The sequence below is a fragment of the Mesocricetus auratus genome, unplaced genomic scaffold, assembly GCF_017639785.1.
Source record: "Mesocricetus auratus isolate SY011 unplaced genomic scaffold, BCM_Maur_2.0 Super-Scaffold_100004, whole genome shotgun sequence".
Taxonomy (NCBI): Eukaryota; Metazoa; Chordata; class Mammalia; order Rodentia; family Cricetidae; genus Mesocricetus; species Mesocricetus auratus.
The window spans coordinates 86136432-86279173 of NW_024429189.1; the positions used below are offsets into that span (position 1 = coordinate 86136432).

The 142742-nt window shown below is 42.7% G+C and overlaps 5 protein-coding genes and 1 long non-coding RNA gene across 13 annotated transcripts in view; 3 read left to right on the forward strand and 3 right to left on the reverse strand.

The window, feature by feature from the left end:
- Positions 1 to 17229: 17229 nt before the first annotated feature.
- Positions 17230 to 44179, reverse strand: Exd1 (exonuclease 3'-5' domain containing 1). Of its 5 annotated transcripts, none has more exons than XM_021230802.2 (12): positions 43928 to 44179; positions 37826 to 38008; positions 35971 to 36039; positions 35675 to 35732; positions 35293 to 35420; positions 32657 to 32715; positions 28795 to 28881; positions 27440 to 27544; positions 27280 to 27360; positions 23359 to 23502; positions 21485 to 21676; positions 17230 to 18692 (listed from the first exon to the last, which is right to left on the reverse strand). In XM_021230802.2, the coding sequence occupies exons 2-12, from the start codon at positions 37956 to 37958 to the stop codon at positions 18039 to 18041; spliced, it is 1710 nt and encodes a 569-aa protein (XP_021086461.1). In that variant the 5' UTR covers positions 37959 to 38008; positions 43928 to 44179; the 3' UTR covers positions 17230 to 18038. The 5 variants fall into 5 exon arrangements, with proteins under 5 accessions (XP_021086461.1, XP_012973333.1, XP_005064777.1 ...); XM_013117879.3 differs by lacking the exon at positions 43928 to 44179 and adding an exon at positions 43601 to 43696; XM_005064720.4 differs by lacking the exon at positions 43928 to 44179 and adding an exon at positions 43527 to 43662.
- Positions 44180 to 44241: 62 nt separating this feature from the next.
- Positions 44242 to 76640, forward strand: Chp1 (calcineurin like EF-hand protein 1). The gene is made up of 7 exons (XM_005064719.4): positions 44242 to 44449; positions 52415 to 52487; positions 60300 to 60380; positions 65579 to 65706; positions 70073 to 70134; positions 74202 to 74324; positions 74777 to 76640. Exons 1-7 carry the CDS (start codon positions 44383 to 44385, stop codon positions 74828 to 74830), a joined length of 588 nt encoding a protein of 195 aa, XP_005064776.1. The 5' UTR covers positions 44242 to 44382; the 3' UTR covers positions 74831 to 76640.
- Positions 76641 to 81685: 5045 nt separating this feature from the next.
- LOC121140486 lies at positions 81686 to 93901 on the forward strand. Its single transcript, XR_005877341.1, has 4 exons — positions 81686 to 81808; positions 82119 to 82181; positions 83122 to 83205; positions 86195 to 93901. It is a non-coding gene; the product is annotated as an uncharacterized LOC121140486 (long non-coding RNA).
- A 5752-nt stretch (positions 93902 to 99653) lies between these two features.
- On the reverse strand, positions 99654 to 106830 carry Oip5 (Opa interacting protein 5). Of its 2 annotated transcripts, none has more exons than XM_005064510.4 (6): positions 106447 to 106829; positions 106131 to 106197; positions 102820 to 102942; positions 101192 to 101273; positions 100795 to 100899; positions 99654 to 99713 (listed from the first exon to the last, which is right to left on the reverse strand). In XM_005064510.4, the coding sequence occupies exons 1-5, from the start codon at positions 106745 to 106747 to the stop codon at positions 100804 to 100806; spliced, it is 669 nt and encodes a 222-aa protein (XP_005064567.1). In that variant the 5' UTR covers positions 106748 to 106829; the 3' UTR covers positions 99654 to 99713; positions 100795 to 100803. The 2 variants fall into 2 exon arrangements, with proteins under 2 accessions (XP_005064567.1, XP_021086453.1); XM_021230794.2 differs by lacking the exon at positions 99654 to 99713 and adding an exon at positions 100058 to 100368 and having other exon boundaries at positions 106447 to 106830.
- A 98-nt stretch (positions 106831 to 106928) lies between these two features.
- Nusap1 (nucleolar and spindle associated protein 1) lies at positions 106929 to 131347 on the forward strand. Of its 2 annotated transcripts, none has more exons than XM_021230788.2 (11): positions 106929 to 107177; positions 110582 to 110650; positions 114750 to 114893; positions 116283 to 116439; positions 118919 to 119017; positions 119474 to 119583; positions 119980 to 120158; positions 121779 to 121948; positions 126339 to 126455; positions 128630 to 128738; positions 130396 to 131347. In XM_021230788.2, the coding sequence occupies exons 1-11, from the start codon at positions 107085 to 107087 to the stop codon at positions 130490 to 130492; spliced, it is 1344 nt and encodes a 447-aa protein (XP_021086447.1). In that variant the 5' UTR covers positions 106929 to 107084; the 3' UTR covers positions 130493 to 131347. The 2 variants fall into 2 exon arrangements, with proteins under 2 accessions (XP_021086447.1, XP_012975403.1); XM_013119949.3 differs by having other exon boundaries at positions 106931 to 107177; positions 119977 to 120158.
- A 2834-nt stretch (positions 131348 to 134181) lies between these two features.
- Ndufaf1 (NADH:ubiquinone oxidoreductase complex assembly factor 1) overlaps positions 134182 to 142742 on the reverse strand; it is an 11354-nt gene continuing 2793 nt past the window's right edge. For both annotated transcript variants that reach the window (XM_040746065.1, XM_040746063.1), the window contains exons 2-5: positions 140483 to 141135; positions 137490 to 137675; positions 135216 to 135290; positions 134182 to 134403 (exon numbers count right to left, since the gene is read on the reverse strand). In XM_040746065.1, coding sequence (XP_040601999.1) covers positions 134254 to 134403; positions 135216 to 135290; positions 137490 to 137675; positions 140483 to 141058 — 987 coding nt within the window. In that variant the 5' untranslated portion in view covers positions 141059 to 141135 and the 3' untranslated portion in view covers positions 134182 to 134253. The remainder of the gene's footprint in view (positions 134404 to 135215; positions 135291 to 137489; positions 137676 to 140482; positions 141136 to 142742) is intronic.

Sequence of the window (142742 nt, forward strand, 5' to 3'; positions counted from 1 at the left end):
TAGGCTGGGCATGATTAGACATCCCCATGATCTTAGTCTTTGGGAGGTGGAAACAGGAGGACAAGAGGACAAGGAGTTCAAGATCATCCTTAACTATGTAGTAAATTCAAGGACAGCCTAGGCAGATGAAGCCCTGTCTCAAAAAATAACAATAAAAAAGTGTACAGGGCTAGAGAAAAGACTCAGAGCATAAAGTGCTTGCTATCCAAGTGTGTGGACAAAAGTTCAGATTCCCTGAACCCTGTACAAACCAAGCAGATGTGGTAAGCCACTTACAAATCCCATCACTGCCTAATTACACTAAACAAATGGACAAGCTCCAGGTTCAGTCACCTCAACAAATAAAGTGTAGAGTTATCAAGGAAGACACCAGATGTCAGCTTTGGGCCTCCACATACATGTGCACACATGTGTACATATACACCACACAAACACACATGCATACTTGCACATTTCCCAACACCAACAATAGCCACCAAATTTTCACAAAGAAAACTCATACACAGCTGATTTTGCCAGTAAGTTCTAGTAAACATTCAAAGAAGAATTAATTTCAGATGGACATGATGGCCCTTTCCTTTTTTTTTATTATTTTTTTTATTTTTTTATTTTTTTATTTTTCTTTTTTTTTTTTAATTTTATTTTCCAGTTTAAATTTAGATAAGAATCAAGGTTGCTTCACAAGTCAGTTCCAGGTCCCTCTCCCTTTCCCTCCCTTCCTCCCGTGCCCTCCCCCCCCCCCCGTTATCCTCTCATTTCTCCAGGGAGGGTGAGGCCCTCCATGGGGGTGTCCATAGTGTGTCATTTCATATAGGGCAGGGCCTAGACCCTTTCCCAAGAGTTCTGGGTGAGAGTGCACCTCACATTGTTCTATTGGAGTCCAAAGTCCGTGTGTATACTTGGGATGGGTACTGATCTGCTGCCCAAGGCTCAATAGATTCCCTAGGCCTCTTCACTGACACCCAGATTCAGGGGGTCTTGATAAGTCCCATGCTGGCTTCCCAGGCTAATGCCTGGGATTCAAGAGTTAACCTTTGTCTGGTCAGCTGTTTCTGGGGGTTAAACCAGCCCAGTCTTAAACCCTTTGATCATCAGTCCTCCCTCTCTGTTACTGGCTTTCTTGAGTTCAGCTCAGTACTTAACCAAGGGAGTCTGCCACTTCTTCGATCAGCCACTAAATAAAGTTTCTGTTTCCCAGACTCTCTGGCCATAGGATTGTAGGCTGGCACTCCCCAGATCTATGTCTAAAATCCATATATGAGAGAGTACATGCCATGTTTCTCTTTTTGTGACTGGGTTACCTCACTCAGGATGGTTTCTTCTAGTGTCATCCATTTGCCTGCGAATCTCATGATTCCATTATTTTTTTCTGCTGAATAGTACTCCATTGTGTAGATGTACCACATTTTCTCTATCCACTCTTCAGGTGAGGGACATCTAGGTTGCTTCCACGTTCTGGCAATTACAAATAAAGCTGCTATGAACATAGTGGAACAGACCTCTTTGTTGTATGAATGGCCCTTTCCTTTAATGTCAGCATTTTAGAGGCAAACACTGGAGAATTTCTGTGAGTTAAAGTCTAGCCTGTTCTACATATAGAGTTCTAAACTAGCCAGGGCTACATACTGAAATACTGACAGAATAATAATGAGGAGGAGATGGAGGAGGAGGAGGAGGAAGTATTAATATAAACAGTCACAGTTCTATATAGGACGCAGTCTATCTGTGTGTGTGTGTGTGTGTGTGTGTGTGTGTGTGTGTGTGTGTGTGTACACTCATTTGTGTCAGTGGTATGTGATTTGTCAGGTATGTTCACTGTCCTTGTAAAATTGGAAACTGAAGGTTGACTTTGGATATCTTCCTTGTTCGTTCTCCATTTTATTTTTTGAGATAGGCTCTCACAGAACTGAAGCTCACCCATTTGGCTAACCTGGCTGGCTAATGATCCCCAAGATCCACAATTTCTGTGGCTCCAAAGATGAGGTTTGAGGCATGTGTCACCACACCCGTCTTTTATGTGAGTGCTGGGGATCCAGACTCAGCCCACCATCCTCCCAGTCCTACCACAGAACTGTCTTAAGATGTTTTACATGGGCTAGGCATTAAATCTTGACCCTCCAACCTTCTGAAACCTGAAATTACAAGTATCTGTGTAGAGTAGACTTTATAGAGTTAATATAATCTTGTTTCTCCTGTCTTTTTTTCCATGTTTTTTTGTTTGTTTGGGTTGTTGTTTGTTTTTGTTTTTGTGGTGGTTTTTCTTTTTGATCTGCCTCCTTCTACCCCCCCCCGCCTGCTGGGATTAAAGGCGTGCACCATCACTGCTCAAACCCAAGTAAACATAATCTTATCAACAAAACACAAAAATACGCTAAAGAAAAAATTTGCACCAATGTCATAAGCATAATTAGCAAACTTAATTGAGTAATACATAAAGGGAACCATTGTGTTTCCTCAAGAATCCAATCTTAGTTTAAATATTTGTAAAAATTAGTTCTATATCACAACACAGAAAAGAAATTATAAAATAGCCAGGCTTTGGTGGCACACACCTTTAATCCCAGCACTCGGGAGGCAGAGGCAGGTGGATCTCTATGAGTTCGAGGCCAGGCTGGACCGACAGCCTCCAAAACAATACAGAGAAACCCTGTCTTGAAAAACCAAAAAGAAAAAAAAGAAAACATGGAGTAATTATTAAAATTGGTAGATTTTTAAAAAACAAAATATGTATACAGTGTTCTGTCTGCGTGTATCCCTATAGCACTATATCTCATTTCAGATGGTTGTGAGCCACCATGTGGGGGCTGGAAATTGAACTCAGGACCTGTGGAAGAGCAGCCAGTGCTCTTAACTGCTAAGCCATCTCTCCAGTTTCAAGCACCCATCAGGAAGTCAATCAGTCTGCCGAGTGTCTGCCTGTCTGTTTTTCTTTCATTTTTAAAATTTTATTTATTTTTATTTCATGTGCATTGGTGTTTGTCTGTATGGGTGTCTGTAGGAGGTGTCAGATTCCCTGGAACTGGAGTTACAGACAGTTGTGAGCTGCCATGTGGCGCTGGTATTGAACCTGGGTCCTCTGGAAGAAGAGCAGTGCTCTTACAAACTGCTGAGGCATCTCTCCAGCCCCTAGTTTTTTTTAAGACAAAACCCAAAACTAATATGTAAGACAATGGAATTTTTACTGGAAAAATAGGTGGACTCTAAATCAACTGTATAATTCAGCTCATCATAGTTTATAAATATTAATTCCACAATGGTTACAGATGACCATGATGTTGTAAGATACTAGGAGAACCTGAGGGAACAGAGTTCCAGGAATTTCTGTTCTTTGTATCTCTTCTGTAAATCTAAAATTATTTCAAAATAAAAAGTACCTAGAAGTTATCCTAACAAAAGCTGTGTCAGACACTTATGGGAAAAACTTTGTCAAGAGGTATTAAGGAAAACTCTGATTGAATAGAGATTCAAACCCAGTCATGCTTGGAATTCATGATTTCCTCAGAGTCATTTGTAGACTCAGTACAAGCCCAACCAACACTCCAAAACTTTATGGGTTTATGAGCTTAACATTTTTGCAAAAATACCTAAGGTCAGCTGGTCACAGAGGCACACAGAATTCTTACATTTCTAGCACTTTAGGTGGAGGAGCAAGAGTCCAAGGTCGTCATCCACTATATAGCTAGTTTGAGGTCAACCGGGGCTGTACAGGATCCAAGTTCACCAGCGGTGTTGAAGATCAAACCCAGGGTTTTGTTGCTGTTAGGTCAACACTCTATCTCTGAGATATATTCTCAGCTCCTGGGCTGCTTTTCTGTATTTGGTTTTGTTTAAGAGGCTTCCTTGTTTTGAAAATAAAGCTTTAGAGGACTGGAGAGTTAGCTCCATGGTTGAGACCACTGGCTGTTCTCCTGAAAGATCCCAGCACCCATGTGGTGCTCAGGGTCAACCGTGGCTTTGGTTCCAGGGTATCTGGTGCCTTCTTCTGGCCTCCTTGAGTACCAAGCATGCACAAGGTGCACATACATGCATGGAGGCAAAACATAGAAAATAAAATATTTTATTTAAAAAAAGAAAGAACTAGGGTTTTAGCTAATCTTAATGTCATGATCTTTCTGTCTCAGTCTCCAGAGTGTCTTCCTAGCTTGTTCCTCATAGCCCCAGGCACTCATGTGTAGCACCAGTGTCTCAAAAACAAAATGAAATGACATATTCCCATGTAGAATTTGCTTCTTTAGGACTGGTGAGATTGAGATTGCTCAGTGAGTAAAGCATTTGTCATGCAAGACTAACAACTTGAGTTCAATCCCTATAAACCACAGTGGAAGGAAAGAACAAACACCTGAAAATTGTTTTCTGTCCACCACATGAGTGCTATGGTGAGCTCAAGTGTGTGTGCACAGGCACACACACACACACACACACACATACACACACATATAAAAATGAATATAAAATTAAATCTTATATATATATTTATTTATTTATTTTTGGTTTTTCGAGACAGGGTTTCCCTGTGGCTTTGGAGGCTGTCCTGGAACTCGCTCTGTAGACCAGGCTGGCCTTGAACTCACAGAGATCCGCCTGCCTCTGCCTCCCGAGTGCTGGGATTAAAGGCGTGCGCCACCAATGCCCGGCTATATCTTATATATTTATTAATGTATCTGAGTATTTTACTAACATATGTGTTTATCTGCTCATCACATCGTACCTGGTACCCAAGGAGATCAGAAGAGGGTATCAGATTTCCCTGGAACTGGAAATACAGATGGTTGTGAGCTTCTATGTGGGTGCTGGGAATCAAACCTAAGTCCTCTGGAAGAACAAGCAATGCTCTAGACTGATGAGCCACCTCTCCAGCCTAAAATTTAAAAAACTTTTTTTGGTCTGTTGAAATAGGTTTCTCTATATATCCCTGACTATCCTAGAACTCAATCTGTAGACCAGGCTGGCTTCAAACTCAGAGATCTGTCTGCCTCTGCCTCCTGAGTGCTGGGAAAATTAAAAATTTTTAAAAAGAATTTGCTCCCTCAGACTGTTTCCTAAAATAAGAAAACACAGAAAAAAAAAAGCTGGGTTGACAGTGTCTACATATTTCAAGAGCAAGAAAGAGATCGTTAAGCTTCTGTTTAGTTTGGTTCTGCATGTGGGCATGTGTGGGTGTTGGTGTGAATATGGTGTGTGTGTGTTCACACACCTGTAGGGAGGCCAGAGCAACAGGTCCTGCACTGTTGCTCTCCACCTTATTTCTTTGGTATATGATCTGTCACTGAACCTGGAGCAGGGTTGGCAGCCAGCGTACTCCGGTGATCCTCTTCTCCACTCCACACTGTCGATGTTACAGACCAGTGCAGCCACACTTAGCTTTTGATGTGGGTGCTTGATATTCGAACTCAGGTCCTCATGCTTGAGTAACAATGAACCATCTCTCCAGTGTTGTTCGTTTGTTAATGCTTCTATTGTGTGTGTGACTCATGTAGGCGTCAAAAGGACAATTTGTAGGAGTTGGTTCTCTCCTTCCATCATGCGGATTCCATGATATGTCATCAGGTTTGGTGGTAAGCCACTTTTTCTACTGAGCCATATCTAGGACTCCAGTTTCTTTGTTTTAAGACAGGGTCGCATGGAGCCTAGGCTACCCTCAAACTTACTGTGTAACTGAGGATGACCTTAAACTTCTTACCCTCCTGCCTCCTCCTCACAAGTGCTGGGGGTGACAGTCGCAGACACTATATCCAGTTTTATGTAGTGCTGGGGATTGAATTGCTAGGCAAGCACTCTACTAACTAAACCACATTCCCAACCCCAAGAAACAAATGTTTATTATCAGAAGCCAGAAACTTGAAAGTTGTTTATTGTCAGGCAGTGGTGTGTATGCCTTAATCCCAGCACTCAGGAGGCAGAGGCAGGCAGATCTCTGTGAGTTCAAGGCTAATCTGGTCTACAGAGCTAGTTCCAGCTAGGGTTACATAGAGAAACCCTGTCTCAAAAAAACCAAAAAACAAGAAAGAAAGAGAGAGGGAGAGGGAGAGGGAGGGAGGGTATGGAAAAAGAAAGAGAAAGCGTTTTACTGCCTCAAAACTAAAATGTGCAGCAGAATAGACAGTGGTAATCATGTGTGGCATATTACTCTATTACATATGTGTATGGTGTGTGCATGCACATGTGTGCACATACCTGTGGAGGCCCAGATGCCCAGATTGATGTTGGGATTGCTCTCCAGCTTATTGTCATTGAGGCAGATCTCTCAGTTGAATACAGAGCTTGCCGATTTGACTAGCCTGGCTGGGCAGCTTGCTCCAGGGGTTTCCCGTTTTCCCATTCTGATAGAGGGGTGGAATTACAGACAGGTTACCAGGCCCATCAGACTGTTTTTTTTTTTTTTTTTTTTTTTTTTTTTGGTTTTTCGAGACAGGGTTTCTATGTGGCTTTGGAGGCTGTCCTGGAATCGGCTCTGTAGACCAGGCTGGTCTCGAACTCACAGAGATCCACCTGCCTCTGCCTCCCGAGTGCTGGGATTAAAGGCGTGCACCACCAACGCCTGGCCAGACTGTTTCTTAATTTATTTAATTTTATATGTATTGGTGTTTTTCCTGCATGTATGTAAAGGTGTTCGATTCCCTGGAACTGGAGTTATAGACCGTTCTGAGCTGCTATGTGGGTGCTGAGAATTGAACACAGGTCCTCTAGAAGAGCAGTCAGTGCTCTTAACTGCTGAGCCATCTACCTCTCCAGCCCCCAAGCCTGGTCTTTAATCCCAGCACTTGGGAGGCAGAGGCAGGCAGATCTCCAAGTTCCACGTCAGATTGGTCTACAGAGTAAGTTCCAGGACAGCCAGGGCTGTAACACAGAGAAACCCTGTCTGGGGAGAGAGAGAGATTTGCTGGGGGAAATGTGTACCTGGGGTGCACGTGCACTCTGAGACGTCTCACCGCTCAGCTCACTAGCCCTGCTGCTGCTATGATTACACTTACGGCCATGTTTCACTGCCTTGATGCGTCCTAACTTTCTGAAACAGCTAGCCAAAGTAAACTCTTCCTTCCATAAGTTGCTTTTGGTCATGGTGCTTTGCCACAGAACAGAAAAGTCACTAAAACAGCGTCCCTACGTAGGCCTAGTTGATCTGGGACTTGGAGATTCACCTGCCTCTGCCTCTCCCGTGCTGGGATTAAAGGGATGTGCCACCACTGCTTGGCAAGGCTGCATCTTTCAAACCTCCCCAAGCAGCACCAACAACTAGAGAACAAGTGTGGAAATATGCTAGCCTACAGGGGACATTTCTCATCCAAACCCTGTTTCAAAAAAATAAAAATAAAAATCAAACAAAAAACAAAAGCCAGACTTGGTGGAGCCCACCTTTAATCCTAGCACTTACGAAGCAGATGAGGGTGAATCTATGAATTTGAGGTCAGCCTAGTCTACCTAGTGAATTCTAAGACAGCTAAGGCTATGAATATAGACCCTGTCTAAAAAACAAAATAAACATTCAAAAACCAAAACAAGCTAAACCAGAACAAAATCTGTCTTTGCTTTAACAGTATGTCAGTCACTGGGATCCGTGATTGCTCTGTCTTTGGTCTGGAGACAGTGGTCTTGTAATCCTCCTGCAGTCTTCACACAGTGGTGAAACCATCTCATAAATATTTGTCAGAACATATCTCCCGCCAGACTTCACATAATACCATACAGCAAAGAAAATCAAATAGACACAGACACACAACATACAGCAAAATAATACAGAATAAAGGAGCCAGGCACAAAAGTATACATACAATGTGATGTCATACACGTGAATTTCTTTCTTTTTTTTTTTTGGTTTTTACGAGACAGGGTTTCTCTGTATTGTTTTGGAGGCTATCGGTCCAGCCCGTCCTCGAACTCACAGAGATCCACCTGCCTCTGCCTCTCGAGTGCTGGGATTAAAGGCGTGCGCCACCACCGCCCAGCAATACATGTGAATTTCAAAATCAGGCAAAAGTACTTTGCTTGGGGGCGGGGGCACTTGTAGCTATAAAAGCAAAAGCCTACAAGTAAAACTGAAAATGATGGCCATCACTGGGATGGACATGTGGAAGGGAGCAAGGTTAGGGGCTGGAGACAGCTCAGCAGTTGATAGTGTAGTTTCCAGCACCCACATCGGCAACTTACAACTGCCTGTAACTTCCTCACTGTAACTGCCGTCTTCTGACATCTTCTGTAGCTGCACTCACCTGCACACACCCATATCCCCACACAGACACACAAGCACACACATATTCTAAAACTTACCAAAAAAAAAAAGTAAGGCAGCAAGGTGGGATTCTGTGGCACTGGTCATATTCTATTTTTTGAACTGTACGTTCACTTCAGGTTTGTTTTTCTCCAGACAGCATTTTTTACTGTATCAACTTCTATGTTATTTCACAATGAAAGGTTTCTGATTCGTTCTCCAGCATTGCTCATTTGTGTCTCTGTCTCTACATCTTCCTCAAGTGTTTCCAGTCATTACCTTCACCTGGAAATCACTACATGTGAGCCTCCAGTGGCGGTTTCACAGGACCATAGGTCACACCGCGTTGCTCAGAACTCAACAGAGTATATAACACTTTCCTTCTTTTCTTGTTCCTGGAATTCTTAATCCAAAAACCCCCCAGAAAACCGTTCACACCAGTCTGGCAAAGCCTACTATTTACATTTCAGTCTAACATTGGTAGGTCGGTTTCTCCATTCTTTAGAGGCTTAAGAGTTTTTGACTTTTAAGCATCTATTTGGTTATTTTATTTAATGTTAAGATCGTAGTTGTGGTAGTTTCCAAAAGCTGCCCACCCTCCCTCCCTTCCTTCCATCTTTCCTTCCTTCCTTCTTTCTTTTTGAGGCAGGGTCTCACTGTGTGTAGTCCTAGGTGTTCCTGGAACTCACAGATCTCCACCCACCTTTGCCACCTGAGTCCTGGGATCAAAGTCATGGGCCACCACACCTTCTTTTTAAAGATAGAGTCTCAGAGTATGGTTTAGTCCTTCTGTAAATTCAAGATCCTCCTGCCCCAGTGCTTAACTTACAAGATGCATCCCCTTGCCTAGCTTCAGAAACATTTTTTTAATTCTAGTGTTATTTTCTCCTTCTTCTCTGATATATGTTATTTGTTCAATACCTGAAACACAAATGAAAACACATGGCAATGGCAATGACTTTTTTTTCTTTTAAAGTCAGGTTCTCACCTGGCCCAGGCTAGCCTCCAGGTAGCAGAGGGTGACCCTGAACTGCTGTTCTCCTTGCTTCTACTCTGGGGTGGACTGCAGGAGTCACCTCTGTACTCAGCTTCATTCAGCTGGGGACAGAGTCAGAGCTTCACAAGTGCTCGCAAGGACTGTCCATCCAAGGCACATGCACAAGGCTCTGCATTTTTTTACATTTCAGGAAAATAATACAAAGAATATTTAACCTAAAGCATAAGAGAAAGAGGACTAATAAATGATACTGTCGTTTTCCTGTCTTTTTTCTTTTTAATAATTTATTTTTACTTACTTGTATTGATGTATTGCCAGCATTTCTGCCTGTGTGGGGGTGTCAGATCTCCTGTAACTGGAATTACGGACAGCTGTGAGCTGCCATGTGGGTGCAGGAAATTGAACCTGAGTCCTCAGGAAGAGCAGCCAGTGCTCCTAACCTCTGAGCCATCTCTCCAGCCCCTTCCTATTATTTTTCTTTTTCTTTTTCTTTTTTTCTTTATTTTGAGATTTTTGAGACAGGGTTTCTCTGTGGCTTTGGAGGCTGTCCTGGAACTAGCTCTTGTAACCAGGTTGGTCTTGAACTCACAGAGATCCACCAGCCTCTGCCTCCCTAGTGCTGGGATTAAAGGCGTGCGCCACCCCCTCCTGGCTCCTCCTGTTGCTTTTCAACAGTAACAATGAGTCATGCAATTTTCCTGTTGTTTGAATTTCATCATGACTTTTCAGCAGTCTAACTTTGATTTTGCAATTCTCCCTTTGTTGTCATTTTTCTTCTAATTACATTTCTAGGATATCACTCCAAAGACCACTTCCTTTCTTACACACACAACTCATTAATAATCCTCCAAACCATCATTATTGTAAGTTTTCCTCCACATTGCAGTGTGCCTCTGATAACAGTTTCTCTTATTCCTCCAGATGTGCTATGGGAAGCAAACTCAGAAGTAATGGGTGGATGTGGTGAGCACATCAGGTGCCACCTTATGTCTGCTCTTAAAATCTATGTGGGGATAGCTAGATGAAGTGACACTCACCTTTAATCACAGCCCCTGGGAGGCACAGGCAGGTGGATCTCTGTGAGTTCAAGGTCAGCTTAGTCTACATAATGAGTTCCTGGACAGCCAGGGCTGTGTGTAGAGATCCTGTTTTAAAAATCGAGAAAGAAATGAGGAGTCAGGAGGGAAAGAGTCAGAGTGGTCATGACACTTGGCCCCCAACAGTCATGGAGCTCCTCAAGAGAGAAGAAATAGACTTATGTTTCATAGACCTCAGGAGAGCCGGTCGATGGAACATTCAGATGAACAAAATCCAACTCAAATTTGGAAGACTATTTAAGGCCTGTCTAAAAGGGGTTTTAGTTGGACATGCTGACTTATACCTCTAATCCCAGTTCTCTGGAGGCTGAGGCAACAGGATCAGAGTTTAAGGACAGCCTGGGCTAGAAAATAAATTCCAGAATAGCTGCAAGACACTACTTTTAAAAAGGAAGTAATAGGGTTGGAGAGGCAGTTCAGTGGTTAAGAGCAGCCCTTCCAGAGGACCTGGAGTCGATTCCCATCACTCGCATGGTTGTTCACAACTGTCTGTGACTCCCACCCTGGGGGATCCCATGCCCTCTCCTGGCCTCCTGGGCACATATGATACACAGGTAAAAGACCCACACACATTAAAAAAGAATGTAGCAACAAAGCCAACGCACGACGGCACCACTTCTCCCAGCACTTGGAGTCTGAAGCAGAGAGGGTGGACTTGAAGGCCAGCCAGAGCTACAGAGTGAGACCCTGCCTCAGCAACTGAAAGTACTCCACAGTGTAGCCACTTCCAGGGCGCCTGGGCAGCGTCTGTCTGTCTGTCTGTCTCTCTCTCTCTCACTCTCTGTCTCTCACACACACACACACACACACATATACACACACACGAGAATGGGGAGTGTCCTTCAGTTTATACTTGTGTAAGTATTGTTGAAATATTACAATTGCACTGGTTTTTTAAATAAATTATCACATCCCTAAAAGCCTTAGCAAATAGCTAAAGGCAAAATCAGGGTAGTGACTGTTGCAATCCAGGCCCTTTAAGAGAAAACCCCACCCACTTCTCTCTCTCTTCTTCGGTACTGTCTCTACTCTGTCCCTCTTTGTCTCTGTGTCCCTTTATCTCTTCTCTCTGTTCTTCCCTTATTTTCTTACCTCCCCCTCAATAAAACTTCCCACATCTGCCATGGGACCGCAAACCCTGCCGCATGGTGCCACCACTCGCTGCATTCACCTCGCTCTGTATTATTTCTATCAGTGACAGTGTGGGTATTGCCTGTAAAATCATTTGATAAATAAGAAATTAGAAAAATATCCCTGGCAGCAGCAATGCTATCTTATGTACACAGCAGGCAGGATTTTCTGTTCTTCGGAGTATTTATGTATTATCTATGTTATTGGTAAGGGAGAGATCATAGTATGAGATAGCTATATAACCAAACATTTGAATATGATGATTATTAAGAAATGTGAAGACAGGCACAGTGGCAACAGATCTGTAATTAGAGCACTTGTGAGGTTGACAGTTCAAGGTCAGCCTCTGCTACACAGTGAGCTACATGAAACCCTTTCCCCTGACTAAAAGTGTTGGGAGCATTTCTGGGCATGGTGGTATACAACTTTCTTTAATCCATCACTCGGGAAGATAGAGGCAGGAAGATATGTCACTTCCAAGTTAACTGGTCTACACAGTTCCAGACTAGACAGGACTTACACAGTGAGACCCAGACTCAAAAGGAGAAAAAGTGGGGAGAGGGCTGGGCATGGTCACTCATGCCTTGAATCCCAGCACTTGGGAGGCAGAGGCAGGCAGATCTCTGTGAATCTGAGGCCAGCCCGGTCTATAAAGTGAGTTCCAGGACAACCAGAGTTTCAATGGCTACAGATAAAACCTACTTAAAAAAAGCAGACAAAAAAGAGGGGTGTCTTAGGGTTTTATTGCTGTGAAGAGACACCATGACCACAGCAACAGTTATGAAAGGAAAACATTTAATTGGGTGATTTGCTACAGTTCAAGGATCAGTCCATTATCATCATGAGCGAAGGCAACAGGAAGTAGACTGAGATGCTGGGAGTAGCTTGAGCATAGGATAACTCAAAGCCTGCCCCTACAGTGACACACTTCCTCCAACAAGGCCACACCACTCAATAGTGTCACTCCCTGAGCTTGTGGGGCTTAATTATATTCAAACTACCACAGGAGGATGTGGACATGGTGTACAGAATTTTATTTTTTTTCAAGATTTATTTTCATCTTTAATTGTGTGAGACCATGAATGGGGAGGCTACAGGCATTGACCCAGAGTTATAGCCACTTAATGGGGTGGCTTACCATTTCAGAGGTTTAGTCCATTATCATCATGGTGCAACATGGTGGTGTATAGGCAGATATGGTGCTGGGAAGGAGCTGAGAGTCCTATATCTTAATCCACAATCAACAGGAAATAAACTGTTTCACTGGGCATGGTTTGAGCATATATGAAACTTCAAAGTCTGCCTCCACAGTGACACACTTCTCCAACAAGACCACTCCTATCCCAACAAGGCTACACCTAATAGTGTCTCTCCCTTTAGGGGCCATTTTCTCTCAAACCACCACAAGGATACTACTCTGATTTTCTTCCTAGCTAATTTTCATTTTCTTGGCCCTTCCTTCCTTCCTTCCTTCCTTCCTTCCTTCCTTCCTTCCTTCCTTCCTCCTTTCTATTTCTTTTTGAGTGAATGTACATATAGGTATGGTGCATGAGATGGTTTGACACTTTCCACTGTGTGTGTAAGTGTGAGTGTGCCTGTGGGTTTTTGTTTTTTTTTTTAAGACAGGGTTTCTCTGTGTAACAGTCCTGACTGTCTCTGTAGACCAGATTGGCTTCAAACTAACATTTGCCTGTCTCTGCCTCCTGAGTATTGGTATTAAAGGCATGTGTCACTACCGCCGAGCTCTGTGAATGTATTTTTTTTTTATTTTTTATTTTTTGGTTTTTGAGACAGGGTTTCTCTGTATTGCTTTGGAGGCTGTCCTGGAACTCGCTTTGTAGACCAGGCTGGCCTCGAACTCACAGAAATCCACCTGCCTCTGCCTCCCGAGTGCTGGGATTAAAGGCGTGTGCCACCAACGCCCGGCTCTGTGAATGTATTTTTAAGCAAAGATTCTTTGATGAAACTTGAGCACACCAATTGATTAGACGGGCTGATCAGTGAGCCCCAGGGAGCCACCATGTCCGGCTTTTTACATGGGTCCTGGGATTCCAAACTCAGGTCTTCATCTTGCACTTTACCCACTGAGCCATGTCCTCAGGTCCAGGTATTTTAGTTGTTTTTCCTGGCAGCTGTGTCTACCTATGTAGTCCAGACTCTTTGTATTCTCCTGCTATGAGTTGCAGTGATATTTTGTTTGTGTTTTAACAAATAAAGCTTGCCTGAAGATCAGAGTGCAGAGCTAACCACTAGTTAGCCATAGAGGTCAGGCAGTGGTGGCACACACCATTAATCCCAGCACTAGGTAGGTGACGACCGGAGAAATATGGCTGAGCTTAGACAGGAATATAACGCAGGAAGAGACAGGGGCACATTACATTCGGTCAGAGGTTTTGTAGAAACAGCATTCAGTCTGAGGATTCCTAGGGACAGGATCACCCCTTTGCTCTGAGGATTCAGTAGAGGTAAAGGTCTCTCCTGTGACTGGTTCCTTTACTTCTCTGACCTTTCAGCGCTTGCCCTGATAGCTGACTCTGGGTTTTTATTATTAAGACCTATTAGAACTACTATGAGTTCTGATACACTACAGGTGTGCCTGGTGCTTGAGGAGGCCAGAGGATGGGATTACAGTTCCAGGTGTTTCTGAGCCCCATGTGGGTGCTGGGAATTGAACCTGAGTCTTCTGAAAGTGCGGCCAGTGCTCCTAACCCCCCAGGGCATCTCTCCAGCCCCTAGACTTTTTGTATTCTCACTCCTCCTGCTTCCATCCCCCAAGTGTGGAATTTCACACATCCTTTTTTAAGTGCAAGATCATAGCATTTCCTATAGCTTTTTGTAATGTACACTAAATTATGTCACCCACTCACCCACTATGTAATAACACACTTCTTACTATAACTAATGGTCCCAGTTCCCATCTCCCCTCCTGTCCCGGAGACTTTGAATTGCAAGTCAGATTATTCAGTGACAGGAACATTTGTGTTGGCACTCACAGATGAGCAGTTCCTGCCACCTCCAGCTTTGCTGCACCCTTGACTCTATCTCCAAGTTCACTTCTCTAAATTCCCCATCATTTCTGAGAGCCACTCATCTTTCCAATAAATTATCGCTTTGTTTACATTAGCTGAGTCAGTTCTTTGGCTTGGAACCAGAAAGAAAAAAAAGAAAAGAAAAACCACAAAACCCCTAACCCAGAGCAGTTAGTTACACGGGTGCTATCTACGTCCCTGATGTCAGACCCTGCATGGTTTTGTTTGTTTGTTGTTTTTGTTTCTTGTTTTGTTTCTTTGCGTGTGCCACCACTGCCCAGCAAGACCCTGCTTGTTTTCTCCTTTCTCATCAGTGAACTCATCCTGCTGCACCCCTCCCACCTCTCAAGAAGCATGCCCACACACTTCAGTTCCAGAGCAAGTGTCCTCTTCTCTCTACAGCTTATCCGCCTCTCTTTCGACATCATCTTGAACACATCAAACGTTAACTGTTATTTTAGTTAAATAACTGTTATTTTAGTTAAACATTTGCATCCAGGTCTCCCACAGAATCCTAAGGGTTTTTGTTTGTTTTGAGGAGGACTTGCAGCCTCTATCAATGCTGGACTGAACTTAGGTAATCAGACCTGATGGTAAGCACCTTTACCTGCCGAGCATCTGTACCCTCCCCCCCTTTTTTTAAATTCAGAATACAGCAAGAAAACAGTGGATGGGGGCTGGAGAGATGGAGCAGCATTTTAGAACACTGGCTGCTCTTCCAGAGGACCAGAGTTTGAGTCCCAGAACCCACATGTTGGCTCACAACCATCTCCAGTCTAAGAGATACAGTTCCCTTTTTCTGGCCTCCGTGGGCACTACATGCATGTGGTGCGCTGACATTCATGCAGGCAAAACACCCCTACACATAAAATAAATACATAATTTACAAAGAGAACAGTAGGCTAAGCAGAAACAGAGTCCTACAGCAGCCCAGTTCTCTCTCTCTAATTTTTAACTTGCCCTCTTCCTTTTCTTAATGAACCATGACAGCTGTTGAATGTAAACAGTTGATGAGAATCATCTGACTACAATGTAAACTAGAGGCTTAGAGCTTTTGATGCCTCCATATTGCATCAGTGGTCTCAGTGACTACTTCTGCATTCTGGAGTCCTCAAATTCCCCCAAGTGCATTACTGTTTACAACTTGAAAGCCACCTGACAACTAAATGCTAAGTACTGTAAATAAGAACCTTGTAATAAAAACAAACCAAGGCAAACATCATTAGGAACAAAAAGTCCCAGGAAGGGACAGGAAGAAAGAAAAGGGTTCTCTCTTTGTGCAACTTGTTGGGTTGCCATCCATACATTGCTTTTTGTTTTTGACAATTTTACTCATGTATGTTTATGTTGCTTAATTTCTCTCTCTTTGTCTCACACACACAGGGACTCACATCTTCCTCCCCTCCTCCTCAAGTGCCCCCTTCTCTCTAGAAGTTCCTATCACAGATTCTTTTTTGAAACCCATTTAGTTTACCAGGGCCAGCTGTATGACCACTTGACCACTGAGTTGGAACGACCCATCAGAGCCTGGTGGGGTCACTAGTAGGTATACAACTAAAGACAATGAGTCCCTGCTTCATGAATCTGTACGCAGGAAACAGTTCAGTAGTGAGGGTTATGCCCAGGCTGACTGACAGGCCTGTTCTTGTGCAGTCATCGACAGATGTTAAGTTTATGTTGCAATGACTGTCTTGCCCAGAAGATGGTATTTTTAGCCCTTTGTCTGTGATTCTTTTTTGTTGTTTTGTTTTGTTTATCTGTGTGTAGTATTTCTTGGCTGTCCTGCAACTCACTCTGCAGAGCAGGCTGGCCTCAAACTCACAGAGATCTGCCTCCCTTTGTCTCCCCAGAGTTGAGTTTAAAGGTGTGCACCACCACTGCCCAGCCTGTCTCTGGCTCTTGATCTTTTTCTGCCTCCTGCTGTTCCCTGAGTCTTAGAAGAAATGGTACAAATGTCTTGTTTAGGGCTGGGATTCAATGCCCTCCTGTTTTCTAAGCTTATGTGGACAGATATACATGTAGTGGAAACACTCATGCACATAAAATAAAAATAAAAAGTTTAAAACTTTATTTAAAAATCCTTTTCTTTTTTAAAAATTTTTATTCACTTATATTTTATCTAGGAATGCTCTTGTATGTATACCTGCCTATCAAGAGAGGGTGTCAGATCCTATGATAGATGGTTGTGAGCCACCATGTGGTTGTTAGGAATTGAACTCAGAACCTCTGGAAGAACAGCCCTAAAAGTTCTTTTTCATTTAAGAGCATTTCATTTGTTTTGTTTCTGAGATGGGTTCCTATACTCAGGTAGGCTGTGAACTCACTCCAGAACTGAGAATGACCTTGAAGTTTGGGTCCCCCTGCTTCTCCCTAAGTGCTAGGGTTACAGTGGTGGGCCACTCCACCCTGCTTTGGGTCTGGAATCTGAGAGGGAACACCAATTCCTTCAGTGACACTCATAAAACAACTGGCTGTCCAGTGATGTTGCTGATCCTGGACTGTCCCCCGCATCCCAAAGGTGCAGTAACAGTCCTGTCCAGGTGGTAGACAGATTTTAAAATTTAGTGAAGCTGAGTATTTGCATTTAGTGAAGCATAAGGTGGCCTCAAACTGCTACTCTCCTGCCTAAGCTTCCAAGGGCTGGGACAGAAGTGTGTGCCCTGTGTCCAGCCAGAGTACAGGTTTCTAAGCAAGACTCCAGACCTAGGAATTCAGATATTACTCTAAATTTTCCACACTCACACCACAAGGGAAAAAAGAGAGACGATCTGATGCCAAGGCAGGTTTATTGGTTGTTTTACATGAAAGACTAAGAGTAACTTATGAACAACACAAATGCCCTCCTTTCCAGCCGCTTTTCTTTCTCTCTGTGCAAATATAATGGACCCAGATTTTATATCAAGGGAATAACAACAGAAACTAGCACCCCTGCTTTGCGAGGAAAATGGACAAAACCTTATGGTTACTGAAATATAAAGGAAATTGTGAGACAGAACCCTATAGCGGCATTACTTATTCTCTGCCTTCGATACAATACATACAAAATTCACAATTCAAGTAACATTTTAAAGTGAAAAGTACTGGTGAAATTGGGTGATATATTTTTTTAACCTATAATTAAGGGTTTTTAGATTTATTTCACTATAAAGGCCAAAAACCCAAACTGAACCCAAGCAAGCATAAAAAAACACAACTCTTTGTTTTTTTGGCGATGTTGCAGAGTGACCCAGAGCCTGTTCAGGCTGTATCAGCTCTACCATTCACAGGAACCGCCCACAATCCTCCCAGACACTGAGCCCAAGCATGTTCACTTCTCTAATCACCTAAACCAAACTATGACAATTAATTAATCAGGGAGTATTTCTGCATATACTGACAGAATCAGAAGCTTGACTTGGTCCATTATTTCACTTATTCCTTCCATTCTCATCCAGACACCAGGACGAAGCACTAAACCAAAGGCTACCATTTGCCCCTGTGGCTGAGACCTAACCACCCTACCCCCCCAGGAGGAACTTACAAGGACTCTGCAGGTAGAGCAGATGAGTCTCCTTCATGGACTCAGCAAACCTAAAATCCTAGAACAGATTGGGAGATGGGCTTATCCACGAGTCTGTCTTCTCTAGGGCTGGGCAGGGTGGAAGTGTAGACATCTCGGCTTTTTCGGGCAGATGGAAGGTGTTACTTGGTGCCACCCACGTTTCCTGAGGAAGAGGAGACACCGAGGTGTCTTGCTTTGGGTTTCGTAAAGCTCCCTTGTTTTCTACCAGCAGCAACTGCTCTATCTCCTCCTTCAAAGAAAAGTGTGACTGCAGCTCATGCGTGGGAGGCAGGGAGCAAGCTTTCTGGGTTCTCGGGTCTTCTGGCCCTGTGGACTCCCAACATACTGGTTTCTCAGAATCCTCGCTGGCTTTGCCTTCCTTCACGGGAGGCAGAGTATAAGACTTTGCAGTGGTTTGTTTAGACGCTTTATCCAAAAAACTCTCATCTTTGTAAGATTTGTGACTTAGAAAGCGTGGAGCTTTGTCCACGCCAGAAGTTTTACAAAACAAAAAGCCATTGACTCGGTCCTCTCTCCCTGATGTGCGAGTCCCTGGCTTCCTTGGGTGCAGCACGGGCCTTATGAGGAGACCCTGAGCATTCACTCTGTACTCTTGGGCAGCTCGCTCTCGCCGCTGCTTCTGGAAGTCCTGGAGCTGAAGGAGCTCCTCTGGCAGCTCCATACAGGCAGGCTTGGAAAGCAAAGAGGCACAGGTTTACAGGTTTACAGGTTTACATGGTCCCTAAAATCCCTCCAATTACCCATGAGGAAACTGGGCAAGTGAGTTTATCCAAATGTGCTCTTATAATGCCCTCTAGTGTTCCCAGTATAATACTACCTTTAAATTTTGATTGTATTGTTTTAAGTAATTTAAATATTTAAGAAAATTAAGTATTTAAGTGTGTGTGTGTGTGTGTGTGTGTGTGTGTGTGTGTAAATATAGGAAATGTAAGATTCCCAGCGTGGCTTAAATTGGCTTAGAAGGTGAGCTCTGTGGCCAAGTAGTGCTGGTGGACACCTTTAATCCCAGAAAGCATGAGGCAGTTGGGTCTCTGTGAGTTTGAGGCCAGCCTGGTCTACAGAGCTAGTTCCAGGACAGTCAGAGCTGTTACACAGAGAAACCATGTCTTGAAAAACAAAACAAAACAACAACAACAAAAAGTACACCCTCTGAAAAGATGTAATATCCAGGTACAGTCAGTGTATATGTGATCTCATGGGTATGTATTTGTGTGTGTGTGTATGTGTGCGCGCGTGCGCACGCGAATGGATGATTTCTCATGTGTATGGTAACTGGGATTCCACCATCTTTGTACAAGGTAGACAAGTACTCTACCAATGACCAACTTCCCAAGTCCTAGATTACAATGTTCCTAAAGTATGAATTTTCTAACTTTCTAAAATTATTCTGTTCAAATGGTAACATGGTTTTACATATTTTTCAGTATCTTTTTTGAGGGCAGGGTCTCACCATGCAGCCCAAAATAATATTATACTTACTATGTAACCCATACTTGCCTGGAACTCATCATACTCAGAAGGAGAGCCACTGGAGGACTAGAATTACTGTTATGGTATGTGCATATATTTTGGTGGAAGGCTTTTTTTGAGGCAGGGTTTCTCTGTGACTTTGGAGGCTGTCTGGAACTTGCTTTTGTAGACCAGGCTGGTCTCGAACTCACAGAGATCCTCCTGCCTCTATCTCCCAAGTGATGGGATTAAAGGCGTGCGCCACCACTGCCTGACTTGGAGTAAATTTTTGTTGATGTATGTTTAACACAGGGTCTCATGTAGCTCAGGCTGGCATAGAATTCACTATGTAGTTCCAGATGACCTTGACATTGTGATCTTCCTGTGTACTAGGATTATAGGTGTGAGCCACCATGCCCCGTGTATGTGGGCTTTATGCATTAGGCAAGCACTCTACCAAATGAGTTACATACCAGCTCTACTATCTTTTGTTTTGTTTCGAGACAGGGTTTGTTGTTGTTGTTGTTGTTAGTTTGTTTTTGTTTTTAGCTTTGGAGTCTGTCCTGGAACTCCCTCTGCAGACCAGGCTGGCCTCAAACTCAGAGATCCACCTGTCTCTGCTTCCTGAGTGATGGGACTAAACCGTGTGCCACCATGTACGGCTCTATCTTATTTATTTATTTATTTTTTGGTTTTTCAAGACAGGGTTTCTCTGTATTGTTTTGGAGGCTGTCCTGGAGCTCACTCTGTAGACCAGGTTATCCTGGAACTCACAGAGATTCACCTGCCTCTGCCTCCTGGGTGCTGGGATTAAAGGCGTGTGTCACCAATGCCCGGTACTTACTATTTTTAATTAAAAATCTGTCTTAGCCTGGCAGTAGTGGAGCACACTTTTAGTTCCAGCACTCAGGAGGCAGAGGCAGGGGTATCTCTGTGAGTTCGAGGCCAGTCTGGTCTACAGAGTGAGTTCCAGGACAGTCAGAGCTACACAGAGAGACCCTGTCTGGAAAAACCAAAGTTGGGGGTGTGGGGGTAGTAAAGTGAAAAACAGCAGGAGAAAATATAAGCTGATCTCTGGTCTCCATAATCTTAAGTGCAGGCTAGCTCTCCACATGTACAAACATGGATATACTATACAGACATGCATGCACAGGACACAGACACACACACAATGTATTAATGCCAACATGGTGGCACATGCTTGTAATCCTAGCACTTGAGAGGTGGTGGAGGCTAAGACTTTGCTGAAAAAACAAAATGAGGAGGTGGAGAAAAGGCTCATTGATTAAGAGAAATTGCTGCCCTTCAGAGGACCCAGGGTTTGGTTGCCAGCATCCACATGATGGCTAATTATCTATAACTCCACTTTCTCGGAATCTGCTGCCCTCTGCTGGTCTCCATCCATACCCCCATGCATGCATATACACATTCAGACACACACATATAGATAAAAGATAAATTTTTTAAAAGGTAAAAAGAGGGAGATGTAGGTTGTAGTTCAGTTGGCAGGATACATGCCTATCATAAATGAACCCTGAGTTTGATATGTAACATTACAAAAAAAACAGGACATGGTGGCATATGCCTACAACCCAGAATTGGGCAGATGAAGGCAGAAGGATCAGAAACTCAGTTACATAGCAAGTTCGAGGGATGCAGGGAATACATTGTTGAAGAAAGAAAGCTACCCCATGAAAATTGCTTTATTTGTGAAGAGTAGGTATTACAGTCAAATCTGGTGTCCTAAGACTGTAATCCTAGCTGCTCAATGAGGCAGGCCAGAGATCAAGGCCATCCTAGACAATGCAGTCAGACTTTTTCTTAAAATAAACAAACAAAAATTAGAAAGGACTGTGCAAGTCGTTCATTAGTAGAGGGTCTGCTGAGAACATATGAAGTATTGTGTTTGATCTCTGGCACTGCAAACATACAAGGGAGTCCCCAACCCAACAGTGGATAGCACTATGTGAGAAAGAGACAGTGAATTCAGAACACACAGAAAGCTGCACCTACCTCTGTGCCTGCAAGCCGGTCTGCAGAACCTTCTCGATAGGTGTTTAGGTACCCATCCACCAGTGTGGTTAAGTCTGACATCATCTCATCTAAGAGCACCAAGCGGAGTGGAAGCAAGTAGGTTGTTTCCAAGGCCAAGATTTTCAGTAAAGGGGGTAGAAGAGGTCTTGTCAACCACACTTCTGGATTCTCCTAGAGAAAGAAAACCATTTTTTTTTCCCAAGATAGGGTTTCTTTGTGTAAACCAGGCTGGCCTTAAACTTACAGAGATCTAGCCGGGCGTTGGTGGCACACGCCTTTAATCCCAGCACTCAGGAGGCAGAGGCAGGCGGATCTCTGTGAGTTCGAGGCCAGCCTAGTCTACAAGAGCTAGTTCCAGGACAGCCTCCAAAGCCACAGAGAAACCCTGTCTCGAAAAACAAAAAAAAAAACAAAAAACAAAAAACTTACAGAGATCTGCCTGCCTCTGCCTCCTGAGTGTGAGTGCTAGGATTAAAGGTGTGTACTACCACTGCCCAGCCATTTTTAATTAATAATAAGTAAAATTTAGCCAGGTGGTGGTGGCGCACGCCTTTAATCTGAGCACTTGGGAGGCAGAGGCAGGCAGATCTCTGAGTTTGAGGCCAGTCTGGTCTACAGAGTGAGTTCCATGACATCCAGGGCTACAGCCAGGAAAAACTAACTTAATTTAAAACATTGCCATTGCTGTCTACTACTTTCTATTTTCTTATTATCAGTAGCCCCTGAGAAAGTACATACACCTCACATATACAGTGTCTATGAGTCAGAGAAAAGTAGGGTTGGGAGGGAGGCTGGTGTATCAGGATTTCTCCCTCAAAGCCGGAGGATGCCGGCCAGTTACGTAGCTTGCCTACTATGTTTAGGAGCCTAGGTTTCCTTGCCAGTGCCACAAAAACCCACAAAGTTGGAGGGAGGGTTTGGGGCATAGTATAGGTCAGTGGTAGAGCACTTGCCTACGGTATACTAAGTCCTGAGTCACTCCCCAGCACCACTGAATGGAAAAATGCTAGAGTAAATAGATTTTAGCAATGACCAACTTTGTAGGTAATATATTCACAACCCAGGTTTACATGTAAGGATATTATGCAGTATGGTGGTTTGAAAGAAAATGGCCCCCAACGTGAGTGGCACTATTAAGAGGTATGAAGTTGTGTCACTATGGAGGTGTGCTTTGAGGTCTCATATGTGCTCAAGCCTCACCCAGGGTCTCAGGTCACTTCTTGATGCTTGCAAAATATAGAACTCTCAGCTACTTATCCAGCACCATGTCTGCCTTCATGCTGCCTTATCCCTCCATGATGACAATGGACTAAACCTCTGAAACTGTAATCACCCCATAAAATGTTTTCCTTTGTAAGAGTTGCTGTACTTGGGAGGCAGAGGTAAGTGGATCTCTGTGAGTTTGAGGCCAGCCTGGTCTACAGAGCGAGTTTCAGAGCAACCTCCAAAGCAATACAGAGAAACCCTGTCTCAAAAAAAAAAAAAAAAAAAGAGTTGCTGTGGTCACGGGGTCATAGTGTCTCTTCACAGCAACTGTTCCCTGAGACATTCATTAAAGAAAAATTTATGTAGCTTTCGGAAAAGCAACTAAAATGATTTTGGTTCCAATGTCCTAATTCAAATTTTAATACAAAATTTCCCCCTATCCCAACTTGAAAATGTATTTTAGAGTACTTTGTAATTTATAATCAACAAATCTGGCTTCTGGTTTCTATCCACTTGAAATCACAAACTGTTTCTCACTGGCACAGCTAATGCCCATGATTATACGACAGCTGTCACTTCTCTATTGAATAGACTAACAGTCCTGTGCAGAGCCCAGGAAGCTTAAATGACACATCTTTATTACTCACCTGAATAAGTTTTTGTCTCTCTTCTAAAAAGGAGAGATATTTAGGCGCAACTTTAAGGTGTCTGATTAAACTCTCTTGCAAAGTACTGATACAGTTGGGAAGGAAACCACCCGTTTCCACGGAAAACTGAAGGACATCAGCTACCTGAGGTGTGAAACAGAAAACAATCAATCTCCTAACAGCAAATGAAAATGAAACAACACACAGAAAACTATCTCATGTCAGAAATACCCTGAGACACGTTACCTGTAGGGGCTAGGATGTAGCTCTGCTGGTACCAAGCTTACCCAGCATGCCCCAGACCCTGGCCTCCACCCAAACAAAAACTAGACTTTCTGGTACACGCCTGCAATTCCATAGGTAAATTTAAAGCAGGTCAGTCAATTTATTTTGAAAAAAAAAAAAAAAAGCTAGGAGATAACATGGCTCTGCATTCTTTATTTACTTTTCTTTTTGTTATTACACCTTGGTGCCTTCAGAGTATGGGAAAACAAAGAATTTAAGATTTTTTTTCTTCAGAATAAAAAAGACAAGTTTATTGAATATACAACAAGGATACAGTAGGCAGGACAAAGGCAGCAGAGCTGGCTGCTCAAAAACTACCGGTCACTGGCAACGTTTTGGTAGAGAACATGAATAAAACCAGGAATTGCTATCCTGGGCTGGGGAGATGGCTCAGTGAGTAAAGCGTGTGCCATGTGTGTAGGAGAATCTGATCATATCTCCAGAACCCACATAAAGCAAGATATGGCAGATAGGGTTCCTATCTGTAATCCCAGTGCCGCTAGGGCAAATGAGGAGGATTCCCAGGAGCTCACAGGCCAGCTAACCTGGTGTGTGCAGTGGTGAGCGGCCAGAGACTGTTACAAGTGCAAGGACCCACACCCAAGGCTGTCCTGACCTTCCCGTGCGCACACAGTCCCTCTGCGCCTGCACTCTCGTGTACAGAGATTTTAAAAAGCTGCAACAGTAATTTATATGGATGCCACAGGCTAAAAGACTCCACCCTATCTATGTCTATGCTGGGTATGGTGGAGCTTGCCAGTGTCCCAGTGTTTGGGAGGTGGAGGCAGGAGAATCAGGAGGTGGTGCGCACCTATAATTCCAGCCTAGTCTACAGAGCGAGTTCCAGAACAATCTCCAAAACAATACGTGTGTGTGTGTGTGTGTGTGCACTAAGTATATGCCTGTTGCCTGAGGAGGCCAGAAGAGGATACTAGATCCTCTGGAACTGGCGTTATGGAGAGCTGTAAGCCACTATGTGGTTGCTAAGAACCAAACTCTTAACCATGAGCCACCTCTAGTACTTTTTATGTATGTGTAGGTGTCTATTATTAGTGCATGCATATGTATATACAGATGTTTGCATCTAGATGTGTACGTGAATATTGTACTTTGACTATTCTCTTGAGGCAGGGTCTCTTTCTGAACCTGGGGCTTGTGGTTTCTCAGCCAGGTTGGAAGTCAGCAAGCCTCAGAGAGCTTGCTGTCTCTGCCTCCCTCAGAGCTGGGGTTACAGATGTTTACGGGACACTCAGCTTGTTTTGTGGCTGCTGGGATCCAAACTTCAATCCTCAATCTTCATCATTATACAGCAAGTATTTTTAACTGAGGAACCATTTATCCAATCTCTCTCTCTGTCTCTGTCTCTTACACACACATACACTCCTCCCTCCCCAACTCCCCTGAGACAGGGCCTTATGCAGTCTAGGCTGGTCTTGCACTCACTGGCCTTGAAATGCCGAATCCTCCTGCTTCCTACCTACAGAATGTCATACTTTGAAGAGGGAGAAAGGAGACATAAACCAACAAATGTAAGTGGCTACTAGCTACTAAAAATGCAATGGGGTCAGGAGGTGAAGAATTAGTAGTTCAGAATCATCCTTGGCTACATATAGAGTTTGAGATCACGGCTCCATGAACCTCATCTCAAAAAACAATCAAAACCCCACTAAAGATGGTGGGCTTGGTAGAGCAAACCCATAATCCCAGCACTGGGGATGCAGAAGAAGGTGGGTAGCTGCAAAGCTGAGGCCAGACTAGGCTCCAGAGCAAGAATCCAGACCTACACAGAGAAACCCAGCCCAAAGGTCTTCTTAAGCAAGGGAGCAGCCACTCCCAGAAAACCTCTAAAAATATTTATGCTGAAAAAAAAAAAAGCCAGGTGGTGGTGGCACATGCCTTTGATCTCAGCACTCGGGAGGCAGAAGCAGACCAATCTCTGTGAGTTTGAGGATAGCCCAGTCTATAGAGTGAGTTCCAGGACAAGCTCCAAACCTACAAAGAAACCCTGTCTGGAAAAGCAAAACAAAAAAACTTATGCTGATGGCTTCATGGGAACAATGAAGACTCCTCTGAGACTTCTGGAGTAAGCATGGCACAAAGGCAGTGTCAATACTGCAGACTGAAAGACTCTACGAGAGGCCCAAAGCAACTGAACACATAAGAAATGTACAAGCTCTGTAAGCACAGACACGAAGAGTAAAACCACTCACATATTTAAACAAGAAACGGAACGTAGGAATTGATCCTCAAAAATAACAGTCAATCCCTGGCACCAAAGGGAAAAAAGAAAGACCAAGGAAAGGGAGGGAAGAAAGAAGCAAGAAGAGAAGGCAAGAGGAAAATCATACGGGGCAGTGGTTTTAGCACTTTCACAGTGAGTTTTAAGAGCAAGGCTAGGCAAGGTATTTCTCATTTCCTTCAGGTCACTTGCAGGAGTCCAATCAGATCTCATCAAGTTAGTATTTTAAGCCAGATAGGTTTTTTTTTTTTCATTTCTAAGAAATAATTTATTCAGTGGCTGGAGAGATGGCTCAGTGATTAAGAGCTGCTCTTCCAGAGGACCCGGATTCAAATCCTAGCACCCACATGGCGGCTCACAACGATCTATAATGAGATCTGATGTCCTCATCTGGCCTGCAGGCATGCATGCAGACAGAACACTGTATATATAATAAACAAATAAATCTTTTAAAAAAATTTATTCACTGTTTTTTTTATTTTTTCACTTTATTTTATTTTATATGCATGTTTTTATATGTGTTTATATGCATGTATTTGTACCATGTATGTGTGCCTGTGAGGTCAGAAGAGGCCATCAGTCCCCTGGAACCAGTTACTGATGGATATGTGGGCCCTGGGAACAAAACTCAGGTCCTCTGCAGCAACAAGTGCTCTTACTCACTAGTCATCTCGCTAGCCCCATAAACAGGGTTTTATTGTTTTTAAGGGATATAATAGCCTGAACAACTATACCCTGGGGTAAACACATGCTAAACGAGAGATGTTTTTATTCACTTCATATTAAGTCTCCACATCAGACTTCTGAATGACCTTTAACTTCCTTAGGTTTCTGAATGTCGTGGTATACCCAGCTTCTGTCTTACTTTTACAGTTGTAGAGCAAAAAGAGAAGACTTCCTGCTAAATGATTCTTTTTTTTTCCGAGACAGGGTTTCTCTGTATTGTTTTGGAGGCTGTCCTGGAACTCGTTCTGTAGACCAGGCTGGCCTCAAACTCACAGAGATCCTCCTGCCTCTTCCTCCCGAGTGCTGGGACTAAAGGTGTGCACCACCAATGCCCGGCTTCCTCCTAAATGATTCTAAGTAACTTTCTCTATAATTTCTATAGTTCTTACATGTCATATACATAATTCATGTAAGAAACAGGTAGGAATGGGCACCAGTAAAAATAGGTTCAATTATTTTTTTAGGGTCTCCCTGTGTAGCACTGGATGATGTGGAACTCGCTCTATAGACCAGACTGGCCTTCAGCTCACAGAGATCCATCTGCCTCTGCTTCTCAAAGCCTGGGAGTAAAGACCTGTGCCACCGCACCTGGCACAATCACTTCTTAGACGGGAAATCTTTTCTACTAGGATCCATGTGTTCTGGCTTGACTCCAGCATTACCCTTCATACCTGCGTGTCAAAGACATTGTTCAGCATGATTCCATACTGATGTGACAGGCAATCAGAAAGCCATCGACAGTCATGGATGACCTAAGGAGTCAGAAGATAGAGACAGGCATTAGAACCTGGCCTCTGCCTTATTACTTCAGGAATCAGCTTCTATACCCACCTTTAAGATTCTCTTGTCTTCTAAGATCATCTTGAGTCCGTTGTTAAAAGCACGAGTTCCCAGAAGGAAAATATCAAACAAGTAAACTCGGCTGTTTGTGGCCACCTACGACAGACAATACCATGGGGAGAGACAAGATCAGAGGAGGGATGAAAATGGTGAGCATCCTCACTGTTAAGATGGCAGCAGTCGCCGGGCGGTGGTGGCGCACGCCTTTCATCCCAGCACTCGGGAGGTAGAGGCAGGCAGATCTCTGTGAGTTCGAGGCCGGGCTGGACCGACAGCCTACAAAACAATACAGAGAAACCCTGTCTCGTAAAAACCAAAAAAAAGATAGCAGCAGTCATTCAAGTGGTATTTAGGAAAAACAGCTTTAAATTGATCCTAAATTTAAAGATACACTGGATCTTAGGGTGTGCCTCTGTGGTGGAACTTGCTTAATATGAGAGAAGTTATGGGTATCTCTGATTTTCTACTGATATCTTTGATACTGATACTGCAATAACTAAGATTAAAGAAGAAACAATTACCCACTGGCCTTTTTTTTTTTTTAAGAATAAATGAGTAATAGAAGAATGGATATTCCAAGAGCTTGGGTTGTAGCTCGGTGAAAGATAGCTTATCTATGATATAGGAGGCTCTAGGTTCAACCCCAGTACTTCCAGCAAAAGGAAAAAAGAAAAAGGAAACCAATAATAGACATTCTAAGTGACTTCTTGAGTGACAGAAATAAGACTGCTAAAAATATATATACACTGGGAATTGGTGGTGCATGCCTTTGATCCTAGCACTTGGGAGGCTGAGGCAGGCAGATTTCTGTGAGTTCGAGGCCAACCTGGTCTATAGAGTGAGTTCCAGAACAAGCTCCAAGGAAATACAGAGAAACCCTGTCTCAAAAAACAAAACAAAACAAAAATACACACACATACACACACACACACACACACACACACACACACACGCACACGCACACGCACACGCACACACGCATGGTCATGTGTGGTGGTGGCAAATGCCTTTAATCCTAGTACTTGGGAGTCAGAGATAGGTAGATCTCTGAGTTCAAGACCAGCCTGGGCTACAAAGTAAGCTCCAGGACAACCGATGTACATGCATATATGTATGTGTGCATTGGTAAGTGCATATATATGTACATGTATATATACATATCCATATATTCATGTGTGTGTGTGTGTGTGTGTGTATACATACAGAGTATTTGGGAAGTGTATATAGGAGGAATATGGTTCAAAGGCTAGCAGATACAGAAGTGAATTCAAGGCCAAACTAGTCTCCATAAGACCATTCCAGATACAAAATCAAAGAAAAATTTCAATTTAGAAAAGATCTTTCACCTGAAGCCAACAGAGTTTCCCATGGCGACACACATTAGTTCCTTCTGCGGCCACACTCAGGACACTCTGCTTCTTGATGTGGAGCATCTGTTAAGAAAAGGAGGACACCTTTAATCCCAGTACTCGGGAGGCAGAGGCAGAGGCAGAGGCAGGCAGAGCTCTGAGTTCAAGGTCTGCAGAATTCCAGGACAGTCGGGGCTACACAGAGAGAAACCCTGTCTCAAAGGGAGAGGTTTGGGGAAGTAGATGTGGATGTGGAATGTCCTTCTGTATGCTGCGAATGTGTGTTACTTTTATTGGTTGATGAATAAAGCTGTTTTGACCAATGGCCAAGCTGAATAGAGCCAGGCAGGAAATCCAAACAAAGATGGGGAAAGAAAGGCAGAGTCAGGGAGATACCATGTAGCCAATGAAGAAGCAGGATGTTAGGTAAGAAGCCATGAGCTTCGTGGTAAAATATAGACTGATAGAAATGGGTTAATTTGTAAGAGAGTGTTAGCCAGTAATAAGCCTGAGTCATTGGCTAAGCAATTTTATATTTAATATTAGCCTCTGAGTGATTATTTCATAAGTGGTTGCAAGGTCCAGCAGGTGGAAGAGAAACTGGCCCAGTGGAACTGGGAGAGACAGAGAAAAACTTATAACTACACATGGCACCCAAACTTTTTACAAGAGTTTCCACGTAAAACCTGACAAAATCTCAAAAAGGGATTCTAAACATAAAACAACAGAGTTATGCATGGCTTCTTAGTAGCAGCATTTTCTCTAGTTGGCTCTGCTTGCTAGCGGCAAGAAGAAAAATGGCTCCTTTGAGAGACAGCTTCCTGACTCAGGGTTACCAGCAAAAACTGCATGGCTCTTTGAAGATTCCCTGCTACCAAACACTTAAACCGCAGAGGTTGGTGATACAAATGACTCCTGCCAGAACCTCCACTATGAAGCTACTACACTCTCAGGAAGCCAAGGAATGGGGTGGAGCCAGCTGCTTTAGGCCTAGCCAAGCCTGCTTAGCATTTTAAAATACTCTCCTGGTCACAAAAGGATTATAGATATACAATAAGAACAGATTCAGAAAAAAAAGGCCTCTAAATGGGTCGTGTTTGATAGATGTGCATGGGCTTGGGAGAGAGAGGATAGAGGATAGACAGTCAAAGATAAAAACAATAATTTAAGGACAATAAACTGAGGATCTTTTTTTTGTTGTTTTTTGGTTTTTTGTTTTTCGAAATAGGGTTTCTCTGCAGCTTTGGAGGCTGTCCTGGAACTAGCTATTGTAGACCAGGCTGGTCTCAAACTCAGAGATCCTCCTGCCTCTGCCTCCCGAGTGCTGGGATTAAAGGTGTGAGCCACCAACATCCTATTAAACTAAATTAACATATATAAAGATAAGAAACTGTGGATTCCTTTCAAGCTAATATGTTTTAATCAAATAAGACCCCTTGCAATGGTGGTTCAGGTAATCCAACACCCACAACAACTTCAGGATTGCTGACTGAGGTGGACCAAGCACTCAGGGTACCTCAATTAGGACTTGACCATAATTCTAAATTTCATGATATTTTGAGGCTAACAACCACAAAATTTAACCTGAGTGATAAACACTGGGCTTGGGGGGGGTGGTTGAGAAAGGTCACGGTGGTAGTACACACCTTTAACCCCAGCTGAGACAGAGTTTCTATGCAGCCCTGGCTGTCCTGGAACTCACTCTGTAGACCAGGCTGGCCTCAGACTCAGACCTACCTGCCTCTGTCTCCTGAATGCTGGGATTAAAGGAGTGTGCCACTACCTCCAGGAAATTTTTTTCATTGTTTTAAATTTACAATTTTGACTAACACAAACCAGAGTTTGTTTGGCTTACACATATAAATTACCACTGAACATATTTGCTCCTCAATTCACTTTTGGCAGAAGTATAAAAATATAACTGGAAGATAAATCACTCAGACCCCAAATGTTAATGAAAAAAAAAACAGCAAAAAGTCAGATCTCCCTTTAAAGACATATATATGACAGGCATGGTGCTGCCATCTGTCTTCCCAGCTACTCTAGAAGCTAGGGCAGGGTTGAGTTGGAAGACAGGCTGAGAAAATTATGGAGACTTTGTCTCTGAATCAATAACAAATTAAAATGGAATGTCAGTGACTTTCCTGAAGTCCACCTTCGAACATGAGAATTACTTCATTTTCTTAACTTCATTGAGATAATACCTAAACACCAACTTGAACAGTCCTTTGAAAATGTGAGTCAGCTGGGCACTGGTGGTGCACACCTTTAGTCCCAGCACTAGGGAGGCAGAGGCAGATAGATCTCTGTGAATTTGAGGCCTGCCCGGTCTCCAAAGCTACACAGAGAAACCCTGTCTCAAAAAAAAAAGTGAGTCAGGAGCTGGGTGTGGTGATGTCCTCCTGTAATCCATGGGATCAGGAGACAGGAGGATCAGGAATTCAAGATCAACCTCAGCTACACAGAGAGTTGAGGCTGCAGAGGGTATAAGAGACCCAGTTTTAAAAATCAAGTTGCTAGCTGGGCATGGTGGCTCACACCTATAATTCTAGCACTTGGGAGGCAGAGATAGGCCTGAGTTTGAGGCCAGCCTAGTCTGTAGAATGAGTTCCAGAACATCCAGGGATACACAGAGAAACATCTTGACAAACAAAAAAACAAAAACAAGGGCTGGAGAGATGGCTCAGAGGTTAAGAGCACTGACTGTTCTTCCAAAGGTCCTGAATTCAATTCCCAGCAACTATGTGGTGGCTCACGACCATCTGTCATGAGATCTGGTGCCCTCTTCTGGCCTGTAGACATGCAGGCAGAATACTGTACGCATAATAAATAAATAAATAAATCTTTTAAAAAAATCCAATTGTTATCCCTAAATAAGGTTGGCCAGCCTGGCATGGTAGTACCCCCTGATCTTACTCTGAAGGGGCTGAGGTAGGAGGTAGATCTGAGTTCAAAGCCAGGATGGAATATTTGCTAGAGCCTCTCAAAAACAGTAAATAAGGCCGGTGAGATGGCTCAGGGGGTAAAAGTGCTTGGTGCCAAAGCCACAGAGAAACCCTGTCTCAAAAAACAAAACAAACAAAAAAAAAAAGATAGGAGAAGTGCCCAGAAGCTTTGGGTCAGCTATCCTGGAGTAGACAGCACAGTAGCAGAAACCAAAGATACCCTGCCTCAAACATCGTGGAAGGTGAGAGCTGACTCCTGAAAGATGTCTGCTGACATTCACACATACCCCACGACACTCATACCTGCACACACACACACACACACACACACACACACACACACACACACACACACACACAAAGGTAAATTCTAAAACCACCAAAGGGGCTGGAGAAATAGTTCAGCAGTTGAATGCTTGCTGCTCTTGAGGAGGATCTGGGTTTGATTTCTAGTCCCCACATGGCAGCTCACAACCATGTGGAACTCCAGTCCCAGAGGGTCTGATGCCCTATGCTGGATTCCATAGGCATGGTGTGAATGGGATGCACAAGCATACATGTAAATGAAACGTCCTTACACACTAATAGAATACTTTAAACTGTTTAAAAAATAAAACTACCACCGGGCGGTGGTGGCGCATGCCTTTCATCCCAGCACTCGGGAGGCAGAGGCAGGCGGATCTCTGTGAGTTCGAGGCCAGGCTGGACCAACAGCCTCCAAAACAATACAGAAAAACCCTGTCTCGTAAAAACCAAAAAAAAAAAAAAAACTAAAACAAAAAAAAAACCAAAAAATTAAACTACCAAAATATTCTGTTAATAAGGGAAAACATCAAAGACCTTAAAATCAATTTGTAAGACACAGACCAGTATCTAGACAGATGATCACATTGTAAATGATTGACAGTACTTACCGCAGCACCAAACTTCTGCTGGAACTGATCAATGACTGTGTATGTCACCTCCTCTTCCTCTACGAGAAGGATGGCATTGAATATGTCTGTCCCTCTTGTTAACTTTTAGACATTCTCCTTATCATTCAGCCCTCACACAATCACACATGGTGAGTACTAATTACTACCCTGTTTGTCAACAGAATAAACCAGAGTCCCACCAAGAATATTACAATCTGAATGAATGGTCTAGTATGTCCTGGCATAGCCCAGTACTTCCTAGGTTTATATACTGAATACCTTGAGCCCTTTCTGAAAGGATTCATTTATTATTATGTAGGCATGTGTATGGTGTTCTGGATGTGTGAACATATGCACACACGGATGTGGAGGTCAGAGACAACTTTGTAGAGCTGGTTCTCTCCTACCTTTATGTGGATGCTGGGGATTGAACTCAAACCACCCAGCAAGCATCTTTACCCACTGACCCATCTTGCCTACCCTAGTCAAGCACTTTAAAAAGATATTTCATAAAAAAAGTAACGGTTTAAAATAAACGAGTTCTGGAAGAGGAGTAATATAGACACTGTTGGAGTTTTATTTCTTGCTAATTATTATTATTAGTATTATTTTGTTCTTTGAGATAGGGTCTCATGTAGTTCAGGCTTGCCTTTAACTCAATAAGTAGCTGAGAATGCCTTTGAACTTCTGATCTCCCTGCCTCTACTGGGGGTGGAACCAAGGTCATCATTAACGTGAGGAAAGTATCCTGTTAACTGAGCTGCATCCCTAGACTGCTGTTGGTTTTCGATCCATTTAGCCAATGACTCTTGGGGCAGCAAGCTCTAGAGGTGGTCTTGTCTGCATACATGACTGCTTAAGAGCTGAGGGAGAGGTGTTGCACTCTCCCCTCTCTCCCTTTCTCCCCTCTCCCCCTCTCCCCTGTCTCCCTCTCTCTTCCTCTGTCCCTCTCTTCCTCTCTCTTCTCTCTCTCTCCCTCTCTCTCTCTCTCTCTCTCTCTCTCTCTCTTTCTCTCTCTGTCTCTCCCCCCCCCCCCCACTCAATCCCTGACTAATTCACTGAACTCCTGGTCAGGTCCCCAAAACCTTTTCTACATGAAGTTTTTCTCATCTGTTTTACACAACTGCCTCCATACTTGCAGATGCTAAGGTTCAAACCCCTAACATCACCTTTGATTCCTCTTTATCTTCTCACACCCCTACCTATCTAATTTGTCAATATATCCCATGAGTTCCACATTTAACGCACATCTAGAAGTACAGCATTTCCTACCTGATCTACTGTTACCACTGGAGTCTAGGGCATTGTCCTTATGGGTTGTGAAGGCACTTACACTGCAGAGCCTGAGTTCAATGGCGGATCACATGGTGGAAGGAAAGGAGCCCTTCCTTCCAGCTGCCTCTTAGCGCCACATGCATGCCATGGACTCACACATCCCCACGCACAAATAAATGTAACTCAATACTATGTAACTCAATACTTAGAAACATAAGCCAGGCGCTGGTGGTACACACTTTTGATCCCAGCACTCAAAGGCAGAGGCAGGCAGATCTCTGTGTTTGAGGTCAGCCTGATATATAGAGTTCCTGGACAGTCAGGGCTATACAAAGAAACCCTGTTTCAAAACACAGTTTGAGGCTAGCCTGGGGTACAGAATTAATCCTGGGCTATAGGAGTGAGACCCTATCACAAAACAACAAAAACTAATCAATTTAAAAATTGGGCATGGTGGCAGGTGGATCTCTATAAGTTCAAGGCCAACTTGGTCTACATAGTGAATTCCAGGATAGCCAGAGCTATATACTGAAATCCTTTCTTTAAAAAAAAAAAGGAGCCTGGAGTGTTGGCTTTTTTTTTTTTTTTTTTTTTTTTTGAGACAGGTGTCTCTGTAGTGTTGGACCTTGTCCTGGAACTCACTCTGTAGACCAGGCTGGCCTGGAACTCACAGAAATCTACCTGCCTCAACCTCCCGAGTGCTGGGATTAAAGGTGTGCGCCACCATGGCCTGGCTGTGGTACTTGTTTTTAATCCTACCACTTGGGAAATTGATGCCCACCTCACTACATAAGGAATATCACAGCAGCCAGAACTATTCGTGACTCAAAACAACAAAAAGCATTTCTCATGATATCCAAGTAGGTCACTGCCTCCCCTCCTTTAGGCCTTTATGTAAAAGTTACTTCTTTAGCAAGACCTGCTCTGGACACTCAAAACTTTGAAAGCACACGATCCACACACTTACTGTCCTGCTATTTCTCTTTCCCTGCATTTGGTAATAGAGTACTAGCATTCTATATATTTTACTCATGTTTTTCTTTTTTGAGACAGGGTCTCATATGCCCTAAGCTGTCTTTGAACTTGCTATGCAGTCAATTCTATCTTTGAACTCTTGATCCTCTTCTTCTACCTCTTAGTGATGGGATTACAGATGCAGCACCACACATATTTCCTATTCCTTCAGCTTACCTAGCATCTTTTGTATCAGAGCTCAATGAGGGCAGCATCCCCAATCCTAGTACACAGTATGTATTCCCATGTCAAGTAAAAACATAATTTATAATACTTACCTTAATTCACAATTTTTATTGTGAGGCACAATAAAAATAGCCTAGCAAATTCAGAGTTCCAGTACTCACCTGATGGACAGTATTTGAGGTCACTGAGTAGAGAGCTGCTGGGTGCCTCTGGTGCAGGTGAAGTGGGCTCACATACAGTTAAGTCTTCGTCTTTCATTTTCTCCATTCCAGCTCTTTCTGTGTTTATGCTATCCTTACAAAAAAATCACATTCAGGTGAACCTGTCCTTTGTTACTGATGCTGCGTATAGATCTCCCTACTCATTAACAGCAAGACTGTAGTCCATGTCTACACTGCTCACATCGACACTGGAAGTGTCATTCAGAGGCAGCCACACTGGCCTGCTTGTTTTTACTGAGAAGCAGTAGAGTTAGAGTTAAGTCTTTCTCCTCTACTGTGCTCACTTAGAAAATCCCACAGTGAAGAAACTATCTCGTAATACCTAACAGAAGACGCCCTTTCTCCCGATGCACCTTGCTCTGCTTCATCCATTAGTTCCACTGAAAAACAAACAAGATTTTCAACAGTTTCGACTGGAAAGCCACTAGCTAGTCCAGCCCCCCCACAGAGTCCCCAACTGTATACTATAAACAGGGGTTGAAAGGAGAAAAAAACAAGTTCGTATATACAGTACTGAAGACAAGACAAATTCTATTTTATTTCAAATGCCTGAACCAGGCAGAGAAGTGAGTTTTCCATGGCAGATTCCAATTAGTGATCAGGGAATACAAAACTTACCATTCAAAATCTCATGCCCAAAAAACATTTTCACTCCTGGAACACTGCGGCCTGTCTCTACATTCTTCACTGTGATAGAAAATAACTCTCTGGTTAATAATGCATATTATCTTCCCCCAAACTACAAGAAACTGTGAAGTCTCTTAAAATTACTGAAATGAGTTTTATAAAAATCCTTTCTTTATGGACTGGAGAGATGGCTTAAAAGTTAAGAGCACTGGCTGCTCTTTCAGAGGACCTGAGTTCAATTCCCAGCAACCGCATGGTGGCTCACAACCATCTATAATGAGATCTGGTGCCCTCTTCTGGTGTGCCAGCATACATGCAGGCATAACACTGTCTACATAATAAATAAATCTTTTTAAAAATCCTTTCTTTCCCAAAGAAATGTAGAGTCAGTTAGATTACAGAGCTACACCCTACAAATGAATAATAAAGAGTAAACCTCAGAATGTTCTCAAAACAATAACAACAACAAAACAACAGAAAATGTTTAAAGAACCAGGTGTAATGTTTATAGGCCTTTAAACCCAGAACTTGGGAGGCAGAGCCAGACAGATTTCTTGAGTTCCAGGACAGCCTGGTCTACATAGTGAGTTCCAGTCAGCCAAGGCTACATAATGAGACCCTGTCAAAAGGAAAAAGAAAAGAAACTTAAAAAAAAATTCTGGGTTTAAAGACATGTGCCAGTCAGGCAGTAGTGACATCCACCTTGAATCCCAGGACTTCAGAGGCAGAGGCAGCCAGATTTCTGTGAATTTTAGGCCAGCCTGGTCTACAGATGAGTTCCATGATGGCAAGAGCTTTTACACAGAGAAACCCTGTCTTGAAAAAACAAAAACAAACAAAAAACCAAACAAACAAAAACAAAGAGAAAAGAAAAAAACCCTGCCTCAAACAAAAGATATGTGCCACTACACCTGTCCTATGTGGGGTAAGGGCTTGAACCTCAGGCTTTCTGTGTGTTAGGCAAGAACTGTACCAACTGAGCTACAACCCCGGCCCTAGTTTGGGTTTTTGACACAGGTTCTCAGGTATTCCAGGCTGACTGAGAACTCATTATGTAGTTGAGACTGGCCCTGTTGAGACTTCCGATCTCCAATCTTCTTTTTGTCTGTGACAAATTAATCCTTTACATTGTGATTTTTTCCTCTGTTGAAGCCAAAATCAATTTCAATAACACGATTTCAATATTCATATAAACAATAATTAACAGAAGTTCCCAATTTTTTGTTTTGTCTTTTTTTTGAGACAGGGTTTCTCTGTATTGTTTTAGAGGCTGTCCTGGAACTTGCTTTGTAGACCAGGCTGGCGTTGAATTTACAGAGATCTGCCTGCCTCTGCCTCCTGAGTGCTGGGATTAAAGGCATGTGCCATCAATGCCCGAAGTTCCCAATTTTTAAAACTATATGTTGAAAATTACCACCCTCAAGGCCAGAGAGAGATGGCTCAGCAGTTCAGAGCACTGGCTGCTCTTCCAGATGACCAGGATTTGATTCCCAGCACCTATACAACTCACAGCCATCAGCAACTCCTGGGGTCCCATCTTCTCTGTCCTCTGTGGACACCAGGCATACATATGTCACACCGACACACATGCAGACAAAACACTCATTAAATAAATAATAAAAAAGAAATTTCTACCATAATGTCAATGAGAGTACACAACTGAGGACCAACCAACACAGGTAGCCATGTTGCTCTGCTGGGGAATAGTATTCTAATATTTTTCTCAAACCTTTTTAAAAATAGGAACACCACTGCTCTCCCAGCTGCTAATGCTGCCCACAACCATTACCCACACACAGTGCTAATCTCTTAAAGAGGCAGAGGAGTATGACTAATAGACTCAAACCGTTTTTCAGGACAACAATCTTGTTAGGATCCACATGCTGGAGCACGCCCTCGAAGATGCCAGAAACCAATGTGAGTTTCACTCTTCTCCACAAAATGTGGTTGAGGAAATGGTAGTCACTGCTTGGATCCATGCTCTTTGATTCCAAAAGCAGACTTCAAAGAATCTTCATTAATTCAAACACTTGAAAATTAACAAAGAGATAGTTATTTTGAAAATCTATTTTGATCTGGGTATGGTGGTGCACTTCTTCAATCCCAGAAGACCGAGGTCAAGGTGGTTTCTGACTTCAACAGCTTGCTTTACATAGCAAGTTTTAGGCCAGCCAGAGAGACCCTGTCTCAAAAAAAGTTTTTTTATTGTTTTTTAAAGATTTTAGGTATTTAGTATATGGTGTTCTGCCTGCACACATGCCTGTATGCCAGAATAGGGCACCAGACCTTACTATAGATGGTTGTGAGCCACCATGTGGTTGCTGGGAATTGAACTCAGGACCTCTGGAAGAGCAGTCTTAACCTCTGAGCCATCTCTTCAGCACCATTGACTTTTTTGTTGTTTTGTTTGTTCTTGGTTTTTCGAGACAAGGTTTTTCTGTAGCTTTGGAGACTGTCCTGGAACTAGCTCTTGTAGACCAGGCTGGTCTCAAACTCACAGAGATCCACCTGCCTCTAAGTGCTGGGATTAAAGGTGTGTGCCACCACCACCACCACCACCACCACCACCACCACCACCACCACCACCACCACCTGGCTGTTGTTTTTTGAGACAGCTTTTTTCTGTGTAATAGCCCTGGCTGTCCTGGAACTCACAGATCCAACTTGCCTCTGCCTCCTAAGTACTGAGACTAACGGTATCTGCCACCACTGTCCAGTGGTGCATTTCTCCAAATTTCAAAGGCAGTGGTTCTCAATCTATGAGTTTTGATCCCTTTGGGTGGGGGATGGGGTCAAATGGCCCTTTTATAGGGGTTGGATATCAGATATTTATGTTATGATTCATGACAGTAGCAAAATTAGTTATGAATTAGCAACAAAAACAATTTTATGGATAAGGTCACAACATGAGAAATTGTATTAAAGGGACATGGCATTGGGAATGTTGAGAACCACTGTTCTAAGGGATAAGAATAATAGTTTGGTTTTGTTCACTATTTTAGAATGCTAAGCACAATTTTATTTATTTTTACTTTATGTATAAAGGTGATTTGCCTCTATGTATGTCTACACACATCAGTTTAGTGCCTGAGGAGGCCAGAAGAGGATGCCAGATGCCCTGAAACTGGAGTTACTGATGGTTGCTGGGAACTAAAGTTGTGTCCTCACAAGAGATCTTAAGCACTGATCTGTCCAGCCCCACAAGTTTAATTCATTTGTGGGAAACTCAAAACTGTAGGGCTATGGGCAAGACAAGATTAGCTGTTTTGTTTATAAAATGGGTATGGTCAGTGAATTATGTGGAAGAGAGGAAGTTGAAAGATTTTAAGAGCCAGAAGGGATGGATGACATCAAGGAAACAGTGTCTTCTAGACACAAGGGGACTAAGGAACATATAAACTCACAGACTATGCACAGAGTCTGCACAGGTCCAAGATGGATGGGGTCCCAGCGTTGATAAGGAAAATGGACATGAGCTCTCATCTCTAACTAAGAAATCTATCTCCAGTTGACAACTGCTTACAATGGAAAAATCACCTTCTTCAATAGAGCTTCATTGGTTATGCAAACCACATTTGAGGGCAGACTCTGTGTCCAGTAGAACATGGCCTACAAAAAAGGAACTACTTTCTGATACTGCTTTGTCTGGGAATTCTTTACCTTACTGGACGTCCCCCCCCCCAAAAAAAAAACAGGGTTTATTTGTGTAGTTTTGGAGCCTGTCCTGGAACTCTCTTTGTAGACTAGGCTAGCCTCTAACTCACAGAGATCCACCTGTCTCTGCCTCCTGAGAGCTGGGATTAAGGGTGCAAACCACCACTGCCCAGCCTCTTTACTGAACTTTTGCTTGTCTATTATGGTTTCCAATTTTGTTTTTATGAACTTTGCATGTTTCTTGTCCTTTCTGTTTGTTTTATTGTTTATTTACCTGTTTTTTGCTTTGTAGTTGTATTTTTGAGATAGGGTCTCACTATGTAACTCTGGCTGTCCTGGAATTCACTATGTAGACCAGGTTAGCCTCAATCTCACTGAGATCTGCCTGCCTCTGCCTCCCAAGTGCTGGGGTTAAAGGTGTGTGTGTGTGTGTTTTTTTTTTTCTACAGAGAGGGAAAGAAGGTATGGAATTGGAAGTGTGGAAAGGTAGGGAAGATCTAGGAGGAGACGAGGGAGGAGAAATCATGATCAGAATATATTGTGTGAAAAAAAAATTTTCAATTTAAAAAATGGGCATGGTACCTCCTTTCTCATCAAAATTAAATAGAGGCTTTTTACTTATTTTAGTGAGATAAAGTCTTAATGCATAGCTGTGGCAGGCATAGAATTTGCTATAAAGATCAGCCTGGTGTGGAGCTCAGAGATGTAGCTGCCTCTGCATCCTGGATGCTGCAATTGAAGACATATGCTACGTCTGGTTCTCACTGAGTCAACTTCCCAGCTCCCAAGTGTTTTTGTCTGTTTATATTGGTGATGCTGGGTACTGAACACAGAGCCTTACACACACTAAGCAAGCATTCTACCACTGAGATACATCCCTAGCCCCAATATTGTGGTTATTATTTAGAAGGTTTTTTAAAGGATTTATTTATTATGTATACAGTGTTCTGCTTGCACATATGCCTGCATGCTAGGATACAAGATCTCATTCCAGATGGTGGTGAGCCACCATGTGGTAGCTGGGAATTGAAGTCAGGACCTCTGGAAAAGCAGTCAGTGTTCTTAACCTCTGAGCCATCTCTCCAGCCTTAATTTTAAAAGTTTTAATTTATTATTATTATTGTTATTATATTTTTTGAAACAGAGTCTCACTGTGTAGCCCTAGAACTCTTTGTAGAACAGGTGGCCTAGAACTCACAGAGTATGCTTTAGAGTACTGGGATTAAAGTCATGTACCATCACACTGGGCTTTTATTATTGTTATTTTATATGTATGGGTGCTTTGTTTGAATCTATGTCTGTGAGTCACATGTATGCAGAGCCCTTGGAGGCCAAAAGAAGCTGAAGTTACAGATGATGTAAGTCACCAAATGAGTACTGGGAACTGAACACAAAAGTTCTCTACAGGAGTAGTCTTTAGCCCCAGTATTCTTTTGTGTGACTTTTCAAGACAGGGTTCCTCTGTAACTGGCTTTGTAGACCAGGCTGGCCTTGAACTCACAGAGATCCGGCTGCCTCTGCCTCCCAACTGCTGGGATTAAAAGTGTATGCCACCACAGCCAGCTATATTTTTATACTTTAAGGAAGGGCTCTCAATAATATTGATATCTGTGACAACCAGAACCATATCTACAGATGAGAAAACAGAGGATCACTCTCTGTTTTATTCCTTTGAGAGATAGTTTCTCACTGAGACTGGAGTCTTCTTGTCTCTATTCTCCATAGCACTGGGATTCAGGCTTGTGTGTGGCCATGACAGCTTTCTAGGTGGGTGCTTGGAACTGAATTCAAGTTTCATTTTGAGCAGTACGCTCTCTTACTCACTGAGCCATCTCTGTAGCCCTAGGACATAGACAATACACACTAACAAGGCTAGGATGTTCAAAATTGAAAAGTTATGAAATCCTTAGGAAGGAAGAAAATTAGAGACAGGCCCAATGTGGCAGCAGAAAGCTGCTCAGCAGTGAAGGGTGCTTTGTGTCTTTCAGAGGGCCTGAGCTTGGGGGTTTCCCAGAACCCACATTTGGTGGCTCACAACTCCTCAATTCCAGCTCCAGGGTTAGGGTGCCCTCTTCTAGTCTCCAATGGTGAGAACACACACATCTCTCTCCCACACAAATACCTTTTTGTTTGTTTTATTTTTTCAATACAGGTTTCTCTGTGTACCCTTAGCTGTCTTGGAACCTACTCTGTTAAACTAAACTGGCCTCAAACTCAGATCTGCCTGCCTCTGCCTCCTGAGTGCTGGGATTAGAGGTCTGCACCACCATTGCCTAGCACACAAACACCATTTTTTAAAGGTTAAAACAAATCAGAGAAAAAAACCCACATAGAAAGGAAATTTTCGTTATTCCTTTTTGTTTTTAGACAGGATCTTCCTCTGGCTGGCCCGAATGCCCTATCTAGACCATGGTGACCTTGAACTTGCAAAGATACTTCTGCCTCTGCTTCCTCAATGCTGTGGTTATAGACATCAGCCACCAGACCTAACACAAAGGGTTATATTGGACACAGTCATCAAAATTTGTATTAAAAATTAGGAAGAAAAAAGGTGAAGATGAAGAGATGAGTTTCTAGGCCTACTGAGAAAGGGGTTATGTATGTGTCAGAGAAAGGGCTCTCGACTGCCGTATTCAAAATGTTACCATCAGCATAGGAAGGCTGATGGCAGATGGCGTAAGACAAGAGGGGTTAATTAGGAAAACAACTGAGTCACACTAGAGATTCAGTGGTCAGGGAAGCCTTGGGGACTCAGGCTGAGCAGCAATGGCGTAAGTAACTTTGAAGCTGGGTGCCTAAGGTGATTTGAGAAAGATGCTAAGATATTTCGGTACTGAGTAATAGTGATGAGGATTCCTTCCATCTCTCAATCTGGTTCCAAACAAAGGGTGATGGCGGCAGGAGAACCGCTGCTTCACTTGAGGGTGCATACTCACATGAGGCTTTTAACTTTTTCTCTAGAGCACACAAAACATCCATAAGAATAAAATTCGAGTTGGGCAGTCAGTGGTGGTGCAAGCCTTGAATCCCAGCATTCGGGAGGCAGAGGCAGGCAAGTATCTGAGTTCGAGGTCGGTCAGCCTGCTCTACATAGCGAATTCCAAGGCAGTCAGGAGTACACAGAGAAGCCCTGTCTCAAAAAACAAAACCAGAGGGGGGAGGGGAGGGACGGTGAGGGAGGGTACGAGAGGGTGAGGGAGAGAGTGAGAGGGGGGAGAGAAAGAGGGAGAAGGTGAGAGGAAGAGGGGGAGAGGGGGAGAGGGCGCAAGACCAGCGTGGAGGCTCAAGTGTGTAACTCCAGCCATTTAAGAGGCTGAGACCAGCCAGGGCTCTTTTGGGGAAAAAAAATTTTCCCCGATTCTGGGAAGGGTTTTATGGACCCAGGCTGGCCTCGAACTCGCTATGATGAAGCATAAACTAATCCTGCAGCCCCCACCTCCTGGGATTAGAAGCATAGTATCCATGAGTGGCAAAAAAAAAAAAAAAAAAAAAAAAAAACCTTCTTGGAGCCAGGTGGTAGTGGCCCACGCCTTTAATCCCGGGACTCTGGAGGCAGAGGCCAGCCTGGTCTACGGAGTTGAGTTCCAGGACAGCTAGTACTGTTATACAGAGAAATCCAGTTTCGAAAGTCCCCTCCCCCAACAAAACCAAAACCTTTGAACAGAATTTCCCAGTATTTCTTGGGCTTTGCTCAATTTACAACTTTCGTGCTTTCACTTAACAAGGTCTGGCTCAGTTTAAAAGTCCTCATTTTTAAAACCAGAAAAATTTCAAATAAATAAATGACAGTCCCTGCTCAAGATATTCAATCTCCTTCACCTTCTCACCTTTAGGGTCCTCTACCACCCACCCCAATACACACCCCCAGACAAAGAAGTTTGGGAAACCAGGACCTTAATTTCAGTCAGATGGTGAGTTCCTTGAATTGAAGAGGGACTACTGTTAAAGAAGAAATCTGGGAGTTAACCTTGGCACAGCCTTGACACAAACCGGATAAAAGCTCGCTACGCCAGCCGCTGAAACCGCAGCGCCTACTACGCCGCGGGGCGAACGATTTGCGGCTTTCCGGAGGAGCCAATCAGCTTGCTGCCCTGAGCCTGCGCCCAGCGCTCCTCTACCACCAATCGGCGTGCGGTCCCCAGCGCAACACTAACCAAATCAGTGGCCTGGGGAGGGGCAGTGGGAGTGGGAGAAGGAGGGGGCGAGGAAAAAGAAGGGAGACACAGAGAGAGCAGGAAAGTCTGCGCTAGGCCCGGTCTGGGGATCAGGGTTTGTTTCTCTCAATTCCTGTCACCTGTCGGGTGGGATTCCTTGGAGTTAGAGACCTCAGAGAAACCTGTGGGTTGCGCTGTGAGTCTGCCTCCGGTTTGTCTGAAAACGGTGGCCCCGCAGCACTGCCCTTTTAACCGTGTTGGCTAGCGCCCCAGTGGCATCGCCGTTTTAAGGCCGGCGGCACCTGCGGTTCCGGGGGCGGAGTCTGTCTCCCTTTGGACTCCCGCAGCCGCCGGGCTGATTCATTCCGGGCTCGATCGCCAAGCTTTGACGTTGGCGCCTGCGCAGGGCGCGGCCTCGCTCCCGATTGGCTGGTATCGGGCCGCCCTCCCCCGCGCGCCACCCCTCGTTTCCCTCCCCGGGCCGCAAGAGAAACAGTGCCCTCTCCCTTCTTGACCCCTGGCCCTTCCCTCCCCCTTCCCTCCTGCCGCAGTAGCTTCTGGCGCAGCCGCTCCCGGAGGAGCTCCCGCCGCGGTGATGGGGTCTCGGGCCTCCACATTACTGCGGGACGAAGAGCTCGAGGAGATCAAGAAGGAGACTGGCTGTGAGTTCGGGTTGGGGGTGGGAAGGCGGCCCGGCGTCTCCAGCTGGCCTCAGTACTAAGGGCAGTCGCCGCTGAGCTCTTGATCTGGGTGCGGTGACTTTGTTGGGAGGGTCCCGTGCAGCCTCCGGTGCTTTGGATATCCGAAGGCTAGAGTACCTGAGCGTTCATCTGTAGCTTCCCGGAGCCCGGCTGTGGCTGTCTTGCCACAGCTCGAAATCTCGATCCAGCCACGGAGCACAGACACCACCACTCCACTCTTGCCCATGAAAGCTCGCGAATTTTCTTTATCGTTCCTCTTACGGAGGCATCCCGAACAGTAGGTAAAGCAGAAGCCAATCCAGGAACCATTCAGGTTCCTGGAGAAGACGTAATACATTCCAATGAAGTTTCTCAGCAAGGACCTCAAACTATTAAAATCACACACAGGAAATAATAGACTCAGAAAAGAAGATGATATAGTAAGGCTTGTGGTCGGGGACTGGAGACCTGTGAGCAATCAAGAGTCTGAACACCTGAGACTATTTAATCTGAACGGTTGGAGGAAAAGCACGGGTATAGTGACCAGGGTTTTAAAGATACAATAAGGACACTTGTCATATTTTCATATATATATTGCTTTCTGCTATATTGCTGTATCTTATGTAGTTGATATTGAAACTGGATATACACCAAAATCTGTGAGCTGTAACAGGAACAGATTTTTTTATTTACTATATACTCTGGGTTCTTGTTAACCTGAACGAAGGAGCAGCAGGCTGTAGGAACTCAGAAGCACTGAAAACGCCACCATACCTTTGAAAAGCACTTGGTAGTGTGTGATACAATTGTATTGCTAGCTTCCTCAGTGAACCTTTGTAAGCTGTGTCTTCGTGATGCCTGTCTTTGATAATACTGTGAGCAGCGAGTAACAACAATGGCAAATAGTACTGAGGGATTACTGGGTGAACTGCCGAATTCTCCAGGAAAGGAGTCCTTGGGTGAAGTAAAAGCTGCCGTGGCCATCCGACAAGTTCAAGTTGGAAGAGATGTTATCTAGCTCCACCTCCTATCGAGTTGGCTTGCTTTCTTTACCATACCTCGATAACACATATGGCTGCTAAGTTTTGCCAAGATATTTATTTAACCATGCTAACCTACCTGCTTAATCAGGGTGACCCTTTTCATAACCTTCAGTGAATGGCAGAAATGACTTAGCTTTTTATAGCTTTTGTTTGACAACTCACCTTTTTGGGGATTTCATGTCTTATTCTGATTCCATGAGTAGAAATACAGGCAGCTGGATTCAGCAAGCATTTTACTCCATTTTGTGGCCATTGACCTCTGACTACACTTGTAAACACAATGACTTCTTTACATCTAGGATGACAAACAAATTAAATCATCTGTGTTTAAAGCACACAAGTCACATCATGAAAAAGTGTAATGTATATGGGACAAGCCATTGTTTTGTTTTGCTTTCTGGCACAAGGTTTTATTCTGTAGCACAGACTTGCTCAGAATTCACTAGGTAAACGGGGCCTGGTGATGCACACCTTTAGTCCCAGCAGAAGCAGGTGGATCTCTGAGTTTGAGGGCAGCCTGGTCTACATAACAAGCTCCTGAGTGGCTAGGACTGCACAGGGAAGCCTGCCTTTAAAAACAAAGCAAAAAGTCTCACTGCATAGCCTAGGCTAGTTTCAAATTCATGCCAGTCCTCCTGCCTCAGCTTCCTGGGTGCTGGGATTGTAAATATGAGCCATTACGCCCAACTAGGGAAATGCTGTTTTTGCTTCTGAGTGAACGGGACAGTAATGTCATTCCAGTTTCTTTTCATAAGTTGTGGCTGTAGGACTGAATTATTTTGCCTTGTGACCCATGGACAAACCTAAGTAATCATGGAAGAACTGTTATCCTGGTTACCCAAGAGTGATTCAAGTATGATAAAGATTGCCACTAAAACCAGTGTATGTATTGACTGGGAAAGCCTAGTGAGACAAGAACTTACTGAAATTTTGCAGTGTCTGTTTAATATTATGTTAGGTATTCAGAACAGATGGTGACAAAAGACACCCACAACCTGGCTGGGGAGATGAGCCAAAGAGAGTTATGATCAGCATCAGGGCATAAGGAAGCTGAAATCCTGCGCACCCACCTTCAGGATTTAGGGAAGAGTTGTGAGCTGGTCGTGTGGAATGCAGGAATTGGATCTTGACAATAAATGGATTCATTTTTGATGATTAACCTAGGGTGTCCCAGTATCTGTTAGCCCAGTGGGCTACAGGGTCAGTCCTCTGCCCTAGAGACAGAGTGTGAGTTTATCTAACTAAGCACCCTTGGCAAAGGCTTGGCTCCTCCTCTTCTTTTTCTTTTTTCCTTTACAGGTTCTGTGTAGCCCAGACTGGCCTCAAATTTGAGGTTCTGATGCTTCAGCCTCCCAAGCAATGGGATTACAGGTGTGTCAACACCACAAAACACCTTAATCCAGCACTCAGGAGGCAGAGGCAGGTGGATCTCTGAGTTGGGGACAGCCAGGGCTACACAGGGAACCCTGTCTGGAAAGAAAGAAACACTTGGTTGTTATAAAACGCTTCGTTGTTAGCCTTTGTTCCATCGCTTTCTTTCACATTTCTACATTTTTACAAGTCAGCACATATGAATGAGACGTAGTTACAGGGAGGTTGCAGTGTCTTAGAAATTTCTGTAATGACCCTTAGTTCACTTAACCATAGGAATAGCGTGGCTGTGGATTGCCAGAAACCTTAACTTTGAGCAAAGGTTCATGCCAACTAAATAGTGGTGAATGCAGATTGGTTTATTTTTAGTTTCTGACCTCTTGTGTGTGTTCATGTGGGTATGGGCAGGGTGTTGAGCAGGGTTAGGAAGTGAGTTGTACAGACCAGTGAGTTTTTGTTTGTTTGGAAGGGTGTAGTGATGACATGAAGGGTGTGGGTCTCTAGTTCCAGCAGAGTACAAGCCTGACAAAGGAAGCTACTTGAGAACGGTTTCTTGAGATTGAGCTTCTGGCTGCTGTACCTTCTGGGCCCCTTCCTGTACTCTCCCAGTCACACCCCATTGTCGGAGGGTTCTGAGTACAAAGGACCCTCCTGTCTTGTTTCGTCTCCTGTTGAATTGGAAATGCACAGATAATGTCTTTAGCAGGTTCAGCATCATTTGTAAAGCTTTGTATCCCTCTAGTTTTCTCCCCATCCCATTTCTGACTAAGGGTAAGGAGGACTCTGTGTCAAGATAGAGAACTCTGAAGGAGTGGAACCTTAGGAATGAGGAAGGGCTTCAGAGCATAGACTTGAAGTTTACATAGAAATTCACTGAGAAGACAGCTGCAGGGATAGAAGCTGTCTTCTGAGTTTAAGCAGAAAAACCTCATGGTAGTAAACTAATACACATGTTACATGCAATCAACACTATTATGGAAGAGCAGGAGCACGTACTTAGGTTGTATGCAGTAAAAGGCAAACATATAGTGACCTGGCCTGAATATATTAGATTCAAAAGATGAGAGTTCATACCAGTTCTAAATGTGGTAGCTTATTTTATGCCTGTCACCCCAGTGGGCACTGGGGAGGCTAAGATCAGAGGGTTATGAGTTCAAGGCCAGAATAGATTGTATAGCATGATGCTATCTTTTGCTGACCACAGGGCTCCTCCGGTAAAGGTGCTTGCCACCACGCCTGATGTCCCAAGTTTGATTCCCAGAACCCACATGGTGGAAAAAGGATTGACTCTGATAAGTTGTCCTTTAATTTTCACATGTGGGCTGTGTGCAAACACATGTGAACATGTGTGTGCATACACATAACTATAATTTTTAAAACAAAAAGAGGTGGCTCAGCAGTTAAGAGCGCTTGCTGTCTTACAGAGGACCCAAGCTAATTCTCTGCACCCACATGTCAGTCACTATTATTTGTAACTTCCTTTTTTGGCCTCTGCTAGCATTAAGTACACACATGGTACACATATATACATTCTGGCAAAACACTCTTAAAAATAAATGTTACAATCTTAAACAAACAGCAGGAGCAGTAACCACCTGAACAAAACAAAAACCTCAATACAGAGAAACCCTGTCTCGTAAAACCAAAAAAAAAAAAAAAAAAAAAAAAGAGTTCAGACTTTGTAGTGTAAACTTTCAAATATACAGAAAGGTTGACAATAAAGGTTCACCAATACCCGTTCCTATTAATACATTTGTTGTTATAGTTTTGCCGTAGTTGTTTGATATGTTTATTTTCTGTTCATTAATCTGTTTATTTTGGTGTAAGGGATTGAACCTAATAGTCTGACTTTTGTGTATATTTAGAAAGGGATGTACCATTGAGATCTACCTCCAACTCTAGTTTTTTATTTTTGTTTTTGCTGTACTTTGTAACCCTGGTTGACCTGGTACTCACCAGCCAAGCTGGTATCAACTCACAGGACTTTACCCTCAGTTACTTTCATGCCTTGTGTAGGAAGAGGAAGACATGTAACTTGATAACTGCAGTACTGTCATCATTCCTAAGAAAGTACATAGTGATTTTCTGTTACCTACTGACCAGTAATACTGAAGTTTGCCCCATTCTGAGAAGATGCATTTTGTTTGTTGTTTGGTTCGCTTTGTTTTTTGTTGGGCTAGGGTTGGAAGCCATTCCTTAAGGTCCATTCCCTGCTTGTTTTAGAAAATCTCTTCTTGGTCTATTTTTTGTTGTTTTTTGAGATAGAGTTTCTCTGGATAGCCCTGGCTGTCCTGGAATTCACTCTGTAGATCAGGCTGGCCTCGAACTCAGATTTGCCAGCCTCCTGGCATTAAAGGCATGTGCCACCACTGCCCAGTGGTTTCCTTTCATTCTCAAGAGAAGAGGTTAAATCTTAAAGTCAGGGCATGAAGCATTAAAAAGAATGGCTTGAGGTGTAGGCTCAACTCTGCATTTTCTCCCAGAGCTGCTATTGCCTGCAGTTGTATGCTTTAATCCAGGTTGTCTTCTTCATTAAGACAGGATGAGAATGCTTTCACTTACCTTCTTCAACTCTTCATGTTTCCCCCTGCCAGGCCACCTTGGTGTTTCATGTCTGTGAAATACCTTCCATCCCTGAACATGAGGCAGAAATGATAGAGAGCGCTGGACTCAATGTTAGCGGGATCTTTTCAGTCTTCAGTATAAAATAGTTACTTGCCCATCAACAGAGTGGACTAGAGATTCACTTAAGACAGTCATAGTCTGTCTGTTCTAAGGGAAACTTAACTCCTGAGATTTCCTTTGGGTTTCCAAGGATGTTACAGTTACTGGAAACAGGTCCTGCCTTTATTCCTGGCAGTTCCAATACTTTTATGCACATGGCTTGTGTAGTTCTTTTAAGGGTAGATGAAACCCAATGTGGTGGTGCATGTGTGTAATACTAACAGTCTGGAGATTGAGGCAGGGTTGCAACTTTAAGGATAGCCTGTGCTATAGAATGAGTTCAAGGTCAGCTCTACACTATGGTACAATTTGGAGGTTGCTTTATATTCTTTGTCCCAGTGGATTTAGCACACTCTTTGTTTTATTGTTTTTTGGAGACAGGGTTTCTCTGTGTAGCCCTGGCTGTCTTTAAAACTCTCTCTGTAGACCAGGTCGGCCTGGATCTCAAGAGATCACCTGTCTCTGCCTTCCCAGTGCTAAGATTAAAGGTGTGTGTCACCACTACCAGGCACAAGGCAATTTATTTAATTTATTTTCTCCTTGTCCTTCTCACTCTGTAGACCAGGCTGGCCTCTATCTCAGAGATCTGCAGAGATCCACCTGTTTCTGCCTCCCAAGTTAGCAAGTTGTTATTTGCAAAGCTGTGTTTAATTTTATCATCACAACATTAGATCCAAAATATAGGTGATGGATTCCAGTAGCTTCTGAGGGCATCAGCACTCACTTGCATGGACCTAGAAACATAATAAAAAATAAGCATATTTTTAAAATATTCAACACCAGTATGAAAGATGAGATGGCTCAGCAGTTAAGAGCACTAGCTGCTCTTCCAGAGGACCCAATTTCAATTCTCAGCACCCATATGGCAGCTCACAACTGTCTGTAACTCCTGTTCTGAGGGATCTGGCACCCTCATAAAGATTTACATACAGACAACAACACCAGTGTACATAAAATAAAAAAAAACACATTATTAAAGAATAAAATTAAGCTATTGGATCTAAAGTATACAAATGAATGGTATTAGATGATATATTAAAGAAATGGAAAAATGTTGAGATGGTAAACATAGATTTATTTTTCAAGACTTTTTGGGAAATGTAGTTATTCTTTAACTGACTTAGTTAAAACTAAAGATTTTGTTACAAGAGTAGCCTTTGAGGCCACATGCCAGGCCTGGATAAATTGATCAGATTCCTAAAGAAAGCACCTGGGATGGCATGGTCAAGAAAGTGGAGAGAAGTTAGCATAGCAGTGTGAACTTGAGGCTCTCCTGAAGGGATGCTGACGTGATGTTACTAGTTCACTTGGTGTGCTTTCCAAACTCCGGGGCTTTGCCAAGCCTTTCCCCTTCGCCAGCATTCACATTCCCCCTGTGGTACCGTGAATGGAATTAGAATCTTTTTACCTGGCTGTCCTAAGTGTGGACGCTTTACAAAGAGCTGCTCCAAGCCTGCTTGGCTGGCAGCAGAGTGCCCACCTGAGGCCTTTAGCAGCCCTGCCCCTGCTTGCTCTTCCTGATGGGAGTGGTTGTGCCTCCTTAGCTGTCCTATTGTCTGCACACCTTAGTTCTTAGAGCTCCACCTCAAAGATGAAGCTAATTCCAAAGACGTCACGACTGCCCTGGTGTGTCTGTCCTCTCGTCTCTGCCCCATCCTTCACCTCCTGCCTTGTTTACTCTGTTTCATTGTTCTTAATGCAGCAAGTCCAGTCTTGTTGCTCGAGCTTCAGGAGGACAACTGCCAGAACCACACTTCCATTAATTAACCCCTAGTGCCTAACAGATGCAGCAGAGACAAAGTCTGAACCTGTTTCCTGCTTTGGGGCTGGAATCTTTTCTCCTGCAGTCACTGTTTCTTCTTGCCTCCAGTCTACAGAAGACTAAACTGTCTCCTAACAATGCCTTTTGCACGTACAGTGTTGTACACCTACAGTTACAAACTGCTTTTAGCTGAGCTTGTGCTGGAGGTCATGGGAGCAGTTATTCCCTGGAGCTGGAGTTACAGATGTTGCTAGCAACCTCACTGGGTTTTGGGAACTGAACACTCAGGTCCTCTGGAAGAGTGCTCTTAACCACTGAATTATGCCTTCAGCTCCTGTTGTTTTGTGGACAGATTCTTATTAATACCTCGTGTGTGTGTGTGTGTGTGTGTGTGTGTGTGTGTGTGTGTGTGTGTGTGTGTGTTGGAAATGATAAGCCTACTCTTCGTTTGGTTTGGTTTTCCCAGACAGGGTTTCTCTGTGTAGTCCTGGAACTCATTCTGTAGACCAGGCTGTCCTTGAACTCACAGAGATCTCCTGCCTCTGTCTCCCAAGTGCTGAGATTAAAAGTCCTTCACCACAACAGCCTGGCTGCCTACTCTTCGTTTTCAGAGCCGGTTTTCATTGCTTTTGATTTAGTTTCCTTTCCAACTCTTCCTACTCTTTAGTTTGTGTGTGTGTGTGTGTGTGTGTGTGTGTGGGCGTGTGTGTGTGTGTGTGTGTGTGTGTGTGTGTGTGTGTGTTTTGTTTGTTTGTTTTTGAGACAGGGTTTCTCTGTATTGTTTTGGAAGCTGTCCTGGAACTAGCTCTGTAGACCAGCTGGCCTCGAACTCACAGAGATCCGTCTGCCTCTGCCTCCCTAGTGCTGGCATTAAAGGTGTGCGCCACCAATACCCGGCTTGTTTTTTGTTTTTAATTTGCTGTTTTTACGTTCTAGAAACAGTTGCACAGCTCCCCATCTCCTTCACACTGAAGCATGTGATGGGCTGTGGGTGTAGTGTGAATGCATGTCTCCTTCTTCAGTTGGGACTAATTTTGTTCTTTTTAGTTTCTCACAGTCAGATCACACGCCTGTACAGCCGGTTCACCAGCCTGGACAAAGGAGAGAATGGGACTCTCAGGTGAGCACTTCCTTTTCCCTCCCAGAAACCAGGAACTCCCTAGCAGCTGTCTTTATTCCAAGGGTAGGTTTGGAGGACAACAACCATTTTGGCCTTGGTGTCTATGGATCATTAGTCCACCGAGGAATTAAATAAGCAGAACAATGATGCTAATTCATGGCCAGGCTTTTGCTGCTTCATACCAACTCCCTCTATATTCAGGTGACTACTGTTCTAGTCCTAGAAAGTTTTGTTTGGTGTTGTTGTTTTTCGAGACAGGGCTTTTCTGTGTAGCACTGGCTGTCCAAGAACTTGCTTTGTAGATCAGTCTGGCCTTGAACTCGGAGAGTTCCACCTCCCTCTGCCTCCCAAGTGCTGGGATTAAAAGCTTGTAGCTGAACTTTTTTTTTCTTTTTTTTAGATTCCTGCTCTCTTCATAAACATTTTCCCATGGCTCTTCCAAATACACTATTTTGTCTTATTTTTCAATTGTATTTATTTTTATTTTACGTATGTTTTTGCTTTGCCATGGGTGTCAGGTTCCCTGGAACTGGAATCACAGACAGTTGTGAGATGCCATGTGGGTACTGGGAATTGAACCCTGGTCCTCTGGAAGGGCAGTCACTGCTCTTAACCACTGAGCCATCCCTCCAGCCCAGCACATTGGTTTTTATAAAACTGACCCATCCTTGGGTCTATCATGTTCCAACACATAACTTTAGGGAACATGACATTAATATAAAGTTAGACTAGGTAGTGAGCATTTTGTCTAGATCACTGGTTCTCATCTGAAGGCTGGTTTACCATCCAGGGACAGATTGTCTAAAAGCATTTTTGATAGTCATGATTGGGAAATGCTGCTGAGATGTAGCCAGCTATCCTTTAGTAGCACCTTGACCAAGAATTATGCTACACTAGGACTGCAGAGTTGTCCCAAGGGTTAAGAGCACATATGTTTTTGCAGAGAACCTGAGTTCTGTTCCAACTCCCACATAAGGCTGCTTACAACTGCCTGTGTCTATAGCTGCAGAGTATTCAATATCCTTCACTGGCCATCTGTGAATTAAGACTAGAGATGAGCCAGGCAGTGGTGGCAAATGCCTTTAATCACATCACTTATGAGGCAGAGGCAGGCAGATCTCAGTGAGTTCAAGGCCAGCCTGGCCTACAATGCAAGTTCCAGGACAGGCTCCAAAGCTACACAGAGAAACCCTGTCTTGAAAAACAAAACAAAACAAAAAAAAACTCGAGATGAGCCAGGCTTGGTGTTGAACATCAGTAATTCCCACTTGGGAGGTTGAGGCAGCCTGGGGTTCACTATGTAGCTATTACATAGTAAGGCCCTAGCTTTAAAAACAAGTAAGCAAAAACACAATTGGTATTGAAAGACAGGATGTAAGTCCTTATGACATTGGAAATCCATGTTTAGGTCCCATCATAGAGTCTGAACTGATATGGAGGATTGTATACCCACTACTTGATACTTGTTATTTATAGGTATGTGCTTTCAGCTAAAACTAAGCTATTGAAATGAATCATAGAACTTAAATAAACCTTTGTTTTCATGTAAAAGTGAGAATTTTTTAATATATTGTATTTTTATTTAATGTCATTGGTGTTTTGCTTGCATGTGTGTCTGTGTGAGTGTGTCAGAAGCCCTGGAACTGGAGTTATAGACAGGTGTGAGCTACCATGTGGGTGCTAGGAATTGAACCTACGTCCTCTGGAAGAGCAATCAGTGCTCTTAACTGCTAAGCCATCCCTCTAGCCCCAAGGATTGTTTTTTAACCTCTTGTTCAACAAAAGGAAGTACATTTTGCTGAGCAGGTAGACTTTTGTATTATAGGACAAATTATGTAATAATTTTTGATGAATTAACAGTCCAGACACTAGCAATCTTCTTTATCATCTTAATCAGTTATGAATGGCTATTTTCATTCATTCATTGGTAACAAAATTCAGTTTCCTAGATGATCAAGGAAGATTAAATCCAGTATTGTCCCAGTGCTTTATACTCAGTCCACTAGGTCAGTTTCCACCTGTTACCAGATGTGGTGGAGAGGAATTAGCTCAGTTAATCAGCACCAGGTAAAGATTAAACCACTCCTGGAAGAGTATGAAAACACCTGAGTGCAATAGCAATGTTTCGTATTCTTTCATTAGTGTTTACTGTTAGGGGAGTAGAGACATGTGCCTGTTGTTTTCTGTTAATATACTTCTTGGAAGCAGGCATGAGATCTATTCAAGTTTCTAGAGTTTCTAACTTATTTCTTTACATTTATTTACTGTGTATGTGGGTAGTAGGTGTTGGAGGGGATGTGTACTGGAGTTAAAGGCCAACTTGTGGGAGTCTTGTTCTCTTTTTCTACCATGTGGGCTCCGAGGATTGAAGTGGCAGTATAAGTCTAGGTAGTAAGCCAGTTGTGAGCTGCCATGTTGGTGCTGGGAATTGAACCTAGGTCCTCTGCTGGGCCATCTGTGCAGTCCTTTTCCACCCCCGTCCCCATACTAACATCTTGTATGTACTTTGTTATATTTCCTATAACAAAGACTTAAATCAACATGGGAAAAATGAGGGCTGAGACTATAGCTCAGTTAGTAGAATATTTGCTTAGCACCCATAAAGCCCCAATTTTATCCCCAGTACCTCACAACTGGGTCTGGCCATACATACTTGCACTTAGCAGATAGAGGCAAAAGGATTGGAAGTTCATCTTTGGCTACATAGGAAGTTCAAGGGCAGCCAGTGGTATCTGACATGCCATTTCTAAATAAATAAGGCCTGAAAGAAGGTTCAATGATTGACAGCAATGGCTGCTCTTCCAGAGGACTTGGGTTTAATTCCCAGCACCCACATGACAGCTCACAACTGTCTGTAACTCAAATTCCAGGGGATCTGACACCTCACACAGACATATATGCAGGCAAAACACTAATGCACATTACAAAAAAATTAAAAATAATTAAAAACTTTATTTTGTGGGGTATGGGAGCAACAGCCTGTAATTCTAACACATGTGAGGTAGATTTAGGAAGATCAAGAAGCCAGGCATTTAAGCCCAGCACTCAGGAGGCAGAAGCAGGCAGATCTCTGTGAGTTTGAGGCCATCCTGGTCTACAGAGTGAGTTTTAGGACAGCCAGGGCTATATAGAGAGATCCCCCCCCAACAAAAAAGAAAAGAAAGGGCAAGGGGCTTGTAAATTGGCTCAGTGGTTAAGAACACTAACTACACTTCCAGAGGATCCAGACTCCATTCCCAGCACCCACAGGGTAATTCAGTCATCTGTAACACCAGTTTCATGGCATCTGACACCCTCTTCTGGCCTTCTCAGGCACTAGGTATACACATGGTACACAGACATACATGCAGGCAAAACACCCATACACATAAAATAAGATAATTTTAAAAATTAGTATTTTGATGCAGCACTATCTTGTTATTGTCTATATTAAATGTGTCTACATTCTATATAGTTGATGTGATATGCTTTACAGCAATTTTTCTAGTCTAAAATCATGTATAGTGTTTATAATTTATTTCTTGGGTTTTTTGTTTGTTTTACATTTATTTATTGGTATGTATATATGTTTGTGTGTAGAGGTGTTACACCTAGCAACTGGAGAGACAGGATCTGAGCTGGGACCCCCTGGGTTAAGAGAGGTGTCCCTCCTCTTCCCTGAACTCAAGGAGTGCGGCCATATTGGGCCTCCTTTTTGAGTCCAAACCTTGGAGTCAAAGCCTTACCTGCTTCTGGAGGACTCTGACTCTGCCTATTGGACATTTATATCCCGTTCCTCAGTGGTACATCTTGGTGGGGCCTCCAAAAGTTCCGCCTAGCCCATTAAGTGCTATGTGGAAGGAGATAGACAACACTTATAGGTTCCAATGATTTTATTAAATTGCCACATAAGCAGGTGACTAATCAATCAGGGTTGCAGGACAAGGACTTGGAAACCTTGTTTCTCCTGAAAGCCCAGAGCAGGGGCAGAAATAGGGTTTATAAGCCCCAGAATTACAAATATTTGTTGCTAAGTTACAGTTAACAATTTTCACCAATCAGGGTTTAGAGATTAGAGGCTTCCTTGAATGTTCCACCATTGCCAACTCACATACAATGCAAGCCTTTCAGTCCAACTAGATACGTTGTTCCTTTTAGTGTTAGGAATAGCCATAATGCTTCTAGAGAACTAAAGATGCAGAACAACTATTTCTGTGGTTTAGAGAGGAGGTTGTGCTGTGGGATAACCCTTCTGTAAGCCGTGAATGAGTATGTGCTGCTCTCATTGGTTGATAATTAAAGCTGCTTTGACTTATAGCAAGGCAGAATATAGCTATGTGGGAAAGCCAAACTGAATACAGGGAGAAAGAAGGGTGAAAAGACACAAGCCAGCTACCCAAGAAACAAGATGTCAACCGACCAGTAAAAACCATGGCCATGTGTGGCAATACATAGATTAATACAAACGGGTTCGTTTAAATGTAAGAGCTAGTTAGTAATAAGCCTGAACTATAGGCCTTGTAATTAATATTAAGCCTCTGAGTGATTATTTAGAAGGGTTTCCGGGACAGGGTAGAACAGAGAAACCTCTGTTTATAAGGTTGGTGAGCCATTGGAAAGTTCTCAGCTCGCCTAGGACTTGGGAACCTGAACTTTATTTCACCCTACAGGCAAAATGTAGTCTAAAGTCAAAATAACAGTACTTAGGCCAAGGTGCTTTTTCCTGCTCCCTTCAGAGGTCAGAAGACAACTTGAAAAAATGGACTCTCTAGGGACTAGAGAGATGACTCAGCAATTAAGAGCAGTTGTTGCTCTTGCAGAGAACCTGGGTTGTAATCCCAGCACCCAATTGGTGGATCATAACCATTTGTGACTCCAATTCCTTGGGATCTAGTGCCCTCTTTTGACCTCCCCAGGTACCAGGCTTGCAAGTGGTACACATACATAAACATAGTAAAACACTTATAAAGTAAAACAAATGAACCTAGAAAGAATTGGCTCTCCCCAATACCATGTGGGTACTGGGGTAAACCTAGTCTTAATGGCAAAAGCCCTATCTGGTAAATCATCTCTTGTATATTTGGTTTTTACTGCTCTTACCACCCCCACATGGTATATGTGTGCGCCTGTGTATATGCATGTATGGATGTGCATACACTTATGTATATGTGGGTATAGAATTCATAGGTCTTCTTCACTCTATTTTTAAATTTATTTTTTATACAGGGTTCTCACTACTTAGCCTTGGCTGGCCTGGAACTCACTATGTAGACCAGGCTGGCCTCAAACTCTGAGAGCTGCATGTCTTTGCCTCAACATCCTTAGTACTGGTATTAAGACATGAGCTACCTGGCCCAACCAATGTTAATTTTTGAGACAAGGTCTCGCTAAATCTAGAGTTCATCAATTCTGCTGACCTAACCGGCCAGTGAGTTCCAGGAGTCTGCCTGTCCCCACCTCTCCAGTGTGGGGGTTACAGATGTGTGCAGCCACATCTAGCCACATTTATGCATGAGTGCTGAGGATCTGAACTCAGGTTCTTAGGCTTGTATGGCAAGTACTTTACTGACCAATGGAGCCATCTTACTAGCCCCTATTCTTTTGTTTTGTTTTTTGAGACAGGTCACATGTATCCCTGGCTGTCCTTAAATTTGTTTGTTTGGGGTTTTTTCAAGACAGGGTTTCTCTGCAGCTTTGGAGCCTATCCTGGAACTCTCTCTGTAGACCAGGCTGGCCTTGAGTTCAGAGATCCACCTGCCTCTGCCTTCTGAGTGCTGGGACTAGAGGTGTGGGCCTCCACAGCCAGCTCTGCCCTTATGTTTATTACATAACCAGGGGCGACTTAGACCTTCTGATCCTCCTACCTCTACCTTCCTTGTTGCAACTTCAGACATGTGCCATTTTGCCTGATTTATGTGGTGCTAGGATTGAACCCATGATTTCTTTCATGATGTACAAGCACTCAGCAACTGGGCTGCATCCCCAAGCCTAGTCTTAAATTCTCCAGTCTCTTGCTCTGTAACAGTCTTCTACTGGGTTTGTGCTTGGGATAGAACCTGGGGCCTTCACTTGCTGAGCATGTGCTCTCTTACTGATGGAAGCCCAGCTTTCCTTCTCTGTCCACCATGACACTGATACTATTGAAGAGTAAACCATGACCAGTTTTGTATTCCTCACATAAGACAGCATCGAAGTTTTAGAGAAATACTGAGCAGTTTTTGAGGCAGTAGTATTCAAAAAGTTTAATATGGGCTGGATGTAGCACATGCCTGTAATCCCAGGACTCAGAGGCTGAGGCAGGAAAATCATGTGTTCAGGCTGGCCTGCACTACAGAGTTCAATTCAAGGCCAACCTTGGCTACCATACAATAATAATAATAACAACAATAACAATAATAATAATACCTTAATAATAACAACAATATAGGAAAGTTTTAACAAAGAAAACAATTTTGATTTAGATTTAAACCATTTCTATATTTCTGCCCTTTAGTTGGGGCAAGGACAAGTTGTGTCTCTGATTCAATTTCTTCTGCTCAACAAGGGCACAGATAAAGTATGATATGAAAAAAGACAGTGATACTGTATCAAGTTGGAGCAGCACATGATGTTTGTATAATAAATGGTATCACAGCCTCCATGCTATATGAAGTTGACTGCCCTGACCATGTTCAAGGTTAAGTCTCTAGTTCTTGTCTGTGAAAGGATTCTTTCCCCTTTTTTCCTTCCTTTCCTTCCCTTTCCTTCCTTCCTTCCTTCCTTCCTTCCTTCCTTCCTTCCTTCCTTTTTTCTTTCCTTTTTTTTTTCTTTTTTTTGGTTAGTTTCTTGGGAAACTATGAGAGGGTCTCACTCTGTAGTTCAAACTGTACTAGAACTCACTTATAGTTCAGACTGGCCTCCAAGTTCTGGGACCATAGGGGTGAGCCACTGTGCCCTGTAGTTCTATAGTTTTGTTTTGTATTTTTCCTTGAGTGGAAACATCTCAAGAATTTCTTGCATTTTGCCGCACACCTTTAATCCCAGCACTGGGGAGACAGAGGCAGGTGGATCTCTGAGTTCAAGGCAAGCCTGGTCTACATAGTGAGTTCCAGGACAGCCAATCCTTTTACACAGAGAAACCCTGTCTTGAAAATAAGGGAAGGAAGGAAGGAAGGAAGGAAGAAAGGAAGAAAGGGAGGGAGGGATTCTTGTATTTCATGTGTTTTAGATCTTCCCAAGCAGTGTCTTCAGGCTCCTCCAATTGAATGCCCCTACATTCAAGTTCTGTGGTAGATGATTGTGTCTATTTGCTGTTCACAGCACCAAACTAAATAACTACAAAATGGGGGCTAGAGAGATGGTTCAGTGGTTAGGACTTGGGTTCAATTCCCAGCACCAACGTGGCAGCTCACAACTGTCTATAACTCCAAGATCTGACAATCACACACAGACACACATGCAGGCAAAACACCAACATACATAAAATAAGAATAAATAATTTTTTTTAAAAAATGACTATAAAATCAGCCAGGCGGTGGGGGCGCATGCATTAAGTCCCAGCACTTGGGAGACAGAGGCAGGTGGATCTCTGTGAGTTCGAGGCCAGGCTGGACCGACAGCCTCCAAAACAATACAGAGAAACCCTGTCTTGTAAAACCAAAAAAAAAAAAAAAAAAAAAAAATCAACTAAGGAGCAGCTTACTTTTACTCATTGTTTGGTTTATTGACATGACCTGTTTGCTGAATTTGCCACAGAAATAATTCCAGGAAGCAATATTCTTATTGGTTTATACTTTGTTGGATTTAAAGGAGTTCATACCAAAGATCTTTAGCTTAAGGTGATTCTCTTGGCAGCCGGGAAGATTTCCAGAGGATTCCAGAACTTGCCATCAACCCACTGGGGGACCGCATCATCAATGCCTTCTTTTCAGAGGGGTGAGTTGGAATGGGTGTTGTTTTTGGGCCGCCCTTTTTTTGGCTCCTTCCTTTGTTGTCTTGCCTACATTAATTGCTAATGTAGAATAATTATAGTAGTGATAATAACAACAATGTAGAATAGAATAATGTTAGTTGTCATCTCAGATCATGGTTGTCCCTAATTATCTCCTGTGTTCCAGTCTCCTTGATTTTTTTCTGTTTCCTTTTGTGTCCGTATATGCACCACCTGTATGGTGCCATCAGAGAGTATTAGATCTGCTGGAAAGGGAATTGTGGATGATTGTGAGCTGCCATGTTGGTGCTAGAAGTCAAATTCCATTCTCCGCAAGAAACATGCATGCTCTGAACCACTTAGACCTCTACTATAATTTCCTGTTTTACGTTTTTGGATGTTAAAAATGAAGCCTAGCACAGAATTGACAGCACACAACACATTATTGGCTGTTGGGCAATGCAGTCTGTGTTTGTGGTCATTTGCCTCTCCCTTGATACCTCCTCCCCTCCAAGCTGTTTCTGTTTTGTTTTTTTCCCTTCGTTTCTGAGATAGGAGCTCTCACTGTATAGTCCTAGCTGATCTGGAACTCATTATATGGACCAGGCAGGCCTTATACTCACAAAGTTCTACACACCTCCTCCTCCTGAGTTCTGATATTAAAGGTATGCCCTTCCATACACCTGCTTTTTCTTTTCTTTTCTTTTTTGGGTGGGGCTAAGGATCAAGTGTATGTATTGATGTATGCTAGACAAATGCTTTACCACTGAGCCATTTCTCTAGCTCCCTACTCACATACTCATAGACATTCCCTTCTTTTTCCTCCTTCCCTTCCATATATACGAGTTTATATATATAAATATATATATATATGCACACATATTCTTTTTCAACATTATATATTACATAAATGTGTGCCTGTTCACATAATCATATTTTTTAACCGTTTGAGGGTAAATTGCATCCATTTACCTCTGAATGTTTCAGTATATGTCCGTTCAGAATTATCCTTTCTAAAACTTAATAGTGATCAGCTACAGAGGTGGATGATAGTATATGCCTGTAATCGGACCATTTGGGAGGTAGATTGCTTCCAGTTTGAAGATAGCCTGGGTTGTGGAGCAAGACTTTGTCTCAAAAACAGAAGAAGAAGAAGAAGATGATGATGATGATGATGATACTGTAGTGCTATGAATTGAGAGCAAAGGAATTTGTTGTTGAGATGATGGTGTCTGTTTTAGTTACTGTTTCTGTTGCTGCGATAAAGTACTATGACCAAAAGCAACTGAGGGAGGAAAGGGTTTATTACAGCTTACAATTCTAAATCACAGTCCATCTTCAAAGGAGGTCAGGAGAGGAACTCAAGGTTAGAACCTGAAGGCAGGGACTGAAGTAGAGCCATGGAGGAGTTCTGCTTACTAATTTGCTCCCATGGCTTACTCAGCCTTCCCCACCTCACCCCTACCCCAAGACAGGGTTTTTCTGGAGATCCCTACTGTATATCCCTACTGGAACTCTGTGTGTAGACCAAACTGGCCTTGAACTCAGAGTTCCTCCTGCCTCAGCCTCTGAAAGAGTGAACCACCATCAAGGACCATTGGCCCAGGGGTAGTACCACCTTCAATGTGCTGGGTCCTCCCATATCAATCACTAATTTTAAAAATACCTAGAAAGTATGCCTATAGGCCAGTCTAGGTTCTTTCTTCCCAAATGATTCTAGACTATGTCAAGTTGATATAAGAACTAGCCAACACACACCCCACACACAGTCCATGGTGTCCATAGTTATACATGGCAGCAAAACAGCCATACACATAAAAGTTTCTTTTTAATTGACTAACAAAACTCAGGGCCAGTTAGATCAGGAAAGGTGGCAGGAATCCAGTCAGACCAAGACATACTCAACTGGAATCCAGTCAGACCAAGACATACTCAGTTCAGAGTCCTGTTGAACCTTCCCTTTGTGCTCCTTCCCTTTGGCCTCTCTTGCCTCCTGAACCACTGTTACATGTGCTTTGAGAGCCTCAGAGCGCTGCACCGTGTCAGACAGAGTTTTACAGATGTTTATACACAAACCATTTGCAATGGAAAGTGAATTCACTAGACTCATTTTATCAGCTGCTTTTTCAGAGCTGCTTAGTTACCATCAGTTGCTTGGAGAAACATCTTGTAGAAATCTTTTTCTTCTTGTTTTTATTTTTAACATTTATTTATTTTGTGTGGATGTAAATTAGAGGACAACTTTCGGGGGTTAGTTCTCCTCTGTACCACCTGGATTCTGGGGAATATGCTCAGCTCATCAGGCTTGGCAAGAGCCTGTCCCCACGGAGTCATCTCGTCAGCCTGGAAGTCTGTTTTGAAAGTCAAAGCTGTGTTTCCTCTGACTCTGGTGACCCACCTTCTCTAGTCTGCCACTAAGAGTGCCGTGGCCTCTGTGGCCAGGCTTAGGCACCTGAGCCGCTGCTCCCTGCTCCTCTGAGACACGGCCACTTGGCTCCCAGGCTTTTATTTTTCCTGTCTTAAAGAGGGAGAGTTTTTCTGTTCTTTTTTGTTTTCTTTTCTTCAGATTGAAATTGATAATAGAACAGTGGTGTTTCATTCTCGGTTACGTGCACATTGTGCTAATAACATTACCCCAGGCCCCCATCCTGGGTACATGGTTCAAGTGTTACTCCATATTGCTTGGTTTCTCAGAGCTTACATTTTGTTGCAGATACTATCCTCCTCCACCAGGAATGTGCCTACATGAAAGAATCAAAGGTCACCCTTTTGAGCTAGCCTTACCTTGACCTCTCCCATTAGTAGGTCTCTGAACTGTGTCTACCTGTCACATCTACACTAGGAGACCAGGGTGTCTTTTTTTTTAAACTCTTTTATTTTTCAAACCTGGTCACTTTGCAGTACATAATGAACTCAAATTCAAGATCCTTGCGGGGGGGTGCACGCCTTTAATCCCAACACCTGGGAGGCAGAGGCAGGCGGATCTTCTTGAGTTCGAGGCCGGGCTGGACCGACAGCCTCCAAAACAATACAGAGAAACCCTGTCTCCTAAAAACCAAAAAAAAAAAAAAAAAAAAAAAAATCAAGATCCTCCTACTGCTGCCTCCTAAATGTTGGGGTTACCCAGCTGAGGCTGGGATTTTGTTTTGTTTTTGTTTTTGTTTTTCAAGACAGTGTTTCTCTATGGCTTTGAAGCCTGTCCTAGAACTCCCTCTGTAGACCAGGCTGGTCTCGAACTCACAGAGATCTTCCTGTCTCTGCCTCCCAAGTGCTGTGATTAAAGGTGAGTGCCACCCCCCAGCTTGTTTTTGTTTTTTGACTCAGGTTCTCACACTGTGTAGATTTGGGTGGCCTGGAACTATGTAGACCAGGCTAGCCTTGAATTTATAGAGATCTACCTGTCTCTGTCTCCAAGGGCTAAGATTAAAGGCAGGTGCCATGATGCCTGGCAGGATTTTTTTTTAAGGTAGCTCTGGGAAGCAGGCCACATGAGACTGATATGATTGTCTAAAGTAAACAAGTCACATGGGTCACCCTTTAACTGTTAAAAATTCATTTAGTCAATTTTAGAATTATTTCCTTGGGGTGTGTGTGTGTGTGTGTGTGTGTGTGTGTGTGATAGGCATGCATGCATGGAGTCAGACTTCAGGAGTCATTTCTCTCTTTCCACTGTGTAGGTTTTTGAGGATTAAACTCAGTCATCAGACTTAGCAGCAAACTAAGTCAGTTTTATGTGATACTGGGATTTAAGCATCGGTCTCATAAATGGTAGGCAAATACTCTACTAACTAAGCTACATCCCTAGCCCTTTGTTGTTGTTGCTGTTTTGTTTTTGTTTTTCAGATTTTTTTTTTTTTGGTTTTTTTGGTTTTTTTTTTTTTTTCGAGACAGGGTTTCTCTGTGGCTTTGCAGATTTTTTGAGACAAAGTATTGCTTGATTCCTTGGCTGGCTTTAGTACTCTTATGTGCCCTAAAGCCAACTTAAACTCTAAGGAATCCTCTTGTCTCTGACTCCTGGGTGCTGGGATTGCAGATTCCATTGCCATGCATTACTGCAATGTTGATATTTACTGCAGCTTCTTATTTTTTTTATATGGATTAAAAAAGCCAGGCAGTGGTATGTATGTCTGTAACTTCAGCACTTGGGAGGCAGAGGCAGGAGTATTGTCAAAATTAAGGTCATCCTGGTATACACAGTAAATCTCAGGCCAACCAGGATTACATGGTTAGATCCTGTTTCAACAAAACAAAGTATAGGGCTGGAAAGATAGCTAATCAGCTAAAAACACTGGCTGTTTTTCTAGAGGACCCACGTTAGATTCCCAGCCACACATGGAAGCTCACAACTGGCAATAACTCCTGTTCAGGGAATTGGATGCTCTTTTCTGACATCCACAGGCCCCAGGCATGCAGACAACATATCCATACACATAAAATACAAGTTGTTTTAGGAAGGAAAGCTGGATCTATATAGCTCAGTGGTATAGTGCTTGCCTAGTATAGCTGAAGACCCGTGTTTGATCCCTAGCACTAGAAGATGAAGAGAAGGAGGAAAACATAGCAAAGTTACTGGGCATGTTTCCTTATACCTATTACCCTAGCACTTGGGAAGCCAAAACAGGACTGCTGAGAACAAAGCCAAGCTTGCTACCATGTCAGACTGTCTCAGAACAAGTAAACAAAAAAGCACGGTTTCTTAGAATATCTTTAGGTGTACCTTACTATACTAACATATGGACTGTTCCAGAGTTCAAAGCAAAAAGAGATTATTCTTGGTGTTACTGGCCCTTCTCTACATCCAATTTTTGGAAAAGATATATAAGTAAATTCAGTTGATAACTCTCACCATAGCCAACTGCTTTCCTTCTTTCAGCCTAGTTAATCATTTAATAAATGTGAATAATATACCACTTCACACAATTGGGGTGAGGCTTCTAGGAGGCAGATGTATAAGCCCTGAGGTACAATGCATGCATATGGAAAGAAAGTTGTAAATGGACTTTCAGGCTCCTCAGGCTCGGTGTTGACCATTTCTTGAGTTCATAAGAAACAGTCACCATGAGTCAGTATAGTTGAGAGGCAGAGTGCTTACCTAGCTGTGGAAGACCTTAAATTTGATCTCTAAACACTGCAAAAAGACAAAACATACAAACAGAAGAGCCCACCCTGATTAACATGGTGTTCTATTCTGTTTCCTAATCAGAGAGGACCAGGTAAACTTCCGAGGATTCATGAGAACATTGGCTCATTTCCGACCCATTGAGGATAACGAAAAGAGCAAAGATGTGAATGGACCTGAACCACTCAACAGCCGAAGCAACAAACTGCATTGTAAGGAGCATCAGTTGTGTGACTTAACATATTTCCTCCTCTCCCCAAATCATCTGTGTGCTCTTTTACTCTTTCAACATTTGTAAAAGCAGAGTGCCAAGTGGTCAGACTGTGGAGCTAAGCTGAGTTGGAATTCCTGGTTTACCATTTTTTCCACATGACACTTGGGACAGGTTACCTGAGATCTTTGGACTGCAGTTTTCTCTTATGTAAAATGAGATATTAAGGGATTTTATAGATCATTTCCATAGCTCATTATGGGATTTTGGTTGCTGTTAGAGACAGTATCACATGTTTCCTAGTCTAGCCTCAGACTTACTACATAGCTATGGCTTGCTTGAATTCCTGATTCCATTGTCTACACCTCCCATGTGCTGAAATTACTGGCATATACCACCACAACTTATTTTTGAGGTGCTTGGGGTAGTGCCCAAGGCATAAAGTGTGCCAGACAAGTACTGTTACTACTGAGCCACATCTGTTGTTCCCATTAAGAAATTCTTCCTGTTTTGAGAATTAATATATGTCTAGTGCTTCAAACAGTACCTTGTATATACTAGTATTGTACCTGGTATTTATAGTTCATTATCTCTTGTAGGCCAGGCACTATAGAAGGTACTTGAGTGACGACTGGGAGCAAGGTCCCAGGCTCTGCCAATAAGAGATAATATTGGTCCTCCATGTATTCTAGAATTTGGTAGATTATGGATTTGACTGAAGTTCCAGTAAGCGAGAGGCAATGTTTAATTTTCTGTGCCTGTTACCTCTTGCCTCCTTTCTTTAAATACTTACTAGATTTCCTTCTGCCCTTGTTGGGTCATGGACTATTGCCCAATCCCTTACAACACTTTTCCAGGAAGTTGAAGTTGAAATTCTACTTTTCCTTCAACACAAGTTGATGTTGAAATTATATGAAACTGATTGATCCCAACCCTGCCTTGAAAGAGTACATGGTGCTGCCTGGGAGTTTATGAAGCCTCAGATTAAATGGATGATTTAAAGATACTAGAAGATCTTTAACTATTAGAACATACACAAGTAAGTTAGATGACATAATGCTACATTTCATATACTTGACAAGTGCCTCAAGAAGCTTTAGTTTGTGGCTGTTGGTCTTTGCTCATCTTCTTGGAGGGCTGTGAGTCCCCTTTTGTTGGCATTTATGGCACAGTTCGAGAATCGCTGAAGTGAATCTTGTTACTTAGGCCAGAGAATATTTTTGAACAAAAGTACTAAAATACTGTTGAACTCTACCACAGCATTATGGTGCTTGACAAACAGAAAATTTCAATAGAAAAAGATGGCTACAGACGACAGAATTCTGTGAATTATCCTCATGTTTATTATAGACTGCACTAGTGAGCTGCATTTTCTCCTTTCAAGACCAAGTACTGCTTGCTTCATACAAAGCCTTCTGTCTGTGGGTTGGTAGTGTTGTTATCTAGTAAGTTCTTTTTAATTGTTTAATTGTAGTCCAGGCGTGGTCTGGAACTCAGTGTGTAATCCAGGCACGTCTCAAACGTGGGACAGTCCTCCCCTCTGCCTCCTGAGTGCTACCACATCCAGCTTTGATAGTGTTTTAGCACATTTCTACTATATGCCTATCTGATCTTGATACTGTACAGTAAAAATTTGTTTGCCATACTTGAGACAAGGAGTTAATGAATAATTGGGAAAAATCAATTGTAGCATAGAATCCTAGAAAAGTATACATGGTTTAACATTTTCTTTTACTTTAACCTACTTAAGCATTCATTCTCTTTGTAGTCTTAATGGCGGTGAGCCAGTAGTTTTCTTTTTCTCTCTTGATCTTTCTTCTTTTCTCTCTCTTTGTTTCTTCCTTTCTTTCTCTCTTCTTCCTCTCCTCTCTCTTCTTTCTTTCAATCCACCTGCCTCTGCCTCCCTAGTGCTGGAATTAAAGGTGTGTGCCACCATAACCCAACAGTAGTTGCTTTCTTTTTCTTTGAGACAAGGTCTCACTATGTAGCTCCTGCTGTCCTTGAACTTGATGTGTAGACTGGGCTGTCCTGTAGACAGGAAACTCAGCCTGCTGGTGGTGGTGGTGGTGGTGGTGGTGGTGGTGGTGGTGGTGGTGGTGGTGGTGGTGGTGGTGGTGGTGATGGTGATGCACGCCTTTAATCCCAGCACTCATGAGGCAGAAGTAGGCAGATCTGATGAGTTCAAAGCCAGCCTGGTCTACATAGCGAGTTCCAGGCCAGCCAGAGCTACACCACAATAAATAAATAAATAAATAAATAAATAAATAAATAAATAAATAAATAAATAATCAATTGATCGATTAAAATAAATAAACAAATAATCGATTGCTTGATTAAAATAAATAAATAAAGTTACATAGAGATATATCTGTCTCTGAGCACTGGCATTAAAGGTGTATGTAGATGGAAGTTTCTGCCCTGTCCCAAAGCCATTTAGTCCCAAATAAACACACAGAGGCTTATAGTAATTATAAACTGTTTGGCCTATGGCTCAGGCATCTTATTGCCTAGCTCTCTCTTAATTATTAACCCATTTCTATTAATCTGTATATCTCTATATAGTCTTGGTTTACCAGCGATGCCCAGGTCTCCTGCTTCCTTGGCAGCTACATGGCATCTTACTGACAATTCACTCTCTGCCTTCCTCTTTCCAGTCTGGTAGCTCCATCTATACTTCCTGCCTGGCCAATCAGTGTTTTATTAAACCAATATGAGTGATGAATCTTTGCAATGTAAAAGAGCATTATCCCACATGAGGTGGGCACTACCATGCCCAGCTTTGTAGTAGTTGTTTTCTTGAGTGTGGGACTGCTGATGGAAGTTGTATCATGTTTTTATCATACATTAAGTAACAGGATGTAGTATTTAGTCAAAGAACAATCTTAGGCCTTAAATTGATGAGAAGCACAAATGATAAACAGAGAATTCAGAAATATGTGCCATGTGAAACTTAATCTATTTGTGCTGCATTTGTACCTGTCTAGTAGACATTTTGAGAAGAAAAATCTTTTTCTTTCCACAATCACAAATTCATTTGTCCGTGAACCCAGGGGCTAGAAAGGATATTCCACAAGAACCTCTGTTCTTTTTTTTTCCCCCGGTTTTTCGGAGACAGGGTTTTTCTGTGGTTTTGGAGACTGTCCTGGAACTGGCTCTTGTAGACCAGTCTGGCCTCGAACTCACAGAGATCCGCCTGCCTCTGCCTCCGGAGTGCTGGGATTAAAGGCGTGCACCACCACCACCCGGTGTTGAACCTCTGTTCTTGAACAAGGAATTGAAGCAGTTTTGTCTGTATATCAACATTGATCATTTTTATTCTTCTGTGTGTGTCCGTGTACATTCATGTGTGTGCTAGAAGGTATTAGGACCCCTGGAACTGGAGTTAACTAGTGATTGTGAGCTTCCCAATGTGTGTTCAGTTCTCTGGAAGAACAGTAAGTTTAAGGCCAGTTTGGGTTTCATAAGACCCTATCTCATTAAAAAAAGTATATGTGGCAGGGGTGAGATTGTAGGAGAATCCTCACCCCATTTGCCTAGTCAAGAAATTAAAAGCTGGGCATGATAGAGCATGACTTTAATCCTGGCATTTGAGAGGCAGAGGTAGAAGATCTCTGTTAGTTAAGTTCAAGGCTAGCCTAGGCAACAGTGAGACCCTGTCTCAAAAACAAAACAACAACAACAGAACTACAGAGGTAGCTCAGCAGTTAAGAGTACTTGCTGTTCTTCCAGAGATCCGGATTCAATTCCCAGCAACCACATAGTAGCTCACAACCATCTGTAATGAGATCTGGTGCCCTCTCTGGCGTACAGGGATACATGCAGACAGAAACATAATAAATACATCTTTTTTTTTTTTTTTTAAGAAAGAAATATAAGAAAGGCAGGGCAGGAACTGAGAAATGATACAGGGTGTGTGGGCACTTGCTGTACCATCCTGAGGACTGGAGTTTAGGTGCCCCACTTGAATGACAAGTCAGTTGTATGTTCACACCCATAATCCTAGCTCTGGGCGGTGGGGTGGGTATATATAGACATCAAAGTTTTGTTGATTTTGTTTAAAACTCCAGTCCTTGCTGGGCACTGTGATACCTATAATCTCAGCACTTAGGAAGTGGAGATGGAAAGATGAAGAGTTCAAGGCCAGCTGTCGCTAAGTGTCAAGCTCTAGGCCAGCTTCAGCTGCATACGATTCTGTCTCAAAAAGGGAAGGAAGTTCCAGTTCTTTTCTAAGGAAGAGTAGGATTTGAACTCTGGCATAAGGTCTATATAGTAGGTATCAGTTTTCTGTCCTTTGTGTGCTCAGCTCCTTGAAAAAAGGACAAAGCACTACAAAAATTGCCCACTGACTTCTTGTGTTTTCCTACCAGTTGCTTTTAGGCTATATGATTTGGATAAAGATGACAAGATCTCCCGTGATGAGCTGCTGCAGGTATGTGGGAAAGTTTCGGGACGGTGTGTATTTGGGGCCCTGACTTTGCTTTTATGGGCAACAGTCATTCTTCCTTTTCAGTAAACACTCATTGAATCCCTGCCTTGGAAAGAGTCCTGATGCAGACAAAAGACAGAGAAGACCTGGAAACACTTGAAACTGGTCTCTAAGTATTCAGGGATGGGGGATCTTCACCACTTAAAAGCCCCTGTCTCTGTGGTGCTGAGTGACAAAGGGGAATACACAATGAGGCTGGGTCAGATAGCTCAGTTACTGACAGGTCAGCTTGTTAGCAGTCATTTTATCCAAGGACTTTGAAGTGAATTCTGCTGTTGAGTCTCTCCTGAAACTTGGTATCAGAGTCAAGGGACTGCTGTAGCCACCATCTACCCAGCTAACCACTCCAGTTGTTGGTAGTTCCAGCCTAAGGTGGTTCCAGCTCTGACTGACAATTGCATGATTTGCATTGTTTACTATCTCTTTCTCTTTTTGTAAATGTAGGACAGTAGGGAACTCTTCCTTTTGTTGAATCTGGGAGACCTCAGGTAGCTAGCACATTGAGGAATTTCCATGGGGCAAGATGTTTCAAGATCATACCTAAAAGGGGAAGTGCTTTCTGTTCTAAACTAAACCAAAACTAATTCTTTGGTTTTAAAAAACTTATAAGTTGCCAGGCATGGTGGTGTACACCTTTAATCCAGGCAGAAGCAGGTGAATCTCTGAATTCAAAGTCAGCCTGATCTACAGATCAAGTTCTAGGACGGCCAGGACTACTCAAAGAAACCCTATCTCCAAATAACAAACAAACAAACAAACAAAAAAACCTCACAAGTTGAAGCCTACTCAGAGCAGATTAAGGACCAACCCAATCTTCCTACATTTCAATGAGAAAACATGAAACTGGAGGCTAATGGTAGTATCCCATGGCCCTTGCTTTTAAAAAATACACATAATATTTACCATTTATTCTTTTGAGAATTTTATATATGTATATGATATTTTGATCATATATGCCCTCTTCCTCCACTTCTCTTATGTCCTTTTTGAAAAAAATAACCTGCTGAGTACAGTCAGTGCTAACTATGTGCACATGGATGTGGGACCATTCATCGGAGCATGGGCAATGTACTAATAGTGGCCACACCCCAACAACAATAACAGCAAAATGACTCTCCAGCCTGTTCTGTAAAGTGCGTTCTAGGACTGTTATACAGAGAAATCCTGACTCAAAAAACAAACAAACAAAAAAACCCCAGAAGACTCCATCCCCCAGCAACCACCTGCCAATAGCTCCTCAGCTATGGGTGTGGGGTCTCATGAGCCTCTCACCATCCATACCAGATGCTGACTTTACCCTTTGCTTTTGAGATGGGAATAACTTTCTTTGGTGAAATGCATACTGTCTTACTCAAAGATATACCTGTGCCTTTGAGGTCTGAAAAGATGGAAACGACTATTCTTGTGTTACATATTTTCACCCAGACCTGGCTCAGGCATCAAGTTTTAACCTAGCAAGAAGAGAACAGTTGTCTGAAGTAGAAGAAGAGAACCTTTTTCTTTCTAGGCACTGTAATTTCTAAAGCATTTGGTCTATATGTATAGTCTATACTATGTCAGTTATACTTCAGCAGAGAGGGTTGCTCTGTTCAAAGACCTATTTCATGAGGCTAGCGTAACTCAGACATGAAAACTTTATAAAGATAGTGTGAGCCTGGTCTACGAGAGCTAGTTCCAGGACAGCTTCCAAAGCCACAGAGAAACCCTGTCTTGAAAAACCAAAGCTAAAAGATAGTGTGAGAAAAATGCTGTCCAAGCCCTTTTCACACCGATTTTTAAAAATTCCAAACATCGGGCTGGAGTGATGCTCAGAGGTTTAGAGCACTGGCTCTTCTTAGAGAGGACTCAGATTCAGTTTCCAGCACCCACATGATGGCTCACAACCACCTATTACTCTAGTTCAGAGCATCCAGTGCCCTTTCCTGAAGAGAGTTCTGGGAATGTAACTCAGTGGCAGAATGCTCACATGGCACATGGAAGGCCCTGGGTTTAATTGAGAAGACTACACCCAATAAAAGGGAGCGTGCATATAGAAACTAGAGTAATTGCAGTTAAATAACAATAAGTTTCCACTGGCTAATAACCCTCCAGCTGGATTAGTAAGTGGTAAGGTAGACAAATGGAAGAAGCATTGGCCTGGGAATGGAGGCCTGGAAAGACAGCATCTGTCAACTGGTTCATAGCACCGGGGCCAAACCACTTCTGAACCTCTTGCCCTCATTAAATGACAAGATAAAGGTATTTTATTACACACCATGCTTGTCTACCTCCCAACATGAACACATGTACACATATATTCTAACTCTATAATTCTTTGTGTGTGTGTGTAAAGTTGGGAATGGCGTCCAGGACCTCACACACCTGAGGCAGTATTCTCCCCACAAGCCTCTCTACAGCCTAAGCTCTTACCATTCTCCAAGCAAAACACCCTAGGGACTAATTGAATTGAGATCTGAGGATGTCACCATTTGGAGATCAATTTATCTGCTTGGTTACTTGCTTTGGGAGAGGTGGAAATGGCTTTGCTGAAATGATACCTTAACCACTGAGCCATGACTTCTAGGTTTGTTTGTTTCTTTGTTTGTTTGTTTGTTTGAGACAGATTTTCTCTGTGTAGCCTTGACTGTTCTGGAACTTGTTCTATAGATCAGGTTAACCTTGAACTCACAGAGATCCATCTGCCTCTTGAGTGCTGGTATTAAAGGCATATACTGCCACCACCTGGCACAACTTTTGGTTTTAAAGAATTGGTTGATTGCCCCTGTCTCTAAAAAACAAAAGAATTGGTTGACAGCTATGTAAGGTAGTATATGTAACTGGTAAGAACTACTTGACAAGCTAAGAGTCTAGGCAGTTAAGGCCGGTGCCAACCCGAGCAGCATAGTAAGTTTGTCTAAAAAATAGTCCTCCTTTGCCCACCCCACCCCAACAAAAATAGTTGGTAAAAAAGAGAAACCTACAGCACTCGGGAGGCAGAGGCAGGCGGATCTCTGTGAGTTCGAGGCCAGCCTGGTCTACAGAGTGAGGACAGCCTCCAAAACAATACAGAGAAACCCTGTCTTGAAAATCCAAAAAAAAAAAAAAAACCTGTAGGGGTGAGCCCACAATACTGAACATGCCCCAGTGGACAGGGGTATGGGGAACACAGGAAGATATAAGGGAAATATAAGAGAAAGCAAAAGCCCTCTCTCTTGGAAGCCAGCCATGCTTCTCATCTTCCCAGCTTGTATGTAAATGCTTTCTCCTGTTAATAAAAACACTTGTTTCCCCCTTGCATTGACTCCCTGTCAGAAACCCACTGCTGATGCAAATTTAGTATTTCCAGAAGGATGCAAAGGAATGGGGAAGAAAGCCTGTGACCTATTAGACAAGAGGACATTGCAGTTATTTATTTTGTTTAAGGTGCCATGATTGTGTGTGTGATACTAGGGCCTTGTGTTTGCTATATGAGCACTATCCCAGACACCCTCACACTTTAAAAAAGTCTTCACTAAGTTCACCAAACTGGACTCAACTTGTAATCTACCACATAGGCCTCCCACATAGTCTTTAAGGAGGTTTATATGGGCTGTAACCTGAAATAAAGGCTCAGTGTCCCGTGTCCTGCCCCCCCACACACACAACAGAGGACTGCTTTTGTATTGGATTCCAGAACAATCCACCAAACTGACTTCCAGGGATTGGTTGTCTGGGTTTCACAGTACCTGAATATCCCAGCTTCTGCTCTGTTCTTCTATGGACTTCATAACATGTGTGATGTACCTCACAGCTGCATTATGACTGCTGTGCCAGCTGTCATGCCTGTAGTCTGAGCAGGAAGAATCAGTTCTGTCCATATGGAGAAGATTCTTCGCGACTTTGCTGGAGTTTCACTCTCTTCCTTCTTTTAGAATGGCCTAGATAAGAAGCTAAGGATTTCACCTGTCTTGCTGGTGAATCAAAGGAATCAAAGGGGAAGGGAGTTGAGGTGGCTTTTTCTCAAGTCTCCTCTAAGGCTCTTGGTCTTGTAGGTGCTACGAATGATGGTTGGAGTGAACATCTCAGATGAGCAGCTGGGCAGCATTGCGGACAGGACCATTCAGGAGGCTGACCAGGATGGGGATAGTGCCATATCCTTTACGGAATTTGTTAAGGTCTGTCCATTACCTTTTAATTTTTTCCCATTCCATTCTTTTTTATTAGCATATATTAATTATTTACAGTGTGTTTTAGTGTAACATTTTTATACATGTATATATCTTGATTGTATTCACTCTGTCTCCCTCTCACTTGCTGATTCCCTTATTTTCCTCAACTAATCTTTTATGTTCATGTCTTTTTGGAGGGGTGAAGATAAGCGTTTAATTGGGGTTACTTACAGGGCTTGGGGAACTAATGAAGGTCTTCACAACTGAAGAAAATGTCTCCTCAGCAACCATTAGCTCCCAGTGGATCCTCAGGAAGAGTTGTGCCCTTATGAGTCTTTCCCCTTTTAATTTTAAGTTCGATTCCGTTGCATAGGAGGAGGAAGAGAACACCCATTATTTAGAAGGGTGCTCAGAATGATCATAATCTTAATGATACATTGTTTGTTTTTCATCTCCAGGTTTTGGAGAAGGTGGATGTAGAACAGAAAATGAGCATCCGGTTTCTTCACTAAAGGACAGGGACCAAATTATTCTTGCTTCCTAGTATTTAAGAACTGGAACTTCCTTCTGTCCTCCAACCCCACCCTATCCTGTCATCCCCCTTCCCAGAATACTACTGCTCTTGCATGACAACCTGAAGTCTCCCCTGTCCACACAGACTTGCCTTTGGTGTATAAACAGGGCATTGCAGAATGGTACCCTCAGTCTGTTTCTGTTCAGTATGCACCCACCAGGTCTCTGTTTGTAAGTGACATCATCCCTGTTTTGATGCTGAATGCCATGCATCCATCCTGTCTGAGAAAATGAGATAGGGGCTCACGTCAAGAACCAGCCAGCACAGCTCCCACTGGATGGAGACCATATCCATGCTGCCTTCCCTTCATCGAACCTCCACATGTTCCTGTGTCCTTCTGTGTCCTTTACTTCCTACCTCCCTGTCACCAACCGTGTATCCATTTGGTTTTCAGTCTCCATCCTTTTGATTAAGATTCCCTGTATTCTCCTTGACTCTGGGCTCTGCTGTCAAGCCTGTCTCCAGTGTGACAGGATAGTAAGTGGTCTGGTGGTTTATATCTACCTTCTCCTGGACGTGTCTCTGCAACATTGCCTGTCCAGGAACTTTCTGGCAACCAGTACAACTCTTGGAAGCATGTGACTCTCTTGATCCCCTGCACTGCTCTCATCACAGGGCTTATGAACAGAGATATACTGAAAAGGTTGTCATGGTGGGACTTGTAGAGCCATGTCTCCTAGGTGGTTTCCCCAGGTCTCTCTACCTCTGGCTTTTTATTTTCAACATATTTATGTGGCTTCTTTTCTGAGTGCAGTGTTGACATTCAGAAAATAGTCTTATGCCTGACAGTTTGCTTCTCTTTGGGACATTGTCACCAATAGAGTAGCTGTTTTGAACATGTTAGGGGGCCTTCTTGTAGTTTTCTGAAGAGGCTAGGCACCCTGGAGAACTGCCCACATTCACTCTGCAGCATGGGTTATGCTCAGTGTTCTGGAAGATCTTCACATTTCCAAACAGAAAGACTAGTGTTATGGAAGTGCCTGACTTATCTTAGTCCTCAAGAATTAAATTGTCCTCGGTGTCTTAAAGTTTTGCACAAAATTCTGAATGAATTTTATGCTTGGCAAATTTTAACACTGGAAGCCCTGTAGTCAGTCCATAATCCTGGTGCAGGTATTGAATGCATAGGACCTTCCTAGCTCCTTGTGTAGAGTGTAGACCACTGCACATCCTTTAGGAGTATAGGACCTAGCACTGGTGACACCAGCTGAAGTGAAAGTAGAGGTCTTTGAGTGACCCAGCTCAACTTTTGGGCCAGTGTCAGCTTGGTTTAGACCTCACTGAATCAGGCTGCTTCTGTCCTGTGTCTGTGTAAATCTGCTCTTGGCTGGCTTTCTCTGTTGTTTGCTTGCTTGCTTCTTTGCTTTGGAAGGCTATTCAAGACATGTAACAATTCTTTAGGAAAGAATTAAAACCCAAACAAAACACTGCAAAAGGGAAGGGTAAAAGTGAGAAGTAGCCAGGATGGATGGCTAGAGTCTACATGAACTGGGGAATTCTTTATAAAATATCTGTCTGACTTTGTGATCAAATGATGTAATATAAGAATTGTATAAAAGGGAAGAATTGTCTGATACTGATCTGTTTAAGAAGTTCTTCAGAGGCTTCTTGATTTACATATTTAAAGTTTCTAAGATTACGCCCCCCCTTGGCTGTATAGCAAACTGTTTTAATCCACAGTTGTGCCTTATTGTCCCATTAAAATTGTATTCCTCAATCCATCAATAAATTAATTGTCGTTAAAACAAGTGCGATGGTTACAAATGTGTACCCCAAACACCCAGCTAAAATCATGTGATCGTGTGTGTGTGTGTGTGTGTGTGTGTGTGTGTATGTGTGTGTGTGTGTGTGTGTGTGTGTGTGTGGTGAGAGAGAGAGAGAGAGAGAGAGAGAGAGAGAGAGAGAGAGAGAGAGAGACCTGTGGATTTCAGGTAGGGCCTTACGCTTGCTAAGCAAGTGCTAAACAGCTGAGCTGTGTCTCCATCCCTCAGTTTCTTTTCTCTAGTCTCTAAATCTAAGAAGCATTGCTGATAAAGGAGGAGGTGCTATAAGAAAATAAATAGCAAAGTTGGGTGTGGTGCATTTGACAACCCAAGTACTTTGGAGGTAGAGACATAAGGATCATGGGTTCAAGCTTAGGTACATCTTGAGTTTGAAACCTTGTCTTAAAAAAGAAAAAAAATGAGGCTGAAAAGATAGCTCAGCAGTTAGGAGCATCTGCTGTTCTTGCAGAGAACCAGGGATGGGTTCCCAGCTCCTATACAGTGGCTTTTACATCTGTTCTTTAACTCCAGTTCCAGGGTATCTGCACCCTCTTCTGGCCTCTGGTGGTACCAAGTACACATGTGCACATAGACACACCAGGCAAAACATTTATAACAAACACACACACACACACACACACACACACACACACACACACACACACTTTTTAAAACAGAAAACAAAGCCAGCATTATAGACATTCTAGTATAGATCAATAATCTCAGCAGTTCATTACCTCTGCTGGTCTCACAACACATAAAAAAGGCTTCAAAGCCCACTGTGGAGCTAGTTGGTGATTCTAGCACTTAGAAGACAGAGACATGGAGCTGGAGAGATGGCCCAGTGGTTAAGAGCAGCTGCTACTCTTCCAGAAGACCCAGGTTCAATTCCCAGCACCCACATGGCAGCTCACAGCTGTCTATAACTCTAGTTCCAGAGGATCAGACACCCTCGTACAGACATACATACAGGCAAAGCATCAGTGTGCATAAAGTGAATCTTTAAAAATGGGGAGGGGGGCAGACTGATGGCTGGGAGGCCAGCATAGGACTGATCCAAACCCTCTGATTGTGGGTGTCAGTGAGGAGGCCTAGGCAATCTATGGGGCCTCGGGTACTACTAGATCAGTATTTATCCCTGGCATACGAATGGACTTTGGGTGCCCATCCCACATTGAGGAATGCTCTCTCAGCCTGGACACATGGGGGAGGGCTTAGGCCCTTCTCTGGATGAAATGACAGACTCTGGAGATCCCCCATGGAGGACCTCACCTTCCCTGGGGATCAGAGTAGAGATTGGGTGGGGGCTGGGGGGCCTGGTGGGGAGGACAGGGGAGGAGGGGGGAGAGGGACCTGGGATTAACATGTGAAGCAAGCTTGTTTCTAATTTAAATTAAAAAAAAAAAGAAACAAAAGGGGGGGAGGTGTTGGAGAGATGGCTCAGAGGTTAAGAGCATTGACTGTTCTTCCAGATGTCCTGAGTTCAATTCCTAGTAACCATATGTTGGCTCACAAACATCTATAATGGGATCTGGTGCCCTCTTCTGGTGTGCTGGCATACATGCAGACAGAAGACTATAAATACTAAATAAGTAAAAATTTTTTGAAAAAAGAAGACAAACATGGAGACTCAGGAGTTCAACACCATGCTCTACTCACTAGTCAAGTTTGAGGCCAATTTATGCTACAGGAGACCCTGTCTCAAAAACACAACCAGTGTGTTGGAGGGACAGCTCAGCAGTTAACATGCTGCCTTTGCAGAGGGTCAGAGTTTGTTTCTCAGCATCCATATTGTTGTAAGCTCACAAGTGCTTGTGACTCCAGTTCAAGAGGATCCAGTGCTCTGGCCTTACTACTCACATCCACACTCAACAGCTTTTCTCTGTGTGATAGCTCTGACTCCTGGAACTCGATCTGTAGACCAGGCTGGCCTTGAACTCACAGAGACTGACAAAAACAAACAAAAAAAAAACTTTAAAAAATCCATTCAATGTCTAAACTGTGTTGGTGCTTATGGACTTAAGCACCAGTGGAAATCTATTTCAATGAAACATTCCTGGCAATACTAACTATAAAAGGAAATTTAATGCAATTGTGTATTATTCAGACTGGATCACACCTGAATATTTGGAGGATTGAGCCCAGCCACTCCTGTCTGATATTTTTTCTTAGCACCTTGAAATCAGAATTTTTTATTGATAAGACTTGGAAGCTTGTAATCTGAGAGCAGCACTGTGGAAAAAAGCCCTTTGTGTCATAATGAACTCCTTATTTATTTACTTACTTATGAGGTAGTCTTACTGTATAGCCCTGTGTAGATCAAGCTAGCCATGAACACAGAAATTCACCTGCCTCTGCCTATTTGGGTGGAGTAAAGGTGTGTGGTACTACTATTGCCTATGGTGCTCAGTTTCTTGAGGGGAGGAGTTGTCTCTTCTCTGCCTAGTGTAAGAACAAATTTCTAGCTGCCATTAAAATATGTCCTGTAGGATGTCTTTGAGAATAGCCATGGAGAATTTTATTTTCCCAAAATTGAAAGAATGAGTGTGCTATGTGCTGTATCTTTGGTGGACAGGGAGCTAAAGCAGCCTGTAATTCGTGTGGCAGAGATAACTGTTCTGTGAAATCATTTGTACCTATCATCAAGGGCATTTTGGTTATCCTTGTAATCACCAACAAGTCAGAAGTTAAGAAAAAGGTGCTGGAGAAGAAAGGGTGCTGTATGTGGCTTGGGCCCTGACTAGGGACTTCTAGAGAATGAAGGACAAAGGTACAAGCACACAGACAACAAAGCTGTGGTAAGTCAGGGTTCTGCCCAAACTGCAACCAGGAACCGTGGCGTGTTAGGTATAGCACAGGCGGAGGGGTTGACCAGCCTCCAGCAGACCTCTGTAGAGCAGTCTCAGGCTGTAAACGTCCGGGAGGAGCAAGCTGTGGTTTCTAGTCTGCACACACTGATCCACAAACACTTGTTCTCAGATTCCCCAGAAATGCTTTGACATTTCCACATGGGTAACAGCTTTGCGAAACTATTCCATAGGTCCATGTCAAAACACACATTCACTCAGGACTTCACTCACTCAGACCTTCCTCCATTCCCTACAGAAGGGGAAGACACAAATACAAACCGTGCAAAAGGGCCGAGGGTAGACTTCAGAGGCAGTCCTCTTTCTCCTTGAGAGATGGCTCAGCAGTTAGAGAGTACCTGTTGCTCATGGGACCCAGGTACGATTCTCAGCACTCACATGGTGAGTCGCAGTGATCTGTGACTGCAGATCCATGGTATCTGACACCCTTTCCAAACCTCCTCAGGCATCAAACAAGCATGTGGTACATGTATATTTAAACATATGTTTAAAATAAAATAGATAAGAAACATGGACATAGGTATATTAAATAGAGTGCTGAGGATATAGCTCAGATGAGTACTTGCCTTGTATGCAACTACACACACAAATCAGACAGGGTTACTGAGTGTTACTGAACATTCCTCACCTATCCCCCATACAAATAGGAAGAACACAGCACTTTGCTCCAATGGTAACCCCCACCTCTAACCCCAATCCTCCACCACCCCTGTCATGTAACCCCCTGGTGAAGAGAGTTAAAACTATTTCTGCCTGTTCTCCGGGCTGCAGTTTAGCATGGGCCCCATTGAACGATATTGCTCATTTGAATTACGGCTGTCTGTACATTCGTCTGTCCCTACTCAGACCTGCACCTCACTATAGCCCTCCTGTACAGCTCACCTGGACGCTTCAGCTAGGCTCAGTATGCTGTGGCTTTCTAGCTGGGTTCAGTACTGTCTAGCTAACCACACTGACTCTCCCATTCTTTTTTGTTTGTTTGTTTTTTGTTTTACGAGATAGGGTTTCTCTGTATTGTTTTCCAGGCTGTCAGTCCAACCCAGGCTCGAACTCACAGAGATCCGCCTGCCTCTGCCTCCCGAGTGCTGGGATTAAAGGCGTGCGCCACCACCGCCCGGCCTGACTCTCCCATTCTTACCAACTCTGTCTGGATGCAGTAAAACAAACGTCTTTGAACATAGAGGTTTATGTGATCCTTGGTAGGCATTCTGTAGTTTACATATATACATCATATAAAATATTGCAGGAATGTAATGATCTGATGCATAGTTAACACTGGAAGAACCTGTGTTCCGGCTGAGGACGTTGTTGCTCGGTTGGCATGCAGGACATAACCAGTGCGGTAGATTACCTGCTGCTATACAGTGAATTCGAGGCCAGCCTGTACAAGGTCTTTGCCACCTGCCAGGTAATAAGGGAAATCAAGGCTGCTTGGTAAACCGCAGCCAATGAAGCAATGTAGCTTGTGAATTTACTATTATTCAATAGGTTCTGACATTGTGGAAATATACAACCGCGTTTCGTCTTCCTTGCCGAAGGAAGGAATCTGGGTTTAATAAATGGGCTAGATTAAACACCGTTGTTTAGCCAGCATGGGAGAACTCTCATAGTACGGAAGAGTCACACTATTGCCTTCCCTACCTCTCCTGGAACTATCGCTAACCAGCAAAGCTGCCTTCTGTCATTTTGACATTCAGCTCAGCAGACAGGCCCTCTGAGGTGAGGAAAACTGCTCTCCTGGGTTGACCTTTAAACAGCAGGCTACGTTCAGGCTTTTAAGATTTTAAATGGGTCAAAATTAGAAGAACTGAAACCATGAAATTGTTTCTCTGGGTGTAATGTTATCCCGAGGATAAAAATCCTTTAGGCCTTGGCAGAAATTACTAGTAACAGTTTATATTTTAACAGTAGTTTAAAATATCATTCGGACTTGCTACACTATCTTACTAAAAAGTGGTACTGCCTCCGTGCGAATTTTTTTTTCAAGTGAATTACAGTAACCCTTTCCCTGGTTAACTTCACCTAAGTATACAGCTGCAACAAAAAAAAAAAGCGTGCTGATTGATATACCTTCCAGCCAATCTGCGACGGAAGGAGAGCGCGCAAGCAAGGTGCTGTCCAATCAGCACTCGAAGGTGGGGCGGGACCTTTCGCGCCTCCGCCCCGGGGTTGGCGGACTGGAGAAGGAGCGAAGATGGCGGAGTGAGGCGTGCCCCAGGCAGCTGGCCTCCGGGCCCGGGGCGGGCCTCCCTGGGGAGGCGAAGTACTTCTGCTGGACCGTGCGAGGTGAGCCGGGAAGGCCGTCCGTTCATCGGGCGACGAGCAGCGGGTGGGGCGGCGTGGGATGGGATGGGATGGCGACGAACCTAATGCGGGAGCCGGCGGGGCCTGGGCCAGACAGGGCTTTCCTTTCGCGGCCGCGTCGGGTCGGCCCGCGCCGCCTCCTGGTGTGTGGCGGCGTCCTTCCTTCCCGGCGCTGCACGCCCTGCTCCGTGCCCTTCGCTTTGGCTGTGTGCTTTACCCTAGTCCTCCACGATTGCTCTCGCGCGGGCTGTACCTGGAAGCCGCTGTGTACATCACCCACTTATTTTTCTAGGACTATCTCCGTGTCGTTTTTAACATCCACAGTGACCTATCACCGAAGGCGTCGTCAGTCAAGGTAACAATGAGGCCTGTTGCAGCTCTGGGTGTTCCGTGCCCCCAGTGCGTTGACCTTGAGATTTGCGGTAACAGGCTCCCTCATACGAGAATGTGTCTTGCAGACAGGCTCTTGGCAACCTTTATCTCATACTCGCACCCGCCAAACTTTTATGACCATACTAAGCAGCGTTGTCCTTCCTGATAATGTCTTTCTGGCGCATTAATTTCGGCTGAGAGGTCTCAGTGGAATTCACCGTTGTTGATTTCTTACCCAAAATTAAAGGAACGATTTACGATGCTTTTTTTTTTATTTTTAAATTTTTATTTTTAAGAACTATAGTTTTGGAAATACTGTTGGAGTATCTTTTTTTGTTTGTTTGTTTTTGTTTTTCGAGACAGGGTTTCTCTGTATTGTTTTGGAGGCTGTCCGGGAAGCTCTGTAGACCAGGCTGGCCTCAAACTCACAGAGATCCGCCTGCCTCTGCCTCCCAAGTGCTGGGATTAAAGGTGTGCGCCACCAATGCCCAGCTCTGTTTTTCTTAGAATGGTTAGGTTGGCATATCTTTGCATGGTAATAATTGTAGTACTAGTAAAGGATATGTATCCTTGCTTTGGTGCTTTGAATGAGGATGGCCCCATTGACTTACATGTTTGAATACTTGGTCCCAAGTTGGTGGAGTTGTTTGGGAAGGACTAGGTGTGTATCACGAGAGTCAGGCTTTGAGGGGTCAAAAGACCCAGAGTTATTCTTGTCAGGTCTCTCTCTGCTTCCTACGTCATGTTAGAGATGTGAGCTCACCTGTTCCTGCCACCAGGCTTCTACTCTGCCATCACGAACTCTAGCCCTCTGAAACTGTAAGCCCAATTAAATGATTTATGAATTGCATTGGCCATAGTGTCATGTCATAGCAATAAAAAGAAGCTAAGACACTTAATCATTGTATTCTTTTTATTTTCAGGAACTTTAGCACACAGGATGAATATTGTCATGACCTTAGGTGCTTTTATATTCAGCTCAGAATTCAGAACTCAGGACTTGGCAAGTAAGTAGTAATGGGATAATCATTCCAAAAACTGTTATAGCAGCTTGAAAAGGGCTCGATAGAATTAGAACACTAACCCATTAACTTCAACAGAAGATGAATATAAAAATGACTGCAAGCCAGATACCATGGCATAATACCTTTCTTTATCCCCAGCATTTGGAATTTGGGAAACTGTGGTGAGGTTGAGTTTGAAACTAATCTGGGGGGCTGGAGAGATAGCTCAGAAAGACATTTGTTTTAATAAATAAAACCCAAAGGTCAGCTGGGTGGTGGTGATGAATACCTTTAATCCAAGCACTCAGGAGGCAGGGGCAGGTGATCTTTGAACTCAAGGCCAGGCTGGTTTATAGAACTAGTTCCAGAGTAGCCAAGGCTACACAGAGAAACCCTGACTCAAAAAAAAAAAAGATAATTAATGTGTGTGTATATATGTGCAAACTTGCACACGCAGAGGTGTGATCACACTACTGGCTTCTATTTTGTATTTTAATCAAAGCAGGATCAAAACCAGAAACTTAGTGTTGCACGCCTTTGGTCCCAGCACTGGGGAGGTAGAGTTCAAGGCCAATCTACTCTACATAGGGAGTTGGAGAGGACTATACAGTGAGACAAACAATTTTTTCTCAAAAGCAATCCAGTAATTAAAAGGCTGAAGCAGGAGAATTGGGATTTCAAGGCCAGACTGACTTACACAGACAGATCCTATCATAATACAACCAACTAGTTAACCAACTAAAATCATTGTAGAGCCTAGAGAGATGTCTCAGTGGTTAAAAGCATCCAGGTTCTTCCAGGGACCTCCAGATTCAGTTCCTAGCATCCACGTGACATCCAGTGCCCTCTTGCATGTATGTGTTGTACATACACACAGTTAAAACACTCATACGTAAATAAATAATATTAAATAAAAATTGAAGACTGGGGTTGATGACTTGCTTAGAATGCAAGGTCCTGGTGTTTGGTTTGGGGTTTTTATTTTATTTATTTTGGTTTTTTTTTTTTTGAGAGAGGATTTCTCTGTGGCTTTGGAGGCTATCTTGGAACTAGCTCTTGTAGACCAGGCTGGTCTTGAACTCACAGAGATCTGCCTGCTTCTGCCTCCCGAGTGCTTGTACGCCACCATTGCTGAGCTTGGGGGTTTATTTATTTATTTATTTTTATAGATATAATTTCTCTGTTTGTAGCCCTTGGCTGTCCTGGAACTCACTCTGTAAACCAGGCTGGCCTTGATCTTACAGATCCACCTGCCTCTGCCTCCAAAGTGCTGGGATCAAAGTCTTGTGCCACCACCACCCAGCCTAACTCATTTTATAAGGACAGTAGTCATTGGATGAAGGACCCACTAAGCCCTAGTTTCTTCTTAACAGGTTGAACCTGTTATGACCTTATTTCCAAGTAATATCAGTCCCAGATACTAGACCCTAGGATTTCAACCTAAGAATTTTGGCAGAACACCTACTTAACCTGTAATATCCACTTACATACATTAATTGTATTATGAAAATCAGTCAGACTTTAACTTTTTTATACCGTTTATGTGAAGTAATTAGAGTAAAAAGAATCATAGTAATAGTCAAAATGATGGGCTGGCAAGATAGCACAGAGAGCGGGGCGTTTGACGAACTAACCTGGCAACCTAAGTTCTCTCCCTGGAACCTAACCTGCTCAGGGTTGTAATGAGAACCATGTGTGGTGGTCATGGTGCGAGCCTTTAATCCTAGGAGAGCCAGGCTTATCTCTGTGAGTTTGAAGTCAGCCTGTTCTACACAGCAAGTTCCAGAATAGCCAGGGTTGCATAGATCAACCCCACCCTAAAAGACAAACAATAAAAATGTGGATTCCAAGATGTGCAGGAAAGGGAGAGGAAAAAACACTTTTGTTTCACTTTGTAGCTCAGGCTGACCTCACCTCATTGTATAGCTCAGGCTGACCTCACCTCATTGTATAGCTCAGGTTGGCCTCAGATTTCATGGTTGTCCTCTTGTTCCTGCCTCCTAAATACTGGGGTTATAGGCCTGTGCAACCTGCTCAGCTCGAGAGAAATGTGCCTTTTTTTTTAAATGGTTCCCACTATGGAGCCCTAGTTAGCCTGGAATTTACCATGTAGACCAGGTTGACTTAAATTTGTGGTGATCCTCCTGCTTTTGCCTCTCATGTGCTAGGATTATAGGCTTAATGCCACTATAATCTGCTAAAAATGGTTTTACTTGCTTTTAATCATTCTATGGTTTGAAGCCAGGGCTTCCCTTATGCTACAAAAGTGCTCAGTCTGATAGTTGGTGGCATACATCTTTAATCCCAGCACTCGGGAGGCAGAGGCAGGTGAATCTCAATGAGTTTGAGACCAGCCTGGTCTACAAGAGTTAGCTCCAGGACAGCCTCCAAAGCCACAGAGAAACCCTGTCTCGAACCCCCCCCCCAAAATCAAAACCACAACAACAAAAACCCCAAAAAACTCTATCATTGAGTCATGACTTGTGCCACCCAACAGTTTGTTTGTTTTTAATTAAAAACACGTGTTGTTGTTTTAGATTTACCTTATGTGTATGAATGTTTTCCCTGCATGTGAGTGTGCCCTGTGTTGTGATCCACCATCTGGGTGCTGGGAACTGTACTTGGGTCCTCTGTAAGCATGAGTGTTCTTAACTGCTGAGGCATCTATCCAGCCTCACAAGGTTTCTTTTTGAGGAATAGAAAAGATGTCATTGGCTTATGGCATGTTCTCACTTCCTATCTCATCCTGGCTTTGAACTCTGTAACCCCAGTGCCTCAGCCTCAATACTACAGGCTACAAGAACACAGCACACCTAAGTAAAGTATTTGTGTGCACATGTGTGTATGTTTTAAATACTAATTTAAAAGTGTACGTAGGGCCGGGCGGTGGTGGCACACGTCTTTAAACCCTGTCTCAAAAACACCAAAAAAAAAAGTTTGTGTAGGAGTCCTGTGCTAATCTTTCTATTTTAAATTTGATTTATTTTTTCAGGAATTTCTATGTTGTCTTCTCAGTGGGGCACCCTGGTTCTTTGATGCAGTCGCTTTCCTTGGTGAAATGCTGGTGGCTTTCTACCGGTGCCTCCATGGTTTGGAGTGGAGAGACTGTTCTTTGTTCCACCTCAGACGCGGCACAGAGACGCTGGAGTATGCAGAAGAGAAAACCAGCTGGCGAGGGTCTTATGCTTCAGTCTGCTTCACTAGGAAGACGCCGGTTGCAAGTGGAAGGGAGATGTTTAATTTGAAACAGGTGCTTAGATTGTGCATCGTGAATTCTTCCTTTTAAAAGCTCCAAACAGCAAACTATACAAATACCATGTGTGGATGACTTCAGGTTTTGTTTTGTTTTTTAAGTCTGCCAGTTTTAACACTATTATAAGCACAGTTGAGACTGCAGTGGTAAATTCCAGATATTCATTATAATTTGAGGTGAAAGAAATACTATCTAAATCCTGACTCACCCTTTGACAGATTTCTTGGGCAAAAACAAATCTCTGGTATGATAAAAGCAAAAGGCAAGAAAGATATCAAGGTTGATTTCACATGGAAGTGAAACTATTGCAGTTTGTGTGCAAAGTCACATTTTTATATGTATAATTCCATGGTTTTTTTTTTAATATGATTTTTCTCTTGAAGAAGAAAGCTGTGGTTTCATGAGAAGACTTTGGACAGTTTGATGGTCTTGAGTGTTTGAGTTTTATCTCATTTTCTTTGCTTTTTCATCCTCCTCAGGAAGGACCAGCTGGCCTGCAGCTAGTTGAGAGTGGGAGGAGACCAGGCTGGGGTGATGCTTGCCTCGAACTGCCTGTGCTTTGGGAGACTGGGGCAGGAAGATCAGAAGTTCAGGTCCAGCTTGAGCCACATGGTAAAACTATTTCAAAAACAGCAGAAAAGGGAAAAAAATGAGCCCAGTAACAACACTCTTGTTTTTCAAGATCATATTCTTTTTTTGTGGAATGGGACGTATCACATGAGAGTTTGGCTTTTGTGCAGCTGTGGCTGGAAAGAAAGTGAATATGTGTTATCTAATGGCCCTGCATTGTAACTTGCCTTCAACTTAGGACATACAGGAGTGAGTGAAGGAAAAAATAACTCGGCACAGAAATCCTTTCTTCTAAGAAAAAGAAGCAGCGATGTCATATGTAGCATCATCTGACTTGTCAGCATTTCCACATTATGTTCTTGCATTTTTTTATAAAAGCATAAATAACTTCCTTCATCCCAAGATAGGTACTTGGACATCTATTTTTCTACATGGTAATGTAATGTAAGGCTGAAATTCTGGGACTCAGGTAAAATTTCCCAGTTTGAATTGAACTTCCTTACCAGAGAATGGACCTCAGAAGCAATGTTCCTAGTGCTGTGGTCAATCAACTCTATCTATTCTTGGAAGAAATTCAGGATCTGAACAAAACTTAAAAAAAAAAAAAAAAGCGGGTCCAGTAAGAAAATGTGGATCCTGTTGCCAGTCACTGTAGATTTAAATGAAATTCAGGTTCAGGGTAGGGAGACCTCAAGAAGACTAGTTCCAAGAAATTATACATGTTCGTTTTTTCCTTTAATTAACAGTTATGAGGAACCATCGTGAAAACCTCTCTTTGCTTCCAAATCAAGAGAAGTCTTATTTTATGTGATGCCAGGCTTTTACAGGGAAGGGAACTGTTGTTTACAATGGTTGCCAGTAGAGAAGGAATTTTAAGCTTGCTAGATGAGTTAGGAACAGGTGCTGTTGGAGCTGATTTCTGGAACCATTTCCCAGTGCTGTGAATTTGAGTCATAGAAAGGATCAAAGTTAGGAAATTTAAATATTCTAATGGTTAGTCAGATTGGGCAACAAATTTGAATTTATACTAAAAGTTTTTTTTCTGAAATACTTATTATAAATAACATTTTAGCCTGTCGGTGATGGCCCACACCTTTAATCCCAGCACTTGGGAGGCAGAGGCAGGTGGATCTCTGAGTTTGAGACCCGCCTGGTCTACAAGAGCTAGTTCCAGGACAGCCTCCAAAGCCACAGAAAAACCCTGTCTCAAAAAATAAAATAAAATCTAATGAGAGCAAATAATGATAAAACACTGGGGAAATAAGGAGTTAAATTTAACCTGAGTTTCTGGGTTTGATACCCACACCTGTAACCACTGCATTTTGGAGGCTAAGGCACGAGCATTGGCCACAACATCAAGGCCAGCCAGAATGACAGACCCAGATTTTTCTCTTTAAGTACAATGGAAGCCACCTGGTGACTGCTCCTGTACCTTACCCTTGGGCAACTTTATGGGGTAAGGCTCTTGGACAGGGCTGTCACCACCAAGGAGGTATCACTTTGCTTCAGGTTTGTAGCTTAAACCTTCAAGTGTTGAGTGCCCTTTGTCAAAGATGCTTCTGTGTCCTGCATTGTTAACACCAGATGACATTTTGTAGCCTGGGGACATTCCAGCTGTAGTTGCCTGGTGTGTGGTACGGTTTCATTTTATCGTCTTGCTTAGGTTTTCTTCTTCATAGCAAGAAAAACTACCATTTTAGGGCTGTGCTTCCACATATAGCCGTGCCTCCCTTCTCCATGGAAGCTGGCAGTTTTTCTTTTGAAGTTACTAAACAAAAAACGGGCTATGTGCAATATAAATATATATATGTATATTTTAATACTTGTGGACAAGTGTTACAAGTTGTTTAAGAACAACAAAATCACCAATGTCTTCCATTTTGAGATGTGTATAGTTTTGTAAGCAGTAGTACTTGGTAGCATATTTTAGTGCCATGTTAGGGGTTAGTGCATGAATTTAGCATAATTTTAAACTTCAGGATGAAATATTGATAATAACTAGTAGTGTAAAAAGAGTGGAAAATCCTAGACCTTTACTTTTTGTGTTTGAATCTGTGATATCCTCCCTGGGGATAGGAGATAAAGGCCAAAACAACTAATGTCTGAACAGAAATGTGGGTTCACATTGAGAAACATTGTGCTTGGGGAAATGTTAGCCTTTCACAAGGTAGCTAGAATAGCTGCCTTTGTAACTTTTCAGTCCTCAAAGCAAGGCCTCATTTCATGGTTATGTCTTGCTCTCTTAGTTTGAAGCTACCTTGTTCATATATTGTCTTTGTAGTGTATGTCTTGGGTTCATTTTCCCTGTTTTGTGTCCAGAGAATTATTTTCTATTTTGCATGTCTGAGATGCTATGCTAATTGCTTTGGAACATTTAATCTCTGGCCATTTCCTTTCCTTTTTACAGCACGTGTGCTAATTGCAGAACCTTGTGGGCAGTTTGGACTCTCTTGTACTCTTGGTTTTTTTCTACTTTCCTTATGGAAATAAAGTAGTTGTTTTGTTTTGAAAAAGAAGGTTTTCTGTAAAATGAAATTCCTACCTCTAAAAGCTGCCTAGGAAACTTGGAAGGAACAGTTTTCTGGAGTGTTCTGGGGTCTTGGGGTTTTTGTTTGTTGTTTGTTTGTTTTGATTTGATTTTAGAATTAGAGTCCTGCCAGGTGTGGTGGTGCATGCCTATAATCCCAACATTTGAAAAGCTGAGGCAGGAGGATCAGGAGTTCAAGGTTATCCTTTGTTGCATGGTGAGTTGAAGGTCAACCTGAGCTACATGAGATCCTGTCTCAGAAAACCAAAAGAAAAGAGAGTCTAGGACTTATGTATTACATTAGTATGATAGAAAATGTAAAATTGTTTTTAATATGACTTTTTCACATACAAACTCGGTATGAGTCTAGTATTAGCTAGCTATCCAGTGACCCAGGAATAGATCTCTGTAGAATATCAAGTAGGTGGTTAGCACCTGGGTGAATCTACTTCTGAAAAGCATTTAAACTTAAGAAACAAAGGGGAAAAAACTTGAAAAAGTAAAGCATATAAAGTAGCACAGTATATAGGAAAGGATATTTCCTATTGCAAAAAATAAAAGCCATAAGTGAACTAAAAATGTTAAACGTGGAATTTAGTAGCAATAACAGTTTCTCGTGTGTAGTAAATTGTGTTCACAAAGCTGGTTGAGTGATTACTATTTAAGTTTGTGGGCCTCTGCAGTCTTATAGAGTCCACAAAAGGAAAATACATCCAACCTAAAAAGCATTTAAACTATGAATGTATATGAATATATCTCTGTGAAAAATACCAACTTTCATGTATGTGTTAAAGACTATTTTGTTTCCCCAGAGTTTACAGCAGTTAAAATCTTTCTAAGTGTTTAATCTGAAAACAAATGTACTTTCCCAGTGAAGCCAACAAGTAGGGGTCTTGCTTAAATTGTTCTTATTAATAGTCATTCACTGTGTAGAATGATGTATACTTTGTAACCTTTGTTCATTGGCTTCCTGGCTACTTTTTCAAAAAGAAAAATTGGTTTGTGTGTGTGATTGGTGTGTCTGGGGTGGGAAGGGAGCCTCAAGAACTTGCCAGCTTTTCCTTGTACTGAGATCAAGGAAGTTAGGAATTGAAGGTAAACAATGACTAGGCAGTACGGAGGGTGGGGTTATCTCTAGGTCTGATACGTGTATGTGATGAAGCTTGTGGCCTGTGTGTGTGACTATATTTTTTAACAAGGAGAACACAGCAAACTCATTCCTTTCTTGATCTGAGGAATCACACTGCTCACATCGAAATGTAAGAATGGAACTGGGGTGACTCCTGGCTCCCTTTACCTCATGTCTATTGTAGCCACTTGAACATCTGAAAAGCTCTGGGTCTGTGTTCCTTTGTTTTCCCAGGGAGAGAAAGTAAGAGTAGTTTTGTAGATCTCAGACTCTAATGAGTTATTTTATTACAAGCCTAAGGGTAGGGAAAAGGTTATCCTGAGTTTAGTTTCTCTTTAAATGTCCTGTGATGTCCAGTTAGGTTTTGAGATAACCAAGCAATATTCAGATATCTGCATGATCGTGGACACAAGGCTAATTAATTCAGTTACATCAGAGATTACCCTTAACAGCCATGTTTATGGTTCTAAGTGTAAAACTATGCTACAAGATTTTGTGGTCTCAAAGTATGTGGTTAATTAGTATTCAATCTTCCCGTAGTCTCTTGTTTACTCTTTGTTTACCCGTAATATGCAAAATATGAAGAGACCCCCCCTAGCCTTCAGGAGTTTACATTCTCATGGTGCTGTAGGTGCAAGCAAACTGTCTCTAGTTTATTTAGAACATTGCTTGGCTATTAATTATACCATTTTGGAAGAGCCCCTTGGCCAAGAGTTTTAAAATGCAGAGGGCTATGCTAAATTTCAGGGCATTACTGCTTGAGTTTACATTGTTGTAGCTCTGCTCCTTAACTTTCCCCAGGGAGCTGTTCATTAATGTGAATCAGAAAAGAAACCATTCTGCCTAAGTATCCTCACCACCTGTACAGCTCTCAGTAAGTGGCCAAGAAGACTTACTGTTCCATAAAGACAGTCACCTCAGTTCCTTTTTCCCAGGGCTTTAAATTTATTCTTTACCCTCAAAGGGCCAGGATTTCTAGCTAAGTCTTTTAGAACTGAATAGAAGTCTTAAGTTTAACCTTTTTGTATATGACTTGTTTCTGTTTTGAAGCAGCATTATAGTAGATACAGTGTACCTGAATGCATCTCTAAGGAATTTGACTGACATATCCAGTTGAAGTTTTGCATGTATCATTGCTTCTCCCACAGTTCTGAATCAAAGGGTTTGCATGTTTATTAAAACCAGGCCTGGCTGAAAGTGTAAGCAATAGTAGCAGGCCCATAACTGATTCTAGAATGCTAACATTCTAATGCATGGTTGAAATTTCCTCACTATTAGGTAGTTACTAGTAATTTTCTATATGCATTTATTAATAATGAAGCAATAGATACTTAAACCAATAACTTGATTTTATTGTTTGAATTGTTTTTATTTTCTAATTAAAGATTATCTTACTTCCACTGAAAAATGGGAAGTACAAGATAAACAAGGGGCAACCACAAGACATTCATACTGTTAGGAATATAGCAAGCAGTGCTCACTCTGTTTCCTACTTAGCTCTATTTATTCCCAAGCATGTTTGCAAATAAAAGACAAACTAAGCATGTTGAATAAGCTGCTATAATCAGGATGGTGCACGGTTTCAGAAGAGTTGAGAAATAATCTAAGTAGGATCATCGTAATTCAGAAATAAGTGTTCAGTTTTCTAAACAACTAGCTGTGGGGTTTGTTTAATTAGTTTTATGTAGACTAAGTTTGGGGTTTCTTAAAACTATAGATTAAGCCAGATGCATGCTCTGCAGTCCCACAGGCAGAAGTCAGCCTGCGTGCCATAGCTAGACTCCTTCACAGAAAACAAATTAGTATCTTGGAGGTGTATAGCATCAGTGTGCACATACTTCCCATTTTTCAATCGTGAGGCATCTGTTCTGGAAGGTGCTGATACTGACCCCACACTAAGAGGGTCTCTGCAGAGTTACAGAAGTACTGCCATTGCTTGTTGCTGTATTCACAACTGTTGAGCTGGAGTTTTACTTTAGATGAGTTGGTCAAAGTGTGGCTCTTACCTAAAACTTTTGATTCCTGATGAACAGGAAAAGTTTGTCTTCTTCTAAAAAAGACATTTATTTGGGTGAACAAACATTGGTTTGTTATACTAGTGAAAGGAGCAGAAATGTGATCTAGTGGCAGAGTACTCACCTGAGAAAATAGATTCAGTTGCCAGCACATCCAAAAAACCATGTGGTTGGTAGCATAAGAATTTCTTGGAAATTATTCAAGTAACAAAAGTTGTGGCAATGATAAGTATTTATAATGTGTGAAAGCTCTAAATAGAATTCAAATAAAACTGTTTCACTGGGTTTAATTCAATTTACATGTCATGTGATGGAAAAATAGTTTGAGATGTAACTTTTGTTGTGGTACTTTGCTATGGATGTCACCTAGAATGGTAACTTCCATCATTGAGAACTGAATTATTGTCAGTGTGGTATTTGCTTCCCACTGAAGTACAGGAATTGAGGTGTGTGGTTTATCCCAAATAGAAATATTCTTTGCCACTTACTGACTCTGTTAGCTAATAAAGATGCACGGTCAGAGTTCTTTCCTCTAACAGTCTTCTAACTCTGATAGTCTACTAAAGTCAAGTAAAACAGATCACACATAAAAACTAAGTGTATATTTGGTAGAGCTCAGACTTATAAACACCTTTAAAGTCAGAATATAGTTATAATTACTGATGATTTTTAAAGCATTTTGACACCTTTGGTAATGGTCTGCTGTATCCTTAATTTAAATGTGGGGCGGGGTTTTTTGTTTTTGTTTTTCTGCTTGGGACACAGCTCTTGGAGTACACTTAGGCCCTGGGGCCAGTCCTCAGCACTGACGCCCCATCCCAGGAATCAGACAGGTGTTCGGGCATAGTGTTACCAGTCTTTAAACGTTTCTAGCCTGGGCATTAACCTTAAACCCACCCACCCCTATAACAAAAAGGATTAAGACTATCCAAGTACTCTACCGGAGAGTGGTGCGGCGTGTCCTTCAAGCACAGGTGCTGCTGTTGGCTTGCTCTTCCGTGTACCTTCCATTGCACCGTGGGTGGATGGGGTTATGTGAAAAGAGCTGCCCTGAATGTTTGAAGCACTACAAAAGGCAGCTTCCTAATCTATGCATCTTTGGCAGTTTTGAAGAAATCTGACTCTTTGGAAAAGGAACTGTTGTGAGAGTTTGAAACTGCACCTGTATGTATGTTTTTAGCAATAAAGCATGAGCTGAGAATGCACTGACATTTCATCGTGTGCTGTTACTTTGAAATGGGTAATTTCACCGGGCGGTGGTGGCGCATGCCTTTAATCCCAGCACTCGGGAGGCAGAGGCAGGCGGATCTCTGTGAGTTCGAGGCTGGGCTGGACCGTTAGCCTCTAAAACAATACAGAGAAACCCTGTCTCGTAAAAACCAAAAAAAAAAAAGAAAAAAATGGGTAATTTCGGGTAATGTAAGTTACAATAGGAAAAGAAGCCTTTCCACAGGTGTTAGCTGTCTTTCTGCTGTTGTTTCTCAAGGGGGAAGGGGTGTTTAGACAATGTTGCCTTGGCTGGCCTTGAATCACCAAGATCCCCTGCCTCTGCCTTGAGAGTGCAGGATTAAAGGTGTGTATCACCACCTTTTTTTTTATTTTTCTGGGTTTCTTAATATCTTAGTTGTGGTGGTTTCTGGTTTGTGTTGCCCAGTGGTAACATAACCATCTGAAGAGAAGGAACATAACAATTTAACTTATTTCCCTTTTAGGGACCACCTTATGCTTCATCCAAATAAATCCTTTGTTGTGGGATAATCTTTTTGTACACTGGGAAGATGTGTCTCTGCTAAGGCACCTTCTGAGTGGTTTAATAAAGATATGAATGATGCCAGGCGTTGGTGGCGCACACCTTTAATCCCAGCACTCGGGAGGCAGAAGGAGGTGGATCTCTGTAAGTTCGAGGCCAGCCTGGTCTACAAGAGCTAGTTCTAGGACAGCCTCGAAAGTCACAGAGAAACCCTGTCTTGAAAAAAACCAAAAATAAATAAAGATCTGAATGGCCAATAGCTAGATGGGACTTCTGGGAGAGAAAAACTCCAGGGAAAAATCAGGTGAGATGCAACAGAAGTAGGACATAAGGTACTGAGGAGAGGTAACAGATCACGTGGCAGAATGTAGATTGATAATAATCTATGTTAATATAGGTATATTGATAGATAATTATTATCAATATTAATCTGTATTAAGTTATAAGAGCTGGTTGGGAACAAGCCTAAACTAAGACCAAGCTTTCATACTAAGAAGTTTCCATGTCATTATTTGGAAGCTGGAGGTCTAAAGAAAGACCTGTTACAATCCTTAGTTTCTGTTAAGATTCTAAACAGAATAATGATAAAACTATTCATTCCACTAAGTTCTTCCCATGAGAAATGTCCAAGTTGGTTTTATTCTTCAGCTAAGACACCAAAAGAAATAACACACGTGTCAAACTTGGCTATAAGAACAGAGCTGGAACAACAACAAAAAAAAAGCCGGCCGTTGGTGGTGCACGCCTTTAATCCCAGCACTGGGGAGGCAGAGGCAGGTTCTGTGTGAGTTTGAGGCCAGCCTGGTTCACAGAGCGAGTTCCAGGACAACCTCCAAAGCAATACAGAAAAACCCTATTTCGAAAACACCCACCCCCACCCCCCAAAAAAAGAGCTGGGCCAAGATCTCACAGGTGTAAGGTAGAGTGCTACCAGGGACTGGTTTGAAGCAAGACTTTGTCGGGGATTACCTTTGCTGTCAGATGGTGAAGTTCCAGATCTCGAGACAAATGAATGACAGCAGTGTACCAACTACTGCCATCCATTATCCTTATTTCTGCTCCTGCAGGCCTATGGGTGACCTTTTGCTTGGACCTCTTTCTGCCCATCTTATGTACTTCAGACTGAGTTTGCTGCTTCTCCTTTTACTCCTTGTTCATGGTACAGGAATTTATACTAAGAAGATGATGCTGAGGCCAAAAAAGCAAGTTATTTTTAAGATGCACTGGTTTGGTTACTTAACAAAGTTTAACACTAGTCCTTTCAGCCTGGTGGTGGTGCATGCCTTTAATCCCAGCACTTGGGAGGCAGAGGCAGGTGGATCTCTCTGAGCTTGGTCTCCAAGAGCTAGTTTCAGGACAGGCTCCAAAAGTTACAGAGAAACCCTGTCTAGAAAAAAACTAAAAAACAAAAACCCACTAGCCCTTTTCTTTTTTTGTGGGTTTTTTCTTGTTTTCCTTTTTTTTTTTTTTTTTTTTTCCAGACAGGGTTTCTCTGTGGTTTTGGCTGCCCTGGAAACTCTGTAGACCAGACTGTCTGAACTCACAGATATTCGCCTGCTTCTGCTTCCCAAGTACTGGATTAAAGGCATGCGCCATCACCACCCAGCAAACACTAGCCTTAAAAAAAAAGATTATTGGGCCATAAGAGCTCAGTAGATAGAGGCATTTGCTGCTAACCCTGACCTTCCTTTGATCTTCAGGACCCTGCTGTAGGAAAGAAATGACTCCCACGAGTTAATATCTGACCTCCACACATACACACAGAATAATTGTAAAAAGATTCCAAACAACAGTGGTGTGTGTCTGTAATCCTAGCACTTGGGAGGTTCAGAGTCTTTCTATGGGACTGGTCTGAGGCCAGCCTAGGATACCTGAGACTCCATGTAAATAATAAGATTACTATGATTAAGGGAAAGGAAAAGGTGTCCCCCTGCTCTCGGGTAATGAAAGATGTTACAAACTTCAAGATAGGCTGTTGTCAAATAAAAACAAGCTACTGGCTTTCATTACCTGACTGCTAAAAGGAGCAGCATTTACTGGTAAATTTCACACATATTGTTACAGATATTGTCATTCATACCTGTGACATGTGCCTTCCTCAGACCTTGTAAGGACATCAGCCTGTTATGGTGTGTGTATGAGGAGGTGGGTCTTAAAATTCTTCCCCCCCCACCCCTCTTAAAATTCTTTAAATGGTCAAGTGAAATTATAAAACATATCCAAGCACTTGGGGCGGGGGTAAGACAGAGCTTCTCTGTGTAGTCCTGGCTGTCCTGGAACCCCCCTGTAGACTAGGCTGGTTTTGGAGATCCACCTGCCTCTGCCTCCTTAGTTCTGCGACTAAAGTGTGCACCTGGGCCCAAGCACTCCTTTAGAAACAAAGCATACTCTGAAAGAAATGTTATCTTTTAAAAGTTTTCTTTTTCAGAGCCCCACAACATCCTTTTATTTAGAATATTCTATTGTCTTTGAAACCAGTGGTATTTATTGTTTTTAACAAAATCTCAAGCATTCATTTGATTTTACCAATAAAGACTGGGGAGCCAGATGCTGGGGTGACCTCCAGCCGTCTCCTGTGATGTCTCAAGTAACTCCTCAAACTCAATGTCCCTCCTCCCTTCTACTTCCTGTGTCTGTCTGTGCTCTTGACTCCCTCTTGCTCTGTTTTTTTCTTAATAATCCTATGTTCACTTCCTGTCAACTGGTTACTTGCTCCTCCTCTTGACCTATGGTTGACTTAATTTAATCCTGTTTACAGCATTTAAGCAGAAAGCTCTTGGATTAAAGGTGTGTGCTAAGGCTGAGCTACACCAAAATTAACAGGTTTTTTTCAGTAAATAACACAATCTCAGGATTTACAATGTGATCAATATGCTGCAACAGTTATTTGTCTCTAAGTTTTTATTAGCATATACAATGGTTTCATAACATTTCACACACAGAGTTCTTTTTTTCCCCATAGCTCCTCTTCTGCTTTCATGTCTTTTGGTGGGGGTATACCCCAATGTTTCATTAGGGTTACTTACAAGAGTGTGGGCACCTAACCAGTGTCTACACCACCGAAGAAAATGTCTCTTCCTTATCAATCACCAATTATACAAATCCTCAGGGCCCTTATGAACCCATCCCTTCTGTGACAGTGTGGGAACATTTTAAAGTATATGTGAACAAATGCAGATATTACAGGGCCAATCACTTGACATAATATTATGACACAGTTAAGAGACCCAATGCTCCTGTAGTTAACAAGAGACTTGCTCTAGTCCAGGCTTGCCTTTTGCCTCAGCTTCAAACATGTAGGTATGCACCACAACATGTGTGGCAACAGCTGGATTTTACTGAGCACTTACTATATGCTAAGAACATTATTACATTAGATCTTCTACTTGAGTGCTTATGGTTTATTTTCTTCCAAGTTAAGTCTAAAAATGGCTCAAAACATTGATTTGTTTAGTTTAACAAAAACCCACAGAAGAAACACAAGGAATAGGATAGACTTCACTAGTGAGCGCTCTACTCTGCCCGTCCACATTACAAACATGGTGTTCCTCCAGTCATAGACTATACTTGGAGTAACATGACTTGGAGTTTTTTCTGTTACCAACAATGTGTGCCAGTCACCTTGTTTTGTTATTGGTGGTGGTGGTGGTTTTTGTTATTTTGTCTCCCCACCCCACACCACCCACCTGAAGCTGAGGACTGAACCCAGGGCCTTCCTTACTTGATAGGCAAGTTCTACCACTTAGCTAAATCTCCAACCCCTGTTATAAATAATGTGACTATGAGCCTCTTGTGCACACCCTGGCATACATCTGCCATATGCTTTCAAGTGTAGGTGCCTAGGGATTAAGTGGCTGCTCTGTAATAGCCATTGTGTCTTTAGTTTCCATAAGTAATGCCAAACCGGCCTCCAGTTGTACCAAGGTGTTACTTGAACAAGGAGCTTACCGGGATTCTTTCTCATCTTTACATCACGATGTTTTGATTTTTACCAATTTGGTGTTATGTTTTGGCTGTTGGTAGTGAAGCTGGGTACCACATCTGAAGCCTCGTTTTCTGTAGTGTACATTGCAAGTATTCTGAGTCATATTCCTCACCCAATGCCTTCTCTAAAATGCTTGCACTTTGCCAGGTTTTAAGTAGGTTGTTTTTTTCTTGTTTGATGTATAGCAGTTGGTCTATAACTTCTATATCTAGGACGTTTGTTGTGTGACATTTTCTGCTATGGCTCACTTTTTTACTCTGTATCTTAAAGTACTGTCATCTTCAAACAATTAATGCTTATTTTAAGAAACTTTCTTCTACTGTGAGATAATGAAGACTTTCTTCAGGGCTCTGTTTACAAGCTTTCTATTCTCATGTGTAACAGATCTTTACACTACCTGGATTGATTTTCATAGGGCAGCATTCATTTTTTTTTCATCCATGGGGGTAACCAGTTGTTCCAGTATTCTTTAATCCTCACCATAGGTATGGTTACTGTTTAATTAACTCAAGTTCATGACTACTAATAATAGGTAGAACTCAGTCTGAATCTAAAAGTTTTATTTCTATCTGCTTTCTTACCAGCATGCTATGTTGTGCCTCTCAAAAGTGAAGTGGGTACCATCGAGATGGCTCAGCAGTAGAGGCATTTGCCACTAAGCTTCTGATGCCACATGTGAGCCATAGCAAACATGTGCCTCTACACAAATGAATTTTTTTAAATCATTGAATAAGGGGAAATTTTTAAATTAAAACCAGTTAGTCACAGATTTTTTTGTATGTTTATTTAAATTAGAAACATGCATGCTTCAAATGTCTATCCCGGCTCCCTACTTCTCCCTCCACCAACCCCACCCCCAACCCAATCCCCACATCATTCCCCGGGGAGGGAGAGGCCCTCCTTGGGGGGATCTCCAGAGTCTGTCATTTCATCCAGGGCAGGACCTAGGCCCTTCCCCATGTGTCCAGGCTGAGAGAGCATCGCTCCATGTGGAATGGGCTCCCAAAGTTCATTTGTAGGCTATGGTGAACACTAGTCTACTACCCAAAGCCCCAGAGATTTCTGTGGCCACCTCACTGACACTACATTCATGGAGTCTGGATCAGTCTGGTGGTCAAGAGCTCCCCCTTGTCCAGTCAGCTGTCTTTGTGGGTTTCACCAGCACGGTCTTGACTGCCTTGCTCATCACTCCTCCAAACTCTGTTACTGGGTTCCAGGGGGTCAGTTCAGTGTTTAGTTGTGAGTATCTGTCTCTGCTTCCATCAGTCACAGGATGAAGGTTCTAGGATGTCACATAAGGTAGTCAATAACCTTATCATCAGGTAGGGGCTATTAATGTAGTCTCTCCACTATTACTTAGTTTTCCAGTTGGTGTAATTAGCAGTGAAAGATGTTTTCAGAGATAAGCATTTTAGACTCAATATACTATAAAATAAATAGGGTTTCTTTTTCTTTCTTTCTTTATGGTTCGGGAGTGGGTTTTTCTTTTCTTTTTTTTTTACTTTTTGTTTTCAGACAGGTCTGTGTAGCCCTGGCTGTCTTGGAATTCATGCATGTTGTAGACCAGGCTGGCCTCAAACTCAGAGATCCACCTGACTCTGCCTCCTGAGTGCTGGGATTAAAGGTGTGCACCACCACCTGGCCAAAGTTAACTTTTTTTTTTTCAGTAATAGAGTCATAATTTATTAAGAAAGAAAAAAGTCCCCAAATTAAGAGTGGGCTGGTAAGTCGGGGCAAGGCACAGGCTCAAAGGCATACTTTAAAACAATTGTTTGGGTTGAGTAGGGACTTTGGGACAAGTTCTCAGGAAGCTTAGGTTGGTATCAATTCAAAATGTAGCCAAGGATGGTGTTGGGCTTCTGGTCTTCATGCTCGTATCTCAAGTGCAGAAATTACAGTCATGTGTCACCACATCTGGCAGTCCTCTCATTCTAGTGCTATTTAAAAAGTAAAAGACCAATCAGGTGTGGTGGCCACACCTTTAACCCCAGCACTCTGGAAGCAGAAGCAGGAGGATCCCTGTGAGTTCCAGGACAGCAAGAGAGACCATGTCTCAAAAACAACAAAAAGAAAAGGTCGATGGGGAATAGAGAGATGGATCAGCTGCTAGGAGCCTTCCAGTTCATGCACAATTTAGTTCTCAACACCTACATTAGGCAGCTAAGAACCGCCTACAGCTCCAGCGAATCCCATCCCCTCTTCTGTCCCTCATGAGCATTAACACACACGTGTCATAGACAGTCGACAGACAGACAGACAGACAGACACACACACACACACACACACACACACCTTAAAAAAAAAAAAGAAAAAAGAAATAACCAAGTGGCCTGCTGTTGAAGACGGGAGGAGTTCTGTACTACCTTGTTTCTTCAGTTTTCTTGGTTAGAATGGTCAGGAGTCACTTCCTTCAGAGTCTTTATCAGTGAATTTAAACGAGCGTGCATTAGCATTATCTTCTCTTTCAGCTGGGAAGAGACCGATTGAGGATATCTTATACTCACTCAACGCTCAATTTGCAGGTTATAATGTTACTAGTTTTAAAATAAAAGTAAATCTTTAAAAACAAAACAACCAAACACAAAACACACATATACACTTAAAAATTACCTATATTAAGGGAAAGGATATAGCTCAGTTCGAGGACAGGCTGGCCTACATAGTTAATATGAAACCAGTCAAAGTTACAAAGTAAAATCCTGTCTCCAAAAAGAGAAAGAAAAAGTTTTGCATATTAAGTAACTACACAACCAAGTTTACCTCCGAAATCTTTTCTGGTAGAGGCACATTGTGAATATCCATCTCAGATGCACTTACTATGGCCTTTGTTTTTAAGAGATAGCTAGAGAGAGAATATATAAAATATTAATATCATTACCAAGTAGTACCATCAAAGCCTGTCTTAATGGCTCTAAGGATCATGGTATATTTTATTGGAAAAACAAATTCTCAATGAAAACCACAACTCTACCTCATCCTTTCCCATTCTCAGAGACAAAATTATCTCAGGAAAACTGAAAACAAATCCAGAATCAAATGAATAACTACCATGGGTAAAAAATTCACTAAAGGTTGGGCATGATGGTGATCCCATCTCTTGGGACACAGAGGAAGCTGGGTGCTAGAATCTGAACTCTGGTACTATGATAGAGCTGTAAGTAATTTTAACCTCTGAGCCGTTTCTTCAGCCCTTTCAGTTTCTGGTAATAAAACACCTTAAGTCAAATGTTTAATTGGTTAGGAAGATGATGAAATATCCAGTGAATCTATGGGAAAAGTAGTAAATGAGATCACAGTCATTACTATATTCTTCATTTCATTAATCTTTTTCATCAGGTAAGATTTTCTCTGTATCTGGAGTAAAGTGCAGAAAATAGTTACTCCAAGAGTAAAGCATTCACTTTCCAAGTTCAGAACCTGTATCATCTAAAAATAGCTCTAGGTGCTGACATTTAGTATTATAAACTGACAGATCTGGGATGACATAGGAGACAAGCCTCTATGAGGCACTATCTAGATTAGATTAATTGAAGTGTAAAGGTCCCCTCTACATATGAATAACACCAATCCATGGGTGAGAGTACAAGACTAAAAATAAAAATGAAAAAGCAGGGCTGGAGAGATGGCACAGCATGGTTAAGAGCACTGGCTGCTGTTCCAGAGGACCTGGGTTCAATTCCCAGCAACCACCTGGCAGTCCACAACTGTAACTCCAGTTATACCCTCACATACACATACATGCAAAACACAAAAAATAAAAATAAATCAATGAGAAAGAGAAAGAGAGAGAGCAACCTGAGGATTAGCATTAACTTCTGCTTCCTGACTGCTGACACAATAAGACCAGCCACCTCCTCCATGGCATCCCACCATGACAGACTGCACCCTCAGACTGTTAGCCACAATAAACCCTATCTTCCTGAAGGTCAATTTTGTCAGGTATGCTGTCCTGTCACTAGACAAGTAACCAATACAGCCCTCATTTCAAATTCCTGGAGTAGAAAAGTTGATTGGCTTAGTGGGTCAGGTATAAATATACATTTCTTGGAGGCTGGGTACCATGACTGCCAAATCCTATACATGAGAAGGGTATAAGGCACGCAGTAAACCAAGTAATCTATAAGACTATTTTGCAGAAGCATACCTTCCAGAATATCCCTTAATGAAAGAATACTCTTAAATTATTCCATTTGACTATTAAGACATGGTACAATAAAACATCCAAGGTAGTCATGATATTTATCACAGGATTACAGTTTGTCTTTATTTCAGGTATGTATATAATAAATACTGTCTGGCCTTTTGCATTTTCTTTGGTTATAAACACCTGAACTTTTCTAGAACATTTTAGAAGCCTTATTTGATAAATAATACCGCTATCTACTCACCACACCATTTTATCACAGGAAAGGCAGAAGTGACCTCTCAAGGCAGCCAGAGCAGCATGGGTGGAATACAGATGGAAACCAACAGGAATGCCACAGGAATTACAAAAGAGAAGGTTGTATGTGCTGGTGGGGATGGAAAGAAACAGAATATAATGTAAGGAAAACCCAAAGAAGAAATAATAACCAATGCCCTCTGATGGCGGTGTCTGTTACCCTGCCACTCAGAAGCCTGGGCAGGAGAATCTCAAGTTCAAGTTCACAGACTTCCAAGGACAGCTGGGTTACAACAGACTCTTTCTCAAAGAAGCAAGAACAAAGATTATAATTTATGACAAAAATTAATTTCTGTACTTCCTTAAACAGGGGCCCTACCTTATAAAGAAATTTACTACTGTCCTTAAGATGTCTGGAGTTTTTCTGCTCCATGCTATAGAGTTAACATAATATAGCTTGCTGGGCCCTGGATCATGAACACTGGAGGACTTAAGGAATTTACTTCTTCTTTTTTTTTTTTTTTTGTTTTTTTCGAGACAGGGTTTCTCTGTGTAGTTTTGGAGGCTGTCCTGGCACTCGCTCTGTAGACCAGGCTGGCCTCGAACTCACAGAGATCCGCCTGCCTCTGCCTCCCGAGTGCTGGGATTAAAGGCATGCGCCACCAACGCCCGGCCAGGAATTTACTTCTAATATGTAAGCAAATACAATTATATCTCCATTCATTATATAGGACAAGATCAACTAGATTTTAATTTCTATTCATTAGAATATTCCATCAACCTGGAAGACAACAAGACATAATAGAAACAGGCAATGAAGTGGAATAAAGATTTTCCTCTACTCTTACCCATGTTCTTGAGTGCTGGTACTAAAGGAACCACCATGTTTGGCCAAAGCTCTAAGTATCAATACAGTATAATCCAATAAAACTTTTAAAAATCATTTACAATATATGTTTACCAGATAAAACAAAGTAATATAGTCAACTACCAAGTTCAAAGATACTAAAAAAAGTATCTCAAGGTCTCAAGTATACTACTAAAAATGACTATTTACCTTAACAACAATACAAACAATGCAGATGAGCCTGGAGGTGCACGCCTTTGATCCTAGCACTAGGGAGGCAGAGGTAGGCGGATCTCTGTGAGTTCCAGGCCAGCCTGGTCCACAGTGTGAGTTCCAGGACAGCCAGGACCATAACACAGAGAAACAAAAAAAGCAGATGAGCACAGGGAGGAAATCAGGGCTGGAGTAACAGCAAACAAGTAAAGGTGCCTGCTACAAAGCTTGATGGCCCCAGTCTGAGCCTTAGGAGATGTACCACAGGAGAGACTCGACGCCTGAAAGCTGTCCTCTCACCTACACACGTACACCTTGATAGATGAATACACACACACATAGACCATCCCTCACACACAGACACTAAGTGAACAAATGTAATAAAACCATTTTTAGATTATAATGTGAAACAGAAATCTAACTCTATTCTTATATTATTTTTCTTGAAGTACTATAGATCAACGCTAGCACCTCATACAAGTTAGGCAACCACTGTACTTCTGAGCTATAGCACATCTCCAAATATATAATTAAAACTTTTAAACAGCCAGGCGTTGGTGGCGCACACCTTTAACCCCAGCACACGGGAGGCAGAGGCAGGAGGATCTCTATGCGTTCCAGGCCAGCCTGGTCTACAGAGTTCCAGGCCAGCCTCCAAAACAATGCAAAGAAACCCTGTCTCAGAAAAAAAAAAAAAACAAAAAACAAACCCAAAAAATGTTTTCAAAGATTTTTTTATCTATTATGTATACAGCATTTTGCACCCATGTATGCCTGCACACTAGAAAAGGGCACTGGATCTCATTATAGATGGCTGTAAGCCACCGTATGGTTGCTGGGAATTGAACTCAGGACCTCTGGAAGAGCAATCAGTGCTCTCTTAACCTCTGAGCCATTTCTCCAGCCCCACCAAAATACTTTTTTTTTTTTTTTTTTTTTTTTTTTGGTTTTTCAAGACAGGGTTTCTCTGTGGCTTTGGAGGCTGGCCTGGAACTAGCTCTTGTAGACCAGGCTGACCTCAAACTCACAGAAATCCACCTGCCTCTGTCTCTCGAGTCCCAAGATTAAAGGCGTGTGCCACCACTACCTGGCTTACCAGAGCTTTAAAAACAGGTTTGGTGTAGGTTTCCATACTTAAGAACCCAGCACTTGGGAGGCAGAGGTAAAAGTGTAAAGTCAAGGCAAAACCGTTATTTTTTGTGTGTGTGAAATTAAGATATTTCACATAGCTAAATATATTAAAAATGTCACTTCAGAAGCAGTGAGATGACTCAGTGGGTAAAGGCACTTGCTGCCAAGCCTGAGGAACTGAGTTTAATTCTTGGGACCAGCATGATGAAAATAAAGACTCCTTCAAGTTGCCTTTGAACCTCAAGATGCATGCCAAGTCCCCCAACCATAGTCACACACACACACACACACACACACACCACCTGTCAAGTGCTAGAACTCACAGAGATCCACCTGTGTACACACACACACACACACACACACACACACAAACACATACACACCACCTGCCAAGTGCTGAGATTAAAGGCATGGGTTACCAGGTGAGAAGGGACTCCTATAAGGATAGGAATGTGTCTTTAGTTTGGCAAAGTGAAATAGAGGCATGGTTACAACTTAGTTTGACCTCATAAGCACAAATTTGCTGAGTACTTCATTGCTATGGGGAAAATATTAGCAAGGGAAGATGCAAATTACTAGCAGTACTCAAACACCAAACATTCGATTATGTTTCCCCAGTTTCAGAGATTATTACAGAATTAGTTCTGTCATGGTTCATAATATAAACTCCGAGTTAAATTAAAATTTAAATAACCCGGGCTGGAGAGGTGGCTCAGAGGTTAAGAGCACTGACTGCTCTTCCAGAGGACCTGAGTTCAATTCCCAGCAACCACATGGTGGCTCACAGCCATCTACAATTCAATCTGGTGCCCTCTTCTGACAGAACACTGTGTATGTAATAAATAAATAAATCTTTTTAAAAAATTTAAATAACCCTAGTTATCTCACAAGATGTGTTGGTCCACAGATGTTAAAACCTACACCCAACTCTAATTTTCATTTCATTAATGCCATGTTGACATGTTTCAAACGCATAAAAAGTATATAATCCAAACCTTATTGTACGGAGAGAATAAACTTTTGTCAAAACAAAAATAAAGTTTTCTTCTTGTTTACGACAATTAGGTACTCCTCGGTGTCATTAAATCAGGAACTACAGCTCCACCTCAGGAATTCTCCACACGTACCTGCATTTGAGAGAACCTTCAATGCCAACAAGACAGGGCTCTAACAAAACGACGTTGTTCGTGACTCCTGAAAGACAAACGGGTTTTGAACAGGAAAACCTCCCACCAGATTCATCCTGGTCATAAAAGTCAACCAAACGCGTGGGGCTCACCCAAAAGCGCAGGCGTAGCTCCTGCGAGGTCCAGAGTTTCATGCCCAGCTCCGGAAAACAACACCACGCCTCCCTCACCCAGTTCATTTACGATCCCACGCGTCGGAATACCCCTCCTCTGCCCTCGCCCGCCTTTCCCAGACGCCAACCCTCGCCTCACTCACTGGAGAAGGCCACGGCTCCGAGAGACCTCGACAGGTCCCAGGCGAGATGCACGGTGTCGGCGAGCACCGCGTGGCAACGCGCGCAGTGGAACACGGCACACCTCTCCGGGTCCAACCACGCAGGCAGCCTCAGGTCGACGGGAGACGCCTCCACCTCAGTCCCGGAAGGACCTAAAGGGGAAGACCCTGTCACCACCTGAGTGTCCCACTCCATGGAGGTAGTAAAAGAAAAAGGCTTGTCACGAGAGTCACTGCAGGACGGCGACTCGAGGAGCGAGAGGCGGCGCCACGAGCGTGCCATCTCTTAGAAGCCCGCGCCTCTCTTCTTCACGCTCGCGCCAGGTTCCACCCAATGAAGTTTCCCGCATCCTCGTTGGACAACAAGCCCGTAAGACGCGCCCACAAGTCGTCGGGCGCCTGCGTATTAATTAGTTAGGCTTCCGCTATTGCGCGCCTCAGCAGCTCTATTGGCCAGTATCGGAAACCCCGCCCTCGAGGCGTTCAACCAATGGACGTGCAGCAGCCTCCATTTAAACTGAATATAAAAGTCGGCTTGTCAACGCCTTGGGTGGCGCCAGTTTTGAACGGTCCTGTTTGAGTTGTTGTTTTTCTGAGTGTCGCCGCGATTGCAGAACGCGATGACCGTCCCCTCTGCTGAGGAGTTGGACTCTTTCAAGTACAGCGACCTGCAAAATTTAGCCAAACGGCTGGGCCTCCGGGCTAACCTGAGGGTACGGTGCTGACTGGTGGTGCGGGCAGATGGGTGGGCGGGGTAGAAGAGACCTAGGGTGTGGGGGACTCTGGTTTTGGGTGAGCGGGTTTGGTTCACGTTGGCTGGAATTTGTTAAACGAAAGAGAAGATATATCTGTTATTTTATTTGGAGGCAGGAACTCATAAAGGCCTCTTACTGGAAACTCTAATGATACTTTCCTGCTACCAGATGGAAACGCAGGCCCATAAGACATAATAAATGTAATGTCTAAAGCCGGTTATTAGAAAAAGTTGAATTGGCTTCTGGAAATCTTCCAAATTATTACTATTAAGTAAACTGTGATAGTACCTAGAGTCTCATGGGCCTTTATTGGGATGCCTAGCCATCAGGATATAGTATGATCGTTATTGTGATGGTGTTTTTTTTTCAAAACCGGTTGGACTTTTGCAAGGTGTTCAAAGAAAACGTGATTCATTGTGAGACTTACTATGTTGCAGTTGAGATTGCCCACATGTGTACCCCATAGATTTATACAGCAAGCTAATATTTACAATAAATGTCTGTCATCACAAATGTTTTTTTTAAAGATTTGTTTATTTGTTTATTATGCATACAGTGTTCTGGCATGCATGCCAGAAGAGGGTATGAGATCTCATTATAGATGGTTGTGAGCCACCATGTGGTTGCTGGGAATTGAACTCAGGACTTCTGGAAGACTAGCCAGTGCTCTTAACCTCTGAGCCATCTCTCCAGCCTCTATCACAAATGTTTCTAAGTGGTTTAAACAGAATAGTGAGACCATAGATGCCCCTCAGATTTGTCTGAATGGCAATGAAGAGTACTGGGAAATGTTTCTGAGTTACACAACTTAATGAGTAAAGCTTAGGCCCTCAGGTATTTGCTATCTTGTGGATTTTTTTGTTTGTTTTTCAAGACAGGGTTTTTCTGTGTAACAGTCCTGGCTGTCCTAGAACTCACTCTGTAGACCAGGCTGGCCTTGAACTCACAGAGATCCACCTGCCTCTGCCTCCCGAGTGCTGGGATTAAAGGCATGCATCACCAACACCCGGCTTCTGATGTGTTAATTCTAACTTAAGTGATTAATAAGCTATTTTCACATTAGTCCAATGGGAAGCAGCAGAAGCCTTGACTGTTCTGTTCACCAGTCTCTCTCGATCCTAAAACAGAGCTTAATACATACCCGGTGTTGTGACCCACATAGCCAAAGGAAAGAATCAACTCTACAGAATCGTTCTCTGAATTCTGAATTGTCCACATTTGCCCAAGTACTCACACACACACACACACACACACATTCACAAAGTAAATAAATAAAATTTGCACCTAGCTGGGTCGTGGTGGCACTGACCTTTAATTGAAGCACCCAGGAGGCAGAGTCAGGCAGAGCTCTGGGTTCAAGGTGAGCCTGAAACAAAGACCTGGATTATGTCTGGTGAGAGGAAACCTCAGATTTATTGTATAGGAAATAAGAGCCATTTTATTAATAGTTAGATGATATCATGCAGAGTTGAAGCATATGACTTAGTCTCAGGCCCCAACAAAACTTCTGTATTTAAAGGGCAGGCAAATCCCAAACTTTGCCATTAACTACTGATTAATGAAAGTTCTGTGAGAAGGAAAGCCAAGCTCAGAGGTTGAGCCCATCTTAAGTGTATAGACTCATATACATACATGAAACATGGGCTGAGCATGTTGTACTTACATACTCTGTGTGTGTGTTGTGTTATGTGTAACAACAATTTTTTTTAAAAGATCATGAATTTGAGAGAGAGCAAGGCCAGATACATGAATAGAGATTGAAGGGAGGAAAGGAATGGGCAGAGGCAGGTTATGTAATTATATCTAAACTAAAAAAAATTTAAAGGTAGACAATAGTGGCACATTGCCTTTAATCCCAAGCACTCAGGAGTCAGAGGCAGATAGATCACTGTGAGTTCAAGGCCAGTCTTGTCCACAGACCAAGTCCCAGGACAGCCAGGACTACACAGAAACCTGTCTTGAAAAGAAAAACAAAACAAAACAAAGCAAAAATTTTTGTTATTTTATTCTTTTTTTATTTTGAGGCAAAGTCTCACTATATAGCTCTGACTGTCTTGGAACTTACTAGGTAGATCAGGCTGGCCTTAAATTCCTAGAGATCTGCCTGCCTCTGTCTCCTGAGTGCTAGGATTAAAAACATGTACTACCATGACCAGCTAAGAATTTTTTTAAATACAAATAAAATTATTATTTTTTAAAAAGTGTTTGACCCTCAACTGCATACCTCAGTGTAATAGGGAAAAAAAGAACCTAATAAATATACTTGATCTTGAATTGTTTTGAAATAGGGTCTCATTCTGGAGCCCAGGTTGACCTAGAAATCTCAGGGAACTGCTATGCCTGACTCCATTTTACCTTTTAAAAAAGGAAAGCCAGTCAGATCAGTATTTGGCTTCCAGAAAAGAATAGAGAAATTTTTCTAGAATGGAAAGTGAACCCAGGACTTCCCTCTTTCACAAGGACTTGTAAGACCCTCACTATGCCAGGCATTGGTGGCGCACTACAGAGAAACCCTGCCTGGGGGGTGGGGGGCCCTCACTACAAGATACCACTATCCACCAGAGAAACTCGGCCCAAAACAGTTTCCTAGTCAACTTGATATTCCTGCTGACTTACTGCCTTTGAAGGTTTTCATCCATCTCTACAGTCCAGGCCACAGTTTTGATTTCCTACGAATCCAGTTAGTCACCTGCTGCCCCAAGCTAACTCTTCAAAGACTGTTTTTTGCCACAAGGACAAAGTTTACACTCAAGAAGCCTATGAGGCAGGCCTAGCTAGCAAAATTGGGATCCTGCCTACTTTTCCAACTCCCCCCCACCCAGACAGGGTTTTTCTGTGTAACAGCCCTAGTTGTCCTGGAACTAGCTCAAACTTACAGAGACTGGCCTGCCTCTGCCTCCCAAGCGCTGGGATTAAAGGCATGCGCCACCACCGCCCGGCTTACCTTTCCAACTTTTTTCTCACCCTCTTCTCTGTTGGTTCAGTGTTCCAGCCATGCGAACTTAGTCCTCATCTGTCCTGATGTTTTCTTTCCCTTGCTTTTTCTCCATCTGGTCCTCTGTTTGACCCTCTCTTCTTCTTTCTCACAGTCTCAGCAGCCTCGGGCAGGACATCCATCTTGAAGCTGGGGCCTCCCATCACCTGCTGACATTGGTCCTATCAAACCCACAACATGCAAAGCTTCCTCATATACCTCATTGAATGTCTTCACCGGATTTTGCCTCTGGGGTGTGAACTTTAATTCTGTTCTAGTCTGTCAGCACAACCAGAGCACATGCAATAAACAGAGAAAAAGAGGTGTCTGGCATGCCTTTCCTACCTGTTAGACTTTGAATGTGATGATGAGCTGTTCTTTTCTACAGGCAGACAAGTTGTTAAGAGCCTTGAAAGCCCATCTGAATGCAGAAACAAGGAAAGAGAATGAAAGTCAGGTGAGTGATGTTCTTCATTGCTTATCGGCTAGTGAAATACTGTGTTTAGTTAATGAGCAATTAATACTTATTAGTGATGACTTAAGATGTGGTAGCTGGTGTAAAGGCTCATACTTATAAGCCTACTATTGGAAGGTGGGGCTGGCACAGACCCTAGCTCAAGAAAACAAAAACAAAGAAAAAGGTGTGATGTTTATTATCAGATGATGTTATCATCATTAGTAATAGGACCAGGGACTGAACTGTCTCATTATTGTTATAAATGATGAAAATGCCATGTTATGTAATGAATAAGAAATCTTTAAGCAAATGCATAAGACCTGTGTGTCATGACACATGCTTATAATCCAGCCTTCCAGTGACTGAGGTAGGAAATTCATGAGTTCAATACCAACCTAAGCTCATGTAAGACCCTGTCTTCAAAGAAAACCAAAGGCTGGGCCTAATGGTGCATGCCTTTAATCCCAGTACTCTGGAGGCAGAGGCAGATAGATCTCTGAGTTTGAGGCCAGCCTGGTTTAAAGAGTGAGTTCCGGGACAGCCAGGGCTACACTGAGAAACCTTGTCTTGAAAAAACGAAACAAACAAAAAGAAAACAAACAAAAAACAAGGGAAGCAAAAGTTAAGTATAGGTTGTAAGATAAAAGAGACAGCAGGAGAGGAGTAGTATACAAACGACTTAAAGTCATAAAGTTTAATTAAAGGTTAAATAGCAGATCTGATTTCATTTTGTTATTGTTTTAGGTTTGTTTATTATATGGGAATAAGATCTCTGTAAGAACAAGTGTTCTTAACCACTGAACTATCTCCCCATTCCCATTTTGTTTCTTTATAAATGTATTTGTGTGTGTATAGTAAGAGAGGGAGAGGATCAAGAACATGCTTGTGCCTTTGGGAGCCAGAAGCTGGAGTTACAGGAGGTTGGGAGTTGCCTGGCGTGTGGTGTACTGGGAACTAAACTTCAGCCCTCTGCAAAAGTAGAAAGTGCTCTTAACTGCTAAGACATCTCCATCTCCATCTTTGAAAATGTTGCTTTTGTTTTGAGACAAGGTCTCTCATAGCCAAACTGTCCTCAAATTTGACCCTGACCTTCTAACCCTCTAGAATGTTGGGATTATGGGTATGTACCACCATGCCCAAATTTGAAATTTTTACTATTCTTCTTATTCATCTGCTGTTTTCCTAGGGGTGTGGGTGTGAGTATGTGTGACTCTGGTTGGCTTGGAACACTCTATGAAGACTAATATGGCCTGAAACAGATGTACCTGCCTCTGCGTCCTAGTGCTGGAATTTAAGGTTCTAGCCACCACACCTTGCCCATTTGCTGCATTCTGATATTCCTGTTGTCTTCATTGCCTTCTATCCTGAACTTATTGTGGGTTAGCTCATAGGTCTATAGGTCTATCAGGATGTCTCTTCCTACTGCTCTTGGCTCTTTGTTCTTTAACTGGTACCCTTTGTTTTTGTTCTTCATCAACTATACAGTTTCTTAAGAGTTTCAAGGATCTTGCATCATTTGAAATTATTCTACTTCTGCAATACTTCACCCCTGTCTACACTTGATTTATGTTTATGTGTATGGGTGTTTTACCGGCATGTATATCTGTGCACCATGTGTGAGCCTAGTGCCCAGTGGGGTCAGAAGAGGGCATTGGATCCCCTGTAACTGGAGTCATAGATAGTTAGGGGTTGGAAATTGAACACTGACCTTCTGAAAGAGCAACAACCCATTTTTCCAGCCCCATTTATTCATTTGTTTGTTTGTTTATAGGCAAGGTCTTCCTATGTAGCCCAGACTGGCCTCAAATTTGAGACCCTGTCTTACCCAAGTACCTAGGATTACAGGTGTGTGCATCTGTGCTCAACTATTTTGCTCTGATAGGCAGGATACAAAGAAGTCCACTCCTCCTCCATGTGGGGAGTGTGTGGAGGATAAGTGGCTGTGAAGCAAAGACCAGGTGCTGCCTTTGGGCATTCAAGGGACCTAGGACATAATGTACTCCTTCCGTCTACAGACCTAGTATTAGAATCCTGCCATATGAAATGCTCTCTACTTTGGAGCGATGGCTCAGTGTTTAAGAGCACTGGCTGATCTTTTAGAAGACCTGGGTTCAATTCCTAGCATCCACATGGTAGGTCACAACTGCCCGTAACTCCAGTTCCAGAAGATCCAACACCTTTATACAGACATCTATGCAGACAAAACACCAATGCACAGAAAAAGAGGGGGAAATCATCTTAAAATTTTTTTTCTGGCCGGGCATTGGTGGCGCACGCCTTTAATCCCAGCACTTGGGGGGCAGAGGCAGGCAGATCTCTGTGAGTTCGAGGCCACCATGGTCTACAGAGCAAGTTCCAGGACAGTCTCCAAAACAATACAGAGAAACCCTGTCTCGAAAAACTAAAAAAAAAAAAAAAAAAAATTCTGCCAGGCACTGGTGGCGCACACCTTTAATCCCAGCACTCGGGAGGCAGGTGGAACTCTGTGAGTTCAAAAGCCAGCCTGGTCTGTAGAGCGAGTTCCAGGACAGGCTCCAAAGCAATACAGAGAAGCCATGTCTCAAAAAACCAAAAACAGAAAGAAAAGAAACAACAGATGACACAAATTGAGAAGTAGGGAACTATGGCCTTAGCTCAGTGGTGGAGCACGCATGCGTGGAGCCCTGTGCTCAATTTCTAAGCACTAGGTTAAAAGAAAAAAGGTTTAAAAGGCTAGGAAGGAGAGGGGTAACTAAAAATGTTTATCCCTACAGCTTATAAGATGTGTTGCCTGTAACAGAACACTTGGAGGTATATTTAAGGCTATAAAGGTGGTACTCTGACTAAAGTGTTATATTCTACTAGGAAGAAAGTGGCAAGGCAAGAGTAGAAATAAGCCGCATTTTAATATAAACCCTGAAATTACGAGTGAGTGTGCCAGGGTTCCCTAGACACAAACGAGGAACCTACTGCACTTAAGCATTAGCAATGAGCAAGGCTGAGAGAAATAATTGCTTTTCATAGTTGTTTTTGAATGTGACACCTGCCCCATCTCCAAGGTACTGAGGGCCAGACTCTGGACTTTGTACATAGTAGGCAAGTGTTTTACCACTGAACTACATAATTTCTTTCTTTTTTAAAAGATATTTATTTATTACATATACATCAGATTGAATTGTAGATGGTTGTGAACCACCATGTGGTTGCTGGGAATTGAACGCAAGACCTCTGGAAGAGCAGTCAGTGCTCTTAACCTCTGAGCCATCTCTCCAGCCCCCATAATTTCTAAATCTTGTAGTTAATATATTTTCTGGGCAGTGGAGACATATATCTATTAAAGCCATATTCATATATGTTTATCTAAAAAGAAAAAAACAACTCAGACCCATGTGTTAGAACCACAGCTATAACTCAGCACTCAGGAAGTTGAGACAGGAGGGTCAAAAGTCCAAATCAGCTAGGGTAACTTAATGACACCCTATCTCAAAACAAGAAGAAAAAAAAGGGGGGAGGGCTGGATAAGTTCACCCCTAGTGTAATTGCCTAGCATATGGGATACCTAGATTTGCTCCCTAAATCTGAGAAATAGCTATAATCCATCCAGATTCTTTGTGGTATGGGAAAAAACCAACTTTTTCTCCTTATAACACAATTATAATAAATACAGCTAATAATATTAGATATTCAGTAATGAAAAGAACCTTCTCACTAATATATATATATATGTAAGCCATTAATAATGATGTCTTTGTTTGTTTTGTTTGTTTTTCAGAATAGAGTTTCTCTGTGCAACAGTTGTAGCTCTCCTGGAACTCACTCTGTAGAGCAGGCTGGCCTCAAACTCACAGAGATCCACCTGCCTCTGCCTCCCGAGTGCTGGGATTAAAGGCATGCGCCACCACTGTCCAGCTAACAATGATTTCTTATATAAGCATGTCTGTTTGGATGCCCTGCTTTCTGACCATACTGTATTCATGTAGTAGTGTTATACTTTTTTAGTTTTTGAAAATTCAAGTGCTATTTCCTTATTTTTATCTGTGAGAAGTTACTTTGGCTTAGGATGAAATTACTAGTGTCCATGTATACAGGACCTGGCTTATACTGTCTCCTTCTTTTCCAGGATGAGAACCAGGCTTCTGCATTCTCCTATGATGAGACTGAGATACACAGTAACTGCAGCGAGCAAGCTGGGCAGGAACCTGTTGATCATGTCACCAAAACCAGAAGGAAGCACAAGACAATCCATGGAATTCCTGACTTCCAGGTGAGTGGAACTGTGCAAACTAAAGAGAAGCCACAATAGCTACCATAACCTACCATAACTGGCATGTGTTTAGTGAGCTTCCATTTTTCCTTCCCTTATGAGCCTGGTGGCTGGAAATATATACTATGTGCAAGTCCCTCAAAAGTGCAGACCTGTGTCTACTGTACTCCCCACCACACCCCAGTGCTGCAGCTCTGGAGTTTAGATCCTAGTACCCATGTGAAAGCCAGATGTGGTCTCATGAACGCCTGTAACTCTAGCTCTGAGGGCAGTGGGAACAGCATCTCCAGGGCTGCCTGTCTAACCTAAAAACAAGATCTCCAAGCTCAGTGAGAGATCCTGCCTGAGAGGAACAAAGAGAATACCAGAGAGCCCACACACAGATACACAACCGCATACATGCCACGCCACACTCCCCCCACCCCACAATGCCCTCCTTTGGCATTCATACATCCACAGTATGCATACTCACACATACATACGCCCACATGCAATTCATATGGAAATTGAATAAATGTGAATGCTCACGTATTGTTCACATAGGTGGTCTGCAATGAATAGGAAAGAGTAGCCAACCTGAAGTGCAGTTTTCACTTCTCTTTCTTTATTGCTCCTGGTCTGATCATTATCCTGTGCTTAATCTATGAGCAGTGTCTGGTCACGCTGAATAACTAAGGGCCTTCTTCACTTGCTTTGGTTACACTGATTTTATTTTTTTAAGATTTTAAGATTTATTTATATGAGTACTCTGTCTGCATGTTCCTCTGCTAGCCAGAGGAGGGCATTGAATCCCATTACAGATGGCTGTGAGACACCACATGGTTTCTGGGAACTGAACTAAGGACCTCAGTGCTCTTAACTGCTGAGCCATCCCTCTAGTCCCCTGATTTCATTCTTGTACCTTATACAAATGAAACTTCATTTCCAAGCATGAAGGTGTACAACTGTACTCTCAATGCTGGAGGTGTAGGCAAAAGGATCATGAGTTCAAGGACTCATGATAGTCAGACCCTGTCCCAACAACAACAGAAATCAAATAAAGTTTTTTTTTTCAAAGATTTATTTATTGCTAGGCTGCAGTGGTGCACACCTTTAATCCTAACACTCGGGAGCAGAAGCAGCAGATATCTGTGAGTTTGAGGCCAGCCTGGTCTATGAACTGAGTTCCAGGACAACCAGTATTAATTGTTATCCATAAGGAACAAATCTCCCATTCTTTCTAATGGCTTCTAGTATCTCCATTTTTTAAATTATAGTCTCAGAACACTAGGTCAAATAAAACCACTCTGACTGGCCCCTACCCCACACACAAACCTTGTTTTCATACCCTGCTTTTAGAAGGTAGCAGTTACTCTTTTGATTTTTTTTTCTTTCAAAATTTTTTTGCAGGATCATTCTGAGATGAAAAGAAGTGATCCTACTATATTACAGAATCAAGGAAAACAGGAAAATCAAGACCTCAGAACTACTACAAAAGTTCCTTCTTTGCCAGACCAGAGCCAAGAAGATGGGAGTGTAGCTTCCTCAGGAAAAAGTGGGTTTGATGGTATGTCAACTAGTATTTTCAAATTGAAATTGCCAAGGGGATCTTGTGTTTCTGAGAAATGCAAACCAGGCAGTTTGAAAATACAGAAATTGTACCATGCATGGTGACAAACTCCTTTTATCTCAACATGCAGAAGACAGAGACAGGCAGCTCTTTGTGAATTTGAGGCCAGTGTGATTTACAGAGTGAGTTTTAGGACAGCCAGAGCTATATAATAGAGAGAAGACCCTGTCTCAAAAACCAACAACACGACAGAGAGGGAGGAGTGATGAGCAAAGGGGTCAAGACTGGGCTGGTGAATCCCAGAGAAACAGCTGACCTGAACAAGGGGGAGATCTTGGATCCCAGCCTGATGACTGCGAGGCCAGCATGGGACTGATCCAGACCCCCTGAATGTGGGCGTCAGTGAGGAGACTCAGGCAATCTATGGGGTTTTTGGGTAGTAGATCAGTATTTATCCCTGGCATACAAATGGACTTTGGGGACCCATCCCACAATGAGGGATGCTTTCTCAATTTGTTCACTTTGGGGAGGCCCTGGTCCCTCCCCAGAATGAAATGACAGACTCTAGAGATCCCCCATGGAGGGCCTTACCCTCCCTGGGGAATGGAGTGGGAACTGGGTGGGGGGCTGGGGGTGGAGGGTTGGAGGAGGGAGTGGGCGTGGAGGGGAGGGAGAGGGAGCTGAGACTGACATGGAAAGCAAGCTTGTTTCTAATTTAAATATATAATAAAAAAAGTGTTAAAAAAACAGCAACAACAGCAAAAAAAGAAAAAACCTGAAAAGCAAGAAAAAGAACAGAAATAGATTGTTGTATATATTTAGGAGCTATAAATCTAAAGTCAGTGTGTAGTCAGCTTTTCTGAGACACTGGGTACCTTCTTTTCTCCCTGTACCTTGTAGTGGCTATGCCTGTCTGTTGTTCCTTTGCCTGATGTCACATGCTCTGCTCTCTGCCTCTGTTATCACACAATATTTGTCTTATTCCTTTACCTGGTGATAGTTAGTGCGAGGACATTGTAACTCACACTGGCCTCAAACTCACCACAGTCTTCCTGCCTCAGCCTTAAGGGTTCTTCTAAGGACACACATCCTGCTGGGTTACCACCTACCAAACAACCTACCAAACAATATTGGTTAAATATCTAGAGACCCAGTTCCTAAGTGAGTTGATATCACAGGTGCTACAGTTTGGGAACTAACTTATCTTTGGAGGACCACAGTTCACCCTAGTCACACTTGGAATTTTCACATGTTTTACAATCAAAACAAAACCTAGAAATAAATGCAGAATATTTAGCATTTGTTATCTGGTCCTGGGATCAAACTTAGGAGCCTGAGTTGCTGCATAAGTGCTCAGTGACTGACCTGCATCCTTAACCATGACTTTTACCCAGAGCAAAATGAGGTTTCTGGGGAGCTTGGGGGGGTCAGTCTCTCCTTGGTGACAGGAGAGCACATTTTGTTCTCTTTAACCTTCTGCATAACTGGAGACTGATGCAATCACTACTTCACCCAGGGTGCTTTGATGGGGCGGTGACACCCACCTTTCACATCGTGAATGTCTATCTACCTTGCCTTAGTCCTAACATTTGGGACACTGAGGAGGTAGATCTCTAGAGCTCAAGGCTAGTGTGGTCTAAAGAATAAGTTCCAGGTTAGCCAGGACAGCATAGTGAGACACTGTCTAAACTTTTTCAACTAGCAGGTTTTTGTTTCTTATGCATTTTTAAAATGTAGGTGTAAGAGTGTTTTGCTTGCCTGGGCCCTGAGACTCACCAGAGGATAGACAGGAAGGGATTAGGGAGATGATGGCCATTACAGGTACCACCACAATTGGGTGCAAAATGTCACTCAGGTTTCCCAACTGTTAACATTTGACAACTTTTCCCTTAGTTTTTCCTCATTCCCTCTTTCCTTCCTGTCTTCCCTTAGTTTGTGTCTCTATCATACACACTTTTTCCCCATGGCTGTCTTTGGTTGAAGAGTGTATATTCTTTTATTGTTTTGTTTGGATTTTCTTTTTTTTTTTTTTCCAGTTTTTTGAGACAGGGTTTGGAGGCTGTCCTGGAACTCACCCTGTAGACCAGGCTGGCCTCGAACTCACAGAGATCCTCCTGCCTCTGCCTCCCGAGTGCTGGGATTAAAGGTGTGTGCCACCAGCGCCCAGCCTTGATTTCCTTTTTTAAAGACATGATTTCATCTAGCCCGAATTGGTCTGGAATTTACTATGTGACTGAGGATATTTTGAACTCCTTGTTCTGCGGCCTCAAGTGCTGACATGCACCTCTTTGTCTGGCTCCTTATCTGTGTGCTTCTTTCTTTCCTTTTTTTGTTTTTTTGTTTTTTCGAGGCAGGGTTTCTCTGTGGCTCAAATACAGACATTTCTTGTAAGTTTTTTATATCTTTGATTATTTAAGTCAACAGAGTTTAATGGAAAAATGTTTATTTTTAATTTGTTTTGTATTTGTGTATTTAGACAATAAAGATTCAAAGAGGCCTTTGGAAAAAAGATCTCTGTGCACGGATGGGCTTTTCAAACTTGGAAACAATAAGAGGACTGCAGCCACGACCCCAAGTAAGTTTTGTACTCAAGGAAACACAGTGGGTTGGCCTCCTTTAGACTCCTGTTGAATAGGCGGTGGCTTGCAGCAGCCAGAGTCACTGGTGTGGCACCAGGGCTCATGCAGCACTGTTCCGGGTTCCTAAATTTAGGTAGTGGGCACCTGACCCTCAGGCTGACTTTCTCAGGGTAAAGTGGCAATGGCTGTACTTTAGGCCCCTTAGCTGAGGTGGAAGAAGACAAATGTCTTGTTCTCCAAACTCATATGTAAGAGATGGTGAATGCTTGATCTCTAAGATGAACGTGCTTTCCCTGAGTTTCCAAAAGCTGAGTGTTCTAGAAGTATGTGTTAGTCAAGATGGTATTGAAGTTGAATGTCAGGAAAGTAAAGAGATCAAATGTTGATATAAACACAGGGAAGGTTAAAATGGATTTTTATCTTACTATTTTTCATATTGTGATACATTGTAGACTTTAAGAGGCTTCATGAGGCTCATTTTAAGAAAATGGAATCCATTGATGAATATATTGTGAGAAAAAAGAAACACTTACATGAACACAACTCACTTAATGAACTAAAGGTATGCAGACAAAATGGTTTTTCAAATTCATTTATTTTATTTTGTATATATGAGTATTTTAGTGTTTTGCCTATGTGTAAATATGTGTACCATGTACCTGCCTGGTGCCCATAGAGGTGAGATGCAGGGTTGGGTCCTCTGGAATAGGAGTTACATATGTTTGTGAACTGCCATGTGGGTACTGGGAATTAAACCTAAGTCCTCTGGAAGAATATTTACTGTTCTTGGAAATTATATTGTGTGTGTGTGTGTTGAGGTCAGAGGACCATTTGTGAGAGTTGGGTCTTTCCTCTCTCATGTGGGCTGTGGGATGGAATGCAGGTCATTAGACTTTTGCTACCTTGATGGCCTGAGACCAAGATTTAAAATTGTGCTTATTATTCCTTTCAAAAGCAGCTTGAGAAGAAAGGGTTAGTGACCCCAGTTCCAGCAAGAGGAAGATACTCTGTACCCTGTACTCCCGCCAGGCAGCAGTTCTCACAAGACCAGTCCCACGGCCCTGAAAGTCAGGGTACTATTGGTCTGAAGGGGTCAGAAAAACACTCTGTGCTTTCAGCAACTAAAATGAATGTCAGGTAAAGAGATTTTTTTTCTTAAGGGATTGTACAGGTGTGTACATAGTCCCATTGGGGTTTAAATCCAGGGACTTGGGTATTCTAGACAAGGGGTCTACCAGTGTTCAGATGTGCTTCTCGTATGTATGTGGGTTTGTTGGATAGAGGACACCCTCCAGTTGTCATCATGGGCCTTTTAGGATTGGTGTGTGCATGTGCGTGCGTGCCTGTGTGCAGGCACATGTAGGTTTCTAGGGTAGAAGACAATCTCCAGTGGTCAACATGGGCCTTTTATGGTTCTTTTTTGGAGACAGAGTCTCTTCCTTGTCTGGGACTTACCAGCCCCAGGAATCCACCTGTCTCTACCTCCCCATTGCTAGGATTACAAACCCACACCACCACACCTGTTGTTTTCAGAGATATTAAAATGTAGAATTATGTCTTAGTTACAGTTACTATTGCTGTAAAGGGGAGAAAAGAGTTTATTTGGTTACACTTTCACATCTTCGTTCATTATTGGAAGAAGTCAGAATAGGGACTCAGGCAGGATAGGAACCTGGAGGCAGGAGCTGATGCAGAGGCCATGGAGGGTGCTGCTTACTGGCTTCTTCTCCATGGCTTTCTCAGCCTGCTTTCTTATAGAGCCCAGGACCACCAGTCCAGGGGTGGCACCACCCACAATTTGCTGGGCCTTCCCCCATCAATCACTAATTAAGAAAATACCCTATAGCTGGGTTTTATGGAGGTAATTTTCTCAATTGAGGTTCTCTCTTTCAGATATTGCTAGCTTATGTCCAGTTGACATAAAACTAGCCAGCACAATCACAAAAATAATGTCTGACATGAGCAGAGAGTGAGTTCATTTATGTTCCACTCCAAATGAGATCATTTGAGGCAGATGTTGCCATCGCATCTCTGGTAGGATAGTCTCCCATTCCTTTGATGTGATGTTGCCAGGAGGAAAAAGTGAAGTATGTCATCTCTGATGGCTTCCTGCACTGGTCCTTGAGTCCCACAGCCATTCCCCTCAAAGTCTGTCATTGGCCAACACAAGATTACCAGAAAATACAGAAACGTATTTTATTTATTATTTAAAGACTTATTAGTTAACCAGGCAGTGATGGCTCACGCCTTTAGTCCCAGCACTTGGAAGGCAGAGGCAGGCAAATCTCTGTGAGTTCAAGACCAGCTCAGTCTATAAGAGCAAGCTCCAAGACAGCCTCCAAGCCACAGAGAAACACTGTCTCGAAAAACCAACCAACCAACCAAACAAAAAGGTTTATTAGTTGGTGTGTGAGCATTTGACTGCATGTGTGTGCACCACTTGTGAGCCTTGTGCTCGCAGGGGCTGGCCAGGTGTCAGATCCCCTGAAACTGGAATCACAGATGGTTCTGGGCTGCCATGTGGGTGCTGGAAACTGAACCTGGGTCCTCTGTATGTGCATACAATGCTCTTAACTGCTGCGATACCTTTCCAACCCTTCAAAACACAAAGAATGGAAGTTAACAGAAGCAAGTCTTTTTGTGTGAGAGTGGGTGATTAACATAGCAAGGTTTTACTGATGCTCATCTGCCACCTGGTGAGGGCCCAGTGGTTTCATTTATAAACCCCCGCATCTTTCTCTCCATTATTGCATTTAGGTTTTCAGCTGCTACTAAAGACAATGAACATAAGTGCTCACTGACCAAGACTCCAGCCAGAAAGTCTCCACATGTGACCCTACCTGGGAGTGCTTCAAAAGGCCAGGCTGTATTCAGGACACCCAAGTTAACAACCTCTGAGAGGCCTTTTTTAAAGACCACTCCTGCAGGTAAAAAAAAACAGTTTTAACTTTAACCTTGTAACTTGTGAAATTAAGCATGCCTCTTTCTCTAAGGTCTCTTCATATGTATAAACTCAAGTAAAAAAATGTCATAACATATTTTTCATTTACCCTGGAGAAGGAAATGCCAGAGACATAAGCTATAAACTCACACACCTGCTGCACACACATCTAGATTCTCCTTAGAATTCCTTGAAAATGGTCAGCATGGTGCCTAGATCAGGGCAGTCCATTGCTTCAGAGAGAGAAGTCGTTGGTGATGATAATCGGTGTGGAGACTTGGTTTCTAATGGGGTCATGGCCTAACTGAACAGGAAAAAGGAACGTTAACTTCAAGGATCCAGGGCTAGGGGATGACTTAGTGAATAAAAGCACTTGTCTTTCAAACATGAGACCTGAGTTCAATTCCTAGGACCTTTGTCTAACAAAAGAAAGCTGGATGTATTAGCATCTTATGATCCCTGTGCCAGGGAGACATAGACATTCTAGACATGAAGACATGACGTGGGCAGGGTAATCAGGAAAAAATGGTTATATCTATATCTGTGTCATTTTGCAAAGAGCTCAAGACTGAATAGCACCTATCTCACAATAACAAGAGGGTTCACCATTGCTTAGACATAAAGATGTGAGGCCCAGACAAAAATGTTTACCTCATTCTGAGTGCTCTCTGCTAAGTAATTCAGGGTCTCAGTTAAATGGGATGTTATTTTGCTGCCACACCCCCATTACCAGATTTTTTTATTTTTTACTCTTTGAAACAGGGTTTCTCTGTGTAGCTTTGGATCCTATCCAGGCTAACCTAGAACTCACAGAGATCCACCTGCCTCTGCCTCCGGAGTGAATGCTGGGATTAAAGTCATATGCCACCTCTGCCCGGCCAGATTTGAATTTTACATGAATAAAATTTAAGTCTGACTTTTTTTCCTGTGACTTTTTCACTCAACAGAATATTTCAGAATTCAAACATGTTTTTTTTGTTGTTGTTGTTGTTGTTGATTTTTTGAGACAGTGTTTCTCTGTATAGCTTTGTAGACCAGACTGGCCTCAAACTTACAGAGATCCACCTGCCTTTGCCTGCTAAGTGCTGGGACTAAAGGCGTGCACCACCACCTCCCAGATATGTTCAGTTATTTTTATGGTAGTTCAATGGCATGGATATATTTCAGTTTATCCCCCAAAGACATATAGGTACCTCCAGAACATATCATTTGATCTGGAGTGTAGGAATTTGTTCTAGACACAGGATCAAGACTTGTGTGCTGAAGGGTATACACCACCTCCTGCTCTGGCTGCAGTGTAAGGCATCTCCACTCTGACTCCTCCTGCTTTTGAGCCATTAATGCAATAGATAAGCTTTCCTTTGTTATGTTTAACTAAGTGACTCTTGATTTTAGTTGTTCCTTCACAAATGTTCACATTGGACATGACTGAGTAGTTTCTCTTGTGAAGAGAAAGAAATATAAAATATGGTAAATATTTGGTGCTCAACTATAGCAATAAGGCTTACCCTAAGTTACACCATCCTCATTTTAACTTTTCTTTTTCTTTTTTTGGTTTTACAAGACAAGGTTTCTCTGTATTGTTTTGGAGGCTGTTGGTCCAGCCCAGCCTCGAACTCACAGAGATCCACCTGCCTCTGCCTCCCGAGTGCTGGGATTAAAGGTGTGCGCCACCACCGCCCAGCCCTCATTTTAACTTTACTAACTTTACTAATAACTATAATTACTAATAACTTTCCACCCATATGAAATTGGTTCTTTTTTATATATTTCAGTTAATAATACTATGCATTATCTATGTATTTATTTTATTTTATTTATTTACTTGAAACAGGGTTTTACACTGTTCCAGGTTGGCCTGGAATAGAATGTGTACCCCAGGTTGGTCTCTACTTCACAACAGTCCTCCTGCCTCAGCATTCTGAGTCCTAGGATTATAAATGTGCTGGCTTAATTAATTTTTAAGATTCATTTCTTTTAATTATGTGTATGTATCTGTGGGTAGATATGAGCATATGAGTTCAGGTGTCCACAGAGTCCAAAAGTTGTCAGCTCCCTGCTAGAGCTGGAGTTATAGGTGGCTGTGAACCACCTAATGTGGGTACTGGGAACTGAACGCAGGTTTCGGAAGAGCAGTGCATGCTCCAACCCACTCCAGCCCTCTTATTCATTTTTTATTTGCTTTTTGAGACAGAATCTTGTGTAGCTGAGACCTTCCTGCCTTCACCTTTCAAGTGCTGCAGTTAGAGTCGTGTCCTGGCACTCCCTGTGATGGCTATCAGCTTTTCTCTTTTTTTATTAAAAAAAAGATTCATGTACCCGGGCATTGGTGGCGCATGCCTTTAATCCCAGCACTTAGGAGGCAGAGGTAGGCAGATCTCTGTGAGTTCGAGGCCAGCCTGGTCTACCAAGCGAGTTCTAGGACAGGCTCCAAGATAATACAGAGGAACCCTGTCTCGAAAAACCAAAAAAAAAAAAAAGATTCATGTATGTATGTGCATGCATATGCGTGCCAGAGCATACATTTGGAGATCTGAGATCAACTTGTGGGACTCACTCTTACCACCACATGGGTTCCCAGGGATCAAATTCAGGTTTTGTTAGGCTTCATTGTAAGCATCTGTATCTGCTGAGCCATTTCCCCAGCCCTCAGCTATTTCAAGACTTCTATACTCCTAGGGATCCTAGAAAAGGTCGAACCATTCAGAGTATTCAGGGACAGCTAACTGGGGAACAAACCTCAGTAGTTAGTTTCATCATCTAGTTCACAACCCTTCTTTTCTACTTTTGAGACCAACATCTACATCCCATGACCCATACAAATGAATTCCACCTGTTACAATAAACTACCAAAGGCTGAGTGGCTTATAACAAAAGAATGCAGGTGATTCTAAGCTAGGCTTCTAGTTTGGCTGGAACCTAGCAAAGGCTCTTCAAGTACCAAGCTGCTGGTTTCTAGACATATGATCAAATGACAAACTAAGTGTCTTAGTCCCTGCTGTATTGCAATGAAGAAACACCATGACCATGGCAACTCTTATAAAAGAAAGTGTTTATGTGGGGGCTGGCTTGCGGTTTCATGTTGGCAGGGAGCATGGCAGCAGGCATGGTGCTTGGGAAAGAACTGAGAGTTCTACAGTCTGCTCTGCAGGCAGGAGGCAGAGAGTCTGGGCCTGGCGTGGGCCCACCTTCAATGATACATTTCCTCCCGCAGGGCAACACCTCCTAACCCTTCAAGGAATTCTACTCCCTGGTGAAGCATAAAATATAGAAGCCGATGGTGTCATCTTTATTCAGCCACCGCACTGAGCTAGGATACACTGTGGGGATTCTTTCTGATGCACTACTCCCACTTACCAGGAATGACTCCTCTCAATCAGTGTTCCATTTCCCATGGGAATGAAAGATGGGAACAAAAACATTTCACCCATAATGCAGATACTTTTAATTGGTAAAATGAAACTTTGATTAAAACCTATAATTCAGGGAGCTGGAGAGATAGCTCAGTAGTTATGTGTTGGGGAATATTACTTTGTTTCTGTCACATTTGTTTAACTCTGTGAAGCTGTGATTCTTTGCCTGTCTGAAACACTGGATGGTCCTAATGAAGAGCAGGAGTAAGGACAGGCGGGGTTGGTAGGCAGAGAGTAAATAGAAGAAGTCTGGGAGGAGAAAGAAATAGTCAGAGGAGGAGGAGGAGGACATCGGGGGCCAGCCACACAGCTACACAGCAAGCCATGGAGTAAGATTTTCAGAAGTAAGAGAACGGGAAAAGCCCAGAGGCAAAAAGTAGATGGGATGATTTAAGCTAAGGAAAGCTGGCAAGAAACAAGCCAAGCTAAGGCTGGGATTCATAATTAAGAATAAACCTCCATGTGTGATGTTTTTTGGAGGGGGAGCTAGGTGGCAGGTCTCCCCAAAAGAGTAAAAAACAACCAACAACAGTTATGAGTATTTGCTGTTCTTCAGAGAACCTGGATTCAATTCCCAGCACTCATATGACAGTTCATACTGTCCATGACTCCAGTTCCAGGAGATCCATAGTCCCTGGGCACAGGGATGTGTATGGTACAGACATGCAGGCTGAACACTCATATACATAAAACCTAAGAAATACACTTTTAAGCTCTATAATTTTTTTTGTGTGTTTAGATAAGTTCTAGCTGGGTGTGGTGGTGCATGCCTTTAATCCCAGCACTCCAGGGAGGGGACATGCAGAGGCAGGTGGCTCTCTGTGAGTTCAAGGCCAATCGGGTCTAAGGTGTGAGTTCTAGGACAGTTAGGACTTTTACACAGAAAAACCATGTCCCAAAAACCAAAATGATAATAAGTTCTTTGGTGTTTTGTTTGGTATTTTTGTTTTGCTTGTTTTTCAGTTATTACCCCATTCAAGTTGACAACTGAAGCAACGCAGACTCCAGGCTCTAGTAAGAAACCGGCATTTGATCTCAAGGCAAGTCTGTCTCGTCCCCTCAACTACAAGCCACACAAAGGTATGGGATTGTTTGGGAGGACAAAGCTGCTACAAGGTGTGTGTGTGTGTGTGTGTGTGTGTGTGTGTGTGTGTGTGTGTGTGTGTAGTATTATAATGTATATAGTAGTAAATTGTAAATTGCTTCCTGGCAGATATGAGACTCTGAGTTTGATCTCTGAACACTGCAAAACAAGAGAAAAAATTGGGAAAAGTCCTACTATGGAAATTTCTGCCCCTGCTTCCACATGAATCCCTGACTTAAAAAGATTTTTCTGGCCGGGCGGTAGTGCCTTTAATCCCAGCACTTGGGAGGCAGAGTTCGAGACTAGCCTGGTCTACAGCGTGAGTTCCAGGACAGGCTCCAAAGCCACAGAGAAACCGTGTCTTGAAAAACCAAAAAAAAAAAAAAAAAAAGACTTTCCATTGAACAAAAACCAACTGATCTGCTTATTCTGCTCATACATTTGTTTACCAAGATCATAACTTACTTATCAGCAGATTGATGTCAGCGTAAAGGTGGGCTGTGTAGCCTTTTCATCTTTGCCTATTACAAACAGGGGTAAATGAATCCCAATTTGAGTTTCTGCTCCTTTGTTTTGAGACAGGGCTTCAAGTATTCTAGTTGTCCTCAAATTTGCTCCAAGCAAAGAATGACTGAACTTCAGAGTTGAGGGAATCTTCACTTTATTTATTTACTTTTAACCTTTTTTTTAAAAGAGCATTTTAGTTCTACTATTAACAATCTTAAAGTATGTATCAGATTGACTTTATTTTGCATGGGGTTTTTGTTGTTTGGTCTTGGTTGTGGTGTTTGTTTTAAAAGACAGGGTATATTTTGCTGGAGAAGGCTATGTGGCAAGAGCATGAGGCTGGCCCATTACATTGTGTCACAGTAGTTCTAGGCAGATACAGTCCAACATGCCAGAAAGACACTGCAGCAGGGACATGAAGCCAACCTGTCACACTGCGTTGGCTGGAAGCAAAGAGTGGTTTTTGATTGTGGGTCTCACTGTATAGCCCAAGCCAGTCTGTAACTCACTCTATCCCAGTGTGCCCTTGAAGTCATGGCCTTTCATTTCCTTCAGCCTCCCACGCTGTGGAATTACTAGTTTCAGCTGCCATTCCTAGCTATAAAGTGCATAGTACCCATACAGATGGCATATACTCACACATGCATATACAAATAATTAAAACATCTTTAAAAATCTTAAAAATATGAAATTACTGTAATGCTATTAAACAATACTTATACAATTTTATTTGGTTATAAATTATTTGGTTTTGATTGCTTTCTTCAGTCTGATGTATAATGACATTAACAATAACAGATTTAATTATTAGTATTTGCTTGGATTTTTAAAGGGTATGAATGCTGTCTGTTTGTGTGGATGCAAGTGCAGTTGTCCAGGGAGGCAGAAGGTATCCTGAAATATCCTGGAACTGGAGTTATAGGGGATTGTGAGCCACCTGACATGGGGGATGAGAACGCAACTTGGGTCCTCTGTAAGAGCATTAAGCAGTCTTGGACTGGAGAGATGGCTCAGTGGTTCAGAGCACTGCCTGCTCTTCCAAAGGTTCTGAGTTCAATTCCCAATAACCACATGATGGCTCACAACCATCTGTGATCTGGTGCTCTCTTCTGGCCAGCAGACATACATGCAGGCAGAACACTGCAAACTTAATAAATTAAAAAAAAAAAAAAAAGAGCAGTAAGCTTTCTTAAGCCACTGAGCCATCAGAGTTTAAAAAAAAATGACACCGGGGCCAGTAGGATGGCTCAACAGGTAAAGCCACTTGCCACCAAATCTGACAGCCTGAGTTTGCAATTCCTGGCCCTCCATGGTGGGAGGAGAGAATCAACTGCAGGAAGTCATCTTTTGACCCCCACCCATGCATGGCACATGCACACAGGTATAAGACACGGGTCAGTGAGCTGCTGAGTGACTGGAGGCCTACTGCATAAACCTGAGCATCTGGAGTTCTGTTCCCAGAGCTCTTGGTGGAAAGACCCAGCCGTCTACAGTTGTCCTGTCATGTCTGTACTCACTCATACAAACACAATATACATTGCAGAAAATATATGTAAATATCTACAAACCAAATATAAATGTTGATGATAGACAAGTAGCCAAAAGATGGAGACAATATAGTTGTGAATAAAAGCACCCTAACACTATCCTTTTCCTAACCTAGGAAAACTGAAACCTTGGGGGCAGTCTAAAGAGAATAGTTCTCTGAAAGAGGATGTAAGCAGAGTTAGCCTCCACAAGAAAACTTACAAACAGCCTCATCTCCGCACCAGGTGAGTACATTAACTCTCATATTACACATTTCCTCATTTCAAAAGACAGCGCACCAAAGCATGTGAGGGATAGGATTTCATAGTATCAGATAGAATATTGTATTCTATTTTGTGTTGATAGAACAAAATGCTTGTGATTAGACATTCTACAGAGAACAGTTTATTTTGACTTCAGTTCTGGAAGTTCAAGGTGTTGGTAGAATTTTTTTTTTTTTTTTGGTTTTTCAAGACAGGGTTTTCTTTGTGGCTTTGGAGGCTGTCCTGGAAATAGCTCTTGTAGACCAGCTGGTCTTGAACTCACAGAGATCTGCCTGAGTGCTGCCAAGTGCTGGTAGAATCTTATGCTGTGTTACAAGATGGCAAATGACACGAGTGCACTTGAGAGTAAGGAAGAAGGTGATGACTAGTCAATGGGAAAGGGCTCTGCTGTCTTTAACAGCCTCCTCCCTGAAGACCTAGTTCATCCCTGAGGCAAGTCACCATTAGAGTCAGTCAGGGTTAGGATTTTCTTTAAAAGGAGCCTGGGGACTGGAACATATAATAGCCTTTTTGTTGTTGTTGGGGGGATTTTTTTTTCCTTTATTTTGAGAAGGGGTTTCTCTGTGTAGCCCTGGCTGTCCTGAAACTCACTGTGTAGACCAGGCTGGCCTCAAACTCAGAGATCTATCTGCTTCTGCCTCCTGAGTGCTGGGACTAAAGGTTTACATGAACACTGCCTGCCCATGATAGCCTATCTAAAAATGTAAATTTGTTAGGTATTTTCAGCTCTAGCAAAATGGATTCTAAACTGGGTTTGCAGTGTACCCCAAATACTGCTTCATGTTCCTGTGGGACCTGTCTTCCTGTCGCACATGGAACTATCCCTGCATATGCCAGTGTGCAAGTATGGGCGGGCACAAGTTCTCCACTCCCAAGCAAACTAGGCATGTTAGAAGTGAAGCCTCAAGCCGGGCGTTGGTGGCACACGCCTTTAATCCCAGCACTCGGGAGGCAGAGGCAGGCGGGTCTCTGTGAGTTCGAGGCTGGGCTGGACCGATAGCCTCCAAAACAATACAGAGAAACCCTGTCTCGAAAAACCAAAAAAAAAAAAAAAAGAAGTGAAGCCTCACAGCTCCAAGCCAAGAATGGGCCTGAGAATGCTCCCTTCTGTCCACTGGGCTGCAGCTGGTCTTGACTGAATCAGATTTTACTGCCTGGGATTCTCCCCAAACAGGTTACCTATCATCAACCTTTTGCCTATACCCATTTCAACCAAGACCTTTTGTTACCTGTAAGATAACCTGAGCCTGGAGGTGTATTTTTCTTGTCTCTAGTCAGTGGACCATGGTTGTAGTACTGTGGCCAAGCTATATGTTTGACTTCTAGGAATAAGACTTCTCATTTAAAACTAATTTTTGAAGTAGAGGCACTGAATTCAGTCACCAAGGAGTTCTCTGGTTCTTGTTCCATGTGTGACTTTAAAATGCTGAGTTAACATAATAGCCTGTAGCCTTTGCACACAATGCTGACAAATGTTGGAACCTGTAAGTGGAGTCCGTCTGTTACATGTGTGTGCCAGATGCTTTTTAACTAGATGCTAGGTCAACAGTATATTCCTTACAGTGTCTGTTGGAGCATGTAGGTCAAGCCTAACATGTAACCTGTCTGTCCCTCGTAGGGAAGAACAACGAAAGAAACATGAGCAAGAACGAAAGGAGAGGAAAGCAAAGGTGTTGGAAGCTCGAAGAAACCTGGTTATGACTAAAGCCCAGTAATGCTGTCCATTCCTTTACTTCCAACTTGTTTTCCTTTTGTAAATATGTTTATACTCTCCTCTACTTTCATCAAAAGCTCTTTTTCTACCATAACTTTCAGTCATAATTTGTGGAGTATCTGTTCTTCATGTGCTATAGCTCTGAAAAATACTGTCTCACCTTAAAGTTCATAACTAAGGTGTTTTTCACCTGAAGTCCTATACAACTCTGCTTTTTAAGAGGCCTGTCCTTTGATTCTTGCCATAGGTTTTCCATGTCAAGGCCCTGCTAGTTCTACCAGAGTCAACCTGTGTCCTTTCCTGGACAAGAGCATTTCCCTCATGGCAGCAAGCCACAGCAGGATCCTAGCAGGAGTCTGTGGGTGAGATAAAATCCACAGGCAGAGGGAGGCTGGAGAGGCCACCTCTTTGCTCACTAGTCTGGAAAGTCTAGTAATCTTATTAATTTGGTTATGGATCAATATTTTATCAAGGTAAAACATGTTTTAGTTTATAGGAGCCTCTTTCAGATCATTTCATGTAATTGCCAACTATCGCTCATTATATTTTTAAAATACAATTCCTCAGCTCTTCCTACTTGCTAAATAAAAGCCACAGGGCAGAATGTATGCCTCAGTTGTACAGCTTTGTCTACCCCACACTTGACCCTGGATTTGGCCCCTGGTACCATCCTAAACAAAATGATAATTGCTGCTGTACAAGTTACCAACCACCTCTGTCAGACTTAACCCTTATTAACTGTAAGAGAAAGGAGAACAGCTAAACATAGCTCTCAGTTCCTTGCTCTGCCATGTAGAGATTCTGAGTTGTGTGTAATGCTTATGATTTTCATAAATAAAATATTGTTTCACTTTGATAGGTCTTTCTAAATATCAGTTGCTCAGGATATAGATGGCTATTGTAGGTAAGTGGTAAGTGATGGGGGATGTCCTTCTGCATATATGTTTCTCTTATTAGTTGATGAATAAAACACTGATTGCCCAGTAGAAGCAAGAAGATAGGTGGGACTAGGAGATGAGGAGAATTCTGGGGAGGGAGGCAAGAGAAGTGGCGGCAAGAGACCCCATGTAGAGACTGTGAAGATAGGATATGCCAGGTAAGATAAGGTCATGTAGAAATACATAATAGTTCTGGGTTAATAATTAAGACAGAGCTAGCCAGTAAGAAGTCCTAGATATCGGCCAAGACTTTTATAATTAACATAGCATCTGTGTACTTATTTGGGGCAAAGCGGCTGTGGGACCAGGTGGGACAGAAACCTCCATCTTCAAGTAAGTACTTACAATCCTACCCACCCACTTCTCTTCCACAACAAACTTCTTTTTTTACCATATTTATTTTTGATATTTTGACCCTGCTGTCCTGGACCTTAAATTATGTATTTGTTTTTTTGTTTGTTTATTTTGAAAATTTATTATGCATAGAGTTTTCTGCCTGCATATATGGCTGCACACCAGAAGAGGGCACCAGATCTCATTATAGATGGTTGTGAGCCACCATGTGGTTGCTGGGAATTGAACTCAATACCTCTAGAAGAGCAGCCAGTGCTTTTAACCTCTGAGCCATCTCCAGCCCCACAAACTTTTTTCTTGGAACAGGGTCTCAGCTAATTCAAACTGGCCTCAAGCTCACTTTTGTTGTTTTTTGTTTGTTTGTTTGTTTGTTTGTTTTGGTTGGTTTTGATTTTCTTTTTGAGACAGGGTTTCTCTGTTTAACAGCCCTGGCTGTCTGGAACTCACTCTGTAGACCAGCCTGGCCTGGAACTCAGAGAGATCCACCTGCCTCTGCCTCCTGCTGGTTGGGGACGCTGTCCATGCCATGGGGATCATGACAAAACACAAGAAACACTCCTTTCCCAAGTAACCTGTACTTATATTTGAATTTAGAAGTTAAAGCATTTTTAAAATATATAAGTTGGATTAATTCAGTAGCATTTCTTTTAGCAGTTTTTGCTATTTCCTTAGCAATCAATTCAAAGACAAAATAGCATACAGTATCCATCCAGACTCTTTGTACTTTTTATCTTTATGTGGCTTTTTTTTTTTTTTCTTTTTTGGTTTTTCAAGACAGGGTTTCTGTATTGTTGTGGAGGCTGTCCTGGAACTCACTCGGTAGACTAGGCTGGCCTCGAACTCACAGAGATCCGCCTGCCTCTGCCTCCCGAGTGCTGGGATTAAAGGCGTGTGCCACCAACGCCCGGCTTTATGTGGCTTTTTTTATTACTCTATTTCTTTTATTTTTTTTTCTCTGAGACAGGGCTTCTCTGTGGAGGCCGCCTGCCTATGCCTCTGGATGCTGGGATTAAAGGTGTGTGCACCACATCCGTTTCTTTTCCTCTCCCAAGCCTATGTGTATTTTTTAACACACTATAAACCTTTTAGAAGTTTTACTTTATCTGAATCTGACTCTACTGTAAATCTTTGTTTTTCTGGCCATGTGTCTGTTATCTGTTAAACAACATTGCTAAAAAACAAAGTTGTGGCTGTTTTAACTGTTGTCTTTCCAAGGTGGTGGGTGTAAGTTTACTGCCAGCACTGGCCATGCAAGTTTCGAGCAAAACAAGAGCCCACTCAAGAAAAATGCTACTACCAAGAAGCCGTGCTTCTCTCTGTTCTTCTGTTTCTAAAATCCCTTTTAAACTTTTGTCATTCTACATGGAAATTCATGCTGCACATTGTGGACACCATATGTAACATGTTCCCTCCTGCTGCCTGGGTTCTGCCACTGTCTCAGCCCCCAAATAACACATGAGACACTATATTAACTATGAAGCTGTTGGCCATTTGCTATGGTTTCTCAATGGCTAGCTCTGACCACACACATACACATAATTTTAAAATTTAAATCTTTTTTTCCATTTTTTTTCAATACAAGGTTTCCCTGTGTAACAGCCCTGGCTGTCCTGGAACTCACTCTGTAGACCAGGCTGGCCTTGAACTCAGATTTGCCTGCCTCTGCGTCCCAAGTGGTAGAATTAAAGGCCACCACGTCCCGACCAAAAAATTAAGTCTTAAAAAAAAAGTAGCTGACTGGGTCTAGTGGTGTCCTATTGTACTGTTCAGTTGCTATGACAACACTAGACCAAGGCTCCTTAGAAAGTCTTTTTTTGTTTGTTTTTTTTTTGTTTGTTTGTTTGTTTTTTGAGACAGGGTTTCTCTGTATTGTCTTGGAAGCTGTCCTGGAACTTGCTTTGTAGACCAGGCTGGCCTCGAACACACAGAGATCCGCCTGCCTCTGCCTCCCAAGTGCTGGGATTAAAGGCGTGCGCAACCAATGCCCGGCTATATAGGGTTTCTTAAGGGTGAAACTTTCCAAGGTGAAGATTGTCAGGGTAAGGATTGATAGGATTTTAATTCCTGAGTTAGGGACAAGCTCAGAGGTTGACTGGATTTTATGGTCAGGGATTGGATGGATTTCAATTTCTGACTTGGTTAGGGGCAGGGTTTGTTTCCTTGACACTGGTCTCAGAGCCAGGGTGTTCATTCATTGGCTCTTTTTACCCTACACCCAGCACAACAGAAAAAGTCTGGGGGATCCCAGCACTCAGGAGGCAGAGGCAGGAAGATCTCTGTGAGTTTGAGGCCAGCCTCGTCTACAGAGCGAGTTCCAGGACAGCCTCCAAAACAATACAGAGAAACCCTGTCTTGAAAAACCAAAAGAAAAAAAAAGAAAAAGTCTGGGGAAAAGTGGTAGACAGAAAGGCTTTATTTATTTTGTATTTTGTGACCACTTTTCAGTTTATTCAAGTCTGCCCCCAGTTCTCTATTTGAAAAGTCCTGGGTTAAGAGCTGGAGAATTCTCATAAGCAAATTCTTCTGTATGGGCTGGATCATTAAACACACCAATAAAATCTATTTCCAGAAAGAATGGTCCATCCACCTTATCTGCCAGGGTGAATCCTATAGAAGAGATCTAAATGTAAAATAAGAGAAATAGATTAGATGCAGTAGTGTTCTTCCTGAAGTTTCCAGATGCCTCCAGGCATCACTATAATGGAGGCTTCACGCCATCAGCCCTCAGCATGCTGTTATACTTTTCATTTGCTGTACTAAATTATAAGAAGTACAAGCCGGGCGGTGGTGGCGCATGCCTTTAATCCCAGCACTTGGGAGGCAGAGGCAGGCGGATCTCTGTGAGTTCGAGGCCAGCCTGGTCTACAAAGCGAGTTCAAGGACAGCCTCCAAAACAATATAGAGAAACCCTGTCTCGAAAAAACCAAAAAAAAAAAAAAAAGAAGTACAAATACAAGACTGCTTCCATTTTTTTCTAGACAGGGTTGCTTATAGCCCAAGTCAGCCTTGAAGTCCCAATCCTCCTGCCCTCACCTCTAAATGCTGGGATTCACAGGAGTGAGTAACTGCTTCTCTCTACCCCCGGTATTACTTCCTCTTCCCTTTGAGTAGTCCACTTAAGACAGTCAGTACAGCATGGACTCTTAGTGGAGTCTCCTTAAAGATCTTCTGAGCTCTTATTACACAGAGAAAATAAAACAAAGCAAGCTGAAAACAAGACCACAGTAACATTCCCCCAGAGGTCTAATTCATGCTGGTCCTAATAGAGGTGGTCCCCCAAGATGGAGGTTTAAGTCAATGTCTGTCCCAACTGAGGAGCCTGAGAGTAGGAATTTTAATCTTTCATCTGCCATCCCTGTAAAGCAGACTGAGCTGGACCCACAGCAACTGTACTTCACTAAAGAAGACGTCACTCTAGGTGGAACACATTACCTTGTCAACTACAAGTGGGCTCTGGACATCTCGTATCCTTCCTTGACTTGAGAGAAAAAATTTGGAGAAAGGAATCTGAAAATAGAGACAAGTTATTTCAGAGCTGGAACATGACCATATGCTAAAAGCTATAGTCGCAGCTACTCAAGAGATGAAGGCAGAAGGATCACCTAAATGCAGTATGTCAGACTAGCAAAAGCAACATTACAAGACCCTACTTCAATAAGTAGGTAAGTTAGTAAGTTTAAAAATACAGGCATAGCCGGGCGGTGGTGGCTCACGCCTTTAGTTCCCAGCACTTGGGAGGCAGAGGCAGTAAGATCCCTGTGAGGTCGAGACCAGCCTGGCCTACAAGAGCTAGTTCCAGGACAGCCTCCAAAGCCCTGTCTCGAAAAATCCAATAGATAGATAGATACATAGATACAGATAGGTAGATAGATAGATAGGTAGATAGATACATAGATATATAGATAGATAGGTAGATAGATAGATACATAGATAGATACATACATACATACATACACACATAGAGTACAAGTATAAGAAATGGCTAGTTCTTTGGGTTCAAACTACAATTTTTCTGAAGGGTTCTGTTTTTGCAGTGATGTAGATAGAGCCTGGGGTCTTAAGATGCATTTTACTACTTTACCTTACACTAAAGACAGGCACGTGTACGCCACCCCCCCACACACACACAGACAGAACCAACAGTCCAGTCAGCAGGCCTGTGAATCCCAGCTACTTAGAAGAGTGAAGGAAGAAGATGATAATAAAATGATAATTCAAGGCCAGCACAGGCAACTTAGTTATTATACCTTACTTCAAAATAGGGAAAAAAAGTGTTAGGCTGAGCTGTGAAGTATTCTCATAGCAAGTAAGAAGCCCTGGCTGCAATCCTTTTATGGGGTGAAGGTGCAGTATGCTAGTTATTTGCATCACAGGAAAAGGCAAATCTGAAGACTTAATTTTTTTTTTTGTCTGAGCACCTGCCAAACACTCCTCACCTACACACAAGTGAACTGGTTAGTAAGGTAACACACTGTGCTGGCTAGTTTTATACCAACTTGACACAACGGATAGTCATCAAGAGGAGGGAACGTCAACTGAGAAAATGCCTCTATAAGATCAGGCTGTAGGTAAGCCTGTGGAGCATTCTCTTATTAGTGATTGGTGGAGGAGAGCCCGGCCCATTGTGGGTAGTGCAATCCCTGGGCTGCTGGTCCTGGGTTCTATAAGAAAGCAGTCTGGGTAAGCCATGAGGACCAAGCCAGTAAGCAGCACTCTTCCATGGCCTCTGTATTTGCTCCTGCCTCTAAGTACCAGACCTGATCGAGTTCCTGCCCTCACTGCTTTTGATACTGAACTATTGTATGGAACTGTGAGTGAAATAAACCCTTTCCTCCTCAACTTGCTTTTGGTCATAGTATTTCATCACAATAATAACCTAAACTAAGATATACACACACATAAATTTATTTATTTATTTATTTAGAGTTAGCGTCTCTCTATGCCGTCCTGGCTGTCCTGGAACTAACTACGCAGACCAGGCTAACCTCAAATTCACAGAAAGCACCTACTTCTGCTCCAAAGTGTTGAGATTAAAGGTGTGCACCACCACCGCCCAGCCGGGCTCATTTTTATTAATGGAAAAACAAAACATTTGTCCTTTAAATCTCTCTCAAAGGACTGGCTGGAGAGATGGCTCAGAGGTTGAGAGCACTGACTATTTTTCCAGAGATCCTGAGATCAATTTCCAGAAACCAAATGGTGGCTCACAGTCATCTGTAATAAGATATGGTGCAGGCAGAATAAGTCCTTAAAAAAATATTTCCCCTTCTACTCATGCTGCCTCTATTTTATGTAAGAATGATTCGTATGGGCTGGAGAGATGGCTCAATGGTTGGGAGCACTGACTGCTCTTCCAAAGGACCCAGGTTCAATTTCCAGCACCCACATGGCAAGCCTGTACCTCCAGTTCCAGGGAATTGATCCAACACTGACATAAACATTCATGTAGATAAACTACCAGTACTTGTAAAATAAAAATAAATACAAATTTAAAAAAAAGAATGGGGGTTGGGGATTTAGCTCAGTGGCAGAGCGCTTTAGTAAGCGCAAGGCCCTGGGTTTGGTCCTCAGCTCTAGAAAAAAAAAAATACAAAATAGCAAAACAAAACAAAAAAAAGAGAATGCTTAGTATGAAAAGGGAAGCTACAATGTAGCCATAGTTTCAATAGACCCCGTTTTCCTAATGGTGAAGAACTGAGATTTTACCTTGATTTCCTGCCAGTAGGGCCCCCCACGGGTGAACATGAAGTAACTGTATATCTGATTTTTCTTCTGGAGAAAGTCTGTGTCTTGCTTGATATTCACCATCCAAGGCCGGCCATCCCCACGGACTCGGAGATACAGAGTATTGAATAGGGACCAATCATATGACAGCTTCCTCTCAAAAACACCCTAGGGTACAGAAAAGTTAGCCTGCATGAGTCATCACCAAGTCAGCTGTATTGTTATGGGGGGGCACATATGACATCAGAGAACAACTTTTGTCAGTTTTTCATTTCTCCATGCGGGTTCCAGAAATTAAACTTGGGCCTTCAGACTCACCAGCAAGTGCCTTACCTACTGAGCCATCTTCCAGACCCACTAGGGCGTTCTATGTATATTTTCTACTGCAAGGAGACAAATAAACCAGTATTTTAGTATGAAATACTGACATGTTTCTAAGGTAATTGTTGAAGGCACAATTAACCTAGGACAAGCTCCCATATGACATTCAATTGTGTTTGCCAAATGGAAATTAATGTACTTTTCCTCCCTAGTTCTAAGAAACACTGGTTTCTGAGTGGCCCATTTTATGACAACTATCTTGCCCATCAGAAATCAAGCTCAAGTTTTAAAAATCAAGAGGCTGGGAAGATGGCTCAGTGCTTGCTGCAAAAGCGTAAGGGCCTGAGTTCAGATCCCCAGCACCCACATACAAAACTAGGTGTGGCAGTACCCACCTGTAACTCCAGCACTCACAGAGAGAGGCAGACCCCGGAGGCCCTCCCTCCATCCCTCCCTCTCTCCTTCCCCCCCCCCCCACAATAATAATAGTTAACATCCATTCAAGCAGTTTACATGCCTGGTTTCCTTTAATCCTCCTCTCAGCCCTGAGATACAGATATCACCAAGTTGTCTTACCCCATTTCATAGATAACCAAGAATTCAGCTAGTCAGCACAAACACTGCTTAACCTCCAAACCTGTGTTTAACGGCCTAGGTTGTCACCCTCTTTCAGAAAATGGAATTTAAGGTCTAGGTGTAGTGGCACATGCCTGTAACTCCTACACTAAGGAAGCTGAGGTAAAAAGATTCTGAGAGATTGAGGCCAGCCTGAGCTACATAGATATCAGACTCTGTCTCTAATAATAAAAAGAGAGAAAAGGAAAGGAATTTAGTGTGCATCTCCACAGGCATTTATTTATTTATAGCACTCTCAAGGACAACTGGGTTTCAAGACATTGATGCTCAAACATGTACTAATACTCCCTCTGACCAACTGTAACCCTAAAGGAATCACCGACTCCCAAAGCCTTAGTTCCTCACAGTAGCATTGGGATGACCTCATTCCCCAGGACTGTTTTGAGTGATAAGTGGAGAAAATACATAAAGTGCTTGGCACAAGCACTGGAAAAAACATACTAAACAAACAAACAAAATACTAACCAATGTTAAACTAGGCATGGTGGTTCACCTCAGTAATCCCACTGCTGGTGCAGAGGCAGGAAATACAATGTGAGCTTAAGGCTAGCCTGAGCTACATAGGGGAATTCTATCTGAAAAACAAACGAGGATGGTGATGCATACCTTTAATGCCAGCACTAGGGAGGCAGAGGCAGGAGGATGTGAGTTCAAGGCCAGCCTGATCTACAAATCTTGTTCCAGGACAGTCAGAGTTGTTACACAGAGTGACCCTGTCTCAAAAAACCAAAAAAAGAAAAGAACAAAAATAAACAACTAAAATGCACAGACAATGTTCTTGTTGTTGTCTTGTAATACAGAATACTGACTGGAAAGAGGGCCATGCACTCCACTACTCTGCTGAACTTCTAGCCCTTCCTTGACTAGGTAGTGCTCTGAGATGGGGCCTCATATAGTCCAGCACTCATTACAGAACTCAGAGCAACTGTGAACTCCCATCCTCCTGGCTCCTCTCAAATGCAGTGACAAAATGCTCTATTATACCTAAGGTTATTATTTTGAGATAGGGTCACACTAATTTGCCTAGGCTGGCCCTGAACTTACTCAGAAGCCTAGGCAAGCCTTGAACTGGTAAACTTCTGCCTTTACCTCCCACACTGCTGGGATTACAGCCTGCATCATCAGGCCCAGCTTAAGAGCTTCATTCTAATGTGAAATTTCTGACAGGGCTTTGGGCTAAGAATTCTGAAACTGGAGCAGGAGTGTAGTTTAATTTCTGATAGCTTGCATAGAATACTGAAGGTCCTGGGTTTGCTCTCCAACACAGAATAGACATGAAGCGTGGTGCTGCAGACCTGCAATCCCATTTTTTTAGGGGGCAGAAACTGGAGGATCATTTAAACCCAGGAATTCAAGACTAATTTGGGCAATACACTACAGAAATTCTAAAACCTCATTATATGTAACAGCAGATATGTATACATGGCCATTAAACATACACATGGAGTCGTTTGTCATTTGTAGGAACATGATGCCATACCCAGCTTCTTGTGTGTACTGGAGATCCCAATCCTCAACCTTGCATGGCAGGCACTTTACCGACTGAGCCACCCCCCCAGCCCCCAGCATAGTAATGTCAAATATTAAGATAAGTACCAGACATGATGGCACACCTCTTCAATCCCAGCATTTAGGTCAAGGCAGGAGTATCAGGAGTTCAAGGTCATCCTCAGCTACATAATTAGCTCAAGGCCAGCCTGAATTTCATGAGACCCTGTCTCAAAAAACAAAAACCAGGCCACAGGGTGACCCTACTTAATCCATGCTAGAGATATAAATCTCCCCAGATACATTTCAGAGTGTATCTCCTCAGGATTCCTCAGACACACACCATTCTTCTCAGGCCCAAAACAAGGACTACCTCATTTTACACTCAGGCCAAGTAGTGATTTACCCCTATATAGAGGCAAGATGTCTATATAAAACAAAACAAATGTGTTCATTTACAGAAAAGCAAGCTATTATCGTGCATGATATAACCAAAACCACTAGAAAACTGGCTTCTAGACCTCACCTACCCTTCGAATCCTGGATATCATTGCACAGTATCCACTCTGGCTACTGTTTCCATCTTGAGGGGCCTCGGAGCTCAGAGTCCCATAGAGCAGGGCACTTTGATTATTCTTGGCCATTTTCAAGAATATTTCACTTCTGCCTCCAATTGTCTTATCAGAAGTCACCATCCACTTCTCCAAATCTTCTTTTTCACGAAACTTCCAGATAACCCTGGCTTGCTCCATTATGACCTCTTGCATTGGGCGGCCTTCTGGACCTATGCAATGAGCCACAATTCCATCCTTCAAACGCCTGACATGCTCTAGTGCTTCATCTCTAATTGCTTTATCAAAGCTGACTTCGGGTCTCTGGTCAAGGGAAGCTACATCCAAAGCAGACTCTTTGTGGTGACCCTCTTGCACACCCTCTTCAGTCTTCCTCTGCTGGGAGGCTCTGTCCCCAGGAGCCACTTGTTTCTGAAGACTACCGGAGGAATAGTCTACAAACTGAACACCCATAAATGGATGCAAGGCAGCCCTTGGCTTCAGGAAGTTTCTATGGATATAAGTGCCAGTCAGTAATTTGTGAATGGAAGCCATTGTAAGAAAAAAAAAGTCAAAATGTAAAAATGTCTGTGGATTGAGAAAATAAGCTTCGGCAATCAGCCCAATTTCACCTATAACAGAAGAAACACTGATTATCAGCAGAGCAACAAATCAGTGGATCAGAAGCTCATACTCAACAGTTTGTATTATGTAATTCATAGGCTCCCCCCCCCCAATCACTCAGCACTGGTTTTTAAAAACAGAGTACTATCTTAGGCATTGCAAAAAAAAAAAAAAGTGCCAATATAGCCAATTATGGTGACATATGCCTGTAACCCTAGCACTTGTGCGACGGAGGCAGGATGATCAGGAGTTTAAAGTCATCCTCAGCTACATAGTGAGTTCAAGGACAGTTGGGCTACATGAGACCCTGTAACTAAACAAAACAAAACTACCAACACAACTAAAAGCAAAGCCTCAGTTTCACAGAGCTGATGATCAACACCCAAATAACTCAAGTGTGTGCCACAAGCTGTCATAAGAGGTTGTGTCAACTTTAAAACAGCTTTTTTTGTGGGGGGGGTGTTAATTTTTGTATTAAAACTTTTTTCTTCTGGAGTTTTGTTATTGTTGTTGGGTTTTTTGTTTGTTTGTTTGTTTGGTCTTTTTTTTTTTTTTTTCTCGAGATAGGATTTCTTGTGTAGCTTTGGAGCCTGTCCTGGAACTCACTCTGTAGACCAGGCTGGCCTTGAACTCACAGAGATCCACCTGCCTCTGCCTCTCAAGTGCTGGGATTAAAGGCGTGCACCGCCAACATCAGGCTTTCTTCAGGAGTTTTAAAGATCAGTAGGTTCTACAAAGTAAAAGACTCGAGTAATTCAGTCTAAAGCTTGGGGCAAATGATTTGTATTTAGTGCTTCATCTATAAAAAGTGGGCCTAAAGTGAGCGCTGCAGTCAGAAAAGCTGTGATACTTGGTTCTGTTCACTCTCGAGGTTGTGAATATCGGAGCATTGAGACTTCATCTACTAAACCAATAAAGCAGTTTACCCTCACAGAAAACCTGATGATCTTTTGAGTCTTCTCTTTCTTCAGAAATTAAGCTCCTATCTACCCTGAGAGCTTTTTCTGAGGAAGAGATGAAGTGACAGTCACAAAAAGTCTCTCTGGCCGGGCGTTGGTGGCGCACGCCCTTAATCCCAGCACTCGGGAGGCAGAGGCAGGCGGATCTCTGTGAGTTCGAGTCCGGGCTGGACCAATAACCTCCAAAACAATACTGAGAAACCCTGTCTCGTAAAAACCAAAAAAAAAAAAAAAAAAAAAAAAAGCAAGAAAGGCAAGATGGTAGTGTTGTGCCCAAGTCTTGAAGACCCTCAGAGACCACCAAGGAGACAGACTTCACCAAATGGCAAATGCAAGACTTTATTGTTTAATCCTGCCTGTAGGGGCCTGACACAGCAGCTACCCGGAAGAAGCAAAGTCCCTTGTCTATTCCCAGAATTTAAAGGGCATGGGTTGGATCCTGATTGGTTGATATTTGGGGAACAATTAGGAGAACTTCCCAGAGTCAGGGAAACTGGCTTGTTAGTATTTTGGATTGGTTGGCTACAGATGGAAGCATTGGTGGTTTCTATGGTTTTGTCTGTTACTTGCAGGTAGCTTGTTCTCATTGGTTGGTACTGGGAGGGAGCATTCTGTTGTTTCTATAGCTTCATCTGTTACTTGGAGGTGGTTTGTTG

Coding starts and splice junctions, on each gene's coding strand:
- Nusap1 (XM_013119949.3), top strand. CDS start 107,085: ATGACCGTCCCCTCTGCTGAGGAGTTGGACTCTTTCAAGTACAGCGAC. Junction 107,178..110,581: donor GCCTCCGGGCTAACCTGAGG/GTACGGTGCTGA, acceptor TCTTTTCTACAG/GCAGACAAGTTGTTAAGAGC. Junction 119,018..119,473: donor GACTGCAGCCACGACCCCAA/GTAAGTTTTGTA, acceptor GATACATTGTAG/ACTTTAAGAGGCTTCATGAG.
- Oip5 (XM_005064510.4), bottom strand. CDS start 106,747: ATGGCACGCTCGTGGCGCCGCCTCTCGCTCCTCGAGTCGCCGTCCTGC. Junction 106,198..106,446: donor CGGAGCCGTGGCCTTCTCCA/GTGAGTGAGGCG, acceptor TTTGTCTTTCAG/GAGTCACGAACAACGTCGTT. Junction 101,274..102,819: donor TCCTGTGATAAAATGGTGTG/GTGAGTAGATAG, acceptor TTCTCTCTCTAG/CTATCTCTTAAAAACAAAGG.
- Exd1 (XM_021230802.2), bottom strand. CDS start 37,958: ATGGATCCAAGCAGTGACTACCATTTCCTCAACCACATTTTGTGGAGA. Junction 32,716..35,292: donor CCTCAAATACTGTCCATCAG/GTGAGTACTGGA, acceptor TCCTTCTCGTAG/AGGAAGAGGAGGTGACATAC. Junction 28,882..32,656: donor AGCAGAAGTTTGGTGCTGCG/GTAAGTACTGTC, acceptor TTTTCTTAACAG/ATGCTCCACATCAAGAAGCA.
- Chp1 (XM_005064719.4), top strand. CDS start 44,383: ATGGGGTCTCGGGCCTCCACATTACTGCGGGACGAAGAGCTCGAGGAG. Junction 65,707..70,072: donor CCGAAGCAACAAACTGCATT/GTAAGGAGCATC, acceptor TTTTCCTACCAG/TTGCTTTTAGGCTATATGAT. Junction 74,325..74,776: donor CCTTTACGGAATTTGTTAAG/GTCTGTCCATTA, acceptor TTTCATCTCCAG/GTTTTGGAGAAGGTGGATGT.